The sequence below is a fragment of the Acomys russatus genome, chromosome 15 (assembly GCF_903995435.1).
Source record: "Acomys russatus chromosome 15, mAcoRus1.1, whole genome shotgun sequence".
NCBI lineage: Eukaryota > Metazoa > Chordata > Mammalia > Rodentia > Muridae > Acomys > Acomys russatus.
In genome coordinates this window covers 61,391,908-61,512,895 of record NC_067151.1, presented here as the reverse complement: position 1 = coordinate 61,512,895, position 120,988 = coordinate 61,391,908, and the positions used below count along the sequence as shown (strand labels likewise).

Sequence of the window (120,988 nt, the reverse complement as noted above, 5' to 3'; positions counted from 1 at the left end):
CCTGATCTACAGAGCAAGTTTCAGGGCAGCCAAAGCTACACAGAAAAACCCTGTCTCAAAACAGAACAAACAAAAACCCTCTCAGACGCCCCAAGAGCTTATTACTAGAGACCATGCAGCTAACTCTGGGACTGCCAGTGACAGGGATGAGGGAAGGGTCCCCCTTTTCTTTGCTCCCCCACTTTTACTTACTATCTGGATCCGAGCTGTGTGAGAAGAAATTGATGGCACTCATGGACACAGCCTTGGACAGCATGCCAGTGGCCGAGTGGACCAAAGTGGCAGCAGATGGACGGCAGAAACTCTGACCCTGGAATTGTGGAGAGTTCTCAGGCGAAGGCCGTACTTGCTCCGCCCTCCTCAAACGTGTCTCCTTTCCACCAGGCCTCCCAAGACTCCCCAGACCCCACATCTGGGCTATTTCGATGGGAAGAGTTGTGATATTAGTACGGCAATATAATCCACTAACCTGGACAGAAGGGCCGGGCGTGGTGGCGCACGCCTTTAACCCCAGCACTCGGGAGGCAGAGGCAGGCGGATCGCTGTGAGTTCGAGGCCAGCCTGGTCTACAAAGTGAATCCAGGACAGCCAAGGCTACACAGAGAAACCCTGTCTCAAAAAACCAACAAAACAAGCAAAAACAAAAAAAACAAAAACCTGGACAGAAAACATAACCTTATGTATTTTCCACTGTTATTTTGTGGTTCTGTTGTGCCTGTCACAGCGTAGGTATGAGGTCAGAGGACAACTTTCAGGAGTTGCTTTTCTCCTTCCATCATGGGAACCAGGGATCAACTCAGGTTGGGGTCCACATAGCAGGTGCTGTCACCTGCTGAGCCCCCAGGCTGGCCTTGAACTCAGAGATGCACTTGTCTGCCTGTGGAGCACTGGGATTAAAGGTGTGTGCCAATTCTCTTGTCTCCACTTTCTGAGTGCCTGGATTGCAGTCACCGACACTACATCCTATTTGTAGACTGGGATGGAGTTTTTTGGGTTTTGTGTTGTTGCTGTTGTTTTAATGTATCCATTTTTGGTCTTGTCTTTGTGAGACAGCGTCTCTCTGTGTTAGCCTTGGCTGTTCTGGACTCGCTTTGTAGATGAGGCTGGCCTCGAACTCACAGAAATCCATTTGCTTCTGCCTCCAGAGTGCTGGGGTTAAAGGCATGTGCTACCACACTCAGCTATAAATATTTTTTTTTTTTTAAGAAAAAGAAAGTTCTGTTTATTTAAAAACAAAAAGACAGAGCCCAATTGATATAAATCACCAAACACACAATCACCACAAAGGGACAGTGTCAGAATGTCGAAAGGCCACATTGAGTGCAGTGCGGGAGGAGAGGCAGGGCTCCCTCGGGAGTGCATAGGCTGAACTGCCAAGACACGGAGAAGTCTAGTACGGCCCCTGTGCAAAGGGTAACAGGTAAGTTTCTGAAGGTTCTAGATTCTCTCTCACCCTATACAAAGATTAATTCAAATGAATGAGAGACCTTAAAGTCAAGCCTGGAACTTGGAAACTGTTGGAAGAAGACACGGTGGGGGGTGGGGGGGACACATTCAAGATACAGGCACAGGCAAACCCTTTTTATTTGTGTTTGTGTTTTTGGAAAGAGGGTCTTCCCCAGTGTGGCCAAGAATCACCCTGAACTGCTGGTATTCCTGCCTCCCTCTTTCGAGTGCAGGTATAACTACCAGCTCCAGTTTTGTTATTTTTCTTATGATTTATGTCTATGTGTGTGTGCTTGAGTGTATGTATGCGTACTACATGTATGCAGGTTACCAAAGAGGCCAGAGCAGGGCATGCGATCCCCTGGGCTGGAGTTACAAAGGACACAAGCCAGCCAATACTAGTCCTCAGCAAGAGCAGCAAGTCCTCTTAACTGCTGGGCCATCTTTCTAGCCGCAGACGCTGTTTATGGCTCAGGACAGCAGCTGAACACATCCCCAGCCCTGGGCAGAAAGAAGATTTTTTTTTTTTTCTGTAAAGGACTCCAAAGGGCAGGAAATAAAACAAGAACTGACATGTAGAATTACATGAAATTTAAACAATCATCAGAGGGAACAGTCAGCCAGACAACCTACAAAATGAGAGAAAATCTAGATCTATAAGCAATGGGACTAAAATCTAGACTATAAAAGTTAAAAAACAAAACAAACAAAACCAAAAAAACTAGGCACCAGGTGCGGTGGCTCACGTCTTAATCCCAGCACTCTATGAGGCAGAGGCAGGCAGATCTCTGTAAGTTTGAGGCCAGCCAGGGCTATACAAAGAAACCCTGTCTCAAAAAATAAATAAATAAATAACAAGGGCCAGGCATGGTTGTGAACACCTTTTAATCCCAGCACTCAGGAGGCAGAGGCAGGCAGATCACTATGAGTCGAGGCCAGCCTGGTCTACAAAGTGAGTCCAGGACGGCCAAGGCTACACAGAGAAAGCCTATCTCAGAAAAAAGCAAAAACCAAAAGCCAAAGAAAAACAAAAACAAAAACAAAACAAGGCATGGAGAGACGGCTCAGAGGTTAAGAGTACTGTCTGTGGCCCATGCCTTTAATCCCAGCACTTGGGAGGCAGAGGCAGGCTGATCGCTGTTAGTTCGAGGCCAGCCTGATCTACAGAGAGAGTCCAGGACAGCCAAGGCTATCTCAAACAAAACAAAACAAAAAAAACCAAAACCAAAAAAAAAAAAAAAAAAAAAAAAAGTACTATCTGTTCTTCCAGAAGTCCTGAGTTCATTCCCAACAACCAAATGCTGGCTCATAACCATCTATAATAAGATCTGGTCCCTCTTCTGGCATTCAGGTGTACATGCAGACACACCATTGTATACATAATTAATAAATAAATAAATTAATTAATAAGTAATAAAATAAAATAACAGGCATGAAAAAGTATACAATCCAGCCAATACATAAGCAAGCAAACCATTAACAAATGGCCAGTGAATTTATGAAAACAATGTTCACCATCCTTAGCCAGTAGGACAGGGAAATCAAATTAAACATAAGGATTCTATCTTATTCCATTCAAAATGGTTATCATCAAGAAAACAAACAAAGGGACTGGAGAGATGCTCAGTGGTTAAACACACCAGCTGCCCAAAGACCCAAGCTTGAGCCCAGCACCAACACAATGGTTCACAGCTGTAATTTCAGTGCAGGGATCTAACGCCCTCTTCTGGCTCCACAGGAACCAGGCACACATGTGGGGCACAGACAGACAGACAAAACGAAACACTCATACACATTAAAAAAAAAAGTCTAAAAATGTTCTTAAAAGAACACAATTATAAGGCCGGGCGTGGTGGCGCACGCCTTTAATCTCAGCACTTGGGAGGCAGAGGCAGGTGGGTATCTGTGAATTCGATGCCATCCTGGTTTACAAAGAGAGTTCCAGAACAGTAAGAGCTACACAGAGAAACCCTGTCTCAAAAAAACAAAACAAAACAAAACAAACAAACAAACAACAACAACAAAAAACGGGCAAGGTGGCACACAACTTTAATCCCAACACCGAGGAGGCAGAGGCAGGTGGGTCACTGTGAGTTGGAGGCCAGCCTGGTCTACAAAGTGAGTCCAGGACAACCAAACCAACCAACCAACCACCCCCCCTAAAAAAAATTAATTAATTAATTAATTAATTATAATAAAGCAAAGTAAGGGCTAGTGGGAGTGATGAGTTACGTAAGCATTGCATCCGAGTCCCATCCCAGGACCCATGTAAAAGTGGAAGGAGAGAACTGACATCACAAAATCGTGCTCCACCCACCCACTGTGAGCCATGGTGTACTTCCTGTTATAGGGCTGAGGGCGTGACTCAGTCAGTAGAGCACTTGCCCAGCATATCCAAAGTCCTAGTTTCCACCCCTAGGACCACAGGAAACTGGCAAGGCGGTGCATGCCTATAATCCCAGCACTTGAGAGGTGGAGGCTGGAAGGTCAGGAGTTCAGGGCCATCCTTCACTACATAGAGACTTCCAAGCTAGCCTGAGCTACATAAGACCCTGTCTCCAGGCTGGAGAGATGCCTTCTTTCAAAGGTCCTGAATTCAATTCCCAGCAACCATGGTTTGCTGGGATTATGGTGGCTCATAATCACCTATAAAAGAGATCTGAGCTGGGCATGGTGGCACATGCCTTTAATCTGAGCACTCAGGAGGCAGAGGCAGGCGGATCACTGTGAGTTCGAGGCCAGCCTGGTCTACAAAGCGAGTTGGGGATGGCCAAGGCTACACAGAGAGACCCTGTCTCGAAAAACCAAAAGAGAAAGGGGGGGGGGAGATATCTGGGGCCTTCTTCTGGTGCGGAGGTGTACATACAGGCAGAATACTGAATAAATAATAAATCTTAAAAAAAAAAAAAAAAAGACTCAGGAGGCAGAGGCAGGCGGATCACTGTGAGTTCAAGGCCAGCCTGGTCTACAAAGTGAGTCCAAGACAGCCAAGGCTACACAGAGAAAAACACTTTCTCAAAAACCAAAAAGAAAAAAAAAAAGAAAAAAAAAATATATATATATAGGAAGTATAAATAAAGAAGCAGTGAGTGACTCTAACAACTTGCAACAACATAGAGATAAAAAGTAAATAACTGCTTGTTCACCAGGCACCAGGGGAAGAAGATGTGCTCGGTTCTGAGGAGACTTGATGAGCTGGGGTGTCAGTAGGGGGCTCCCCTTTTCTGAGGAACAGGGGAGGGGGAGGGGGAAGGAAAGCAGGACCAGGAAGAGAGGAAGGAGGAGGCTATGACCAGGATGTAAAATGAATGAATTAATTAATTTAAAAAGTAAATAGCTTTGTTACGTCTAAGTTACAGTAGTGAGCATGAGGGAATAGCCCTGTAAATGTTAGGTCCCAGGACGTTTAGGCAGGAAGATTACAAATTTGAAGCCAGCCAAGACTCTGTCTCAAACAGAACAAAAAAGAAAAAGCAAGAAGGGCTGGGCATGGTGGCGCACACCTTTAAGCCCAGTACTTGGGAGGAAGAGGCAGGAGGATTTTCATGAGTTCTAGGCCAGCCTGGTCTACAAAGTGAGTCCAGGACAGCCAAGGCTGTACAGAGAAACTCTGTCTTGGAAAAAGAAAAAAAGAAAAAAAGGGGAGGGGGCTGGAGAGATGGCTCAGTGGTTAAGAGCTCTGTCTGCTTTTCCAAAGAACCCAGGTTTAATTCCCAGGACCCACGTGCCAGCTTGAAACTGTCTAATTCCAGTTCCAGGCAACCTGACACCCTCACACCAATGCACAAAACATAAAAATAAAAATTTTTTCATAAAAGAAAGAAATAAAAGTGTTAGTCTGAGCTTGGTGGCACACGCCTTTAATCCCAGCACGTGGGAGGCAGAGGCAGGTGGGAGTTCTTGGGGGCCTGTATTTGATTTGCTTTGGTTTTTCGAGGCAGGGTCTCTCTGTGTAGCCCTACGTATCCTGGACTCACTTTGTAGACCAAGCTGGCCTAGAACTCACAGCAATCTAGCCTGCCTCTGCCTCCAGAGTGCTGGGATTACAGGCCTGTGCCACCACGCCCGGCTTTCTTGGAGTCCTTTGTAGACAAGCCTGGTATATAATGAGAGTTCTAGGCTACTCAGTGCCATACAGTAAGACCCCTGTCTCAAGAAACACAGTGGAAGGAAGGAAAGAAGGAAGGAAAAAAGAAAGAACAAGAAAGAAAGATAGAAAGAAAAGAAAAGAAAGAAAGAAAGAAAGAAAGAAAGGGAAGTACAGGGGCTGGAGAGATGGCTCAGAGGTTAAAGGCACTGGCTGCTCTTCCAGAGGACCCAGGTTCAAATCTTAGCACCTACACGGAAGCTCACAATTGTCTGTAACTCCAAGATCTGATGCTTTTACATGCAGTCATACATGCAGGCAAAACACCAATGCACATAAAATAAAGGTAAATAAAATTTTAAAAGTTTTTAAAAAGGAAGGGAAGTACATAGCAGCAGGGATGAAGGTATTGATGATGCTACAGGTCTTGGGACAGAAAGCATTTTTGTTTGTTTTGTTTTCGGTACTTAGAAGTTTCGTAAATATATTTTTAAGAAGCAAAGCCAGAGTTTAGGGGTGGTGGCTCATGCATGTAATCCCTTGCACTTAAGGGGCAGGAAAAGCGTCATAAGTTGGAGGTGAGCCTGGTCTACACTCGAAGTTCCAAACCAGCTAAGCTGCACAGTCTCAAGAAACAAAAACAAAACAGAAAAAGTCCAGTGTGCGCCCGTGATCCCAGAGTTAGTGAGGCAGGGCCAGGACGACTGGATGGGCCAGCCAAGGTTACATAAGTAGCTCTATCTCAAATAAAATAAGATAAAGAGATAAAATCGAAAGCAACGGGGAAATACAAGAGCGCAGTCGTGACTCTAGCCAGCTGGAGGCAGAGGGCAAGCTGCAGGTCAGACACCGAGGGCTGCAGAGCATGGACATGCTTGCTCTGCAAGTGAGTGACTGGACTGGAGTTCAGATTCCAGCACCCCATAACCAGCCAGGCATTGCATGCACAGGCACAAGCACCTGCACATGTACACACACACACACACACACACACAGTGAATTCCTTCACAGTGTGAAAAGATCAATTTTGGAATGAGATTTTGCTCATAGACGTCTGTCTGCAGCTCCTGCCTAGCCCTAGTGAATCAGACTTCTGGTCTGTAGGCTTTGGAGGAATGCCACAAGAAAGAAAAAACAAGAACCCCAAACACTGAGGCAGGGAGAATATTAGGGGGAGCTTAACGAGTAGATGAAGGGCAGGAGAGGGATGTAGTAACTAAGGAGACCACCAGGGAAAGGGGAGAGAAGAAAGCATAGAACTAAGAAGGGAGTAAGGGGAGAAGGGGAAAGGAGAGGCTGAGCAAAAACAGGAAGAGAAACAAGAAGAGAAAAAGACATTTCTCCAACCCACGTTAGTGCCAGCCCCTGGGTCGGGCAGCCTAATGCCTTTCTTCTAATAACTGCAACTGTGAGGCAGTTTGATTTCCGATTTGCAGGACGAGGAGATCAATCTATCAGCTGCTGAGTGAGGAAGGCGGAAAGGTGAGAGTGCTCTCTATATTCTCTCAATTAAAATGGGGGTGCCAGGGGAGGAGACACTCAGCAGTGTGGGTGGAGAAAATTAGGAGGCGGCATAGGACGGGGTCCTGTCACTTGCCAGAGAAGCTCTTTTTCTCAGCCTTTCACACACCTAAGATACTCTCGCAGTAAGGGTCAGATTAGAGCTCCTGCGCAGCTGGGGTGTGAGCTTGGGAGGGGCTCTTCACCCACCAGGCTTGGGGCTCTCTCTGGAATGCAGGATACTAGCTTGCAGAGTCAGGGGTTCTCCCAAGCATGGGTGTCCTCAGTGATCCTCAGATCCTGGGACCCACTCCGCAATTGTATTCCCTCATCCTGCACCCCCTCCCACAGCCTCTCTCTCTCTCTCTCTCTCTCTTTCTCTCTCTCTCACACACACACACACACGCACACACCTCTATTACTGGGAATTAAACCCACAGACTCCACGTGATCTACAGTGACTCCAGCACTTACTTTACTTACACTCTAGTTTCTGGGTTTTTTTTTTTTTTTTTTTTTACATAGGGTTTTTCTGTTGTACCCTTGGCTATCCTAGACTCGCTTTGTAGACCAGGCTGGGCCTCAAACTCACAGCGCCTGCTGGGATTAAAGGCGTGTGCCACCACGCCTGGCGTTTCTCTATTTCCTCTCAACTGCTGTTCCTATTGACGATACCTTGTTAGAGGTCTACTGTGTCTTTCAGGGTACCAGATGCCTAGTTTATTCCCACAAATAATCAGTTCAGTTCCAACTCTGAGGCATGTGGGGCCCACAGAAAGAAGTAGTTACAGCCTCCAGAAGGACACGGGGCTTCTAAGGGGAGAGGACACAGATATCCAATATCAATACAGAGAGACAGACATAGAAATGAAGAAACAACTGCCACAGAAAGGACAGAGGGCCACAGAAGATAGATTCAGATGGTGTCTAATGGAGCCCGAGCCAGGTCCAGGGACAGAGAGACTCAGAAGCTGATGGAACAGAAGAGGTACAGAGTGGTTGCTGGCAGAGGAAGATCAGGAGGGGGAGTGAGGCAATGGCCTGGCCCGGGGTCTATCTGTCATACCCGGTGGGAGGGTTGGCCGCCCTGCTGCTGTTGCCGCTCCTCCTGCTGTGCTCCCAGAAGGGTGTCCAATTCCTCGAGGCTCTGTAGAAAGGGGGCTTCCTGGGAGCCTGGACATCCCGAGGACAACAGTCTCCTCCTGAAACACACATCGCCACCACTGCTCTTGTAGCCAGTAGTCAGTGATGGGCACCAGGAACGAACAGTTCCTCAGCCCAGCCCTGTTTGCCCCCAGCCCAACCCTTCCTGTTAGCATTAGGCACAGCTCAGATGGCACAGTTGGTTGGCTTCGGACAAGAGCGGCCCCTGCTGGCACAATGGCAGTACTGCCCGTCAGAAGGGAAGGACAAGATGAGTTCTCCTTGTTTGATTTCTGGTGACAGCCTCTCTTTCTGGGCTGTGGGGAGCCAGAGCTCCTTCCCTATGCACCGGAAGCACAGATTTAGTGTCTGTTCGTGAAGCTGACACTGAGACACTCAGAGAAACTGTAGGCAGGCATTACGAAAGGCACTTAAGACAGGCTTGCCGGAAGGTATTGCTGCTTACCCTGTTCCCACAAAAACAGCGCTGGGACTAAGTCCCAGAGCATCTCCCTCACCCAGCAACACCAACACCCCCGCGTGTCCATGCCCAAGAGGTGAAGAAAGTTGAACTACTCACCAGAGCTAAGGGCTTGTCTAAGAAGACCATGCCCAAGTCAAGAGACTGCCCTTGGTGGTAGACGGTGCTGGACTCACATTGGACCTGCGTGGACAACCCCCTTCCCCAACCTTCTCCTTTTTAACTTCCTCCACTTTGGGGAAGTGGTCAGGGATTTCCCAGGAGCTAGGGAAGACATGGTCCTCTCTCTCCCAGCCTGCTAAGTATGTGCAGAGCTCTGAGCAAGGGCAGCTGCTGTCCCCAGCTAGCCAAGGTAGCCCATGTCTGTCATTTCTTTTTTTTTTTTTTTTTTTTTTTTTTGGTTTTTCGAGACAGGGTCTCTCTGTGTAGCCTTGGCTGTCCTGGACTCACTTTGTAGACCAGGCTGGCCTCGAACTCACAGCGATCCGCCTGCCTCTGCCTCCCGAGTGCTGGGATTAAAGGCGTGCGCCACCACGCCCGGCTTCCATGTCTGTCATTTCAGTACTTAAGGTGGATGTTAGAAGAATCAGGAATTTGAGGACCAACCTGGGCTACCTAAAACCTGGTCGCAAAAATAAACAAAAACCAACTGACAGACTAACAAAACATAAAACTCCAGCTGTTAGCCGGGCAGGCGCGGTAGCGGATCGCTGTGAGTTCGAGGGTAGCCTGGTCTACAAAGTGAGTCCAGAACAGCCAAGTCTACACAGAGAAACCCTGTCTCAAAAAAAAAAAAAACAAAACAAAACTCCCAGCCAAGGCTAATACAGAGAGGCCCTGTCTCAAAAAAACAAAAACAACAACAACAAAACCCCCAAAACTCCAACTGTTTCAGGCTGCTCTGTCCAGGGCATGGGTCTGCCATCAGGGTAACAGAAGGGGGCGGAGAAGACACAGTACCCACTTCTGTCAAGAAGTCTCTTAAACCAGGCAGTGGTGGCACACGCATTTAATCCCAGCGTTTGGGAGGCAGAGGCAGGTGGATCTATGTGAGTTCGAGGTCAGCCTGGACTACAGAACGAGTTCTAAGACAGCCAGAGCTGTTACACAGAGAAACCCTGTCTCAAAAAACCAAAAAAAAAAAAAAAAAAAAAAAAAAAAAAAAAAAAAAAAAAGAAAAGAAAAGAAGAAAGAAAGAAAGAAGTCTTTTAAAGTTCTCTCTCTCTCTTTTTTGTTTTTTTGTTTTTTTGTTTTTGTTGTTGTTGTTGTTGTTTTGTTTTTCGAGACAGAGTTTCTCTGTGCAGCCTTGGCTGTCCTGGACTCACTTTGTAGACCAGGCTGGCCTCAAACTCACAGCAATCCACCTGCCCCTGCCTCCCAAGTGCCAGGATTAAAGGCGTGTGCCACCACTGCCCGGCTCTTAAAGCTCTCTGTACCTACTTCCTTCCTGTCTGAAGAGGCTGGGTAATATGATATCCAAGTGTTTAACACCACTGTACGGGGTTACAAAACTCAGATGGGACCCACTCAATTCTCCTCCCCTCCCCTCCCTTCCCCTCCCCTCCCCTCCCTTTCCTTCCCCTCCCCCTACGACCAATGGGAAAGAGCACGTGGCACTGTGGAGAGCCCTGTTACAGAAGACAAGGTCCACTTTTCCCAGGCCTCATCACAGGCTGTGCCTCTCTGGGAGAGCTTTTGATTTCTGTCATTCCTTAAAGATTCTGTCTCTCCAGGGAGATCGGAGATTGGTGGCAAGGCGGAGGTGGGTTGGAGACACCAGGATGTGCCTTTCTAAATACTTTCCCCGAGGTCCAGAGATGGGGACGGGAGGGTCAGGAGGTGCCCCTGGGGACTCACCTGCTTACTGGGTCCTGGAACTCCTTTCCAGGCCCCCAGCTGTGTCTTTTGAAGGAGTCACTGCTGTGGCTACGGGCACGGAAAGCCCCAGACCTTCTAAGGGGTGATGCGTGGAAGCCATCACTGTCTTCCTGTTTTCCCTCCCTCTCCGTCTCTTCTTCATTCTCCTGGTCCTCCAGTGGCTCTCTGGATTCAACTGCAGATGCGCAGCATTGAGTGTGGCCACGGGGCGCTGGGTCTTCACCTGCGAAGGGCTCCTCTGGGACCGATCTGTTCATGGAAAGTCCACGGAGACAGCTCTGAGTCAAGAAAAGAGAGAGAAGAATAAGCAAGCAGGGTTCTAGAACCTTGGAGACAGGCACTGCACTACAGGCCTATTCACATTCTTTAAGAGGCTGAGGCAGGGGGATGGTTCTGAGTTGGGGCCAGGCTAGGCTGGCTTGCCTGGTGAGTTTTGTGCTAAGAATGAGGGCCTGAGGCGGGGTGTGGTGGCGCATGATTTTAATCCCAGCACTCCGGAGGCAGAGGCAGGTGGATCTCTGAGTTCGAGGCCAGCCTGGACTACAAAGCGAGTCCAGGACAGCCAAGGCTACACAGAGAAACCCTGTCTCGGAAAAACCAAAAAATAAATAAATAGAATGAGGGCCTGTGTTTGTTTGTTTGTTTATTGTAGTCACCTACACTTTTGTTTTAATACAGCCTGCTGTGACCACAGGTCCCCCCACCCCCGAACAGCAGTTTGGAGTTCTGCTCCCTTGGGGCCTGCTCACTAAGCCATTGGATGATACGTCTCTTGGCCCAGGAGGCTACATTCCTCTAAGTCCTGAGATATAAGTAGTGACAAAAATACTAGTCCTGGGGCAGAGGGTGGTCCTGTCTCCCAGTCTCAGCTGCGGGTGGGACTGGACAGTCACTGCAGCTTCCTGCCGCCTCGTTGCCGAGAGTCCTTCTGAGCTACGGGACTGATGTTCGAGATCTCTTTGTAGATGTGTTGTTTCCATTCGCCCACACTGAGTTTCTCATGTTCTAAGGCATCATCAAATGGCTGTGGGGAGGGCTGGCGAGATGGGTCAGAGGTGAAGAGCACAAGCTGCTCGCCAGAGGTCCTGAGTTCAACCACATGGTGGCTCACAACCATCTATAATGAGATCTGGTGCCCTCTTCAGGCGTTCAGGTGTACATGCAGGCAGAACATAGTATACAAAATAAATCTTTTTTTTTTTTTTTAATAGTTGTTGGGCCTCAGGGTCCTGGAAGGGTTTAGAGAAGAGGTGAGTGAGTGCCTGAGTCCAGTTCAGATGTTTGTCCTTTTTTTTTTTTTTTTTTAGGTTTTCGAGACAGGGTTTCTCTGAGCAACAGTCTTGGCTATCCTGGACTTGCTTTTGTAGACCAGGCTGGCCTTGAACTCACAACGATCTGCCTGCCTCTGCCTCCGGAGTGCTGGGATTAAAGGCATGCGCCACCATGCCCAGCCCAGCTCCAGCATCTTGTCTGCTGCAGGTCTGCATCTTGGGTGCTGGGAGGAGCTGGGTGAAATCCTTCTTAGGGCTCCGTGGCAGGGATTTGGCCGCTGTCTTTCAGCTTCTGCACAAACAGCACCTGGCACCCCGGTCACTTTCAGGATCTGGGTCAGCTGGTCCAGGTTAGTCTTTCCCCTTGAAGAATGTCTTTCTGGTCATCATTTCTGCCAAGATACAGCCCACAGACCAGATGTGCGCTGTCTGGTTGTGCGTCCACTTGAGAATTACCTCCGGGGGCCCCATACCAGTGGGTCACCACATAGTGGGTCATCTCGGCCTCCACATGCTGTGCTAGCCCAAAGTCTAGCTCAGTCTTCATTCACTGCCGGGTTGCCCGGCTTCAGGGCCCTGTGGATGACCATCAGCTGAGTGGATGTACTTCAGACCTTCGGGCATCTGGTACACCAAGGACTTATCCTTGCTGAATTCCATCCCCCATGATCTTCTGCAGGTCTGTCTGCATGAAGGACATCACCAGGTAGAAATCATGGAAGTTTCCAAGGAAGAGGTGAAGGAGAGACAAACCTGTTTTTTAGGATCCCAAGTGCGGGATTGGAACGGTCTTGTGAGAGAACAGGTGAGGTTAATCCACTAGAAGACCATCTCGTGCGGGAGCTTGATTGTTGCCAGCTGAAAAGATTCCGTGAACAGACTCTGGGAGGAGATATATAAATGAGCCCAGAACTGGAGGCGGGGGCTTTTTGGAGACTTGGGATAGTTTTGGCTGTTCATCACTCCACTTTGAGACACTCCTAGAGAGAACCGCTCAAGGGAAGGCTTTGGGACTCCGGCTCCTGCTGAGGTTCTGAGTTCTGGTTACCCTAGGTTCCAGCAGAAGAAATCCTGCAGATTGTGCCAGGAGAATCGTTCCTCGGAACTGATATCCTTACGGTTTTGTTATTGTGTCCATTAATCCTCATTTTCTATTGTTTTGGTTAGTCGGGTTATAAGTGACATATGCTCGATCACTAAGTTGTTAATAAAATATATTGGTTAAGAAAATTGAGCCTACAAAGAGGCGGGGGTGAAGACCTGCAGGAGCCCAGTGACGTTCTCATGGGTGCATGTGTTTTGGCAGTAGGAGCTCACAGTAAGTGCGCTTGGTAAAAATCTCCAACTGGAAAGGCTGGCTCCGTTTCTTAATGGCCACCTTCTCCCCTGTCTGCTTGTCAATGGCTGAGCACATCCCGCCATACGCCTGACATGCATGGGCACCAGGTAAGTCTTGGGTAGTTCCCAAGCCGTCTTGTTGATGTCCTGCTTGTAGAAACCCCTTTTCTGAGTGAGCCTCATGCTGCACCCCGTTGTGGTGGCCCTGTGGCCCCCCCCCCAGCTGCTGCAGTGGCTGCCTGCAGGCTCCGGGCCTGGGTGTCCTGCCACGGTCCTCTCCAGCCCTGTGCCCGCTCCTCCCCCACGGGGTGGCCAGATCTGTCTTTTATTAAAATAAAAACAAAAAGGAAGAGGAGGAGAAGGAAGAAGAAACTGGGTGTGGGTGGCACACCCTTTTAATTCTAGCACTTGGAAGGCAGAGACAGGCTGATCTCTGTGAGTTTGAAGCCAGCCTGGTCTCTGTAGGAGTGGTGGCCCATGCCTGTAATCTCAGTACTCAGGAGGCAGAACAGGAAAACTGGGAGTTCAAAACCACTGTGAATAATTAAGTGAGTTGGAAGCCAGACCAAACTACATAGTGAGACCTTGTTTCAAAATGAAAAACTTAAAGACACGTTCTTGTTTGCTCATTATTATTCTAGTTATGGAGATCCCATATGGTAGACAGCTAAGCAGATACTGTTTCTGTGCTTAAGTGTTCATATGTGCACGCACGTGTATGTGTGTGTGTGTGCGCGCGCGCGCGCGCGCGTGCTCACGCGTGTGAATAAGCATATGTTCAGCCTAAAGCACAAATCACAAATGGCTCCATAACTACCAAATGCTACAAGAGAAAATTTACCAAAAGTCTTTGGCCAGGATGGGCAAGGTGGTCCCCACCTTTTAAAATCCAGCACTCAGGAGGGAGAGGCAGATCTTCGCGCGTTCAAGACCAGCCGGGTCTACGTAGTGAGTTCCAGGACAGTCAGGGCTTGCATAGTGAGACCTTGTTTAAAAGGGGGGAAGGGCTTTTGTCTGGTCTTCTGATGACAGAACTGGGAGATTCTGAAATGGATGCTTGACATGAAGTGGGCAGGGCAGAGAGAAGCTGCTATAAGCACTGCTTTGGCTTAACTTCCTGCTTCCACCTCTCCTCGGATGACTTCACTGGCCAGGCTGCCCACCACTGACTCCCAGCTCTGGGTACCAGGATGAGAACGTAAAGTAGTACAGCAGGGAGTACTGTGGCTCAAAGCCGAGGCCATGTCTTCTCCATGTATAATTGGGGTTTAGGTAGATTGGCACGGTTTCTTTCTTTCTTTCTTTCTTTCTTTCTTTCTTTCTTTCTTTCTTTCTTTCTTTCTTTCTTTCTTTCTTTCTTTCTTTCTTTCCTTTCTGAGACAGGGTTTCTCTGTGTAGCCCTAGCTGTCCTGGACTCGCTTTGTAGACCAGGCTGGCCTCCAACTCACAGAGAGCTGCCTGCCTCTGCCTCCCGAGTAAGTACAGACTTCCTCTTTTTTTTTTTTAGTACAGACTTCTTTTTTTGTTTTGTTTTTTTTTTGTTTTTTTGTTTGTTTGTTTGTTTGTTTGTTTCGAGACAGGGTTTCTCTGTGTAGCCTTGGCCATCCTGGACTCACTTTGTAGACCAGGCTGGCCTCGAACTCACAGCGATCAGCCTGCCTCTGCCTCCCGAGTGCTGGGATTAAAGGCGTGCGCCACCATGCCCAGCTAGTACAGACTTCTTAAACTGCATAATCTGGGGCTTTCTCCTCTTTCTTCTTCTTCTTCTTCTTCTTCTTCTTCTTCTTCTTTCTTCTTCTTCTTCTTCTTCTTCTTCTTCTTCTTCTTCTTCTTCTTCTTCTTCTTCAGAAAATATGAGAATGGTATCCCTTACAGTGGTGGTTTCAAGAAAATGACCTCCATAGGCTAATGTATTTGAACTCTTGGTCCCCAGTCAGTGGAATTGCTTTGGGAAAGATTAGGAGGTATGGCCTTGTTAGAGAGGTGTGTCACTGAAAGTGGGCGTTAAGGTTTCAAAAAAAAAAAAAAAAAAAAAGAACACCACCTGAGTATGGTGGCACTTTTTTATATCTGAGCACTCAGGAGGCAGAGATAGGTGGATCTCTGTAAGTTCAAGGCCAGGTTGGTCTACAGAGAGAGTACACGACAATCAAGGCTATACAGAGAAACCCTGTCTCAAAAAACAAAACAAAACAAACAAACAAACAACAAAAACCCAACACTAGATAAAGTGTCTTTCTTTCTCTCTGCTTCCTGCCTGTGGATAAGATGTGAGCTCTGAGCTACTATACAGTGTCATGCCTGCTGCCTGCTGCCTGCTGCCTGCTGCTGTGCTCCCTGCCATGACAGTCATGGACTTTAACCTCTGAAACTGTGTGCCCCAAGTAAATGCTTTCTTCTATAAGCTGCCTTGATTATGCTGTCTCGTCACAGTTCTAGAACCATAATTAAGACACCTACCTTGCAGCACTCAGGACGCAGAGGCAAGAAGATCTCTGTGAATTCAAGGCCAGCTTGATCTACAGAGTGAGTCCAGGACAGTCAAGGCAAGGCAGAGGCCAGCCTGGTCTACATGGAGAGTTAGAGGACAGCCAGGGCTACATACAGAGACCCTGTCTCTGAGAGAGAGAGAGAATAGCAAATATCATCCAGCCAATATGACTAACATGCTCGGGTCACATGCTGTTGTTACTACTGCTACGTAGGACCTATTGGAATGAAGACCTAAAAGGCAACGTAAAAGGGGAGCAGAAATAGGGATCATGTGACTGTGACCACTGTTTTATCTGAGACAGAAATAGAGAGAAAACAAAAAGTCACAGCCTGACATGAACACCACAACACCACAGTGTTGTTGCGAAGTTATCAAGAAGAAGAGAAAAGAATAGCCTGTCTGGTGCTCGGAGCCCCTGGAAAGGTGGGGTGAAGGGAGGTGTCTTTTAGGATAAGCCATGGCAAGCTGTAGCTGACAAGGCCAAAGCTGTCCTGTAACATTTGCGGCACTGGGTGTCAGGCCCAGGACCTCACATGTGCTAGGAGAATGCTCTACTGCTCAGCGAGTTCCTAGATGTTGGGGTTTGAGAGAGGATCTCACTATGTAACCCAGGTATTTTGAGAGTTCATAGAAACTCACCTACCTCAGTCTCCAAATTACTGGAGCTATTGCTATGACAACCACACCCAGATTAAACTCACAGAGATCCACTTGCCTCTGCCTCTAGAACACTAGGATTAAAGACATATGCTACTACACCCAGCCATTTTTTTTTTCCCCTGAGACATAGTTTCTCTGTGTGGTCCTGGCTGTCCTGGAACTATCTCTGTAACCTAGGTTGGCCTTGAATTCACAGATATCTACCTGCCTCTCCCTCTCAAGTGCTGGATTAAAGGTGTGTGACATCATGGCCCAAACAGCCATCATCATCATTATTTTTATTATTATTTATTTATTAACCTTTATTTATATGTATATTATTAACCTTTATTTTATATGTATGGATATTCTGCCTGCCTGCATGTTGCCCTCAGAAACTAGAAGACATCAGATCCCCCTAAGTCTAGATGGTTGTGAGCCACCATGTAGGTGCTAGGAATCAAATCTGGGTGTCCTAGAAGAGCGACCAGTACTATCAGCTACTGAGCCATCCAGCCTCTTGGTTTTTTGTTTTGTTTTGTTAATTTTTGTTTTTTGAGACAGTGTCTCTCTGTGTAGCCTTGGCTGTCCTAGACTCACTTTATAGACCAGGCTGGCCACGAACTCACAGCAATCTGCCTGCCTCTGCCTCTCGAGTGCTGGGATTAAAGGCACGCACAACCACGCCCGGCTCAGCCCCTTTGTTTTGGGACAGTGTCTCTCTATGTAGCCCAGGCTGTGCTGGAACTTGCGGTAGAACAGGATGGCCTCAAACTCACACAGATCAATCTGCCTCTGCTTCCCAAGAGCTGAAATCAAATGGGTGTCCCACCATGCCTGGCCTTTTTTTTTTTTAATGTATTATATGTAAGTGGGCATTTTGTCCGCATGTACATCTGCATACCAGAAGGCATCAGATCCCATGAGATTATAGTGATGGCCCATTGTGAGGCACCATGTGGTAGCTGGGAAGGGAACTCAGGCCCTCTGAAAGAACATCTGTGCTCTTTATCACTGAGCCACCTCCAGCACCTTGTTGTTGTTGTTATTATTATTATTATTATTATTATTATTATTATTATTATTATTATTATTGAGGACCACATTGTTGAGTCAGTCTTCTCCTTATCAACCTTTCTGTGGAGTCTGGGGGTTGAAGTTGGCTTGCCAGGCTAGCTCAGCAGGTGCCTTTACACGTGGAGCCATTTTGCTGGTCTTCCATTTCTTTGTGTTAATGTGCGAGCACATGGGTACCATAAAGGAAAAGTAGAGGTCAGAGGTCAACTTGTAGGAATCATTTCTCTCCTATCTCATGGGTCCTGGGGACAGAGTTTAGGCTTTGCAGCAAGCGCCTTTACCCTTAGTAATCTATCTCAGTGGTCTTTACTTTTAAATCACATCTTGTTTACTCTGTGTGTGTGTGTCTGTGTGTGTGTGTGTGTACACGTGTGTCTGTGTGTGTGAGAGAGAGCATGTAAAGAGGTGCAAGTGTGACACAGCACAGATGTGGTGGTTTGCGAAGTGATTCTCGCCTCCCACCATGTGGGATCTAGAAATTGAACTCAGGTCATCAGGCTTGGTAGTAAGACCTGCTGAGTCATCTTACTGCTTTTTTTTTTTTTTTTTTTTTTTTTTTTTTGGTCAAGGATCAATTACCAGATGAAGGTCTATATGTTGAGGAGTTTAAAAAAACAGATGCTGAGGCTGGGGCATGGTGGTGCAGGCCTTTTAATCCCAGCCCTCGGGAGGCAGAGGCAGGTGGACCACTATGAGTTCGAGGCCAGCCTGGTCTACAAAGTGAGTCCGGGACAGCCAAGGCTACACAGAGAAATCCTGTCTCGGAAAACAAACAAACAAACAAACAAACAAAAAGTTGGGTTGACCTACACCTGCACATACAGTCTCAGCCGCCTACGTAGATGTGTTTTCGATTGTTAGTGGCTGCGCTGGCAGGGTAGTTGGTGTTGCCATCTCTATGGGCCATGCCTGCTTTCTATATGCAGACTGTCCTTCCTCACCTGCCCAAAAGAAGACTGATTCTCTGAGGTTATCATGTTAAAAAGCAGGCCGCCCGTGGTGAAGGTCGTGAAGCCCTCGGTGCCGCTAGGGCAACTCAAAAAGACAGATCTGTGTTGTCCTGTCAGCTTTTTATAGCTAGATGTGGGGTAGGACGACCAGCGGGAAAAAGACAGAAGCAGGAAACGGAAGCAGAGACAGGAATGGAGCAGGGAGGTAAAGAAAGAGAGCCAAGTGGCGGGGATGTCCATTGGGGATATCCAGTTAAGTTTAGAAGGCTATATGGGGGACTGCCCATTTATTTATTGTGTTTTTTTCGAGACAGGGTTTCTCTGGGCAGTCTTGGCTGTTCTGGACTCACTTTGTAGACCAGGCTGGCCTCGAACTCACAGGGATCTGCCTGTCTCTGCCTCCCGAGTGCTGGGATTAGAGGCGTGTGCCACCACTGCCAGGCTGTGTCTTCATTATTAACCCCTAAGCAGGACCCCTGAAAGCTTCCACAATATAAAAACAAATAAAATCGGGGCTAGAGAGATGGCTCAGAGGTTAAGAGTACTGACTGCTTTTCAAGAGGTCCTGAGTTCAATTCCCAATAATCACATGGTAGTTTACCACCATCTATAATGAGATCTGGTGCCCTATCCTGGCCTGCAGATGTACATCCAGACACAAGTTTATATACATAATAAATAAATAATTCTTTAAAAAAAAAAATATATATATATATATATACAGGAGGAGGAAGTCCCCCTCAGTCACAGTCATAGAGGAGGGGAGTAAGGGGAAAATGAGAGGGAGGGAGGAATGGAAGAATACAAGGGATGGGATAACCGTTGAGATGTAATATGAATAAATTAATAAAATATATAAAAACACAAATAAAATTTCAAAAAAAATTAAAAACAAGCAACAAAAATAAAAGGTGGATAGATCCTGAGGAATGACATTGAGGCTGACCTCTGTCCTCCATACACACAAATATAGACACACACACAGAAGCGTGCACACACACACACACACACACACACACACACAAGTTCAGGGTCATCCTCAGGTACACTGTGAGTTTGAGAACAATGTGGAATATATAGGACCATGTATTAAATATATATACAGAGATATATACATAATTTCCATGAAATTGAAATTTCAATATTCATAAGCTTTAAAAAAACTCGCTCGCTCATTTGCATATTGTCAGCAAAGTTGATCATTATGACAGAGACCATATGGCTCACTAGCCTAAAATATTTTTTCTGGAAAAAATAGAAAAGATAGAAAAAGCTTTAAGATCTGCTATATAGCCAACCAGGCATTCTGCAACAGTTTTAGGAGGACAGAAACACTGATGACTCCAATATGCCCACTTCCTAAAATATCGCCTGGAGCACACAGAGGGAGTCAGCTTGTGAGTGTGCAGCTAGTGGACATTAACCTGGAATTGCCAGTGCCCAGACCTGCAGTAGCTTGCTCAGAGCCACCTATGCAGCTGACTGTAGGCAGCCGTGAGGTTTTACAGCTCTTCCATCACACTGTGGAGCCTGCACTGTTGTCTAAACCCAGCACAGCAGCTCCTGAAGAGAGCAAGTGAGTTCTCCTCACACCTGTCTTTAAAACCAATCAGTCAGGGCCAGGCAGGTTGGCTTGATGGGTAAGTTTCTTGGATGCCAAAAACCCAACCGTGGGACCCACATGTTGAATTATCCATTTCTTTTTATTTTATGTGCGTTGGTGTTCTGCCTCTATGTATGTCTGTGTGAGGGTGTCAAATCTCCAGGAACTGGAGTTGCAGACAGTTGCTAGCTGCCATGTAGGTGCTAGGATTTGAACCCCAGTCCTCTAGAAGAACTACCAGTGTTTTTTGGGGGGTGGGGGTTGTTTTTGTTTTTTGTTTTTTGAGACAGGGTTTCTCTGTGTAGCCTGGGCTATCCTGGAATCGCTTTGTAGACCAGACTGGCCTGGAACTCACAGAGGTCCGCCTGCGTCTGCCTCTCTAGGGATTAAAAGGCATGCACCACCATGCCTGGCTACAGCCAGTGTTCTTAACTGCTGAGCCATCTCTCCAGCCCCATAAGGACCCCCACACATGTTTTAGGAAAACCAACTCCTGGAAGTGGTCCTCTGACATCCACATGCACCTTAGCATGTGCCCCCCAATAAATAAGCATAAATTTAAGATTGAAGCAATAACAAATGGCTGATGAGATCCCTCAGTGACTAAACATGCTTGTCACCTAGACTGTTGACATGAGTCAAGGACACACACTAATAAGTCATAACATTAAAAAAAAAAAAAAACTTGAAGAAGGGCTGCAGTGGTTAAGAGCACTGGCTGCTCTTGCAAAGGACCCAGGTTCAGTTCCCAGCACCCACATGGCAGCTCACAACCACTTAGGACTCTAATTCCAGGGGATCTGACAGTCTCTTCTGAATTCACTGGACACAAGGCATACAAGTGGCTCACATATGTATTTGCAGGCAAAACATTCATACACATACAAACACACACACACGATAGACAGACAGACAGACAGACAGACAGACAGACAGATAATGTTGAAGCAGGCCTAGTGGCGCACACCTTTAATCCCAGCACTCGGGAGGCAGAGGCAGGTGGATCGCTGTGAGTTCCAGGCCAGCCTGGTCTAGTTTTTGTCAACTAGACACAAGGCAGAGTCATAGAGAAAAGAAACTGAGACGTGGGCATTTTCTTGATTGGTAGTTAATTGGAGTGGGTCCAGCCCACTGGGTGGGGCACCACCTGGGCAGCCAAATGAGTGAGCAAGCCACGGGGAGCAAGTGGTGTCCTTTCATGGCCTCACTGCAAACTGTTAAGACGAAAAGGACCCTTCCTCCCCGGATTGCTTACCACTATGGCGGTTCTCACAGCAGCAGAAGCCCTAAGATACATGAGTCCGACAGTGAGAAGCCAAGTAGGAGCAGAGCTGCTTTTGGTCAGGAGGACTCCAGGACTACACTTCCTTTCTGACCCTACACACGGGACCACTCATCTAGGTCAAGAGTGCTGTCTTCACCATCAGCCTGCCTTGCCTTGGTTGTGTGCTTGCGTTCTGCAGCCCTCTCTTTCTCTGACTTTTCTGTATAATTCCCAAAATGCAAAAGGGAGAAAAAATAAAAATAAAATAAAATAAAAAAGAAAGAAAAGAAAAAGAAGCCGGGCGTGGTGGCGCACGCCTTTAATCCCAGCACTCGGGAGGCAGATGCAGGCGGATCGCTGTGAGTTCGAGGCCAGCCTGGTCTACAAAGCGAGTCCAGGACAGCCAAGACTACACAGAGAAACCCTGTCTCAAAAAACCAAAAAAAAAAAAAAAAAAAAAAGAAAAAAAAGAAAGAAAAAAAAAGAGAGAAAAGAAAAGAAAAGAAAAAAAAAAGGATAGAGAAGATCCACCATCCACCCGGCAACCGCACTGTAAACTGTAATATACGCGAAGAGACGAAGAAAAGAACCCGGAAGGACCAACATATCAATGCAAAGACCGGCAGACGCTTGTGTGGCCAAAACCCGTTCACCTAGGCTGGCTTCTGTGGGGGGCTCTGAACAGGCATTGCCGTGCAGCCGAGGCACACAGAGCAGGTACTGCTTTTACTGTTAGAAAATTCCAGAAGTTCCAAGCTGCGAAGGCAGTCAAGCATCCCCAGACCCTAATCTAACCACACACACCTCTAAGTCACTGAGCAGGCATCTCAACCCCACCCCACCCTTGGCTCTAGGATACTCAGGGCTCACACGTCAGTCCGGATGGAATCTTGCTGTTTCCAAAGGCGATCATCCGCTTTGCTCTGTCGTTTGCAAATTGAATTTAGGGATTCTGCTTTTATTCTCACTTCACCCTACCCCTGAGCTTGTAACTGTATGCTTCTCTACAGGAGCCCTGGGTACTAGTCCAGTCAGCAGGTGGAAGATAAAGAAACAAAGACCTATGCCACCCAGCCAGTCCTCGTCACCTCCTGCCAGTCTCTCAGCAGGCACTGTGGTATCTGTGCCAAAAGGGTGGGGCAAGAGAAAGTCTGAGGTTCAGAGAACCATCCAAGGAGACTTTGGCCACTGTGACACAGGAAATTAACCCAGCAGATCCCGGGAAAGGCTAAAAGTAGTTGGTAGTGTGGGTAACTCCTACTAGCACAGTGGACAGTCTAGACAGACTCTTAAGGGCCTGGCTTCAGGAATGAATGAGTGGTCCTGTGATGGTGGCCTTGGGCTTAAGAGCAAGGCCTTATGCCATGCTGTGCAGGAGCTTAACCACAATGCTATATCCCCATTTTTCCCTTTAACATTATTTTATTAAGTCATAAACGTTCAAGAGATTTGTGTTTGGTGGGTAAGTTCTTTTTATTTTATTTATTTACTCATTTATTTATTTATTTTGGTCTTTTGAGACAGGATTTCTCTGAGTAGCCTTGGCTGTCCTAGACTTGTTTTGTACACCAGGCTGGCCTCGAACTCACAGCAACCCACCTGCCTCTGCCTCCCGAGTGCTGTGACTAAAGGTTTGCGACACCACGCCCAGTTCCGGCAAAATTCTTAACTCTATACATTCATTTGAATGTACAATGTTTTAAGACTTATTTATCTATTTATTTTATGTGTTATGAGTGCTCTGTTTTTCATGCACACAAGAAGAGGGAATTAGATTTCATTACAGATGGTTGTGAGCCACCATGTGGTTGCTGGGAATTGAACTCAAGAACTTTGGAAGAGCAGCCAGGGTTCTTAACTGCTGAGCCATCTCCCCAGGCAAAATTTACAGTTTTTATTGTTGTTGGTTTTCCAAGACAGGTTTTCTCTGAGTAGCTTGGTTGTCCTGGATTCACTTTGTAGATCTGACTAGCCTGGAACTCATCAAGATCTGCCTAACTCTGCACAATTTTTTATTAGCTTACAAAACCTTAGATTTCATTATAGTTGGCTTTTGTTTGTTTCTTTGTTTTTTGGGGGTTTTAGTTTTTCGAGACAGGGTTTTTATATTACACAGAGCCCTGGCTGTCCTGGATTCTCTTTGTAGACCAGGCTGGCTTCAAACTCACAGAGATATGACTGCCTCTGTCTCTCAAGTGCTGGGACTAAAGGCGTGTGCCACCACGCCTGGCTCATTATGGTATTTTTCCAAACAAAATGTGTTCTAGTTGTTCCTCCTATCCCCATACTTAAAATTTTAGGAAAAATGTCATGTCATTACACCATAATCCTTGGTAATAATCCTTGGTAAACTAAAAAAAAAAAAAAAATCTTGGGTAGCTAAGGCTACACAGAGAAACCCTGTCTCAAAAAACCAGAATCAAAAAAAAAAAAAAAAAAAAAAAGAAATCTTATAAATGCTTTGAGTGACAAGTGACATTTTTTTGTTTGTTTGTTTGTTTTTTGCGACAGGGCTTCTCTGTGTTGCCTTGGCTGTCCTGGATTCACCTTGTGGACCAGGCTGGCTTCAAACTCACAGCGATCCGCCTGACTCTGCCTCCCGAGAGCTGGGATTAAAAGGCACAAGTGACATCTTATAACTAAATTCCTGGGAAAAAGAAATACTTTAAGACACAAGAGGTGCTGGGGCGTTTGAGCCTCCAGGTTCCCAGATTCTGTGGCCATCCTTGGTGTCCATACTGGATGAAACATCCAGAGGACTGGGTGTGGTTGTGCACACCTTTAATCCCAACACTCCAGAGAAAGAAGTAGATGAATTGCTATGTGTTTCAGGTCAGTCTGGTCTACATAGTAAGTTCTAGGACAGCCAGAGCTACATGAGAGAGGGGGGCGGGAGCCCAGGTGGGCTATAGCTCAGTGGTGAAGGCATCACTTACCTTACTGAGGTGCTGGATCCTAGTCCCAGCAAAATCAGGATAAAAAGGATAGTGGGGTTTTGTTTTTCTTTTGCTCTGGTTTTTTGTTATTGTTGTTGGCTGGTTGGTTTTTTGAGACAAGGTTTCTCTGTGTAGCCCTGGCTGTCCTGGACTCACTTTGTAGACCAGGCTGTCCTCTGCCTCTGCCTCCCGAGTGCTGGAATTAAAGGCGTGTGCCACCACAGCCCAGCTTGCTTTTGCTCTTAATGACATTGTCATTAGATGTCAAGTGAACTTGACCTTGAAACCTAGTACTACAACTTACATCTTAATTGACATAGGTTAGTTATTTAAATCCTTTAAACCTTGTATTTAACACAGGGGTTGGGTTTGCTAACCCTATAAGATTCTAAAAATTAAAAAGGAAAGCAAAAAGGATTTAAAAACATTTGCTAGTGGTGGCGCACGCCTTTAATCCCAGCACTCGGGAGGCAGAGGCAGGCGGATCGCTGTGAGTTCGAGGCCAGCCTGGTCTACAAAGCGAGTCCAGGATGGCCAAGGCTACATAGAGAAACCCTGTCTCGAAAAACCAAAAAAAAAAAAAAAAAAAAAAAAACATTTGCTATACAAGTTGTGTTAATCATTGGCCATTATGGTGAGTCCTTGCTTTCCTATTTGGATACTTGTATGCAGGCACACAAACATGTAGGAACAAACACACACACACACACACACACACACACAAACACATACACACACACAAACACACACACACACACACATACACACTGCCCCCCCCCCCCCAGCATAAGTGTGAATGTGAGATGTTGCTGAGAGACCTATGAGTTCTTTTGCCACTTCCGGGGTGCCGAGGGGTTCCTGGACATCTCTGCCTCCTGAGGAATGTACTTTTATCAAACAGGACGCAGAAAAAGGAAGAGGAAACTCACCAGACCCGGGAGACAGACGTCCAGAAGATGGGAAACCTGTTCTTGCCCTCAGCTGGTGACTTCAATATGGGTGTAAGTCCTTGTTTCAGGCAGCCCCTCTAGGGGTCTACCCCAGCACCTCAGTGGGGGTGCCTCTCTCTTGGTCCCTCTACAGGAACTGTTCATGGTCCACAAGTTTGCATAGGGGCCAGGGGGGCACTCATTCCAGCCCTGACCAGCTGCCTCTTCAATGGCTTAAGCCCTTCCCTTCCCCACCCCACTTCAAACACCCTAGACAGTTCTGCGGCCAGGCCTTTAACCCTTTGGGTGCCACGGCCCTGCCCTAAGTATAAAAAAGGGTGGCCACGGGACTCAGGCTCCAGTGGTGGAAACAGGCGTGGGAAACCAGGCTGGGGTCACCCTAGTGGGGGAGGATGTGGGACCCGGACCACTAGGGAACTTTTATCTTCCCTCTAACAGGGGACAGGGGAAGCCAGGGCGGGGGAAAAGGGAACATCATCCCAGGGCAGGAGTCACCAGCTAGAGACCTACTTAACAGCAAAGTCTTCCCTGGGGTCAGCAGGATCCTCTGTCCTCTCTCGTATTTGGCTTAAAACCTGCTCTTTGGTCCCTTTAAGAGGCAGGTTACAGTAGCGGAGGAGGAGGTAAGATTGTACTTATTTGTGATGAAAGTACAAGGAGTGAGAGATTACAAAGGTAGCTGCAGATGAGGAGGGCCCCAGCTCTGACAGCAGCACAGTGACCAGCAACTTGGCACACACATATACATGGCATGGCGTGTTTTGGTTGCCAAGCAGCAGGGTATTTGACCAGCTCCTCCACCCTTTCCTTGGTAACAACTGAGGGGGTGTGGTGAACTCAGCCCTCACTTCTTCCTCCAGGGCAGAGGGCAGCTTGGCACACATTGGATTTCCTGAGGTCACTGGAGGCACGCCTCTCTAAGGATCCTGTCTTGGAAAGGGCGCGTATGGGAGAACCTGGCTCTGACAGCTCGGTATTTACAGCATCTTGGACTAGTTACGTACTAAACGCTTCATTCCTGGTTTGTAAAGTAGGCAGGAAATGGGAAATGTGGGTTTGTCATAGTCACTTAGTAAATTTGTTTTGGGTCACTGTGGTGGCACAACAGCACTCTGGGGGATAGGCCAACCTGGGCTATCTAGTGAGTTCAGGCTAGCCTAAGTCTATACAGAGACTCTGTCTCAAAAATAATACGTAAAACTAGATATGCTGACTGCCATCTGCTGGTGATGTTTGGATAAACTACTTTACTTTGTCCTTTGTGACCTATAGGATAAAATAATCAAATTAGCTGTCTTTTGTTTTGTTTTGTTTTGTTTTGTTGAGACAGGGTTTCTCTGTGTATCCCTGGCTGTCCTGGACTTGCTTTGTAGATCAGGCTGGCCTTGAACTCACAGTGATCTGCCTGCCTCGGCCTCCCGAGTGCTGGGATTAAAGGCGTGTGCCACCACCGCCCGGCAAATTAGTTGTCTTATGGTCAGTCATCCTTTGGTCTGGAGTCCTTGCTGTGGGTGAGGGGAATGGCAGCTGCTCCCAGAAGGCGCTATGCTCAATTCCTTACATGGCCTGACCAAACATGAGAAGGAAGAAGCAAATCACTGTCCTAGGGAGAAGGAATCCGGTCCATGAGATTCCCCATTAAATCTAGGATGCTCCAGATGAGGATGCAAGCTCCAAGATGGCATCCACCAGAAGTCAACAGTGAGTGACCATGTATGGGTAGGCACCCAGTTATCTTGACTGTGTGCTCAGCGCTGCTCCCCACGACCCAGCTGTGGGCCCCGGGGAGACAACTCCCGGCTCTATTCTCCCTGCAAGGTAGGCTCCCATGTTCCTGTTCCGTCCACCTTCCTCAGGTCTGAAGGCCGAGCTAGCTGTGAAGGGAGCGGAAACGGAGGGAGCTGGCTCCCTCCGGTACCAAGCCGAGTGTGGCTGAGATGCTGCCTCTGAAGGCTGTGGGAGGACTAGAGGGCTAGTCTGCGGAAGGTAGAAGGGACATCGTCGGCCCTGCTTGCTTCGGGATTGTTGTCCATCCTTTTGGAGGAGGGGGGCTCAGTCAAGGCAATGAGGTTTTGCTCACCCTCCTCCTCCTCCCACAGATCTGCATACACCCTGAGTCAGGATTCAGAGCCTTGAGGTTGTGTGTGTGTGTGTTTCTGTGTCTGTGGGAGCATCAAAGAGAACTATAAGCACTCACCCTATCGGATTGCCCAAGGGTGACAACTGCAGCGCTGAAGCCAACTCTTTCAGCTAAGTCTCTTCCATAGACTTCAGGGGTGCTTACTAAAGGCAGGCTCAAACTCCACCCTGACTCCAAGGCAGCTGATCTCTTGAGAGATGAAGCATCTAGTTTGGCCTCTTTTCAAGGCACACACAGCACTTAGTGCCTTCACCGCGCTTGGCATCTGTGAGCTCCTGAACTCCCTGGTCCATCTCCTTCCCCACCAGTGCCAGTTCACAGTGCAAGGAAAAGGAGTGAGCTCCCCAGCTCTCCAGGGGAGACCACCCAGAGTGAACACTAGGAAACAGCTTCTGTCACCTGCCCAAGTCCATCCTGCTGTGGGCAGGAGAGCCCTCCTCCTGTGATTTAACTCTGCATGGGAAACAGCGCGTCCCTCCCTGGAAAGGAACCAGGAAGGTTTTCGGCACTAGACAAGATCGTCCCCATCAAATGGGCTCCCCACTTGATATATCCCTCCACCTGCTCGTCCCACCCCCCACTCCGTTCCAATCTGAGCATTCCCAGGTTCCCAGCGAACGGAACATAACGAACAAGAGGTGTCGTCAGCTTTCTTGCTTTCTGACCTGGCTGGCACTGGGGTGTCCGAGCTGCAGGGCTTGAAGGAAGGATGTGAGCTGCCTGAGGGCCACCCCATTTGGAGCTTCCCGTTGTCTCCATGTCCTTTTCATCTTCCAGGGACATGGAGGCTCCCACAGCTGGGGAAAGGAAAGGTTAAACCGGTTGGGCAGGGGAGCTGAGGAGCAGACTCTAAAGGGGAAACTTGGTAGCAGAAACAAAGCTGGTGTTTGTTGCGTTTCCTCCTGCCTGGGAGGCCTTTCTCAGACCACGGCATTCCTGGGTTGGACAGAGTCAGTTTACAGTGGCTTCTCCACAAGGCGGCTGCAGCCAAAGCTGCTATTTCCACTGGCTGGCGGCAAGAGGGCCTGATGCAGGAAACCCAGCACTTCTTCCTGGCTCACTGGCTCAAAAGGCAAACACTGCTAGGCATGGTAGTGTACACCTTTAATCCCAGCACTCAGAAGACAGAGGCAGATGGATCTCTGTGAGTCTGAGGCAGCCTGGTCCACAATGGAAGTTCTAAAACAGCCAGATATGCAATAAGGAGACCCCATCTCAAAAGAAAACAAATAAATTCAAACTCAAAAAGCTGTTTCCTTTACTAATGTGTGTTGTGTGCATGCACAAGCGCGCTCGCTCGGGAGCCTACAGAAGGCATGAAAGGGTGCTGGATTCACTAGGCTGGAGCTAAAGACCACCTGACATAGTTTTGAGTCCTTTGCAAGAGCAGTGTACTTTTAAGTGCGGAACAATCTCTTCAGCCCTAAGAGATGCCATCTGGTTTTTTAAAACGTAATTTTTTGTTTTTTTCGAGACCGAGTTTCTCTGTGTAGCCCTGGCTGTCCTAGGCTCACTTTGTAGACCAGGCTGCCTTGAACTCACAGATTTGCCTGCCTCTGCCTCCTGAGTGCTGGATTAAAGGCCTGCACCACCACCACCTGGCCATAAAACTATTTTTATTGCTACTTCATAACTGCAATTTTGCCAATTATGAATTGCATATATCTGATATGTGACCCCTATGAAAGGGCCAGTCAACCCCTGAAGGGGTCTCGAACCACAGGTTGAGAACTACTGATTTAGACTACAAACTGCCCTAAGAGCAGCTTTCTAGAAAGTTCAGTAAATAGATAGGCCCCTCAAGGCACGAGCAATGAAAACCATCTACAGGTGGGGAGAGCCAGCAAGGAAGGCTTAGGGAGACTGTGTGGTGATGAGTAGGAAAACAGAAAAGATGACCAGGAGGGTTCAAAAGGAAACAAGGCACATCTCTGGAATAAAGACGGCCAAAGGAGTCTACTGGCTTGCCCTGGAGCTGGAGCTTCCAGACCTGGGCTCCAGAAATCACTGTCTGTCCACAGCAAGACAAACACATGGGTGTGGCATTTGTTTTTATTAGAAAATCCATTTGGTAAGTGCCCCTGATCCAGGCAGAGCCTGTGTCGGCCCCATTGCTTTCATTTAATCTTCTACCCTCTTGAGAGGAGCAGGAGGTGGGGTTGTCAGACAGTGTCCAAAGGGCCCCTCCTGGACCCCCAAGAGTTCATATTACCAGTAATATTCCAACAGCACCTTGGTGGGACCCTCAAGCCCCAAAGCTGCGGCCCTAGGCAGTCCTGTATGGCTTCGGTGAAGACAGGGCTCTCACAGTCTCCAGGCCTGCCTGCCCTGGCATCTGTTTGGGTTCAGGGTAGGATTCAGGACAAAATGGCCGCGGGCCAAGGGCCAAGAGAACACATCTGATCCCCTGTGGAGACTGGGCAACACCTGGTTCCTGGGAGGGAGGGCCGAGGAAGCTGCGTTCAGTTCTTCTTGGGTTTGGGAGTATCGTACTTCCTCTTGCTGGAATACCACAGGAGCAGAGGTATGCCGATGGAGGGCAAGGTCATGACCCCGAAGGCTGCCCAGTCCAGCTGTGGAGGGAAACAGGGCTGGCTTAGGAGTCTGGGTGCAGGAAGAGACCGGGAAGGCGGGAATGGCAAAGGGAGTAGCAGGGCCCAGACTGTGCCCGCCTCTCTCCTCAGACAAAATGGCTCTTGGCAACCAGTCTACTTTTCAAGCTGTGTAGCCAAAGCCTCACCTCACCCAAACTCTAGAGAGTGCCTGAGAAAGGGATGTCCCTAACAGGAGGCCCTGTCACCTGGGACTATCTGTGTCATACTTGAGCGTGCTCTGCCTTCCAGCCTTGTGAAGCACTGGCCCTTCATGGATCACACCTTTAGTCCCATCTGAGCTGTTCTCAACACCTGCCGTGCCTTGCTTCTTTGACTCTCTGAACATGGGACAGGTGGTACTGCCTCCAGCCACCGCCCCCCCGCACCCCGCCTCCCCCGTGTGAAACCTCACCACAGCGCCTCCCTCCGCTGCCTTACTGAGGCTGTGTTTATGAGATCAGGGGAGTTTTGTTGTTGCTGGTGTCCCACGCGGCCCAGGCCTGCCTTACACTGGCTAAAGAGCTGATGATGACCTTCAACTCCTCATGTTCCTGCCTTCGTTTCCTAAAATGTGCTGGGATTACAGGTGTGCCACCAGGCCTGGCTTTACACAGGGCTGGGATAGAACCTGGAGCCTTGAGCATGCTGGGCAAACACTCTACCGGCGGTGGTGGCGCACGCCTTTAATCCCAGCACTTGGGAGGCAGGGGCAGGTGGATCTGAGTCCAGGACAGCTAAGGCTACACAAAGAAACCCTGTCTCAAAAAAACAAAAAATAAAAAACAAAACAAAACAAAAAAGACAGGGTTTCTCTGTGTAGTCTCTTGACTGTTTGTCCTGGACTAACTTTGTAGACCAGGCTAGCCTCAAACTCACAGAGATCCACCTGCCTCTGCCTCCCAAATGCTGGAATTAAAGGTGTGCGCCACCACTGCTCGGCCCAGGTAATCTTCTTTTTTTGTTTTTCGAGACAGGGTTTCTCTGTGTAGCCTTGGCCATCCTGAACTCACTTTGTAGACCAGGCTGGCCTCGAACTCACAGCGATCCGCCTGCCTCTGTATCCCAAGTGCTGGGATTAAAGGCGTGCACCACCATGCCCGGCTTGGTGCACGCCTTTAATTCCAGCACTCAGGAGGCAGAGGCAGGTGGATCACCATGAGTTCAAGGCTAGCATGGTCTACAAAATGAGTCCAGGACAGTCAAGGCTACACAGAGAAACCCTGTCTTGAAGAAAATAAATAAATAAATAAATAAAAATAAAATTCTGGGAATGATTATATCAGAAATATATCTAAAACTGTGTTTCTGTCTCTCTCTTTCTCTCAAATAAAAGCAAAAACAGACAGTGCAGAGCAAATCAATTGTCTAAGAGACCCTAAGTTTCTAGAACTAAAATAATGTTCTCATGGCAAGGAACGCAGAGACACAATACTAGAGGCACTTACAAAATGGGGGGAGAATCTCCGGTCAAACTCCCGCTGAGCGAGGATTCCTCCCTGGCCAGGGGCACTGGTGGAGCCAATCTGGAGAGGGAAAAAGAAGGCATCAAGGCACGCTTCAAAATCATCGCCTCCAGGCAGTTCCTAATGACATAGCACGACACAGCACAGCACTGGACTCGGTTACCAACATACACAGGCAAGAAAGAGCACTGAACGCACAGAGCTACAGCGCAAGAGGCAGGGTCCTAGGCAGCACACGAGACGCCTGGGCTAGGAAGGCAGGAAGGAAGGAAAGAAGGAAAGAAGGAAAGAAAGAAGGAAGACGCCTGGGCTCTGATATTCAGTACTTGGGGGAGAACAAACAGGAACTGGAGAGAAGGCTCAGTGGTTAACAGCATTGGCTGTTCTTGCAAAGGACCTGGGTTGGGTCCCCCAATGCGCCCACAAAGTAGCTCACAACCACCTCTCCAGTCCCAGGAAATCCGATCCCTTCTGACGTCTTCATGCAGAACACAAACAAATGAGTAGGCAAAGCTCTCATATACACAAGTAAATCTAAAAAAAGTATTTTTTAAGAAAAACTTTTAAATTAAAGAGATAAAGCATGGTGGCACACGCCTTTAATCCCAGCACTCGGGAGGCAGAGGCAGGCGGATCTCTGTGAGTTCGAGGCCAGCCTGGTCTACAAAGCACAACCAGGACTATTATACAGAGATACCTTGTCTCAAAAATAAATAAATAAATAAATAAATAAAGTTGTAATTCATGAATGAACGAATGGATCATATTAAAAAAAAAAAATCAGAGAGAAGATTCCTTTTAACATTTTGTAAAGAAACATCGATTAGGAGCCAGGAGAGCTGAAATTCCACATGGTGGGGCTCACCCCACAGTGAGCATTTGTTTTTGTTTTGTTTTGTTTTGTTTGTTTTTTGAGACAGGGTTTCTCTGTGTAGCCTTGGCTGTCCTGGACTGGCTTTGTAGACCAGGCTGGCCTTGAACTCACAGCGATCCGCCTGCCTCTGCTTCCCAAGCGCTGGGATTAAAGGCGTGCGCCACCATGCCCAGCTGAGCATTTGTTAATAGGTCAGGCAGCTATACAACTAAATCCAAAGCTCAATCCATTAGTCTTAGGCCCATTACCAGGTCTCGACACTCAGTTACTTACTGCTCAAGAGAGAACAGCCTGTTCTACTTCACAGGGTAGAATAAGGCTCAGATTAAGTACTAAGAAATGTCCTAAAAATGTCCGAGCCCTACCCGATGTACATTCCCGGAGAGCTGGGGCTACTCCACATTCCTTTGCTTTGAAGAGGGCCAAGAGTTTGGAGCTCACTGCAAACAACTCTGTTTCTCAGGTGGCAGCTAAGCTTTGATTCGGGTGGCTATTAACCCACCAAGTACCAGGCAGTGCTGGGCATAGAGGCTGGTAATCCCAGCACTTGGGTGAGGGAGGGAGGAAGATCAGGAGTTCAAGGCCAGCCTCCTTCATATATTGAGAATTTGAGGAAGATCAGTCTGGGCTACAGGAGAATCTGTCTCAAACTAAGTAAAAATAAATAAATAAAAAAAAAATCAACCACTTTAATTAATTAATTAAAAATAAGGCCAACTGCAGTGATAGTGAGATTACATAGGTGACCTTACATCTGTAACCCTTAGCACTAGTAATACAGAGGCAGGGAGTTTGTCATAAATACGGCCAGCCAGGTTGACAAAGTGAGCTCTAGGCCACCCACGATAATGTAGCAAGATTTTCTCTCAAAATAAAACAAAACAACCAAAACCAAAAAACCCAGCCTGGCTGGGTGATGGTGGGGTAGGCCTTTAATCCCAGCACTTGGGAGGCAGAGGGAGGTACCTCTCTTGTGAGTCTGAGGCCAGCCTCGTCTACAGAGCAAGTACCAGGACAGCCAGGGCACCATAGTGAGACGTGTCTCAATAGCCAAGGGGGGCGGGAATCTAACAGTGGAGTCTGGCAAAGTGACCAGCAACAGCAGGGACAGCTATAAAATGGAGAGCTATAAAAATAGAAGGACAATGCTGGGCATGGTGGCGCACGCCTTTAGTCCCAGCACTCGGGAGGCAGAGGCAGGCGAATCGCTGTGAGTTCGAGGCCAGCCTGGTCTACAGAGCGAGTCCAGGGGCAGCCAAGGATAACACAGAGAGACCCTATCTCGAAAAACCAAAAAAGAAAAAGAAAAACAGAGGGACAGAGAGGGGAGACGCTGTGGTCGCTCACCCAGGCACACTGTTCTGGAACTTTACAATTGGAAACAGATTCCTTAGGACTATAGCAGGTACGCAGTCAGCCTGTCTTAGGAGTTGCTGTGGAAATTGTCTACAGGAGTTTTTAACAAGAGCCAACAGCCAGGAGATCAGATGCCTCTGGCCTCGATGGGCACCCAACATACACACACAGACACACATGCATAAGTAAAAATCAATCCATACACTATGAAAAGAAACTGGAGAGCTTTGAAGGAAATTGGAGCCCTACCTGGCTCAAGGTTTGGACGACTTACCACAACAGGCCCATCCTCCTGGGCCAGGTAGGTAATGGTCGCTGACGTGAAGTTGAAGTAGCCAGCTTTGAGAGGGCGCAGGACCACTGTGTGGGAGACATTGCTAGCACTAGCCCCAGAGTTAAGGAAGAAAAAAGGACAGTGAAGGCCTTGAATCCCAGCACGTGGCAAGCAGAGGCAGGCGGCTCTCTTGTGAGGCCAGCTTTTCATTCTAGCTGAGGCTACCCTTGAATCCATGGAACCTACCTGCCTTGGCTTCCCAGCTCTGGGAGGACAGGCGTGGGCTACCACACTCAACTAATATGCTAAAATTTAAAAGGTCTATGAAACACTCCATCAAGATTTTTAAATGTAAACTTTAAAAAACAGCCTTTAATCCCAGCACTCAGGAGGCAGAGGCAAGCGGATCGCTGTGAGTTGTAGGCCAGCCTGGTCTAAAATGTGAGTTTAGGATAGTCAAGGCTACACAGAGAAACCCTGTCTTGAAAAACAAAAACAAAAACAAAAACAAAAAACAAACAAACAAACAAACAAAAACCACCAAAAAAACAGAATAGGGCTGGAGAGATGGCTCAGAGGTTAAGAGCACTGCCTGCTCTTCTGGAAGTCCTGAGTTCAATTCCCAGGAACCACATGGTGGCTCACAATCATATATAATGAGATCTGGTGCCCTTTTTTGGTGTACATGCAGGCAAAACACTGTGTATATATGAAAAATAAATAAATCTTTAAGGTCACAGAATATTGATTATTGTTGATTTTTAAAGACAGGGTCTCACTGTGTAGTCTGGCTAACCTGGAACTCAGTACAAAGACCAGGCTAGCTCTGTATCTGGAGTATTAGGATTAAAGATGTACATCATTGTGCCTGCCAAGACTTTATGTTTATATTTGTGTGTGTCCCCATGGGTATGTGTGTATGCACATATATGTCAATGCCTAGGAAGGTCAGAAAAGGACCCTGGAGTCCCTGAAGCTGGAGTTACAGAAGACTGTGAGCTGCCTGACATGAATGCTAGGACCCAAATTTGTGTCTTCTGTGAAAAGCACAAGTGTTCTTTTAAAGATTTATTTATTATGTATACAAATCTCGTTATAGATGGTTGTGAGCCAACATGTCGTTGCTGGGAATTGAACTCATGACCTCTGGAAGAGCAGTCAGTGTTCTTAACCACTGAGCCATCTCTCTAGCCCCAAACACAAGTGTTCTTACCCATAGAGGCATCATCCTAGCCCCCGACAGAAGTTCTTAAAAATATAGTATACAGGATAAAAGCAAAAAGAGCGAACAAAAACACGAAGATAGTATTGCCCTCCTTGGGAAGTCTAGCTGAAGAGATGGCTCAGGGGTTAAGAACACTTCATACCCTTTCTTTCTTTTTTTCTTTTTTGTTTTTTCGAGACAAGGTTTCTCTGTATAGCCTGGACTCACTTTGTAGACCAGCCTGGTCTCAAACTCACAAAGATCCACCTGCCTCTGCCTCCTGAGTGCTGGGATTAAAGGCATGCGCCACCACGCCCGGCACTTCCTACCCTTTCAAAAACTGGAGTTTGGTTCTGAGCATCCACATAGGAAATAACCTTCTGTAATCACAGCTCCCAGGCATCTGATGTCTTGTCGCCTCCACAGGCACCTGCACATGCATGCACACAGGAGTGTATACACACACATACCATCTAAATATATTTTAATGCACAAAGCAGGGAGCAGACAATTAAACATGCAACTCAATGGTTAAAAACTAACTGTCCCAGGGCCTGGTGGCGCATGCCTGTAATCCCAGCACTTGGGAGGAGAGGCAGGCAGATCTCTGTGAATTCGAGGCCAGCCTGGTCTACAAAGCAAGTCCAGGACAGCCAAGGCTACACAGAGAAACCTTGTATCGAAAAACAAAAATAATACTAATACTGCTAATAATAAATAACTGTCATATCAGAAAGCAGACACTCACTGAATAAGACAGGAGGCTAACACATTACCCAGATTCTCCCCGCTAACATCCCACTATATCTGTTTTGAACGTACCTCGGGTATAGAGCATTTACCCAGTGTGTGTGAATGCCTGGGTCTATCTCCAGCAATGCAAAGAAAAAAGAGCACCTCCAAGCACCCTATATGGCTGCAAATATCTTTATAAATGTTTGTATCTCCCTGATGGAAGGCGGGGTCTACAGCCTAGAGGAAGGTGCACTCACACAGCTAACGCCTGTCCGCCTTCATCTTCTCCAGATATATGACAAGAAACTGAAGACCACACACCCAGCCAATGTGAAGACCACACACCCAGCCAATGTGAAGCACTCCCGCCGCTTGGCAGGCGCTTGGCAGGCAGCGTCCCTCTCCGGCCCTCATCACCCAGACGAAGAGGATACGGGGCAATCCGGTCCCATTTGACGTTGAGCATACCAGAGACGATACCGAAGTCTTCGGGAGGGAAGGAATCATCAGATAATTCCACATCCAGTGCGGCACTGGAAAGCAGAGGAAACAAGGTGTGAGGGATATGAAACTAAGGCAGATAGCCAAAAAAAATCTACCCGCTGCTCAAAAGAAACTCCCAGGGTAACCTGGGTCTGCCTGGGTTTCCTCGCTCAGAAACACCAGAATCCTCAAATATCCTGAAGTGAATGTGCCCAAAGCTGTTCCTGCTTTAATTTCTGGAGAGTGAGGTAAGATGAAGATGGAAAAGAAAAATAAAAATGAAAGAGTAGCAATAAAAGTGCTCATGGGACCCAGGCGGTGGTGGCACAGGCCTTTAATCACAGCACTCGGGAGGCAGAAGCAAGCGGATCTTTGTGAGTTGGAGGCCAGCCTGGTCTACAGAGAAGAGTCCAGGACAGTCAGGACTCTGTGTAACAGAGAAATCATGTCTCGAAAAACCCAAACCCAAACAAAACAACAAGCAAACAAAAAAGTGCTCACAGGTGAAAGAATGAAGCTTGGAGTCTGCCCGAGGGAAGAGAACTGCCTGGCACAAGCTGTGTCTGCATTCCCTTCCCCACAAGCTGAATTTGTTCCTGCCTGTTTGAAACCCTTCCGGGCCCCCAAAGCGGAAGACTGGTTTATTTTTCTTTGTTTTTTGAGACAGGGTTTCTCTCTGAAACCCTGGCTGTTCTGATCTCACTTTGTAGACCAGGCTGGCCTCGAACTCACAGAGAACCGCCTGCCTCTGCCTCCCAAGTGCTGCGATTACAGGCGTGCGACACCGCGACGGGCTTTGAAGACCGTTTCTTGTAGTTCACCAAGGATGACTTCAGATTCAAAAGGCACCCCGCCAAAAGTGAGTCCCCCTGTACATACACACGCGTGCATTCGCTCACTCACTCCCGGCACCCAACGCTGGAGAATTCACTCCCCAACAAAAGGTTCTCCATGCCTACACGGAAGCTCAGAATCCAGAAAGAGCCATGCTAATCCCAGGCCGTTACCTGGAGCCAACATTGTAGATGTTATACTGCAGGGTCAGGTCCCGCCCTTCCACGGCGTATCTGTTCAGCAGTGATTTGGAGGCCAAAAGCCTGGCTCCTTCTTCTGCGTGACTGACAGCTAACAGAGCCAACACCACAAACGCCAGCGACCTCATCTTTGGGGGAGGGGGGGAGGAAAAAAAAGAGAGCGAGAGAGAGAAAAGTGAGCAAAGTACGGAAAACACCGGCAAGCAGGCAGACACGTTGCGCCGCCCCACACTCCAGCCCCAGCGCCACGTCGGCAGCCGTGGACCAGGGGAAGCCCAAGCCACAGCAGTGGGCACCTCGCTTCCGGTCAGACCCGGTCACCGCGGACCCCCAGCACTCGTGCGACTGCAGGACTCACCGTGAGCACCCTAAAGGCCTCCCTGGGCCCCAGACAACCGGAAAACAACGTCAGCGTCCCATAGACCGGAAACGGATCTGGCCGGAGGCCCTGATGTCCGGCCCAGTGCCTTGTGGATGTTGTAGTTCTGGAACAAGCCTCGCCTCCCCTTTGTGGTGGCTGCCACCCCAAACGAGGGAGTTACCTAGAGTCCTAGGTTCTTTGCTGTGTGTCCTCCATTCTACCCCATATCCTCTCCTCTCCTCTCCGCTCCTCTCCCCTCCCTCCCTTCCTCCCTCCCTCCCCCCCTCTTCCTCCCTCCCTTCCCCCCCCCACACCTCTGCATCCATGGGGGATGCAGAGGAAATCCTCTGTTTATATAAGTAAACTAAACTTAAATAAACTGCATAGATTTTTTTTCGGTTTTTCTTCTTTTTTTTTTTTTATATTTTATTTAGGTTTAATCTATGTGCGTTGGTGTGAAAGTGTCAGATCTTGGAGTTACAGACAGTTGTGAGCTGCCATGTGGGTGCTGGGAATTGAACCCGGGTCCTTTGGAAGAGCAGGCAGTGCTCTTAACCACTGAGCCATCTCTCCAGCCCCATTTTTTTCGGTTTTTCGAGACAGGGTTTCTCTGTGTAGCTGTGGCTGTCCTGGACCCGCTTTCTAGACCAGGCTGGCCTCGAACTCACAGCGATCCACCTGCCTCTGCCTCCTGGGTGCTGGGATTAAAGGCGTGTGCTACCACGCCCGGCGGTGCATAGGTAAAATTTAAAGTTCAAAGACACCCCGACTTTGCTTTAAGGCTGAGTACCTGATACAGTCTTTCCTTGCTTTCTTAGATTTCCAAGTCGGCTGCTCACTGCCTTATGTAATTAGCACTTCATAGAGACAGCTACTTTAGGGCCAGAGACACCACTCAGCAGGTAAAGGCACTTGCCGCTAAGCTGCCCACCTGAGTTCGAACCCATGCACCCAAGCAATAAGAGAGAACTGACACTCGTAAGTTGTCCTCGACCTCTATGTGTGCACTGCTACGTGTGTGTGTGCACGAGCAAGCCTTTATCTCAGTACTGGGGAGGCAGAGGCAGATTCTGTAACTTCTGAGCCAACCAGCACCACATAGTGAGGCCTGTTTCAGAAAGAGAAAGAAAAGCAAATAATAATAATATCGAGAGCTATAGAAAAGGGTACCCTGGGGCTGGAGAGATGGCTCAGCGGTTAAGAGCCCTGAATGTTCAATTCCTAGCAACCACATGGTGGCTCACAACCATCTATAATGTGATCTGATGCCCTCTCCTGGCCTGCAGGTGTGCATGCAGGCAGAGCACTGTATACATAATAATAAATAGCTACATCTTTTAAAGAACATACCCCCCAAAAGATACTCAATATTGACCTTTAGCCCCACATGCACACACATACATGAACTCACCATCTTCTGAATCCTTTTTGATTGCTGGGAATTGAACTCAGGACCTATGGAAAGGCAGCCAGCACTCTTAACCACATCTCTCCAGCCCCACTTTGCAGCCCTCTTGCACCCGGTATGTGTTTACTGTGCCCTGGCACTGCTCTAGGTGCTCGGGAACTGATGTCAGGACAAGTAAGAACCCTAGTTTCCTTCTTCCCGCTGCACCTCTTTTATACCCTTGTGTGGATGCCTAGGGTCGTTTGTTTGTTGGAGACTGGTCTACTCCTCACAGATATACCTTGCTTCTGCCTCCCAAGTGGAGGTGAGATTAAAGGTTTATGTCACTGAGCCCCACTGTTTGACTCCCCCCGACCCTCCGTTTTTGGAGACAGGGTTCCTCTATATACTGGAACTTGATTTGTCGGATCAGGCCGGCCTTGAACTCTGAGATCCACTTACCTCTGCCTCCCAAGTGCTGGGATTAAAGGCATGTACCACCTCTGCCCAGAATGATTGACTTCTTTTTATTTTGTTTTGTTTTTCTAGACAGGGTTTCTCTGTGTAGCCCTGGCTATTCTGGACTGTCTTCTAAGCCTGGCTTAGAACTCACAGCGATCCGGCCGGGCATGGTGGCACATGCCTCTAGTCCCAGCACTTGGGAGGCAGAGGCAGGTGGATCTCTGTGAGTTCGAGGCCAGCCTGGTCCACAAAGCGATTCTAGGACAGCCAAGGCTACACAGAGAAACCCTGTCTCGAAACCCCCCCCCCAAAAAAAAGAACTCACAGCGATCCACCTGCCTCTGCCTCTGCCTCCAGAGTGCTGGGATTAAAGGCGTGCACCACAACCACCGGACTCCTAACATACTACCTAAACTGTATGTGGGGAGTGGGCAATGCAATAAGGAAACTGCCAACAAGACGACTAAGGGGAAGGAATTATTATTATTAAACAGAGAAAATATCCAGAAGCATCCAGAGCAGGAAGAGAAAGAAATAGACTGGACAGGGCTGGAGCGTTGGCTCAGTGGTTAAGAGCACTGTCTGCTCTTCCAAAGGACCCGGGTTCAATTCCCAGTACCCACATGGCAGCTCACAACTGTCTGTAACTCCAAGATCTGACACCCTCACACCAGTGCACATAAATTAAAAGGAAAAAAAAAAAAAAAAGAAATAGACTGGCCACGGCCAAGGCTATCTGTGAGAGAAGGGAAAATGAAGAGACAGTTAGTGGTGAGCGGGGAGCCCTGAGCTGCAGGGGGTTTAGGCGACGGGAGGAGGGGAGGACATTGTAGCTATGAGCATGGACCTTGACATGAGTGATAGGAACTTGTGATACTGAGGGAGCCGAGAGGCCAGCATGAGCTAACACGCACCACAGGTAGCCATAAGTCCCTCAGCCAGAGGCAAGGAAATGATTCGTTTTGGCTGACTGTTGGGGGGTAGTCTTGTGTACCGTGTGTTCAGATGCTGGTTTCTGTACCCTGAGATCTGGTTGCAGTCCAGACGTTGGCCCTGTCTTTTTTTTTTTTTTTTTGGTTTTTTGAGACAGGGTTTCTCTGTGTAGCCTTGGCCATCCTGGACTCACTTTGTAGACCAGGCTGGCCTGGAACTCACAGCGATCCGCCTGCCTCTGCCTCCCGAGTGCTGGGATTAAAGGCGTGCGCCACCACGCCCGGCTCGGCCCTGTCATTTCTATGAAGCATCTTCTGTCTCAACGTGATGTGAAAACTGTTCTCCATCACTTATGATTGGTTAATAAAGAGCTCAACAGCCAATAGCTGGGCAGGAGAGGATAAGACAGGAGCTCTGATTCCAGTGGGGAGCATGGTCCCAGGTGGAGAGAAGATGGGGGTCCGGAGCGGAGGGAGAGGCGTTGTCATGAGGGATTCATGCGTGATGAGGATACAGATGAAGGAGGAACTACCAGAGTGAGACTAAGATGGCAAGAAACAGGCCATGTATGTGCCTGGGAAGCACAGCCGTCGGGTTAGAACAGCACACCGTCTGCCCAGCTGTGGTGCCTGAAGCAATTATTAAATACAGCAGGTCTCCATGCCAGTATTTGGGAGCAAGGGCGGCAGTAGAAAAAACAAAAACATAGTTTTACATTTGGCATCCAACATGGAAGGACTCTAATCCAAACTTAGAAATCCAAGCTTAGAAAGGTAGTTCCAGATGAGAGAACTCCATAGAGGCTGTAGGGATTAGAATGGCAAGCCAGGGGCTGGAGAGCTGGCTCAGAGGTTAAGAGCACCGGCTGCTCTTCCAGAGGTCCTGAGTTCAATTCCCAGCAACCACATGGTGGCTCACAACCATCCATAATGAGAACTGATGCCCTCTCTGGCTTGCTGGCACACATGCAGGCAAAGCACTGTATACATAATAAATAAATAAATCTTTAATAAATAAATAAATAAAAGAATGCAGATTCTGCCGGGCGTGGTGGTGCACGCCTTTAATCCCAGCACTTGGGAGGCAGAGGCAGATGGATCTCTGTGAGTTCGAGGCCAGCCTGGTCTTGAAAAAAACAAAAACAAAACAAACAAAAACAAAAACAAAAAATTAAGAAACGTTCAGATAGATAAATGGGAATTAAACTAAAGTCCTCTGGAGAACAGACAGTGCTCTTAACCACTGAGCCATCTCTCTAGCCCCTCAGATAAACGGGGCAGGAATAAATACATATCCAAAAAGAAGAAAACTGGCAATCATCACATTCTATATGTCACACACACACACACACACACACACACACACACACACACACACACGCTCGCACACATATATAACAAATGGAAGGATTACACTGTCATTTCTAGCTCACTGGACATATCTGAGAAGCCCTGGGTCACCAACCAGTGATGGAGCATTGGACTGAATGGACCAGACAAACTCCATTTTGAAAACAACTCAGCCGGGCGTGGTGGCACACGCCTTTAATCCCAGCACTCGGGAGGCAGACGCAGGCGGATCGATGTGAGTTCGAGGCCAGCCTGGTCTACAAAGTGAGTCCAGGATGGCCAAGGCTACACAGAGAAACCCTGTCTCGAAAAACCAAAAAAAAAAAAAAAAAAAGATTTATTTATTTTATTTATTGCATATGAGTGCTTTATCTGCAGAAGAGGATATCAGATTAAATTAGATAGTTGTGAGCCACCATGTGGTTGCTCGGAATTGAACTCAGGACCTTTGGAAGAGCAGGTGGCGCTCTTAACTACTGAGCCATCTCTCCAGCCCCAGGCCAATATTTTCTATAGGTCAACCTGCCCCTACACCTATTACCCAACCATGAAATGCCAAGACTTGTAACTCCCTGCTTGCAGCTTTTCTGCCCAAATGTCATCCAATCATATATTGTAAAACCCATTTATTTGTCTAAAACTTATAAAAACCCTTCTCAATTGAGACTTGGGGCCACTTCCTTGCATCTGCTGTGTCAGTGCATAGGAGGTGTGGCCTGAGCTCGAGCTTGCAATAAAGACTTCCTTGCTATTGCATTTGGACTCAGCTCTTGGGTAGTCTGTTCGGGGTTCTCTCATGATTTGGGCATAGCGCTTTCTAACTAAAATTTTGTTTGTTTGTTTGTTTATTTAGACAGGGTTTCTCTGTGTAACAGCCCTATCTGTCCTGGACTCGCTTTGTAGATCAGGCTAGCCTCAAATTCACAGAGATCCAACTAATTCTGCCTGCCTTCCTAGTTTGGTATTAAATGCATGCGCTACAACTTCTAGGCTCATGATACATCTTTTCTTTCTTTAAACAAATATGGATATTTTGCCTACATGTATGTGTGTGTACTACATGCCTGCAGAAGCCTTTGGAGGCAAAAAGAGGGCACTGGAACCTTTGGAAAGGGAGGTTCAGTTGGTTATGTAGTTATAGTTGTTAGTGCGGGGAAATAAATGAGGTCCCTGTAGGATAACGGCCAATGCTCTTAACTACTGAGCCATCTCTCCAGCCCCCAAGGGTTCAGTACTTTGACACAGCAACCTCAAGTTGTCCTCGAAAAATTTTCACTTAAAAAAAAAAAAAAAGCAAGCAAGCCAGGTGCAATGGCTCATGCCTTTAATGGCATTTGTAGACCAGGCTGGCCTCAAACTCACAGCGATCCGCCTGCCTCTGCCTCCCAAGTGCTGGGATTAAAGGCGTGCGCCACCACGCCCAGCTCTGGAGAATAGGTTTTAACCTTGTCTCTGCTTCTGGAGAGCTAGGACTACAGGCGCATCCCACTGTGCTCAGCCTGTTCTAACACTTCCCAGGTCAGGGATGTAGGCCACTTCTTACAGACACTTGCTTACCTTTACCACACACACACACTAATACCTGGCCTTCTGATCAAAGCTCAGGTTAAGGGTCGTGGGGCTTCCTGAGGTTGGAATGCGGCAGAACACGCCAGCTGACTCCCAGTTCACCCAGCGTGAGTGCTGCATGTATAAAGGCTCCCACTCCCTAAGCTCTAGCCTTATCCCCATTTTAGCTCCCAGCTCCAGCCCTCAGGCACACAGCTCAGGCTCTCGAGATGACTTCCCAATTGTGAGATCTTCCAAGTCAAAGGCAGCATTTAGGACTAGCAATATGGTGTAGTAGGTAAAGATGTTTTGCAACCAAGCCTGATGACCCAACAAGTTTCTTTCTTTCTTTCTTTTTCTTTTCTTTTCTTTTTTTTCCGAGACAGGGTTTCTCTGTGTAGCCTTGGCCATCCTGGACTCACTTTGTAGACCAGGCTGGCCTCGAACTCACAGAGATCCGCCTGCCTCTGCCCCCCCACCCCCAGCGCTGGGATTAAAGGCGTGCGCCACCACGCCCGGCTACAACTGCATTTTTTAAAAGGCGGCCTCTAAGAGCCTAGTTTCAAGCCAGTCGTCCCTGCTCCTTGATGCTTCCAATCCTTTTCTAAGATTTATTTATTTATTATTATGTATACAGTGTTCTGTCTGCATGTACACCTGCAGGCCAGAAGAGGGCATCTGATTACATTATAGATGGTTGTGAGCCACCATGTAGTTGCTGGGAATTGAACTCAGGACCTCTGGAAGAGCAGGTGGTGCTCTTAACCACTGAGCCATACCACTGAGCCATCTCTCTAGCCCCTTCCAAGCCTTTTCTTTTCCTTTGTCTGGCGTTAGAATCTGCACTGAGAGTCATGCGTGGTGGCACACACCTTTAAATCCCAGCACTCGGGAGGCAGAGGCAGGCAGATGGCTGTGAGTTCGAGGCCAGCCTGGTCTACAAAGTGAGTCCAGGACAGCCAAGGCTAATACACAGAGACCTTGTCTCAAACAAAAACAAAACAAAGAAACACAAAAAGAATCTGCACTGAGGGGCTGGAGAGATGGTTCAGAGGTTAAGAGTACTGACTATATTCTTTCAGAGGTCACGAGTTCAATTCCCAGCAACCACTTGGTGGCTCACAACCATCTATAATGAGATCTGGTGCCCGATTCTGGCCTGCAGGTGTACATGAAGTCAGAGCATTGTATACATAATAAATAAAATAAATCTTTAAAAGAATCTGCACTGAGAACTGGCCTAAAGCAGTGTCCCACTCTTCCAGACTCTCTGTACTCATAGTTTCACTGCCCTAAAGATAAGGCAAGTGTGGCAGCTCGGCCTGCAATCCCAACACTTGGACACTGATGCAAAGGGTTGCTGCAAGTGTCAGGCCAGCTTGGGCTACAGTGACTGTCTTACAGCACCAAACCCAAGCCAAACCTCAAGCCAGTGGCCTCGCCTTCAGCCGGATTCCTCCTCCAGAAAGCAAACACCACCACCACTGTAATCTCACAACAAAAATCACATTTTTTTTTTTATTTACAAAGGCCAGGGTGGGTGCTGGGAGTAAGAGAGGGAAAGGGCAGGCATGTCTGGGCCCCTTCCCCGCCTGGAGCAGGATTCCTTTCCTTACCTCCACCTCTCAGCCAGGGGTCCAAGCAGCTGGACCACAAGGCAGAGAATGTAGTGAGAGCCTTCTACTCTCCTCTGTACTTCAGCCGAGCAAAGCCCAACTCTGTATCAAAGGCAGCACTTTCCCCACCCCTCCCTCAGATACAACTTTCTGGCCTAGAGGGTACCAGCAAAGAACCAAAGGGCAGCAGCTCTGGAAGAGAAACCTCACTATTATTTTCACTGAAGTAGTAATGGTAGCAAAGGTACCAGTCAGAGCCAGCATCTTTAGAAATACCCAGTATGCTTTTTGGTTATCCAATACCCAGAGACCTAGGGGGCCCAGCTCTCTAATTGCTATATTCCTCCACTATCCTGGCCCTTGTACCCACTCATCTGTATTGTCAAAGTGATGAGCAGCAATGAACATACACCTCCCCAACTTGCACGTGTGCACATAAACACATTTTCTATACTGCTGAGAACGATCTGGAGCCAACAGATCTTCTGGGGAGTGGGGCTCAAAATACTGGAGCCTGAATATATAGGTAGGTTCTGGGTTCCTGGAAATGCGTATGTGTACGTGCACGTGTGTTAGAGCCAACCTGGCTCCTCTTGGTCAGACTGTTGAGCTCCTTTCTTCAATCCAAAGTTCATCAGTCTCTCTGTCTCTCTCCTGTCAGGCCTGGGCCTGGGTTCTCCAACCCAAAATCTAGACTCCAATTGTCAGTTCTAACTGCCAAGCCTTCGGCTCAGGCTGTGCCCCCTCCCCCAGTCCTTGCTTCCCGAAACCTCTCAGCTCTTACTTTTCAGCACCAGCCTCCTGGTCTTGTCTGTCCCTGGAACTCCTGCCAGAGTGCTGCTCACGGCCCCTCTGGACAAGAGGACAAGTTATCTTTCTGCTGCCTTAGAGTCGCAAAGGAGCCCATGAAAAAGTGCTGGATGAACCGGAATAGGGGCAGAGAAAGAAACCCACTGGCACTAGCTCCTCTCCAAAGAGTGACATCCAAACACTGGTGGGGCTGAGGGGAAGGGGGGAAGGAAGAGAGGAAGAGGAAACGTAAGGCAAGCTAAACTCTAGTGGTACCGATGGAAGACTTTCGGTAAACCAGACGGGTCCTTCGAGAAGGCTGCACATTGTCAAAGTACTTGTGGGCGAGCGGGGGGGGGGGGGGGGGGGCCGCTGGGGGGGAGGACGGGACAGGACGACAATGGACGCAACTGTGCAAACTAAATAGCTCTGCTCAGAGAAGACCAGGAGAGAGGATTTCATGAGACAGTGACAAAATCAAACTCCTTGGACAGAGCTACGGGTTGAGCCCGCGCCTCTGAAGTCACCCTGCTGTTCGTAGAGGTCAAAGACAGGCTATGGAGGGTAGGGCTTGACAGAGGAGCCAAAGGCTGGTGCTGAGAGGCGGGGAAGGCAGGAGGCACAGGCCCAGGGATCAGGAGAGCTGAGACCCCAGGAGTCTCTCAATAGCTGCGTTGATGTCCCCTCCTGTGGCAATCAGGGCCTGTAGGTTGGCTTCACGGTTGACAAAGCCCATGGAGTTGAGCTGGTCCAGTTGCTGCTGAAATCTCACTTCTGGCATCGGCACCTGGAGGAGGCAGGCCTTGGCAGGTGGGCATGGCCCCGTTCTAGGGCTAGCCCCTTTCTTCCTTCCTTTCTTTTTGAGAATATCTTCCTATAGCCCAGAACTTGCAATTCTCCTGCCTCAGTCTCCTGAGTGCTGGGATTGCAGCAGGCATATAACACCATACCTGCCTCCTAGAGGGACAGTTTGAAGTGTTCATATGATACCAATAGGTCCCAAATACCCCCATGGTCAAGGATGGCCCTAGTAACCTTTTATGTGTTGCCCTGTGCCCCCATCCCCCATCCCAACCCCACCCCCACCACAGAGTCCTGTGCTTGGAGTGAGGAAAGGTGAACTGCAGGATGAAGGGCAGGAAACCCCAGTTCCCAAGCTCGTAAATAACTGTAACAATAGGACAGACATTTTTGTTAGAGACTTTCTAAGTCCCTGGTATGCTAGGGTCAGCGTGTTCCTAACCCTTTCCAAGAGATACTAGGCACACACTTGCTGCCCAGAGACACATGCAGTTAAAACACTCATAAATATAAAATAAATAATTAGGATGTATGCTAAACAGACCCCCCCCCCCCCGACAGTCTTCACACTGACATATAAAGATAGGAAGGGTCCCAGGAAAGACGGAATCTGCTTAACCCGCCAGGAAACACAATTACTAACAGAAAACAAGCCTTTCCTTCCCACACAGTCATATAAATATCTCTTGGGAATGTTTTCCTGTGGTATGTTTGGGAAGCACTGGGCTTGATTACGACCAAGACTCTGCAAAAGGACTCCCGGTGCTCACTGCCCACAGTGTGACCTTGTGTGGGGCTACAACTGGCTTCTCTGTCACAGAATTCGTGCTGGAGGAGCCTTGCAGATCAGCCTGGCCCAGCCCTCCTAGTGTTTTACACAAACTTTTGTAGAATGGTGTTTCCAGAAGAGTCACCGAGGTCAAAGAGACCCCAAGTCATCTCTGTGCCTGCCTAAGACTCCGGCCTTCACTTTTCATCATCTACTGGCCATGCAAGTGAGCAGCTGGCTAACCTCTCTGCCCCATCTCCCTACCTGTAACACACTGATTTGGTGACAGCCTCCTGGGGGCAAATGAGCTCTCCTAGTCAGGGCATTGGACATGGCACCAAGCATGTGCTGAGTGTTGTCACTATTCTTACCCTACAAACTGCTGGGTGGCGGCGGCACACGTCATGTCAGGGAGGCAGAGGCAGGCTGATCCCTGTGAGTTGGAGGCCAGCCTGGTCTACAGAGCAAGTTCCAGGATGGCCAGGGCTACACAGAGAAACTGTCTCGAAACAAAACAAAAAGAAGCTGTAGAAACCAAACTGGGGACATATGGTAACTTGGCCAGGGATGAGTGGCAGGCTAGGCCTCCTGTTGCCTCTCCTCCAATACTGATGCCTCTCAAGATGCGTGGGCTGCTGCCGTGTGTACCTGTGAGTTTCCACTGACACTACTCAGGATGCGTGGGCTGCTGCCATGTGTACCTGTGTGTTTCCACTGACGCTACTCAGGATGCGTGGGCTGCTGCCGCGTGAACCTGTGAGCTTCCACTGATGCTACTCAGGATGCGTGGGCTGCTGCCGTGTGTACCTGTGTGTTTCCACTGACGCTACTCAGGATGCGTGGGCTGCTGCCGTGTGTACCTGTGAGTTTCCACTGACACTACTCAGGATGCGTGGGCTGCTGCCGTGTGTACCTGTGTGTTTCCACTGACGCTACTCAGGATGCGTGGGCTGCTGCCGTGTGTACCTGTGTGTTTCCACTGATGCTACTCAGGATGCGTGGGCTGCTGCCATGTGTACCTGTGAGTTTCCACTGACGCTACTCAGGATGCGTGGGCTGCTGCCGTGTGTACCTGTGTGTTTCCACTGACGCTACTCAGGATGCGTGGGCTGCTGCCATGTGTACCTGTGAGTTTCCACTGACACTACTCAGGATGCGTGGGCTGCTGCCATGTGTACCTGTGAGTTTCCACTGACACTACTCAGGATGCGTGGGCTGCTGCCGCGTGAACCTGTGAGCTTCCACTGACACTACTCAGGATGCGTGGGCTGCTGCCGTGTGTACCTGTGAGTTTCCACTGACACTACTCAGGATGCGTGGGCTGCTGCCATGTGTACCTGTGAGTTTCCACTCCCAGCCAAAAGCTGGATCATCTGCTGCATGAGCTGCTGCTGGGCGCTGGAACCCGCTGTGGGAGGAGACGTGGCTGGCATGCCCGGGGAAGAGGTGGGGGCCTCGGCCGCAGACCCAGAGTTGCTGCCTGCCGAGGGGACCGGAGTCCGGGATGTCCCAAGGGAGCCAAGGCTGGAGGCAGGAAGAGAACAAGACTTAGGAGACAGCAGCCTAGAAATAGGATGGGGAAACGGACATGGAGGGCAATGCTCCGAATCTCAGCACCCGGGAGGCACAGGCAGGCGGACCACTATGAGTTCGAGGCCAGCCTGGTCTACAAAGTGAGTCCAGGACAGCCAAGGCTGCACAGAGAAACCCTGTCTCAAAAAAAAAAAAAAGAAAAGAAAAGAAAAGAAAAGAATGGAAAGGTGAGATCCAGAGGAAAAGCAGTCGGAACAAAACAGGAAAGCAGACCAAGGGACAATGGTGCAATGGTGCGTGCGTGCGTGTGTAAGAGGGGGTGGGAGAGGGAGAGAGAGAGGGAGGGAGGGAAAGAACCTCATTAACCCTCCTTACCTGGGTACCAGCCCAGGGGCTTCAGTCTGGAGTGTCTGCAGTCCCTGCTGGATCTGCAGCAAGGCTTGCATGGCCCGGGGATTGGTGAGGATGGAGAGAGACTCTGGGTTCTGCATCTGTGGGGCAACAAGCAGAGAAGGGCAGCAGGAGACAGCAGGAAAGAGCAAGTGTGCTCCCCCTTACTCACTAGCCGTCGGCCTCCCACGTCCCCCTCTATGATCCTCACTCACCTGCTGCAGAAACACGGGGAGCTGCAGGCGGAGCTGCTCCTGAAGTTGTGGATTCCCCGCAAACAGTGGAACGTTCACCATCATCTGCCAGAGCCAAGGGAGTAGGGAAGGCCTGGGTCATCCTCCCTACCGAAGGTCCCCCGCAGCCCCAGACCCTCCTCACACCCTCCCACTACTGCAAGAGATTTGACTAGCATTTCAAGAACTCTCAGAGTACTCCAAAAGCCCATGTGGGACAGTGAAAAGAAATGGAGCTGTGGGGCTGGAGATATGGCTCAGCGGTTAAGAGCACTGACTGATCTTTCAGAGGACCCAAGTTCAATTCCCAGCACCCACACAGCAGCTCACAACTGTCTATAACTCCTATTTCAGGGGATCTGACACCCTCACACAGATGTACATGCTGTCAAAACATTAATGTACATAAAATAAAAATAAATACCTTTTTTAAAAAAAGAAAAGAAAAGGAGCTGTGCACCGAGCAGTAAAGTGCAGGATAGTTACTGGAGCTACCACCTCGAGTAGATGGTGCCTCCCGTGTACAGTGCGAGGCGTGAGCTCCTGCAGCCCTTCAGCCGGTGGGGAAGGAACTGTGACTACCACCACCATGTGCACGAGAGGAGATCAGGAGGTTAAATAACTGGCTTAGCTCACACAGCTGTGGAGGCGCAGGCAGAACTTGGAGCATGAACCTAGGCAGCCTGGCCCCAGAGACTTCCACTGCCACTGCAAAGTGCAGTCCCGTACTTCCTTCAGCCAATTTCATACCTGAGCAGCAAAGTCAGGGTTCTGGGCAAGCGTCTGCATCATGGTGCGCATGTAAGGGGCCGAGATCACGTTCTGCATGAGCTGGGGGTTTTCAGAGATCTGCTGGAGGAGCGCCTGCATTTCGGGGCTGTTGAACATCCCTACAACAAAAAGGGAGAAACAAAACAGGAAGAAAGGGGTCCAGATGGAAACCCGACACCTCACTTAATCTACCTTATTTCAGACACTGAGTGGTCAGGAAGCAGACAGGCCACAGTCAAATGGGCGCCCGTGCACCATGACGTGCCAGGCTCCAAGTGCTCAAGTGTAAGTGAGCTGTCCCATGAACCTGGCTAAGTGCTAACTGGCTAGAAACCAAGTCTCAGTAACATCCCTCTGGTCTGTGCCTGCAACGGGCTCAGACACAGTGTGAGCTGGAGAGAACCGAATGCCGTGGAGAGCCATGGCTTTTAAACCTCCTTAGCAACAGATGCCTGTTTCGCAAGCCAAACCCCACTCAGGTATGGTACAGTGGAGGCTGGGACAGGAGGCAAGGAGCTGCTGCTATCTTTCAGGCCTCCCTCGCCTGGAGATGGTCCATGTCCCCCAATACTTAGAAATAGTGTTAAACAACAGATCAAGAGCTAATTCTCCCTTAATAAGTAAGGGAACCGAAGCACACTGAAGGAAAAGGACTTTCCCAATTTAAGTAGCGTCCAGGATGCAGCGCCATCTGGGGACCTACCAAAGGCTATCTCCAGAGCCCGTGTCACCTGGACTCACACTGCACATCTTCCTCTTCTAATATTATATCTGGCTGCATCCTGATCCTTCTGCAACCCCTCCCCCTAATCCTCTTCTCCCACTCTGACCCATTTACACCGGATGATACAGAAATGTTCATAGAGCTGGGGGTGTGGCCTGTCTTACCCATGAGGAATATGGGGCGTGGCCAGAACAAACCTTCCTCCTATGAAGGGCAGGGCCAGTTACCCCAGGCTGCTGAGGCCTTCTGTAGGTGTCATTCAGTCTCACCTGGAGCAGTGTGGCCCCCACTCAGTCCTGGGGCAGAAGGGCTGCCCTGGCATGACCCCACTAAGGTCCTTTCTACCCTAGGACATACCTGACCCCAGGCTAGCCGCATTGATCCCAAAGGGGTTCGAGACTGTCGGGTGCACCTGGCTGGTCCCCGATCCTCCGGTGCCCTCCCCACCGGACCCGGGGGCCTGGGAGGTGGGGGGCGAGGGGCTCCAGGGGTTAGGGAGGGGCTCTCGATTCTCAGTCCGAAGAGGTTGGGAGGATGAGTTCTCGGAGTTCCCGGCCAGGGAAGAGAAGGGGTTGTTGCCAAACTGAGAGGAGGGAAAGGTTTCGGGTTAAGGACGGTAACAAATCAGGGGCAAGGGAGAGGCTCCCTCTCTGCTGGCACCTAAGAGCCTCCCCTCCCCAGGGAAAGGAGAGACAGGGCATCTATTCTCAGGGTTAGAGTTCCCGAAGGACTAGCTCCGCCCTCACCCAACGCTGTGGAGGGCAACTGGCTGATGCTAGTGCTGGGAGGCAAAGTCCTTGAGACCTTCCATCTCCTCTGCTTGTACTCAGAGTGGGCCTCTGCTTCCCGCTGTGACCCACAGGTGCTCACATGCCTCTATCCTGTGCTGTAATGAGGTAGTTTTGCTCTTAGGGTAGTTAAGGGACAGAGGCGATGTGGGACTCACCTTTTCACCCTCAGCCCTGACACCAGAAGGTGTTCAGTCAGGGTGCAGGCTCTCAGACCTGGTTCTCTCATCTGACTCCAATCTGTGCCTAGTCACTCTGTTGGCCACTTTGGCCTAATCCTAATCCCTAAACCTCTCTTCCCCACTTCCGAGGTCCCGAGAGGCACGTGAGCCAATCAGGCACATCATGACAGCTTCTGCTAAGGATTTGCGTTTTCTCTTCCTCTTGTCCGTTGGGTAGACACCCCTACTCCCACCCCCAAGTCTATCTCCCTTGCCCCGGACTGTACGTCATCACATGATACATTGCCCAAAGGTACCACCAAACCCCTTCTCTCCATGCCACTAACAACCAGGACAGAGCCCTGCCCAGAGACCTGTATGCCCAGGGAGCCATGTGGGCCAAGGCTCCTGGACCCTCCCCTTCACCTGCTCAATTTCAGAGGCCCACTTCAGATCCTGAAGGAGGAGACAGATGAACACCTTAGCACCTCCCACCTTTCCTGTTATTCAAATTGGGTCACAGGCTGACCAATCACGTCCCTGGAGCTGTGGATCCCAGACTTCTACAGATGCAGCTGGCCTCACAAAGCATGGCTTTAGTCTTTGCTGCCATTTCAGATCACATTCCTGCAACCAGCCTAGTGTCTCCATCCCTTCCAGCTCTTAACCTGCTCATCTTCCTGGTGCACCTACAGATTAAATCTTTCCTTGAACTACCAGAGTAACTGCGCCTGCCATTTATTCTAATATAATATCCCTTTAATAAATCAGTTCCCAAAAATGTGGCCCTATGACCCCTTGAAAGGACAGAAAGTGGCCAGCTGGGCGTGGCGGCGCATGCCTTTAATCCCAGCAGAGGCAGAGGCAGAGGCAGGCGGGATCTCTCTGACTTTGAGGCCAGCCTGGTCTACAAAGTGAGTCCAGGACAGCCAAGGCTGTTGTGCACCTTAGACAAGCAAGGTACCAACTGAGCTACTTTATTTATTTACTTATCTGAGGCAGAATTTCATGTAGCTCAGGCTGACTTTCAACTCCATCCCTCATACTCATAAACCTGTGTTTGCTTGTTTTCTTTTTGGTGGTACTAACTAGTTGACCCTAGGCCCTACCAATGAACAATATTCTCCACTCTTTTTTTTTTTTTTTTCCACTTGGTTTTTCTGAGACAGGTTTTCTCTATGTAGCCTTGGCTGCCCTGGACTCACTTTGTAGACCAGGCTGGCCTTACTCACAGCCATCCACCTGCCTCTGCCTCCTGAGTGCTGGGATTAAAGGCGTGCGCCACCACCCCTGGCTTCATATCCTCCATTCTTAAGTTATTTTTATAAGTGCACAATCCTGGAGATCCATGGAGTTGGAAAGAGCAATGGCTGCTCTTCCGGAGGACCTGGGTTTGTTTCTCTGCACTCAAATGTGGCTCACAACCATCTGTAACTCTAGCTCCAGGGGATCTGGCCCCTTCTTCAGGCCTTCATGGGCACTGAACGCACATGGTACAGATAAACTTGTGGGCAAAACTGTACATATAAAATACAAATAAGCCGGGCGGTGGTGGCGCACGCCTTTAATCCCAGCACTCAGGAGGCAGAGACAGGTGGATCTTTGTGAGTTTGAGGCCAGCCGGGTCTACACAGCGAGTCCAGACAGCCAAGGCTACATAGAGAAACCCTGTCTCCCCCCCCCCCCCCCCCCCCAAAATAAATGAAATAAATAAATAAATAAAATACAAATAAAAAGCCAGGTGTGAGACTGGGCGTGGTGGCACACGCCTTTAATCCCAGCACTGGGGAGGCAGAGGCAGCAGGATCTCTGAGTCAGAGGCCAATCTTTACCTGGAGAGTTTCAGGCCACCCAGGCCTACATAGTGAGATCTGTCTCAAAAACAAAGACAGAGAGACAAAACCAAAGTCTGCTGAGACTGACTGGATAAGCAGGCCTAGATGTGGAACCTCATTATTAATGGTCCCCCTGAGCGATTCAGATATAGATGAGCCATGGACAATGTCTGAGATACACTGTACTGGGGTTAGCCTTTGACCCTAGGTCAGCCCCCCAGCCTTTGAGCATCTGGTGCCAGAGTGTATCAGAGCATTGTCCCTTGGACACCATCTTCCCTTCCCTGGGGACCCCTGTTATAGTCTGACCTCACTGAGTTGGCTGTCTTTGGATCTGCTCTATTGGAAATGCCTTCAAGGCAAGGCCCACCCCACCAGAGATTGTGCAGGTGAACCGGGGTAGAGTCCCGGGGGTGCCTAGGTTGGGAGAAGGGAGTCCTGAGCCCAGCCGGCCCTCCTGTCGCTTGCCTCCTGGCCCCACCTGTTCCCGGGCAGCAGCAAACATGGGCTCCTGGATGTCAGTGTACATGCGGCGGAGGGCGTTGTACCCTCCCGGGACACTCTCCAGGTTGCTGAGGGCCCGGTCCTGGTTCCGCATCATTTCCTGCATCATGGCTGGATTCCGAGCAAGCTCCATTGTCTGAGGAAGGGAAAAATATGAGATGAGGCCTGGAACCGGAGGAACACCAAGCTAGGAGGGACCTGAGGAGGGGGTCTGCTTGAGGAATGCAACAGTGGCAGGGAGCACAGCAAATAGATCCCTTCACTCTAGTCTGGACTTCATCCCTGCCTCCCTGTGGCTTTTTTGGTTGGCTTAGGGATAGGGTTCCCAGATGAGGTTAGGGTAGTTTACCCCTCAGGCTCAGGGGATCCACAGAGGTGTCTGAGAGCATAAGAAAATGGGGGTGTGAAGGGATGCTGGGGTGTCCCCCCTGTACCTACCCACCCCCAACCCCCACCTAGAAGTGTACCTGTTCCATAGTGGTGACTAATACTGGACAATAAATTATAGGACAAGAGATCAGAGTCCTGTAAAGCTAGGTCTAGAGCAGTTTAGTAAGGTGCATCTAAAAGACTGGAATGGGAACCAGGCGTGGTGGTGCATGCCTTTAATCCCAGCATTTGGGAAGGCAGTGGCGGGCAGAGCTTTGAGTTCGAAGCCAGCCTGGTCTGCAAAGTGAGTCTAAGACAGCCAAGGCTACACAGAGAAACCCTGTCTCGAAAACAAAACAAAACAAAACAAAAATAATAAAAATAACAAATAGGGCTGGAGAGATGACTCAGTGGTTAAGAGCGCCACCTGCTCTTCCAGAGGTCCTGAGTTACCACATGGTGGCTCACAACCATCTATACTTCTGCAGATAAACCACTCATATGCAACAAATAATAAAAAATAAATAAAAATAACAAAGGCATGTGGTGGCACATGCCTTTAATCCCAGCACTCAGATCTCTGTGAGTTTAAGGCCAGCCTGGTCTACGAAACGAGTCCAGGACAGGCAAGACTACACAGAGAAACCCTGTCTTGAAAAACAAAACACCATCACCCAACTCCCCTCCCCCCCAAAACTCCACAGAAATATTGAAAAACGTGCTTTTGTTTTAGTCTTAGGTGTAGGCACGTGGGGCTGCTCTGGACTGCCTACAGCAGCCGACCATAATTTGCCTTGTGCTCTAGCAGAAGTGCGGTTTTGCCAACTGCAGATAATTTCTGTGACTGTGATAGTGGAATTCTGGGAACTTTTCAGAGGGTACCTAAATGCGAGGTCACCGAGAGGTGGGGTCCTGGCTGTTGGTCGTTTAGGGGGTTGTGGTTTGTTAGTAGCTGTGGTCAAAGAAGAAACAAAAGGAAAGAAATTAGATTCAGGGGGTTTCCTAATTCCACTCGTTGATCCTTATTTCTCTATCTAGTGTTAGGGGGTGAAAAAAGAAGAACCCACAAAGCTACATTGAGGGGTTCCCTGGTCTTGAACATTATTTTTCTTTCCTTGATAACCCACCGTCTTCCTTTTTTTTTCCTTTAAGGATTTATTAATTCATCTTATGTATATAAATGCTCTGTCTTCGTGTACACAAGAAGAGGGCATCAGAGCACAGACATTTGTGAGCTGTCATGTGGTTGCTGGGAATTGAACTCAGGACCTCTGGAAGAGCAGTCAAGTACTCTTAACCACTGAGCCATCTCTCCAGCCCATCTACTGTCTTCCTTTTGAGTCTTAGCTTACTGATAATCATAGAAGATCTTCTGTAAGCCCATCGTAGGGTCATAAGCCCTTCCCACTGAGCCATCTCTCCAGCCCATCTACTGTCTTCCTTTTGAGTCTTAGCTTACTGATAATCACAGAAGATCTTCTGTAAGCCCATCGTAGGGTCATAAGGCCTTCCTTATTATGACACTATAGGCTTTTGGCATTCTCCCTTGGGTCATCTGGCATTGCCTGCACATCAGTCCCACTTCCCTTAGTGTTGGGGGATGGTCTGATGTATTTTGATGCTAATTAATAAAAAGCTATCCCACCTGGGCAGGGCATAAGACAGAGGCTAAGATTCCTGGGCTGAGAGAGAGAGAGAGAGAGAGAGAGCGCAATCCTGGGAAGACCACCACGAGGAGGAAGGAGAAAGACCCAAGGAGAGGAGGAAGGCTGCCATGGGTTAGATGGAGGAGAAGCACATGGCCGGCGTGGATGGAGAATCTAGCCCAGATGAAGAACATTAGCAAGTATATGGGATTATGGATGGGAGGTAGCTTGATAGAAATTATTAGAAGCAGATGGCATGGGATTGGGGCAGGTACCGGATACCTGTCCCACTATGGGAAGTAGTTTAGGGACTGATATCTGCCCTGCCCCAGGTTAACTAAGGCTATTTTAAAATATAACAAGTGTCGGTGTCTTAACTGATTGCTAGCTGGGCATACTGATAACATAAGTAATCTAAAAACAACACCTCAGAGACAAGGAGCTGCTGGCCTATGTCTGCTCATCACTGTATCAAGTGTTCAAAAGAGCTGCTCAAGTGAAAGACAGAAGAGTGAACAAATAATAAGCTAGGGATGGCTGACACCAGATCCCTCCCTCTGCCAGCATTCTCTCATACTCACCTGCCTCATGAGCTCGGGGTTGTTGAGCATGTGGCTGATCTCGGGGTTCCTCTCCATCAGCTGTTGCATCTGGGGGTTAGCCATGATCATGTGACGCATCAGGTCGGGGTTGGACATCATATCCTGGACCAAGGGGTTCTCCATGATCTGGGACAGCATCTCAGGGTTGGACATGAGCTGCCTCTGCATCTGCTGCTGTAGCTCCATGAAGTTGGCAGAGCCCAGGCCTAAGCTGCCAAGGCCAAGGATGCCCCCGAAGCCAGCTGTGGGAAGGAGCGCAGTCAGAGCCCACCTCTCAAGCCCTTCTGAGAGCCAGCAGAGCCTGTGCATTTGGGTCTCCGGGATAGGCCCTGACTGCTTCTCACATGTCCCTCTTCCACTCACTCCCACAACACCAGCAAAGAGCCCTCTATAAAAGGCAGTGGCCCAAGCCTGCTGTGGTGGCTCACACCTTTAATCCCAGCACTCCGGAAGGCAGAGGCAGGCGGATTGCTATGAGTTCGAGGCCAGCCTGTTCTACAAAGGGAGTCCAGGACAGCCAAGGCAATACAGAGAAACCTTGTCTTGAAAACAACAACAACAAAAAAACAAACAAACAAAAATAAAGGGCAGCGGCCAAACTGTGTACCACTGAAGAGAGCAATGCACCAGCCACCCACCTTTCTCTACTCTTCCGCCAGGACTCCCCAGCCCCATCTGTCCTTTCACCCCTGAACTTGATTCCACCTCCCAGATCCTGGATACCATCATAAACTGGTCCCCTCCCCACACCTTTGCTTAAGCACCAGCTTAAGACGCCGTGCCTACTCTCGCCGGACTTCGATCAGGGACCATCGATTTTCTTTATCTCTGTGCACCCCACTCCCCTGCCCAGTACAAGATTATGCTCTCCTCCCTAAAGGCTCACAGAGAATTGATGCAGTAGCACTGGGGGGCCCCTCTGAAGCCACTGGGGTGGTCCCCCCTCCACTGCTGGCATCAGCCGTGCTGCCGGAGCTGCAGGGCTGGGCAGGGGCGGCAGGTGAGGCAGGTGTGGTGGAGGGTGCAGAGGCGGAGTCTGGAGTGGATGGGGGAGAAGCCGTAGCAGCCACTGGATCTTGTGCCCTGAGGACAGAGTGAAGAACCCTGGTTGGCTTCCGAGTATGCCTGTGCAGCTGTAGCCAGCTCCAGCCACCTCCAGAGCAGCCTTGCCCCACCCTACCCCGAGGCTAGCAGGATGCAGGGGGGGTGGGGTGTATCCAGGAGGGGAGGGGCTGGTGTAGCACTAGTCTTTAAGGCAATCTGCAGGTGTTCAGTCAGGTTCACCTAGAGGTAAATTCTTACCTACCCGCACCAGGCCTGGCCAACAGCATCTAGGCAGTTGAACAGGCGAGAGGAAAGCTGAAGCAGAGAGGTCAGCTCCTCCGTTCCTGACTTACTTCTGAGGGGTCTTGATGACCAGATGGACCGTGAGTCCATCCTTGATCCCGTGCTGGTTCAGTGTGTCTCCATCCTTGAGGATCTTGCCTGCGAAGATCAGGACCAGCTGATCCTGCTGAGCCTTAAACCTCCGGGAGATTTCCTCCTTGAACTGTGTGGTCAAGAGGCAGAGATCACTGTGGAGGCTGACTGTGCTCCATTGCGGGTGGGGGTGGGGGATGAGGGCTGGGGGGGGCGGGGCTCTACTCTCAACTCTACCCCTCTAGTTGCAATAAGCGACAGTGAGATGCATCTGCTTTTTCCATTAGTTCCACGCTACAGACTCCCAACCCTAGAAAGGCCCTGCTGCTACCTACCACAGCAGCTTCTGTATGTACATACGTATGTATGTATGTATGTATGTATGTATGTATGTATGTATGTATTGACAGGGTCTATGTAGCTCTTCTTGTCCTGGACCACTCTACATAGACAAGGCTGGAGATCCACCTGGTCTCTGCCTCCCAGTGTTGGGATTTTAAAGATGAGTATCAGAGAGTGGGGTAATGTATCCCGGGGAGATAGAAACTCAGGTCTGGACATCAATGTCTCTATCAGACACACTCTCAGTAAGAGCTGTTTTCCAATTCAGCTTTTCTGGGAGTACTTCAAATTCTTGCACGGGACAGCAGCAGTGGTACCAAAGGCTACACTAGGGCGAGTCAGACTCTCTAGATTCTATCAGCTCCTCCAAAACCAAAACACAACACGTATTCTAATTATAAACAGTGCACTTGCTAAGCAAAAGATCCCTCTCTTCCAACCAGATGGCCTATCCTAAGCCCCGCCTATGTGCAATTCTGGAGAAGCTTCGAGCAGTGGGGAACAGAGGCAATAGTCCCTCACTCATTCAACATTATTTTGCTGAGCACCTATTACGCTCAGTAAAATCCTAAAGAGCAGAAACCTGAACAACACAACCGTTTCGACTTGTGAGCAGGAAGGATCTATGCGGGGAAGAGAGAACACCCCGACCACGCGATGCTCCCGGGGGACCACAGCCGCAGCTCGCTTCGGGCGGCACTGTGCCTGGACGCCTGGAACCAGTCACCGTGGCGTACACTCCCTTCAAGCTTAGAATCCTTCCGGCGCCCGCAGGCAAGGTGTCCCTACCCTCAACTCCCCCACCACGCCCCCAGCCGCGACAGCGCGGCCAAAGCCACCACCGCCCCCCCCCCCAACCCGCGCCACGCTCCCTGGACAAGCCACGGCAGGGCGCCCCCTACCCGCCTCTCCTGCCCTCGCGCTGCCCGGATTCCCCCCCAGGGCTCCGCCCCGGCCAGGGGCCCCGTCCACGGCGCCAGGCCGTCCCTGAGGTCTCCATCTCTGCGCTGACCTCTCGGTGCGCTGCTCCCGCCCTCCTCCCTCCCGCGCCAGCCGTACTACCTCCTTCACCGAGGCTCGATCGCAGATCACGATCTCCTCCTTGTCCTTGGGGGTCTTGACGGTGACCCGAATCTGGGGCCTCGTCTCGGCCCCGCTCGTCTCCGCCATGCCGCCGCCCGGCCGCCCGCCAGCCCGCCCGGCTCCTCCTCCTCCTCCCGGCCCGCCCGGCCCAGCTCGGCTCCGGCTCCTCCAACTCCCCCTTCCCGCCCCTCCCAAAGGCTCTGTCGCCCCCTCCGGACAGCCGCAGCCACAGCGCCCCGGGCGGCCCGGGGGAGCACTGCAGCCGGGGCGGCCCGGGCCGAGCGGCGTCTGCAGCTGGCCCGGTCCCTGCGTGCCCGGGAGCCGGCCGAGGGCTCGGGAGGTTCGCACAAAGGACTTTCTGTGTCGCCGCCTCGTCTCCGTTCCCTGGGGTAACTTGGTTTTCTTGGGAGACGGAATCTCTGCCAGGCCTGGGGGTCAGGACATCCCTAAGACCTCTGCAAATTCGAATAGCTGTGGCCTCCCAGGAGCCGTCCCGAGGGAGCCATTGCGGGCCACTTTAGGAGACCTGGAGTTTGCCTACGTGGCTTCTCTTGAGCCTTGGGTGTCAAGACAGCAGGACCCCACAGAATTGTGACTAACGTGCAATACTGCTTTTTAAAAAAATGGCCAAGGATGAGCCTAACAGATACAGAGCTTTATTATTGCTATTGAATCGCGGATTGGCCAGTAGGCACGAAGGCGCCCTTTTCGTGGAAGAGGTTAAAAGTCCTTCCAACGTTCCCACTGTCCTTGCATTCTTGCTCCCAACCCCCGCCCCTCCAGCCGCGTGGTCTGAGTGGAAAGCTGGAAAAGTTCCCAGAATTCCTTGAGAGGTCACAAGAAACTACGTTTCCCAGCACCGCACCGCCCCCCCCCCCCGCGAGGGGCGGGAGTTGGGTCGGAGACTACAACTCCCAGGCACCTCGTTGCTGAGCGTCGGGGCCACCGGAAGTGGCTGGTGTAGAGCAGCTGGCGACGGCTTGGTGTGTCTCGGTGCTGGTCAGGCTTAAGAGACGCAGGCATGCTGCGCCCCAAGGCTTTGACACAGGTGCTAAGTCAAGCCAACACTGGAGGAGTCCAAAGCACCCTGTGAGTGCGCTACAGGGACCCGAGCGGCGAGCGCTGGAGTGGGGGCGGCGCTCGGCTGCCTGCAGTAGGGTATGGAAGAAGTCTTAAGCCAGGTGGCTAGGGAGGCCAGCTGCAATTTCGGGAACCCTGCGTGTGAGGACCCCGGGGGCCCCCCTTGGAAAAGGGAAGTTGACAAGTGCTTAGCTGGATAGATCCCCCTCAGAGCCTTGCTTCCTAAAAGCGTCTGTAGCGGGAATTGGGATAGGAGCCCAGGCCTTTCACTCTTTGTGAGTTTGTTGCTATCCTTCTCCATCCTTGCCAGGCTGCTGAATAATGAGGGGTCGCTGTTGGCCTACTCCGGTTATGGAGACACAGATGCCCGGGTCACCGCGGCCATCGCCAGTAACATCTGGGCCGCGTACGATCGCAACGGGAACCAAGCGTTTAATGAAGACAATCTCAAATTTATCCTCATGGACTGCATGGTATGAAGTAAAGTAGGCTGACCTCGAACTTGCAGCGATCATACTGCCTCTGTTTCCTGAATACTAAGATTGCAGGTGTGCATCACTGCACCTTGCCAAATAAGTAAAACATAGATATTTTTTAAAAAGAAGGGGGGGATAAAGGGAGTAGGGTGCAGGCATATGTGAGGGTTAATCTCACTGAAAAGGTGACATTTGCTAATAGATCTGGAGGAAGACTGGAAAGGAGAAGGTGATAAGCCATGCAGTGGCCTGTTGGGGAAATATGTCTAACAGTGCCAGACAAAGATTATGTATCTAGTCCCAGCACTGAAGAGACTGAGCAGATGGATTTCTGCGAGTATTTCTGACAACAGCAATTCGGAAGTAAAGATGGAGTGTATCACAGAACAGGGGGAGGGGTTGTAGGTGACAGGTCTAAAGAGAAACACCTGGTCCTGAGCATTCTGGACAGTGATGGTGTGCAGAACCAAGTCATTGGTCCCCAGGGTGACTGCAGCTCAGAACATTCTCCATTGTAGTTCAGGCAGCCGATTCCTTCTCCTCCTCTTCCTCTTCCTTCTCTTCCTCCTCCTCCTCTTCCTTCTCCTCCTCTTCCTTCTCTTCCTCCTCCTCTTCTTCCTCCTCCTTCTTTTAGCATTGGCGTGAGGGTGTCAGAACCTTTGGATTTAGAGTTACGTACAGCTGTGAGCTACTTTGTGGGTGCTGGAAGTTGAACCTGGGTCGTCTGGAAGAACAGCCAGGGCTCTTAATCCTCAAGCCATGTCTCCAGACCAGGCAGCCCATTCTTTATAACCCTGCCCACCATTGCTGACTTCTACTGGGTGTCAAGTCTAGGACCTGTGCAACAAGGCAGAAACGTCAAAGCCATTAACTACTGCCCAGCCATAAGAAAAATATTTTACTGCTGGGTGTGGTGGTACATGCCTTTAATCCCAGCACTCGGGAGGCAGAGGCAGGTGGATCTCTGTGAGTTCCAGGACAGCCAAAGCTGTTACACAGAGAAACCCTATCTTGAAAAACCAAAAAAAAAAAAAAAAAAAAAAAATTATGTGGAGCTCAGTGGTAGAGTCCTTCAGGGTCCTAAGATCCAGTCCCAGAAAGGCACAATTTTCCTTGGTTTTGTTTTGCTTCAAGACAAGGTTGTTCTGTGTAGTCCTGGCTGTTACGGAACTCACTCTATAGACCAGGCTGTCCTGGAACTCGCAGAGATCCATCTGCCTCTGCCTCCTGAGTGCCGGGATTAAAAGCATGCACCAGCGCTACTCGGTGCAATTTTTGAATCAGAACCTCGTACACACATTGATACAGTAAAACAAGCTTCATGAGACATCACTTCTCTTATTCATTCGATGTATGTCATCCCTATTTTTTTTCCATCGGAAAAGAGGAGATATGTAAGTTGGGTTGTTTGGGGGTTTTCTTCTTACACTTTTTTAATTGATTTATTTTATTCTGTATGTACAGGGACTCAATGCCTTCTTTGAGCTTCCATGGGAGCACCATGCATGTACATGGTGCACACATACAACACTGGGCAAAACACTTGTACATACAGAGTTAACTTTTGGTGAGCGCAGTGTTGGTGTTGGGAATCGAACCTAAGTCCTCAGCAAGAGCAACACACGAGTTGGCTTATTGGATCTGGTCGCTCACCTGTTCTTGGCATTAGAGAGAAAGCCCCTGAAGGCTCTGTTTCTTAACAACTAAACTTTATTATACAACCCAACTAGCCTACACAGGAGGGAAAAAAGGTTAAAGGGAAAAAAGAATGAACCTTCTGGTATCCGTTCCACAGGACGGGTCCTTAGGTGTCTTTGGCCTGCGTGCTGGTCCAGCCTGTTCACTGATCCAGGATAACTTGGTTAGGAAGTGGCTGTGCAGAGCAGCATCCAGTGCCAGACCCCTGTGTCTCAAGCGCTGAGCAGTGCTTCCCAGTTGAATTCCTGCTCTGCCAGGCTTTGGGAGACAGAATGCTGGGGAAGGCAGGAACTAAGGGTGTCAAGCAGAGTGCCCCAATGTATCATGTCATCCCTTCCAGGAGGGCCGTGTAGCCATCACCCGGGTAGCCAACCTTCTACTATGTATGTATGCCAAGGAGACGGTAGGCTTCGGCATGCTCAAGGCCAAGGTGAGTATATTCCTCTGGTCCAACCTTCCTGGGCTCAGCCATAGTGTCTGTTGACTATGTCCACTCCCTCCCTGCATGTGCCCTTTCTGGAGTTCTTATATCTCACCTCAATCCCTGTCTGGGAAGGGCTAGGGGCTGGGTGTTTGGTAAGTGCGGGGTGGAGAGCCAACCTGGTTTGAGGGTCCCTCTCACCATACGCCCTGTGTGGTCTGACTTGTGCTCTTACGTCCCTGCAGGCCCAGGCCCTGGTGCAGTACTTGGAGGAGCCCCTCACCCAAGTAGCAGCATCATAGCAGTGTGACGGAAGCTGGAGTCAAAATGGATGGCGGTTGGGAGGGGCAGGGCCCTGGAAACACCTTACTGCACTGGGTACAGGAAGGTGTGAGTTTTGCTTTTTTCCAAATAAATTTCAACTCTTGCCTTGTGTCTCACTCAGCTGCTTTCTTGGGTGGAGGGACTCAGGATGTAGGAAGGAGCAGGGTGGCTTACTCAAGAAGATTCCGTATTCTGCAAAGCTGGGCTCCCTCATCTCCCCGTCACTGAGTCTCCCAGTGGTTCTTGGCAGAGCGTCCCAGTGCCCTTAGCTTCTCCAGTGCTATGCCTCACCTAACTCCTGCCCCTGCTTTTCTTTTCTTTTTAAACATTTATTTATTTTTATTTTATGTGTATTGGTGATTGGTGTTTTGTCTAAGGGTGTTACAGAGAGGTGTGAGCTGCCATGTAGGTGCTTGGATTTGAACCTGGGTCCTCTGGAAGAGCAGTCTTAACCGCTAAGCCATCTCTCCAGCCCTGCTTTTCTTTTTCATGCAAATTCTTCACCATTACATTTACTAATTTATTGTATGCATGTACATGACAGGTACATGTACATATGTGGGTAGGTTTGTCCTACAGTATAAGCACGGCAGTCAGAAGACAACTTTTTAAAAAAGATTTATTCATTATTTATACAGTGTTCTGCCCACATGTGCGCCTGCCCACCACAAGAAGGTACCATATCTCATTATAGATGGTTGTGAGCCACCATGTGGTTGCTGGGAATTGAACTCAGGGCCTTTAGAAGAGCAGCCAGTGCTCTTATTCTCTGAGTCATCTCTCCAAGCCCTTTATTTTTTGTTTTGTTTTGTTTTGAGATAGGGTTTCTCTGTGTAGCCCTGGCTGCCCTGGACTTGCTTTGTAGACCAGGCTGGCCTCAAACTCAGAGATCCACTTGCTTCTGCCTCTGCCTCTGCCCTGCTAGAAGACAGCTTTCATAAGTTGGTTCTTTCTGCCATGTGGGGCTCAAGGAATGAACTCAAGGTAGTCAAACTTGGCGGTTTCTTTATGTACTGAGCCATCTCACTGGTCCTGAATCTTTTTTGTTTGTTTTTTGTTTTGTTTTTTGTTTTTCGAGACAGGGTTTCTCTGTGTAGTCTTGGCTGTCCTGGACTCACTTTGTAGACCAGGCTGGCCTCAAACTCACAGAGATCCGCTCACCTCTGCCCTTCCGGAGTGCTGGGATTAAAGGCATGTGCCATCATGCCCGGCTCCTAAATATTTTTTTTTAATTAAAATCATTCATCATGTGTGTACATGGAGGCATGCATGTGTGCCACAGTACATGTGTGGAGGTCAGAAGACAACTTGGAGTGGATTCTTCCCTCCCACCCTGCCAGTCCTGGGGCCAAACTCGGGTCACCAGGCTTTGGAGGAAGTGCCTTTACTCACTGAGCCATTTTGCTGGCCCCTAGTTAGGTTTCAAGAGATAGGGTTTTGTTATGTAGCTCAGGTTGGCCTGGAACGCAACATAATGCAGGCTCCTTTCCAACTTTCAGCAGTCCTCCACCCCGGCTCCCTGGGGATCACAAGGCCAACCAGCAAGCCTGGCACTCCCTTGCAAACAAGGCGCCTTACTGTAAGGCTTCAAGTCCTGACAAAGAGCTGAAGACCCCAGAAGGCCTCGGGGTCTTCATCTTCAGATTCTGCACCCATTTGTCAACATTTTTAGCTCTTTCAGCCCTGTCTCAGAAGGGAGCAAGTCTGTGTACCTTATGCAGAGAAGAGTCCCGGCTCCACCTGAGTGAGAAATGCTGCCTATCCCTGGCCCAGGGCGGTTAAGGAGGGGCTTGAAGCTGCATGCTGGTGCAGCTCCCACAGATCCACACTGTGGAGATGCTCCACGGGAGATGCTGCACCCAGCTTGCATTTCTTGCCCCACTAGCCTTTCCCCTGATGCCCCTAGTATGCGTTCTTACCAAAGACCAGAGATGGGAAAGCTGGAGGCCAATAGGTTTCTGACCCGCCAGGTGTCTGTTTCTCTCAGTCCAGTGCCAGCTCCCCTTTTTCAAGCCCCAGAAACCCAGCAAAGTGCACTCAGCCTTCAGCCAGCAGCCTCACCCACTGTTACCTCTAGGAGCAGGCTCTCCCATTTGAGGGAGTGTGGGCACCTAACCTGTCTAACCTGTCTGACGTCATCATAGCTCCACCCACCTGTGCCCCAGGTCCCCAGCCGAGCTGGCTAGCTCTTCCTGTTCCCAGCTTCCGTCCTCTCAGCTCTCACAGAGTAGCCTAACTTACCAGAACTGAGCCTCCGGAGCTCTTGCGGGCCTCTACTCCACCCTGTGTCCCTCACTTAAGTGAGTGGGCAGCTAGGAGCAGGTCTCTGAAGAGTTGAGAGTTGAGGCCATTTAACCAATAAACCGACTTGTGACTTTTGCACCTGCCAACACTTTCACTTCATGCTGAGCCAAGATGGGGAACCAAAGAGACGAAGATTATAATTATGTCTTCAAGGGTAAGTTGGGGTTCTTGAAAAGGGAGAAATTCGGAGAGAGTGGGACAGAGGCTATTTGCAGGGAAGACAGGGGTCTCTTAGCCTTTGACCTCTTCCTTGGAACCCCCACCCCCACCCCGAACCCACTCGGATTCAACATTCTTTCTAGGAGAGAAAGGCTACAAGGGGTCTGGCGGGTCTGGTTACAGGTGCAGGTGCACTCTATAAAGATGCTGATCATTCCTTCCTGTTGCCAAATGAGGCTTCCCTGCCTAATCCCTAATAGATGCTCAAATCCCTGGGAATGCCAGTCAGCGAAGCCCAAGAGATAGGAGTCAGACATCAGAAAAGGCCTTGCAGAATAGAGGGAGAAAGTCATCTTTCCGGGCAGGTGCACAGAACAGAAGGGAAGCAGAGATGGAGCCATTGTTGGTCTAGGGAGTTGATACATTTGGAAGAAAACTGTGACAGTGTGATGATTCTGGGGCAGTCTGTGGATTCCACAGGGCCCCTAGGCTGAAGTCCCGGCAAGGGCCTTTCACACCGTCTTTGGACACAGATACTAGGTGCTGTGTTCACTGGGCTGCCCCTGAAAATGAGCACGTGTCCTTCTTGCTCTCTTATTCTCCACTCCTAGTGTTTGGTCCCTCTGAGGGTCTCTAGGCCACCTCCATGAAGGCAAGGTGACCTGGTGGCACTCTCCTTTGTACCACACCCCACAGCCTCTCCCAACCTCAGCCCCACCCTGGGCCAAGCTGGGGAGCCTGTACTCCTGGCATTTTTCCAAGGAAGCTGGTGGGGCTGCGACTATGGTATAGAGATTCCCATTTGGGGAGCCCCTAGAAGGTTCCATTCTCACAAAGACATCTTTACATCCCTGGTGAAGTCTATCATTTTGAGTTGTCACGTGGCCTCTCAGCCACTAACCTGTTAACACAGTTGGGGTGCCAGGGCCACTCTGGAGATGTCTGGGATATTCTGTGCTGGCTATGGGTCACCATATAGGATGGTAAGCAGGAGGAAGCAGGGTTGAGCAGAAGGTAGCCAACTGCCATGAGAGCTCAGAGCTAGTTGGAGGACAGGGAGCTTTGGGGTGCCCTTGGAATACTGACCCTGGGGTACCACATAGAGCTGTTTAGGAGAGGCATGCCATTCCATGTCCTTGAGGGCTCACCTCATTTATGCAGGTGCACTGTGAGCTGTCACCGCCACTGCCTTCACACTTTGCAGTGTGGGGGCGGGGCAAGTCCTTCTTAAAAGGTGGAGGTGGGCAGTACATCTGTCCACGTGTAGTACAGAGAGATGGACCTACTAGGCAGGAGCCTTGCTTGTCTATAAAAATGGGAACAGACACCGGGCGGTCTTTAATCCCAGAACTCGGGAGGCAGAGGCAGGTGGATCTCTACAGAGCTAGTCCCAGGGGGAAAAAAAAAAAAAAGGAAAAGCGAAGTCTACTTAAAGTACTTAAAGGTTTTGGGGGGTGTCTGGTGGGAAGGTGGCACTCCTCTTAGCCACTGGCCTCTCCAATTTACATTGGAGGAAACTAAGGTGAAGAGAGTTAAGTAGCCTACCGAAAAGCAGTCATAAAAGGAGGCTGGAGAAGTGGTTCAGTGGGTAAGAGCACTATAGTTCTTGCAGAGGACCCAGGTTCAATTCCCAGTTCCCACATGGTGGTCACAACCACCCGTAATTCCAGTTCCAGGTGATCTGACACCCCACCAGGCACGCTTGTGGTAGACAGACAGACATACAAGCAAGATGCTTATTCACAGAAAATCAATAAATCTTTTTTTTTTTTAAGATTTATTTATTATGTATACAGTATGCATCAGATCACATTATAGATGGTTGTGAGCCACCATGTGGTTGCTGGGAATTGAACTCATGACCTCTGGAAGAGTAGTCAGTGCTCTTAACCGCTGAGCCATCTCTCCAGCCCAAATCAATAAATCTTAAAACAATTTCAAAAGGCCACAACGCCAGTAGGACAGATGACAGGGCTGGGGACAGATGGATGGAGATGCTTCTCCTAGCAAAGGAGAGAAGGAGTAACGCACGCACACGTACGCACACACACACATACACACACACACACAACCTTCCTCTCACCTACAGAAGTGCCCCTGCCACCCTTAGCCTCAGTCTTCCATGTGATCATACAATATACTCAAGCTCCTCTTCCTCATCCTTCCGGCTCACATACAGACACCAGCAACTTTCCCATGATCCCTAGTCCAGAAATGTGCACCCCAGACCTCCCATGCTTTTGTCCTAATTCATTCACATGCCCTGTCTTGTAACCTTTCCATATATCCTCTGAGCCCAGTGCACAGTTGTTCCTGTTACTCTGTCAGCCGCCCTTGCTGTCTCAGCAGACCCTGGCTCAAACGCTCCGGTGCCCCCTACCCCGCAGACAGATGTCCTGTGAAGTGTGGCCAACCTCAGTCTCCGCCTGGAAGAGACCCGTTCTCTTCCAGCTTTTCTGAGCCCCATCCTCCCTCCCTACTTCTTCAGTGGTGCTGATCGGCGAGTCAGGTGTGGGCAAGACCAATCTGCTGTCCCGGTTCACCCGTAACGAGTTCAGCCATGACAGCCGCACCACCATCGGGGTTGAGTTCTCCACCCGCACTGTAATGCTGGGCACCTCTACCATCAAGGCACAGATCTGGGACACGGCTGGCCTGGAGCGATACCGAGCCATCACCTCTGCGTGAGCCCAGGCCTGGGGTGGGGGTGGGGGTGGGGTGTTGTGAAGACCCTGGGAAACCAGGACTCTCCTATGGACGAGAGATGTGGGAGAGGACGGGAGACAGGAGACTGTTGTGTGTTCCCTGGGGTGGAAATCACGGAGACACAAGTGCTGTGATTGGCCAACAGAGAGGATGGAATGATCATTAACACAAATCATGGCCCCACTTACTAAGCCTCTCATGTGTGGGGGAGATACAAAGCACCTTATACCCAGCATGGCATTGATGCCTTTAATCCCAGCACTTGGGAGGCAGAGGCAGGCAGATCGCTTTGAGTTCGAGGCCAGCCTGGTCTACAAAGTGAGTCCAGGACAGCCAAGGCTACACAGAGAAACCCTGTTTGGAAGAAAGAAAAAAAAGTATTACAGGAAATGAGGTGCTATTAATATAATCCATCCCTGTTTAAATTGCTGTGTGGATTAAAAGCGCCCCCTCACTTCAGCACAATGCTCTACCCCCCCCCCTCTTTTTTCTTTGTTTATTTCAAGACAGAGTTTCTCTGTGTAGCCTTGGCTGTCCTGGACTCTCTTTGTTGACCAGGCTGGCTTCGAACTCATAGCAATCCGCCTGCCTCTGCCTCCCGAGTGCTGGGATTAAAGGCATGTGTTAACATTCCCAATCACCATTTTTAAAAATTCGATTGGTTGGTTGATTGATTGGTGGGTAGATGACTTATACTTGGAATTGAATTTATGGCTTCCTGTATACCAGGCACATCTCTAGTTTGGAGTATTCAGTTTATAAAGCCTCAGAAAATTAGGCCATCTGGCACCATATCCAAAGTCTCTTCCTGACTCTGTCAGGTCCAGCTGTCTGAAATGTAGTCTATCATGTTTGGTGGAAGAGAGAATCCACAAGAGACAGGAAGCAGGAAGCAAGGGTTATTATTATGGCCACATCCACCCTTGATTACTTCATCTCTTGGAAGACTTGTTGACTTATTAATAAACTAGGAATAGAGCTGGGCATGGTGGCACACGCATGTAATCCCAGTACTTAGGGAGGCAGAGGCAGGTGGATTGCTGTGAGTTTAAGGCCACTCTGGTCTACAAAGTGAGTCCAGGACAGCCGAGGCTACACAGAGAAACCCTGTCTTAAAAACCCAAAATAAGCTGGGCGTGGTGGCGCATGCCTTTAATCCCAGCACTCGGGAGGCAGAGGCAGGTGGATCGCTGTGAGTTCAAAGCCAGCCTGGTCTACAAAGTGAGTCCAGGATGGCCAAGGCTACACAGAGAAACCCTGTCTCGAAAAACCAAAAAAAAACCCAAAATAAATAAATAAATAAACAACTCAACTAAACTAGTAATAAACCAGATATGGTGGTTCATGCCTCTAATGCCAGCTGAAGCAGGAGGATTGCCTTGAGTTTGAGGTTAGCCTGGGCTACATATTGAATTCTTGTCTCAAAACAAAACAAGGAATAATCAGACGTCACTCAGTCTTAAGACAGCCTTTTGGCCAGGAGTGGTGGCACACGCCTTTAATCCTTGCACATGGAAGGCAGAAGCAGGTAGATCTCTGTGAGTTCAAGACTAGCCTGGTCTACAAGTTGAGTTCTAGGACAGCCAGGAATAAACACAGAGAATTCCTATCTTGTGTGTGTGTGGGCCGGACAGCCTTTTGAACTCAGAGGCTCCCAAAAGAGGCTGCATGTTTGTAGGAATTCAGGCCAGGTCCTGGTCCAAGGAAAGATGCCAGCAGATGAGGCCGCCAGATGAGGAGGTAGGAGGGAAACATCAAGGGTGGAGGATCCAGGGCTAACACACTTTTTAGACCAGGCTGGCCTCGAACTCACAGAGATCCACTTATCTCTGCCTCCCGAGTGCTGGGCCCTCAGGGGCATACTTTGAGTCAACACAGGCATTGGTGGGTGGGCAGAGCTGAAGTCAGGCAAAGGACTGTGGGAGCAAAGTGCCTTTGTGGAGTTGGAGCTGGTGGGGGTTTGGAGCAGGGAGGTGAAGCTTCAGAGACTCTGAGACCAGCATCCCTGTGGCGCACACATGGGAGACTTGAGTGCCTTGCAGGGGTCAGAGTCCTTCCTGATCGCTCGCATACCGATGTCAGGCATTTCAGTGCTCCGGGGCTGAGCCTGAGAGCCCTATCTAGTCTCTGTCCATCCCTCCCTTGCACCCCCAAACAGGTACTACCGTGGAGCCGTAGGGGCACTCCTGGTATTCGACCTAACCAAGCACCAGACCTACGCTGTCGTGGAACGCTGGCTGAAGGAGCTCTATGACCACGCAGAGGCTACTATTGTTGTCATGCTTGTGGGAAATAAAAGTGACCTCAGCCAGGCCCGGGAGGTGCCCACTGAGGAGGCCTGCATGTTCGCTGGTGAGAGCTCAGTCTGACTCCTTGTCAACTGTTCATATGGTCAGGGCCTTGAGTGGTCCTCCCTCGCGCCTCCTTGCTGTGGCAGTCACTCACAGTTGATTTTAAGACAATCTCACGGGCGTGGTGGCGCACGCCTTTAATCCCAGCACTCGGGAGGCAGAGGCAGGAGGATCGCTGTGAGTTCGAGGCCAGCCTTGTCTACAAAGTGAGTCCAGGATGGCCAAGGCTACACAGAGAAACCCTGTCGGGGGGGCAAAAAAAAAAAAAAAAAAAAAAAAAAAAAAAGACAATTTCACCCTGGAATACTCAGAAACACATCTTTGTGGGCTCCTGGTGGCCGTCTCCCCAGAAGCTCTCTGGGAGTAGCAGTAAGCAGTCTGTCGGCTATGGTGGTTTAGGGGGCAGCTTCCAGCCTCCTCTTGGTCAGAGACTGCAGGGGGCTCCTTCTTCCTTCCTCCTCTCTGGATTTCTAGCTCTTACTTTCCTAAACGTGCCTATGTTATATAGATTGTGTACAGGATTAAATAAGCTACTATCTACCAAGGGCTTTGAGTATAGGAAAGAGCATTAGATCAATGTTGTTACTGGCCTGGAGAGATGGCTCAGTGGTTAAGAGCACCGTCTGCTCTTCAAGAGGTCCTGAGTTCAATTCCCAGCACCACGTGGTGGCTCACAACCATCTATACTGGGAATCTGATGCCCTCTTCTGGCATGCAGGTGTACATTGCAGGCAGAGCACTCATACATAAAATAAATACATAATTAAAATCTTAAAGGGCATAAATGCTATTACTGCCACAGCTCCACGACTAATGTGTGCTGTATGTTTCCCTTCTGGCAGAAAACAATGGTCTGCTGTTCCTGGAGACCTCAGCCCTGGACTCCACCAATGTTGAGCTAGCCTTTCAGACTGTCCTCAAAGGTGAGCACCTACCCACAGTGGGTACTCCATCGTCCTCCAGCCTCCTCAGAGCCACTAGTCCCACCTCCCTTCCCCCCACTCTTGGTTTTTCAAGACAGGGTTTCTCTGTGTGGCCTTGGCTGTCCTAGACTTGCTTTGTAGACCAAGTTGGCCTCAAACTCACAATGATCCTCCTGCCTCTGCCTCCCGATTGCTGGGATTAAAGGCGTGTGCCACCACGCCCGGCTGAAAGTCTCCTTTTTTTAGGGAGCTGAGTCTGGCTTCTGTGTCTACCCAGGAAGATGGACAAGACCAGGTGTCAAAACTACTTTGTTCCAGAGGCAGGAGGATCTCAGTAAGTTCGAGACCAGCCTGGCCTACAAAGCGAGTCCAGGACAGCCAAAATTACACAGAGACACTCGAAAACCAAACCAAACCAAACAAAAAAATTTTTCTAGCAAAAACTCTTTCCAGAGTGGACACCTGTGCTCCAAAGTGGCACGGGAAGTGTGACATTAAACTTCTGCCCTTTGTCCTTAGAGATCTTTGAAAAGGTGTCCAAGCAGAGGCAGAACAACGCCCGGACCAGTGCTATCACCCTGGGCAATGTCCAAGTGGGACAGGATGCTGGCCCTGGGGAGAAGAGGGCCTGCTGCATCAACCTCTGACTTCAGCCAGGGTCAGCACCGTGCCCCTGCCTTCAGCCTTTGGGCACACTGCCCTCCCTGCCCGCCTCCCCCCATTACCGCAGGTCATACCCCTAATCCTCCAGCCCCTGTCCAAAAGTACCCAGCGTCATCGTGCCCTGCCACATGTCTCCATCATCTGTCCACACCCCTCACGGGCTACAGCCCTCAAATAAAGCTGTTTTGTATCATGCCTGGCCACCCTGCTGCCTTCCATCTGTTCCTTGTCGGATTGTCTGTGCTGCCCTCCCAACTTTGACTCTTCCTCCCTTTCTGTCATCCTCATCACATGCACTGGCCCTCAGGGCCTGCTTCTGGAGTTCTGTAGTCTGGGGAAAATGCCAAGGGGGCAGGAGTTGCCTACCCTTCCCCTCTGCCAACCCCTGGGCAGGTGGGGTGGTGGTGGAAGATTGTGTGGAAGGGAGGGGTATTTGGAAGGCAAAACAAAAGAAACCATCCTCCAGCACCATCTGGTACCCAAAGCTCTGGTGCCAAGAACTGAGGTCACTCCAATGCCCAGGGCAAGATCTTAGGAAGCAGGCCAGCCTGGAATGTGTACTGAGGAGGGGTTCCTAAGACTGGGAGGTAAGCGTCCCATCCAGTCTTTCTCCTGTCCCTAAACGGGAGGAATTGAACTTGGTAGAGTAGGGGCGAAGGCTTTTGTCTCTCAATTTCTTTTCCAGGGAGCCAAGAGATGGCTGTTCAAGCAAGGGATGATGGCAGGGAATCCTGGAGACAGCCACTCCCCACACCAGAGCACCCCACTGCCATTGCTACCCAAGATCCAACTGGCAAACAGTGAAAGACAGAGCCTTTAAGTAATAATACTTTTAATAAAATTAACTTCTCAATAGCACATTTAATACATTAACCCTCCCCCCTTCTTGGTGTCTCTGCGTTGTGTGCAACATCACTCTGACTTGATTACGCACTGGGTCTATTTTATTTCCCACCTTTGTTTTCCACTCGGAATCTTCCTTGGTGATTTGTACGAGTCACTAGATGCCTCAAATGAAGTCTGACCACGATCCTACTCTACTTTCTACAGTGGAGAGACCATCCTCCCTGCCCCAGGGCTTGTCTCCACCCAACCACTTGGCCCCCCCTCAAGCACTCACCCTCAGGTATGCAAGGGGAAATTCCCTCCCCCATTCCCAGATGCTACCATCTCATACTATGGGAGGGTCCTAGGGCAAAAGGGCAAGGGGACTTCTAGTCTCTAGATGGGGTGAGAAGTAATAAATTGGGGAGAGGGAGCTTGTGTTTGGGCTCTAGGGTCATGAAGTGGCATTGTCAATCATTGCTACACTGCTTGCTCAAACTAAAGCCAACAGGCCTCTCCCCATCCTGATCTGAACCCCAGCTGGGGCTGATGGAAGGCAAGTGCTTTTAAAAATGCTTATTTCTCACATGCAAAAGCCAGGCTTCCGGTTTCTAGTGGGGAAGGTGATGTGATGTGGCCCTGTGGGTGATCCCTATGTGAACACAGAGGGAAGCTGGGACACAAGGGTTTCTCTGGGGTCATCCAAGTTCCCTGCACACTTTTCTCTCTGTACTTTTTTTTGGGGGGTGGGGTGGGGTGGTTTCTCCCAGGCCCATGAGGACAGTACTTGTACCCTACTTCCTAAAGAGGAAGTCTTTCTTGGGATGTTAACTTTAAGCCACCAGGAGCGGTGGTGCATGCAGTCTTGGGCAATCCGAGGCAGCAAGATGGCTGTTAGTTTAAGGCCAGACTGAGCTAGAGACCCTGTGTCAAAAAATAAAAACAAACAAAATCCATTACACATGTGAAGGAAAACAGCACGTGAGATTGTATGGCCACTCCCATTGCTGCAGGGGTGCTGCCAAGTCTGAGGTGCCAAGCATCTGCATATGCTCATTTGTGGAATAGCAGCTACACTTGGCTCTTCTTGAACCAACGTGGACTGAGGTGACTTCAATGACTTCCTCAGGGTGGCCTGGGAGAAGCAACCTTGGGAGGGTTGGACATCAGGAGTAGGGACGTCCCAACAGAGGGCCAGGCTCTCTCTGCCTGGCCTCACCTAGTTTCAGATGACCAGTGTGTACCCTTGCAAAGACTCTGGGACAGAGTTGCCCCATGTACTTGTTCCACACTTAAAAACCTAAGGATTCTCAGAATCAACCCCAGCAGACTGGAGGCTCCCAATCTTTGCTAGCAGCCTGCTCCAGCCCTGTCCCCAGGGGTAGGGTAGCTCAGGCACTGGCCTCTATTTCTTCCATACTTTTATACATTCTACTGGGCTCAGGGGCCCACAACGCTACTAAACTTTAAGCTATCAGTGTCCTCTACTAAGTAACTAGTAATTCTTTTTCTTTCTCTAGGATTATATGAAATAAATTTGAATTATTTTGTAGTATTCTCTTCTTTTAAACCCCTCAGTTTTTTCTTTCTCTTCTCCTCTCTCTCTTTTTTTGTTTTTTTTTTTTTTTTTTTTTTGGTTAAAAAAAATCTATTACTTTTAAATCTCACACCTCTGAGGGTTTCCATGGGCCTGCTAGGCCTCAATTCTGGCTTTCCCCTCCTTACTGCCCCTGGCACAGGGTAGGAGAAGGAGGGGACACCCTAGGACCCTCAGTCCTTAGTCTCAAAGCTTCTTCCTGTCTGGTTAAGCCCTTCCTTTGTTTGGCTCTGCCGGCTCCCCTGAGGGGGAGGGGGAGGGGGAGCCCACAGAGTGAAATCCAATCTACTGGTGGGGCCCCCAGAAGGGACCAACTCCTCCAACCCTCTCCACCATCCATCCCAGGATGCTCCCCCAAGAAAAGCAAATGACATTTCTCCCCAAAAAAAAGTGGGGGGAAAAAAAAAGAACATAAACCCGAACATATATTAAAAACTTTTTTAAGCTTTAACTCTGAATACAAATGTATTTTTCTTCTCTCCCTACATATATTCTAAACCTTCTAGAGTTTTTTTTTTTTAAGGATCACTTTATCATAAAATAAAATATCCTTTTCATATAATAAATTACCTAATAAAAAGTCTTTTTTTTTTTCATATTAGCCCAGGTTCTTTGCTACATTTATACGGTAATAAATGCCTTTATTAAAATAGAATATTAAATTATAAAGAACTGCTTTTTTTTCTTTTTTTTTTTTTTTTGCTATTTTTGTTTCCTCTCCTCTGTTGGTCACCCATCTCACTCCCTCACTGCTTTCTGCTTTGTTGCTCGCTCACTTTTTGTTTTGCGCTGGTTTCTAGGAAAGGCTCACTCAGCAAGGGTGGGATTGGATCTGTGGAGCCCCTAGTGTAACAGTCCTTTGCCTTTGTGGGTAAGGAGTGGAGAGGGGGAGGGGGTCGACAGACAGACATCCCTTCTTCCCACCCCCCTCCCATTCCCTGCCCCTGGGCAACCCAGGGTACCCATTTGGTTTGGTTTCTATTGTACAGACATCTCAAGATGGCTCACATTGGTGGAAAGGAGGGAAGCTGTCACAGGCCAGCTTTCTGGGCTGTGACCTCCTTCCTCTCCCCTCCCAGGCTGGTGGTCTGGAGGGGAAGGCTGAGGAGAGGCAAGTTAATTCACAAGAGGCAGAGGAGGAAGGAGATCTCCCTGTGCCGTCATCTCACGTCCTTTCTCCTTCCAGGAAGAATGGGAGCACCGAGCTAGAGGAGCTCAGTGCAGACCCACCCAAATATTTACAAGCATCTCCCGGGCCTCCCCCCCCCCATCACCCATCCTCTCCTGGCCCGGCCAGCGGAACCAGGAGGGTAGGAGGCTGCTGACAGACACAAGTGAGCAATTGGAGCAGCAAAGGGGTGCCAGACCTATCACAATACCTGATTCCTGTAATAGGCCTCACTGCACCCCAATCCTGCTTTGCTCTGGCCTGACCCTTCACCAAAGACCTGGCTTCTCTCCTCAGCCAGTGGGTAAGACAGAGACTTCATGATTTGTGGCTAATAAGGATTCAGTAATGGTTCAGCTAGGTACAGAGAGGTCAGGGAGTAGGCCACTGCAGGTGAGGGGGAGGGGAGCCCTTCAAGCCACATCTCTCCTGCCCCAGGACTTTCCCTACTTCCTGCTTTCCCTTCCTTTGGGCAGAAACCCCAAGATAAGAACTGCTCCCTAAGTATAATGCCCACAGATGATAATGGCGGGGTTTCAGCCTTTTATGTACCCCACTGTTAGAGTCCCCTCTCAAACTGTCAGAGTTTAGGGCTACATTCCGTCAAGAGTTAGAACAGATTCTTTGGAGGAGTGGGGGAGAGGACTTTCTATTACGTGAAGAGGAACCTGGGGGGCTATCAAAATGGTCTCCAGAGTCTCCCCAGGAGGATGGTATCCCCAAAGCTGGGCTAAAGTGGGGGGGGGGGGAGAAAGGAAGGGAGACAGGGGGAAAAGGCAAAGAGGAGGAAGAGGGGACTGAAAATGACAGCTGGGTGTGGGGGGGGAGGTTCAAAGAAACAAAGGCGGGGGGGGGGGGGGGGGGGGGAGGAGGAAGCAAAGGGCAAATCCAGAGGAAGTTGGGAAAAAGCCAAGCAAGACGTTGGAGGGAAAAGAGAAGCCCTTCCTTCAGACCTCTCTAGCCCAGCTTTGGGAGACAGGTGAACTGTGAGCCCTTTAGTGACGGACACACCCTCCTCCACCCCAGAGCCACACAGAACTTTCTGATGAGCCCTATCTCCCTCCTAGTGTTGAGAACTCAGAATATGAGCAGGGAAGCCGGTAAAGGATCACGTTAGGAGGTGGGAGGACCAGAGGGCTGGGGATCACTAGGAGCACCTCTGGTTACAGACGGCAATTCTCCCTCTCCTGTGCTCTCTTATCCCTCCACAGAGGAAGGAGCAAAATAACACACAGACGGGGAGAAGGGAAAAGATGAGGATGTCCTAGTGGCCACTTCAGGCTAAACAAAAGCTTCTCTTAGCTGCTTCCAGATTTAAGGGTGTGTTGAGGTATCAGAGTTGTAACTCTAGTAAAACGTATGGTCTGGCCCCCTCCTAAAGGGTAACCAGAGGCTCTGAAAGTGGCCCCGCCCTCAGCCACTCACGCCTCCCCCTCCCCCACCCCAGGGAGCGAATATTTCCAAGCACCTTGCCCTGCAGTCACTGATTTTTCCAAAAGGTCCAGGGTGGCACCCTGCGGGGAGCGGGCCCAGGAGACCAGGGACAGGGAGCTTAGGAAAATATTCGGATGGCTTGCGTGGCGGTGATGTGGCAGACAGGACACTCCGGGTCCGTCCTCTCGCAGATGCGTACTGCACACTCCATGCAGAAAAGGTTGTGTCCACAGGGCACCAGGGCTGCTGTCACTTCGCTCTCAAAGCACACCATGCAGTCCCGCCCGCCGCCTGGGCTCCGCAGCCCGCCTGCCCCCAGTTTAGAGAAGCCCTGTAGTGGCTCTCCGGGCGGTCGCCGAGGAAGCCCGGCCAGCTGCTCTGGCCCGGCAGAAGTGGCAGGAGAGCGGTGCGCCCCAGGCGGGCCGGCGCGGGCCTTGGCTGAAGAGGAGGAGGAGGAGGCAGAGGAGAAGAGCACCGAGGTGGGCGTGGCGTTCTCCTGGCCCGCCCACAGAGGGGGGCTCGTCTCTGCCACGCCGTAGTACACGTCCTGTTTGCCCACGCCGTAGCCCGGAAACAGATACCCGCCGTAGCCAAAGTCCCCGCCCTGCTCGCCCAGGCGCGGGGCCTCGAAGGCCGAGTCCACGCCGCACTCGCCGATGCAGCCCAGGCTGTTCTGCCGGAAAGTGGAGAGCGGCTTGCAGCCAGGCGCATGCACCCGCCAGGCGTCTGAGTAGCGGCTGTCCAGGGCAGCGTCGGGGCTGCCAGCCAGGAAGTCGCCGTCGCTGTTGTACTCGAGGATCTTGCCCGTGCGCACCGCGATGTGCGTCTCGATCTCCTCCCGCGCACGTTCCACGTTGCCTGGGGCACCGGTGATCTCGAACACCGGGTCGCGGTCCCGGCTGGGAGTGATGATGTACGTGTTGGTCTGTTGCTGGATGCGTTTGATGGTCGCTCCCTTGGGACCCACCACCAGTCCCACCACGCGGTAGGGCACTCGTACACGGATGGTCACCTGGCCCGGCAGAGCAGGGGCCACGCCAAAGGCGGCGCCAGATTTGTTGCGCGAGGCCCTTATCATGGAGAAGTGCTCAGCTGCTGAGATGATTTCCCGCCGGGCTGTGGCCACATCTTCTCGCCTCCCGGTCACCATGAACACGGGCTCCTCACCTCGCACAGGTGTCTTGATGTAGGTGTTGGTCTTGGCCCTCAGAGCCTTAATCTTGCAGCCTGAACAGAGAGGGAAAGAAATTCACAGGACAACGGGGTTTGTACTGGGACCTTCCCTAGAATCCCAGCCTCCCAGAAATCCTTCAGTTGGTCCAGAGACAGCCTTGTGACCACACACACACACAGCCCATCCCAACCTGACCAATCGATTAACGCACTGGTTTCTCTTGTGTTCCAGTCAGGGGCCTTCCAATAACACTTCTCCAACACCACCCCCTTCAGAGCCTTTGAGAAAAGTGGCTTACCCAAAAACCTCACAAACTTTTCCCTAAGCATCAGCCCAGCCCTTCCCTTCATCTCACCAACCTCTCTCTCAATCACCGCTCCTGATCTTTTTGCTCAAAACTCCAGTGCACTCATTAACAACCCACAGTCTACTCATGTGATCTCCATCCATTAAAAGAGTCTGTCCTCTAGTTCACCTAGGGACGTTGGCCACCGTGAGCTGTGACCTCCCCATGCCTTTTGCCCCACAATCTCTGTGATTCTCCACACCATGAAGAGTTCGCAGCACCTGATGCTGCTGTGTGGGACTTGGGGGGAGGGGAGGACAGGCTGGGAGTTTGGGGAGGGGGGTCATGGAGTCAGAATTTCAAGGGAGGAAATGGTAGGAATATGCATCATCCAGAGGGCCTAACACCTGCGCTCCTGTGTTCCCTGCCCACGCACCCCCAAGGCAGGACTGAGGTGTACCCGAGGCTGAAAAGACAAGAATTGAACATTTCTGGACCTGGTGCTGCCGCTTTGAAGGAGTATCAGGTTAGAGCAGGGAGGCAGGGGAAAGGCAGGAAGAGAAAGGAAAGTGAGACAAAGAAAAGAGGAGGGGAAGTAGAAATGCCTGGTCTCAGGCTGCAGGTCTGTGGCTGGGGAGACCTGCCTGCCCTCACAGAACCTCACAGCTTCTTAGCCCCCACCCCCAGACAGGGAGTTTGAGTCTATGTGCATAAGGGTCCCAATGCAACGGGCAGAGTGCCCTCACCCTAGCTCTACTGTGAGTGGGCAGAACACCCTTCACATATACATGGGTCCTCTCCTATCTCAGGTTTCCCCAGCACACAGACTATACATTAATACACACCAACACTTTTGCCCCATTCTCATAAGACAAAAACCCCAGAGCTCCCCAAGCGCACCTCACTGGCCGTGTGTCCTTCCTGGTCTCCCAGACACTACACCCATCCAAAGCCAAGCACTCAGCTTACTGTTCAGACTTAGCTCCAGCCCTCAACTGCAGGCCTCTCGGGTGAGCTTGCTTTTCCTTCCTCCTCCCCAAAAGTGTCTTTTCTAACCCTCATGGACTGGTGGGACAGGGTGGGTTAGGGACATATCTTTAACACATATTAGGAAGGAAAGGTTGGCCCCCTCCCCTTCTCTTCAGACCTGTTGGCAGTTAAGAAGTCCCTACCTGTCAAGCCCACATCTTTGCTGCTTTAATTATCAGCGGACAAGGGTGGACGGACGAGGGTTCTATTTCTGAGGCTCGGAGGATCTAAGGAGCTCAGTCAGTACTTTCTGCCACCTCTACTTACATGCCATCCGATGGGCACCTGGGCCCTGGGCTCTTTGGTTTGGGATCCAAAAACTTCACTGGTAGCTAGGTGTCTTTGAAGTTTGAAAAGTTTGGGAGGACAAGCCCTGGTCTATAAGGCAGACCAAGGTGAGAAGCCTGGGGCTGGGCAGTGCAGAGCCCAGACGCCTCACCATCTTGGGCTCTGCAACCCTGAAGAAGTGTCTCCAGAAGGGAAGGCCAGAGTGAGAGAAACGCTAAAACAGCAGCAGCAGGAGGGGGTGGTGAGAGGACGTCCATACACTTAGAGAACTGGGAAGGGAGGACAAGTGTTATTCTACTTTTATAGTGGATAGATGCATTTGCCGAGGAGGCGGAAGAGTAAAGGGACCCCATTAAATCCTGGTGCCTTCCAAGACCTCATCCAAGTAAAGATATTATCCCCACCCAATCCCAGGCTCTGGATCCCCAGTGTTTGACAAGGAGGGGGAAATCCAACTTTCTAAGCCAGAAGCCCCAAGAGATGGAGGGAGTGGCAAGTCCCCTCCTCCACTCAGCTCTCCGTTCCAAATCCTTCAGCCCCCAATACTAGGGTGGATGGAGTGGAATATGGGGTAGGGGCCCCAGCCCGCCTCCCCTCCACTGCCAGGAACTGGCCTCCTCCTTCACTTCCGAGGAATGCAGCCCCTCCATTGTTCCCCACTGTGGGACAGCTCCTCCCCCACTCCACCTCTCAGCCCAGCCCCTTTGCAATATCCAAATCCCGCCCCCCCCCCCCTGCCCCCATCCCCCACCCCGAAACCGGGAGATGGAAGAGTCCCTAAGATCCAGGCTGCTCAATTTGGGTACTTACCAACACTCCCACCCACCCAGGGATGCTAGGCATTAGAGGGTGTGGTAACGTACTCCATTGGCTTAGTCCCGCACCCCTCCCAGCACACCCAGACACGCACCCATGGCCAAATTTCCAGGTGGAGGTTTTGCACCCCCATCGCCGACATGCCCTTTTCTGCCCTGTCTGTCCTGTCCCACGCGTTCACTCAGAGACTCCTCTCCAGACCCCTGGCTCCAGGCCGTGGCCAGCCCAGAACAAAAGCAAGACGGAGAAGAGGCCCACGCCAGGGCTTGTACCTCCTCAGAGATACCCCTCCCCAAACAGAAGGACTCTCCAACTTCAGCGTGTAAGCGACCACAGGACCCCTCTCTGCCAAGGGTTCCCTCACCACCTCTCCCCAGACTGGGACCCTCCCCTGGGCCACACCCCCTTTCATTCCTACACTCAGCCCAACAAAGAGACAGATCCTCAGTCGGGCTTCGCGTACCGGGTCTCCCTCGGAGTCTCCAACTCCAACGGCAGAAGGTCCCAGGAGTGCCCCCTCCCCAGTCTACAAGCAGATACCAGAGTAGGGGCTTCCAAGTGATTGCACATTCCGTCAGTCCTTGCAGCCAGGAGCCGACACCCCCTCCACACAGACCCCGGGATTGGGAGCAGCTCCCCCTCCCCTTTCTTCTCTTAGTTGCAGGATATTTCTTTGTCTACGGGCGGAGCCCCAGGGGAGGAAGGGTCCCGTGAGCCGTCCCGACTAGGGGTAGCAGGGAACTTTGTGGCACTTGGAATATGGGCAGGGGGCGGGGCCCCCTTTGTCGGAAAGGGACAGAGCCAGAGGCGGGCAAAGAGGGAAGCGATGAACTTTCCGCGCCGGAGACAGCAAGCCCCACTCCAACCCTCGCAGTGTCCGGACGCCCGCTTACCTTGCCTGCCCACGATCTCGGCCACGTGCTCGGAGGTGGGCACGGGAACGCACTCCGTGGTGTTGCTGCTGCCCTTCAGGCGCAGCTCGGCCTCTTTGTAGAGCGCGCAGAGCTTGGCGTCGTTCGCCCCTTTGGGGGCGGTGGGGGGCTGGGGCGTCTGCGCCGCGGGGGCCGCGCTCGGGGCGGCCGGGGCCGCTGCGGGCGGCGGCGGCGGGGCCGGCTGCGGGGGGGCGGCCGGCTGCGCGGGGGCGCCGCCCCCCCCACCTCCCCCGTCCTCGCCCGCCGTGGGGGCGGGGGGCTCCCCCAAACCCAGGAGGCAGAGTTGATCAAGAGCCAGCTGAAGGGCGCGCTCGTCTTCCAGCAGCCCTCGGTCCTTAGCGCTTCCCCCGAAACATCCTAGTTCTCCAAAGCCCCCATTTCTTTCCATTATTCCAGATACCACTAGACTAGGCATGGCGAAACAAAAGCTGGGGGAGAGAGAGAGGGAGAGAGAGAGAGGTGGTGGAAGGGAGAAGAGAGGAGAGGAGGGGAGGGGAGTGGAGAGGAGGGGGTGTGTGGGGAGGGGGAACAAAGAGCTGGGGAGGGGGGAAGAAAGCGAGATAGAAAGATAGACCCACCCCTAAGCCCCCCTCCCCAAGCACCCTGTAACCTGACTCCCCTCGCCCCAGCCCCCGGTGGGGGTGGGGGAAAAGAAGCAAAACCAAGAAAGCAGATCTCCTCTCGCTCCGGGGTGACGGGGTGGGGTGGGGGGCTGCGGGCCCTAGCCCCCACCCCTCTGCCTCGGACCCTGAGTCTCTACCCTCCGCCGAGCAGACGCCCCCTTAGGCTCCCGCACCGAGCCCCAATCCCGGAGCGTCGCTCAGTGGCCCCCAATAGAGCCCAGCCCCTTCCAGCGCTCAAACTCTTTTGTTTTAAATGAACTGGATGGAGCAGCATGGAACTGACGGGAGGGGGGCGCGCCGGGGGCGCCCGGGGCATGCCGGGAGTTGTAGTTTCCCGCCCTCGGGCGCAGGGACGAATTCCTCAACCCGGGCAAGAAGGGGATGTGTCCCTCTGGCTCTGCTCGCCGCCCGTGGACAAAGCCTCGAGTGGGCTGGAAGTCGTGGTCCGGGAATTTTCAGAGCGGGCGGTATGCGGGAAGGGAGCTGGGGGTGGAAAGCCGTCTCTCTCCGGCCCCGCGGGTCCCGGGCCTCTTTTTTATGGTAATGAGGGCCGGGGCGGAGCGGCCGCGTGGCTGCGGTGTCGTCCCTCCTCCCGCGCGCGATCGTGGAGCCACGGGCTCAGGCCTGGTGGAGATCGCTCGCAGGGCAGACAAAGCCCGCGGTTGCTACGGTGGGAGGAGCAGGTCTCTGTGCTGCCTGGGGGCCAGGAAGGGGCGTTGGGATGGGGGTGGGACTCTGGTAGAGGATGTGGTCTCCCTCATCCCTTAGGTAGCAAAGCCATCCTCCTCCTCCAGCCCCCCAGTTCCGGGATCTCAGAGGCCGTGGCTGGGAGGTGAGTTAGTTCGAGCCTCCGTGGTCGGTGCAGTGACCCGGTGAGGAAGAGGAGATGCGGAGGGAGAGGATGGGGGGGTGGGGGTCCGATTGGGGAGGCCGGAAGGGTCCTAAAGGCTTCGTGTGGTTTTAGTTTGGGGCCTTGAGCTTCGGGTAACAGATTTCCTTTAGTCCTGAGCCTCGAATATAGTGGAGGAAGTCATTTGTCCCTTAGGACTGGCATTCCGCTTTTCCCCTCCCCTCTTACTTTTATAAGCCAGTAATTCAGCCCATTTGACCTTAGAAATACGGTGAAAGGGATCGAGAGAGATCAGAAATAAGTTTTTAAGACTTGACGGACAGCTGGAGAGGGGAGTCAGAGTGTACGTGAGTGTAACTGCAGTCTTCTCGTTGCTCCTGCCCTCTATCTCTTCTGCACCTCTTTTGTCCAAAAGAAGGGCTGGGGCCGCGTCTAGAGAGCTTGAGGTCAAACTGTGAAGATCCACCTTCCAAAACTAGATGGCAGTAACTGGGGTATGCCCCGCGAGTAGGATCTCCCCTACAACCTTTGGAAACAGAAATCTGAGCTAGTGAGGTGAAGTTTTGCCTGAAGGTAGGACAGTGAGTTGAAAAACCTGGGGTGGGGGGCAGGGGTGGAGGGGAGTGTTGCTTTGTGAGGCCAGGAGGGGGGAGTTCCTAGTTCTTGGAAAGAGTGAGTTGACCTGTCATTGGCAGGACAGGAGTCTGAACTGCATGGGGTGGGGGGTGGGAGGGCTTGTTCCTGAGGGTTTTGCAAACACCCTTCTGTGCAGACAGTGAAGGAGAGCCATGGGTTGAGGAAACCTAGCTAGCTTATGTCTGGGAGGAAGTGCCCTGCAGTGGAGGATTGAACAGATTATCAACACATTTTATGGGGTTGGATGCTTGTGCCCTCAGCAGTTGTGGGAGAGGAAGAACTGCAGAGTGGGCCGAGTCTGATTCTTGTCACCTCTCTGTCCCAGGAGGGGTAGAGGACAGGACTGGACATGGGAGTTTCTTTGGGGAAAGTTCCTCTCGAAGACTGGTGACAGACACAGTGAAGCCACCAGATGTCTTGAGATTTCCTGTCCTCATTGAAACAAGATTCTCCCCCAGAGTTTGCCCAGTCTCCAGCTTACCTCCCCACTAAACCAATTAAGGCAGGAGGTTAATGACCAAAAAAGCCTTGGGGATTTGGTCAGGGAGGAAAACAAAGGGCAAACTCTTGAGTGGAGAGAGGATGGCTGCTAAAGGCGAAAGGGGCAGACTGAGGGTGGAGTGGGCAAGGTGGCACCCCACTGGAGTCCCCCATCAGTCCTCAGCATGTCTGAGCACCCCCACGCAAGGGCACACGGTGACTCCAGACATCCTCCAGGCCAGAAGAGAGCCCATGTGAGCCTGGTGGGTGGATGGCAAGCTATGTGGGAAGGACTCAGGTGTACTCACAGGGACCGGTGGCTGCCAAGCTGACAGAGCTGCTGTGGGGGCAGGGGGGAGCACTCTCAATCCTGAGGCTAAGGCCTCCTTTTGTGTAGGCGGAATGCCACACAGCCTGGGCTGCCTGTACACGGCTCAGCCTTGCTGTACTTCCCTTCCCTGGTATTCGTCCACGCCTCTGCCCTGTGACAGGAGGGCGTGTATTGGTCCCCATCTGGACCCTGAGGATGTCTGTCCCTGTCTTCTGTCTGTAGTCTCTACCTCTGTGTGTATCTCCCTGTTCCTGCCTCTGTCCTTCCCTTCCCTCTCCTACCCTCCTCCACTCTCCCAACTCCTGTTTTCATGCTGAGGAATCAGAGGACTTTGTTGCGTTGTTGAATTGGCTATGAGCATGGGACATGTGTTTGTGTGTAGATGCTTGCACAGGTGCCAGGCAGCAAAGGTGACTAGGAGGACCCTGTGGAGGCCTGAGGACAGGAAAGTGGTAGAGTCCACCGGTTTCCCTGTTTGCTCTGAGCAGTCTTGACTATCAGAATGTCTACAAAATAACAGCCAAAGTAGAAACACACAGCTAATACTGGAGCCCTGGGAAGGGAGGGAGACACAGGAGGTGGTCACCAAGCCTCACCAAGCAGGCTAGCCTTGGTTTTTCTCTCTCTGCCCCTGTTACCCTGCTCCTCACAGGCTGCCTCAATCTGTCCTGGTTAGTTTAGCCTCCCTCCCACGCTCTCTGGTGTTTCTAGTTTTCCTTTTTTTTTTTTTTTTGGTTTTTCGAGACAGGGTTTCTCTGTGTAGCCTCAGCTGTCCTGGACTCACTTTGTAGACCAGGCTGACCTCGAACTCACAGTGATCCCTCCTGCCTCTGCCGTCCAAGTGCTGGGATTAAAGGCGTGCGCCACCACCGCCCGGCTTTTTTTTTTTTTTTTTTTTTTTTTGAGATAGGGTTTCACTGTGTTGCCTTGGCTATCCTGGACTCGCTTTTGTAGACCAGGCTGGCCTCGAACTCATAGCGATCTGCTTGCCAAGTGCTGGGATTAAAGGCATGCGCCACCACTGCTGGCTCCTTTTTTATTTGTAATACATATACATGAAGGTCAGAGAACAGCTTGTGGGAGCAGGCTCTGTCTTCCTTTGCCATGTGAACCCTGGGGATTGAACTCACGTTGTCAGGGTTGGCAGCAAGTCCCTTCATCCACTGAACCCTCTTGATGGCTTTTTTTTCCCCTTCCTTTCTATTTCTTTTTCTTTTGAGACATGGTCTCATGAAACCCAGGCTAGCCTGAAACTCATTATGTAACTGAGTGGCTGACACTGGCCTTGAACTCCAGTCTCCACCTTGGTAAGTACGGGTATTACATGTGTGTGCCAGCAGCCCGGCCTAGTTCCCTTTCTTAATACCTCTTGTTAGAAATACACTCGAATGCCTAGCCTCTCCGCCTTGCTTGCTGAACTCACGGCCAGTTTTCTCTCTCTCAGGTTGGAATGCACTGTTACCTTCTTTAGAACAGGTTTTCAGGATTTGTGTTTTGTATGGTGTGTGTGTGTGTATGCGCGCGCGCGCGTGGGTCAGAGTGTGTATGTGTGCGCCACAACACACATGTGGGACAACTTGAAGAAATTCTAGGGGTTAAACTCAGGTCCTCAGACTTGGCAGCAAGCTCCTTTACCTGTGGGCCTTCTTGCCTGCCCTCAACTTATTTCAACTAATGAGAATATAATGAGTAATATTCTGAGTGCTGTGAGGACAGAATCGCAGAACTTGGTCCTTGCTCTCATGGAGACATAGGCACTGGCCCACGGGACCAATGGGACCAACTAGGATAAGTGAGGGCAGAATCATCTGTGGGGCTTGGAGAGCCACCTAAAGGCAGGAAGGGGAGGTCACTGGCCCCTTTTCACTCCGCCTGATCTGCAAGCCCTTTGCAGCCCCAGGCTTAGACCTAAACAGACCTGCATTTCTGCTCTTAACTGCCAGATCCCATGCACTCACTGTGCCTGACTCCCCAGGGAGAGCAGCTCCGAGGGCCTGGGCTGGAGCTTGGGCTCCCCAGGACAGCTGGCTAACAAGGCCCCTCTGCGACTCTGGTCTGGGCCCCCAGCATTCAGGAGGCCTTGATACTGGAGCTGTGACAGTTGGTCCTTAGGTCCCTCACCCGGTGGCGCCAGCTCTGGTTTCTGGCTGGGTGAGGAGGGGATTTGTAGCCCTCCTGGGAGGAGGAGGAGGTGGTAAACAGGGCCCCAGGCAAGTGTGCCTGTGAGGACTTTTCCTCCCCTCCCAGGGGTGGAGCTGAGCGCTAGGTTAGCTGTGAGGAGGGGTTTTGGCCTGGGTGAATGGCTGGATGCAATGCACAGAATAGAAAGTTCTGTGCAGGTCAGAGCTGGAGTGCAAGGCCAGTGAAGACTTAACTCTATCCTGTAGCCCTCATCTGCAGAGGGCGTGCAGCCCAGAGACTCGGGTTCCATGACTCACTTCTGCCTCCTTATCAGTCTGTTTCCTTTTCAGAAAAGGGAAGAGGAAGTCAGAGAGGGGCGTGAGGAAAGAACTACCATTTCCTGAAGGCTTTCTCCTCCTCCTCTTCCTCTTCCTCCTCCTTCTTCATCTTCTTTTTTTGAGACAGGGTTTCTCTGTGCAGCCTTGGCTGTCCTGGACTCACTTTGATCTCGTGTGGAGGTCAGAGGTTCTCTTTTTTAATTAATTAATTAATTAATTTAATTTATTTTAGTTTTTCGAGACAGCTTTGGCCATCCTGGACTTGCTTTGTAGACCAGGCTGGCCTCAAACTCACAGAGATCCACCTGCCTCTGTCTCCCGAGTGCTGGGATTAAAGGCCTGCACCACCTCACCTGGCTGATTTATTTATTTTTATTTTACACGCATTGGTGTTTTGCCTGCATGCATGTGTGTCTGTGTGAGGGTGTCGGATGCCCTGGAACTGGAGTTCCAGACAGTTGTGAGCAGCTGTGTGGGTGCTGGGAATTGAACCTGGGTCCTCTGGAAGAACAGCCAGTGCTCTTAACCCCTGCGCCGTCTCTGTCCGGCCCGGAGCTTCTCCCCTATCATGAAGGGCCTAGGCACTGAACTCAGGGCCTTCAGTGAGGCAACAAGTGCTTTCATCTGTTGAGCCATCACACCTGACCTCTGAAAAATTCAGTCTTCATAGTTCCATGGAACTGCCTTCCTTCCTTCCTTCCTTCCTTCCTTCCTTCCTTCCTTCCTTCCTTCTGTCCTTCTTGGTTTTTCTTTCTTTTTTTTTTTTTTTGGTTTTTCGAGACAGGGTTTCTCTGTGTAGCCTTGGCCATCCTGGACTCACTTTGTAGACCAGGCTGGATTTGAACTCACAGCGATCCTCCTGCCTCTGCCTCCCGAGTGCTGGGATTAAAGGCGTGCGCCACCACGCCCGGCTCCTTCTTGGTTTTTCGACACAAGGTTTCTCTGTGTAGCCTTGGCTGTCCTGGACTGGCTTTGTAGACCAGGCTGGCCTCAGACTCACAGAGATCCGCCTGCCTCTGCCTCCGAGTGCTGGGACTACTGGTGTGCGTCACCACGCCCAGCCTGGAACTGTAATTTCTGACTGTGATTAATTTAAGAAACGTGAGGCTCAGGGATGCTAAGTAACTTGCCCAGGTTTACACAGCTGGTAAGTGGAAACTCCACTGTTCAAAACTAAAGCTGTATGACTCCAACTTTGGGCCCCGTGGCATTCAGCATTTGGAGACCTTGGAGGGAGTGACAGTTAAAGCTGGAGCAGTTTAAGGAGGCTTCCTGCCTGAGGTGGGTCTGTTGGAATCGGCAAAGAAGGTCCACTGGAAAGAGGAGAATTTGGTAAGTGTTCTGGGGGCTTGTGTGTGGGGGAAGTAGCTAGGGAGCTGCTGCCTCTCACCCAGCCCAGTGGTCTCTGGGAATGTGTGGCCACCAGGTGGCGCTGCAGGACAGTCACTTCTGCCCCCACTCTGGCCTGGAGGGCCAGGGCCCAAGTCAGCCTCCCTGTGGAAACAGCTCTGTGCTCTGTCAGGCACAACTCAGGCTCCCACTCAGGCCTCCGTTTCTGGTATGGCACCCAACATGTGGAAGACAGGAGATCTTGATACCAGACTATTCCAGATTCAGAATGGAAACCCAAAATAGAGGCCCCTCAACAGCTGACTCTGCCTTCCTGTCCAGTGCCTTCCTGAGTCCCCTGGAGATTCTGTTCAGGGGAATTGTAAAGGATACAAGCATTTGGGTCCAACTGGCTAGGTCTGCAGGGAAATACTAACTACCTAATAAAAGTCTGAAAATTTCCATCCAGTGAGCATCGATTGAACATTTGTGCAGCACATTGTGCTCTGGGCTTCTGGGATGCAACCGGTCAGGGTCGGGGGTACAGAGCATAAATGTCCTTGTGGGTAGTGACAGTAGCTATGAAGACGATAAAGCAGGGGATGGAGGCAGAAGGAGTTGAAATGGGTTTTGTTTGGGGGCGGGCATCTATTGTTTGTTTTGAGGACATAGTCTCACCGTGTAGTCTTGGCTGGCCTCCAGCTCAGATTTGCCTGCCTTTGCTTCCCAAGGAGTGCTGGGATTTAAAGTTGTACACCATCAAAGCCAGGCGGTGGTGGCGCATGCTTTAATCCCAGCACTTGGGAGGCAGAGGCAGGCGGGTCTCTGAGTTCGAGGCCAACCTGGACTACAAAGCGAGTTCCAGGACAGCCAGAGCTGTTACACAGAGAAACCCTGTCTCAAAAAAAAAAAAAAAAAAAAAAAAAAAAGTTGTACACCATCACACCAGGCTTTTTGTTTGTTTTATTTTTTATTTTTTGTTTGTTTGTTTTATTTTTTATTTTTTGTTTGTTTGTTTTATTTTTTGTTTGTTTGTTTTATTTGAGGGGTTCTCCTGTAGCCCCTTCTGCCCTTGAACTTGCATTATAGCTAAAATGGACATCAAACTCTTCCTGTTCCCAAATGCTGAGGTGCTGCCATGTTCCCACTACACGCGCCTGAGAGAGGATGGTCACTGAGGCATCTCTGGGTGCCTGTAAAGCAACAGGGCGGCTAGTGTTCCCAGTAGCATGTTTCTCCTTTTGCACTCTCCTTCCCCACACTTGCCGTTCTCTGCCTGAAATCCTTCTCCCTTCTCCCAGCAGCACTATAAAGTAACAGGCACTGGCTTAGGATCTAAGAGCCCTGACTTTTTAATGCTGTCTCTGTCCCCAAAGGTCCCCGATCCCCAGCTCCCCGATCCCCAGCTCCCCTAACTTCAGTAAATGATCCCCCCACCCACCGGGTTGCCCAAGCCTGAAAATGGAGCCACCTGGGATTTCTGCCTTTCCTATTAACTTGCACCCAGTGCTTCAACAAGGTCTCCCAGTTAAACCTCAATGTATTTCCTGCCAGGCTGGAGAGATGGTTCTGTTCTTAAGAGCACTGGCTGCTCTTCCAGAGGACCTGGGTTCAATTTCAGAGGATACAGCACCCCACGCAGGCAAAACAAACATACATTTAAAATTGAAAAGTAATTTCTCCTGCCAGGATGGTAGTGTAATCTGTGATCACAACACTTGAGGGCGGAGGCAGGAGGATCAGGAGTTCAAGGGTAGTTACATCTATTTTATTTCTTTCGAGACAGGGTTTCTCTGTGTAGCCTTAGCTGTCCTGGACTCACTTTGTAGACCAGGCTGGCCTCAAACTCACAGCAATCCTCCTGCCTCTGCCTCCCTAAGTGCTGGGTAGTTGCATGTATATACTAAGCTTGAGGACCATTTGGGCTACATGAGACCCTGTCAAAAACAACACACACACACACACACACACACACACACCAAAATGCTGCTTGAATACTCTGATGACTGGCACACGCTTTTAATCCCAGCACTTGGGAGGCAGAGGCAGGTGGATCATTGAGTTCGAGGCCAGCCTGGTCTACAAAGCGAGTTCAGGACAGTCAAGGCTACACAGAGAAACCCTGTCTCGGAAAAAAAAAAAAAAAGAATACTCTGTTAACATTTATCCATCAGCTCTCTGGTGTGTTGTTAGATGTCCTTTGTAGCCTGGTCCCAGTCTACTTGTCCAGCTGGACCAGCTATTCCTGATCTCTTTCTCACTTTGCACCGTTTGCTTGGATAAAGTTCATCTTGCTGGACAAAAGTTGACTGGGATGACATCTCCCCAAAAGCCTCCCCTGTGACTTTTGGGTGTCCCTTACCATTTCCCACACTGCATGGTAACTGCTGTCGTTTGTCCTCCCAGTGTGTGGGAACTCCTTTAAGACCGGGATTAGGTCTAGTACATTCCTGCCTTCCCAGCACCTGGTACAGAAGAGACACTCGCTGTATAGAAACCGGACACGTCTGTCCTTGAGCAGCGCCTCTCACATGCCTACCAGCAGCTCTTCAGCGGCTCCTTTTCACCATACCTCCCACTCTTGCACCTCCCCATCGCTTCCCTCGGTCCTCAGACCAGGCACTGTCTGTGTGAGATGTGGCATGCAGTGTCACTAGGTCCCTCCACTCTCTAGCACCTAGTCCGGCGCTCCTAGACAGCACAAATTCCTTTCGTGGTGCTCCTTCACTTCAGCTGATGACTCAGAAGGGATCTCGGCACATGCCCTTTCCCTCAGCCCGACAGGTAGGAGATGCTAAGTACACATGGCTTTCTTTCCCCTTCAGACGTGTGTTTAGGACTCACATGCTCTGAGATGGCCTGACCATGGACCCCTCTGAGGTGGCCCTGGTACCTTGTACGTGCCCTTCATTTGTGCTCAGCCTATGTATTAAAAGCCAGCACTTGGGAGGCAGAGGCAGGTGATCGCTATGAGTTCGAGGCCAGCCTGGTCTACAAAGCGAGTCCGGGATGGCCAAGGCTAACACAGACCCTGTCTTGAAAAAAACCAAACAAACAAAAAAACCAAAAACCAGCTCGGGCCGGGCAGTGGTGGTACAAGCCTGTAATCCCAATGCTCAGGAGGCAAAGGCAGGCAGATCTCTTGAGTTTGAGGCCAGCCTGGTCTACAAAGCCAGTCCAGGACAGCCAAGGCTGTTACACAAAGAACCCCTGTCTCAGAAAAAACAAAACCAAAAAAAGCAGTCTTGGGATATCACTACCCAGGTGTCTCCAAAGTCTGGCACACAGCAGGTACTGCTGGCAGATATGTTGCTTCAATGAGTGAATAAAAGAAGAAATGACCATGTGATTCTGAACACGTTATTCCTCATGCTTTGGCCATGGATATGTGTGCTTGTGTTTGTGGGTGTGTATGCACAACATGAAAGCCAGAGGAAGACACCCAGTGTCCTGCCCTATGACTCTCTCTACCTTATTTCTTCCAGGCCCTGAGCTAGGCTGGGACCCAGCATGCAGCAGGGATGCTCTTGTCAGTGCTCACAGCCTGGGAGCTGGAAATCTGAACTCGGGTCCTCAAGCTTAAGCAGCTCTTTTGTTGGGGGGTGGAGGGTCGCGGCGGAGACGGAGCCTGCATAGCTGTGGCTGGCCTGGACCTTGCTTTTTCTTCTTCTGTGAGATGAAGGCATGAGGAGTATGGGCCATCCTCTGGCGTTCTGAGGACGCTATTCCGACAAGTGTTTAGCGACCAGGAAGGAAAGAAGCCCTGTAGCAATTGCAGGTTCCCAAGACACATTCTTTCCCTCGGACTGACCGCACTGTGAGCAATGGGCTGTCACTAGCACAGGTAGGCCATGCATTTCCTGCTCAGCACTGCAGGCGATGTGGCTCCAGCCAGACTCTGGGCAAGTTCTAGGTTCCGTATTCTTCTCTAGTCCCTCAGCTGCAGTTTCCCTGGGAGCCCGAGGGCTGGATGTCAGGTTGCACACATTCCAGAAGTTGGAGAGGCTGCTGATGTCTCTCTCTCTCTCTCTCTCTCTCTTCTCTTGTATGCTCTCCCGGGTACCTGTCTCGGACAGCGTTCACAGACTACTTGAAGTCTGTCGGTCTGCCCAAGTCCTGATGTTCAAAGCTAGGCATGCAGATAACAGCTTGGAATTCCATGTTCTGTGGCCTACCTGCCTACCCTGGAAAGTAAGGCTGTAGTCCAGGCTCAGTTTGACTCCTTTGACCTCTGACCCTGCTGATGTCAATCTATGTCCTCTCAGAATGCCTCATTCCTTTCCTAACTTTTCCTCCCTCACCCAGCCTCCCTTTGTCCACCTACCCCATCATTTCTTTTCTTCTCGCTTTCTGCATGGCTGTTCAAGCGCTTGCAGGTTAGACTGTACCTGTTCACAACCAGTGAACACCCCGCTCCCCCTCTCTGAGCCTGAGTCCATGTCTACAGAGTGAAAATAATAGTAGCAATTTCTTTTTATTTTATTTTTTTGGTTTTTCGAGAGAGGGTCTCTCTGTGTACTCTTGGCTGTCCTGGACTCACTTTGTAGACCAGGCTGGCCTCGAACTCACAGCGATCCACCTACCTCTGCCTCCTGAGTGCTGGGATTAAAGGCGTATGCCACCATGCCCGGCTAATAGTAGCAATTTCTTTGGGTGAATTCTGTAGCCACTGAGAAGCAACATGCAAAGTCCTGATGGCTCCACCTACCCAGAAGGTGCTCCATAAACCAGGTGTGGTGGCACACGCCTTTAATCCCATCACTCAGGAGGCAGAGGCAGGGGCATCTCTGTCAATGCCACGGTGGTGTGGTCTACATGGTGAGCGCCAGACCAGATAAGGCTTGACCTTGACTCAAAAACCAAAAAGAAAAGAAAACGAATGAAATGCTTTTAATAAGTGTTGGTGTGTGGTTTGTTTTGTTGTTGAGACAGGGGGTCTCACTTTGTAACCCAGGCTGGCCTCGAACTCAGTGATCTTCTGTTTCCACATCCCAAATGCTGGAATTACGGTTGTGAGCTGCCAGGCCTGGCTATGTTGTTGTTAAATTGCCAGTATAGCCTAATAATGTTTATTATCAGGCCTATAATTATTATTACGGCCATATAGTCATAATCTGCTAGCAATCAATCAAGACACAGACACCTGTTATATTTTAAAATAGCCTTAGTTAACCTGGGGCAGGGCAGATATCAATGGCTTAAACTACTTCCCATAGTGGGGCGGGCATGGGATGCCTGCCTCAATCCCATACCATCTGCTTCTATTAATTTCTATCAAGCTACCTCCCATCCATAATCCCATATACTTGCTAATGTTCTTCATATGGGCAAAATCTCCATCCACGCCGGCCATGTGCTTCTCTTCCATCTAACCTATGGCAGCCAGTTGGTAGAGCATGAGACTTTTTTTTTTTTTTTTTTTTCCGAGACAGGGTTTCTCTGTGTAGCCTTGGCTGTCCTGGACTCACTTTGTAGACCAGGCTGGCCTCGAACTCAGGGATCCGCCTGCCTCTGCCTCCCGAGTGCTAGGATTAAAGGCGTGCGCCACCGCGCCCGGCCTGAGCATGAGACTCTTAATCTCAGGGTCTTGTGCTTGCTGCTTACTCGTGAATCATCTAACACCCCCACCCTCCACCCCTAAGGAACCTCAGATCTCTCTCGGGTTCCCTTCTCCCATCAACAATACAATAGCCCGGCCAGAGTCCTGGGCCCATATGGCTCCTCAGCGGGGTATCAGACTGATTTCACCTTGGGCCCAGTCTAAGACAAGGTCACACTCCTTCCACGTGGCCACATCAGCTATTGAAAATATTCTTTTCTCCCCCGTTTATTTGTTTCCTGTGTGTGTGTGTGGGGGGGTGGGTGCCACATGTGGTAAAAAGGACAACTTGTGGGAGTCTGGGGTCTTCAGACTTGGAGGCCTTTAAACCCCCCCAACCCCAGCTATCTTGCTGGCCCTGTGTTCTTCATTATTTCAAACCTCAGTTTGGCCCCTCAATAGGCAAGGGGCTGGTTCTCTGCCTGCCTTTTCTCCAACCCCTTAGCAAGAGGGATACTCATCTTTCTGTGAATGAATGGGAAGAAAGAAGCAACTGGGTTGACCCCCCTGAGACCGGCTAAGAGGGGGCGCTTTTCCCAGCCCTGCCAGCAGGTGGCGCCAGCCTCTGTCAGTCTGTTTCCCTGGCCAACTCCCTTAGGCTTGTCTTTCTCACGCTCAGTGTTCTCTCAGCTTGCCCTGGAAAGACAGATCCTGAGAGCAGCCACGGGGTGCCCAGAGAGGATGAGTACTGCCGGAGTAAGATTTTATCCCGGGGAGTAAGGGGGACAGACAGACCTTGAGAGTCCCAAAGAAGCTAGCTGGCTCTATTGGGGACATGAAATGACAGGCACTTAAGTCAGTCTGTGAGTCAAAAGCTGAGATCTAGGAAACAGACACTCTGTGGGAGATGATGCGGTGAAATCAATCAGCGAAAGAGGAAAGGGGAGGCCCCGTTTCCATGGCAGCAGTATTGTTTGTGGCAAGCTGGGGACTCCTGGGTCTCTAGTGCCCATGTACAGTGACTCACCACAGGAAAGGAAGGCTATAAGGGGACCTGGTGCTAGGGACCAAATGCACTGTGGCTCCTGCATTCTTCCCCACCCCGGTCCCCACGCCTGGTACGAGGAAAGAAACTGAAGCAGAGGCCTGCCACTTCGCACGCTAGGCAGTTTTAGAATTACTGCCTTAAGCCAGGCATGGTGGCTCATACCTTTCTAACGCTTGGGAGGCAGACGCAAGTATATGGCCAACCTGGTCTACAGAGCAACTTCAAGGACGGCCAGGGCAACACAGAGACATCCTATCTTAAAAACCAAATTAACTAACTAATTAATTGAAAATAGAATCACTGTCCCACTGGTCAGGAGAGAAAACTTGTCATCCTGGCCCATACTGACAAGAGGACATAAATGGTAAAGCTGGGATTAGAACCCAAGACAGTGTGACTCAGACCGTGCTTAGGAAGATCCAGAGACCAGGCAGGGATGAGCAGGGGCGTGGCTGGTAAGAGGATCTGGAAGGACACAAGGAAAGGACTCCATGGCTCCCAGCCTCTGTCTTAAAAAAAAAAAAAAGAAAGAAAGAAAGCTGGAGAGATAGCTCAGCAGTTAACAGCACTGGCTGCTTTTCCAGAGGACCTGGGTTCAATCCCCAGCACTCACATGGCAGCTCACATCTGTCTGTAACTCCAGTTCCAGGGGATTTGACACTCCTGTAGACATGCAGCCAATGTACATGAAAATAAACCTTAAAAAAGAAAAGAAAAGCTGGGCGTGGTGGCACATGGCTTTAATCCCAGCACTTGGGAGGCAGAGGCAGGCAGGTCACTGTGAATTCCTGGCCAGCCTGGTCTGCAAAGTGAGCCCAGGACAGCCAAGGCTAACACAGAGAAACCCTGTCTTGAAAACAAAAAACAAAAACCCAACAATAACAACAAAAAAGAAAGAAAACCTAAAATAAGTAAATAAAACAAACAAACAAGGGGCTACCAAGATGGCAAGGCACACATGTGGGTGGTACATATACATACATGCAGCCAGAACACTCTCTCTCTCTCTTTTTTTTTTTTTTTTTTTTTTCCTTTCTGGTTTTTCGAGATAGGGTCTCTCTGTGTAGCCTTGACTGCCCTGGACTCGCTTTGTAGACCAGGCTGGCCTCAAACTCACAGCGATCCACCTGCCTCTGCCTCTCAAGTGCTGGAATTAAAGGCGTGCGCCACCATTCCCAGCTGTAAACACTCATAAATAGAAAATAAACGTTTTTTAAAAAAAGATTTATTTATTATTTGTACGGTATTCTGTCTACATCTGTATCTACACACCAGAAGAGGGCACCAGATCTCATTATAGATGGTTGTGATCCACCATGTGGGTGCTGGGAATTGAACTCAGGACCTCTGGAAGAACAGACAGTGCTCTTAACCTCTGAGCCATCTCTCCAATAAAGGTATTTTGGGGGGGCTGGAGAGATGGCTCAGAGGGTAAGAGCACTGACTGCTCTTTCAAAGGTTACGAGTTGAATTCCCAGCAACCACATGGTGGCTCACAACCATCTATAACAAAATCTGTATACATAATAAATAAATAAATATTTTTTATTTTTTAAGAGAGATGTATTGAACAAACTATTTCTTTTTTCTTTCTTTCTTTTCTTTTCTTTTTTTGGTTTTTCGAGACAGGGTTTCTCTGTGTAGCCTTGGTTCTTGCGGACTCATCTCATAGACCAGGCTGGCCTCAAACTCACAGAGATCCTACTGTCTCTGCCTCCCCAAGTACTGGGATTACAGGCGTGTGCCACCATGCCTGGCTTGAACAAACTAATCCTAACATAACATTAAAAATAATAATAAAGGAGCTGGAGGATGGCTTAGCGGTTAAGAGCACTAAAGCTTTTCCGAAGGATCCAGGTTCAATTCCCAGCCTCCCACAGGTCTTGGTGGCTCACAACCGTGTGTAGCTCACATATAGTACACAGGCAGACGCAGGCCCCAGGTTCAATTCCTAGCACCCACAGGGCTTGGTGGCTCACAACCATGTGTAGCTCACATAAAGTGCACAGGCAGACATAGGCAAGACACCAATAGGCCTTAAAACAGAACAAAACAAAACAGGGCGCTGGCAAGGTGACTTAGAGGGTAAAGGCACTTGGCAGGTATGAATGGAGACCTGGGTTCCAACCCTAGAAACCACATGAAGTTGGAAGGAGAAAGCCAACGCCATAGAGTTGTCCTCTGGCCTCTACACAGGAGCAGCACCTTGAGGGAGGCAAACCTCCTGGCCTGCTGTAGGCCGGAAACTGCAGTAAGCTGGCCTCTTTGCATCCCAAGACAGCAGACCCCAGCTCTGGTCCACCGGCAATCCATTCATGCTCCAGCGGTCAGGGAGATGGGTCATCCTACCTGCAAGTCTACCAACCTCCCAGCCCTTGAAAACTAGGGCCCGGAGGTTCCCAGGCTCTTCCTAGTTGTTGTCAAGATAGCCTCATTCTTTTCAGCAGGAGAGCCCCGTTGTCTCAGAGCAAATGGAGTGTCCCCATCTCTCCCCAGGTCTTGATGGCGAGAAGGCTAGCCCCTCAGTCTCTTTCCACCGTAGGAGAACTAAATGCAGGCAGGAAAAGCCTCAGGAATATTAAAGATGGAAGACAGTGTCACATTAGCAACTATCTTTGTTTTGCTTTCTTTTTTTTTTTGGTTTTTCGAGACAGGGTTTCTCTGTGTAGCCTTGGCCATCCTGGACTCACTTTGTAGACCAGGCCAGCCTCGAACTCACAGCGATCCGCCTGCCTCTGCCTCCCGAGTGCTGGGATTAAAGGCGTGCACCACCACACCCGGCTTGTTTTGCTTTCTTTAAAAAAAAAAATATATATATATATATATATATATATACACACACACACACACACACACACACACACACAATTTGTGGCAGTCACTTCTTTCTTACCACCATGTGGGTCCCAGGGATCCAACTAAAATCATGACGTTTGGCAGAAAGTGCCTTAACCTGCTGAGCCATCTCTCTGCCTCTCTAGAAGCTTCCAGGACTAGGTTAGCAGACAGAAGCAGGAAGCCTCTGAGACAACAACTGAAACAGGCAAGTAGCAGTTTGACATGGGTTCTGCTTGGAACTCAGGTCACCAGTCCTATCTGGCAAGAGCTTTTATCACTGAGCGACCTCACTGGCCCCTTGTTTAGGGGCTGACGGTGTAGCCCTGGCTGGCCTTTATGACTCATCACCTAGACATGGCCAGCCTCAAACCTAGAGCAATCCCTCTGCTTTGGTCTGTGAAATGTTTTCATGTTGGTTGTTTTGTTTGTTTGTTTAATGGCAACTGGGGCCCGTAGAAAAGAAACAAAGTGTCAAGGTCACAGAGAACCGGTGGGAAAATGAACTAGATTCTTGCCTGCAGAGGTCAAGTTCTCTGATCCCAGAAAGGGCTCAGGAACAGACGGAGAGGAAGCCGGTTAGGTGTGGGCTAGGTGTCGTATGCAATTAAAGAGGCCAGGCCACCTCTGAGCCTGGTGGAAATGACCCATTTCCAGGCTGTCAGGGAGGAGGAAAGATGGGAACAAGAACTTGCGAACCACAGGTCACTGGCTGTCATGGAGGGCAGGCCTCACCTGCTTGACCCCGAGACTCCTGTGGATTATAAAGGTGGAACCAAGTGTTCCAACCCCTGTCCCTCCTGGGCACCAAAGCTGTCTGAACTTCACCGGTTCTACACAGGCAATCCTTTGGGCTGAGGGCGGGGAGGCGGGGGGGGGGGGGGGCAGATAGAGGGGAGGTGGGTGGCAGACTCCTGCAGACCCCAGGGGTGCCCAGAGGCCATGGAAGCTAAGCACTAATTAGCACTGGCTTCCCTAATTGGACTTAATGGATTCCTTATGATGGGCAATTAGGAGGCTATATCAATTAGCACCAGGAGGTGACAACTCCCCCCCTCCCCCCCCCCCAAGCCCCCCTACTACCCCCCCACCCCCCACCACTGCTGGACAGGGCCCTTTAGGAAGACCCAGAGATAGAAGAAGAGTGGCCCCAGGGGAGGTGGTCCACTGCCCAGCCCCTTGCTTGCTGCCTTGGAGCTGGAGCCATAGGCCTTCCCCTGGACCGCCCTGTCTCTGACCCTCATGCTCACTAGAAGCCTCCGCTCGGGGTGTGGCTCCACCACCGGTCTCTGGAGTTCCATGGCTGTGGGGTAACAGAGCAGAACGGCACTGGAAGCCCATTCCATTGTGTGTTACTAAGCCTCTTGTGGTTTCATTTTCTTACCTGAACCACGGAAGCTGTTGACATTCCCCTCTGAGTAGGGGTCCAAGTAAACACACAGCATTTACAACAGTGCCTGGCAGATGGAACATTCTGGAACTGGGCTGCTGGCAATTCCCATTCCACCTCTTCATTTTAGAGTGACAGGTAGAAGTGTTGTGCACCAAAAAGTCCTCCAACCTCATGGGAATTACTTAACCAAAATATACAGAATCTTGGCCACTGGTGTGTGTGTGTGTGTGTGTGTGTGTGTGTGTGTGTGTGTGTGTGTGTGTGTTGCCAGGGATGGAGCCTTGAGCATGGCAAATGTGTATACTTTACGATGGCAGCTTGAAAACCTCTTCCTCCTCCTGGAGGTAGGATCTCCTGTTGACCTTTAGGGAGCTGCAGATGACCTTGAACTCCTAATGAGTGCTGGGGTCACAGACGTGTACCACCACAAAAAGCTTATTCGGTGCCAGGAGTTGATGCCAGGTCTTCATGCATGTTAGGCCATCACTCTATCAACTGAATTACACCCCCAGCTCCCTTCAGGCAATTTTGGTGACCAGTGAAAGTTGAAGACACTGGAAGCACTCATATGCAATAAATAAAATAAATCTTAAAAAAAAAAAAAAGACACTGGGTGGTCTAGAAGGATCCCCCACACCTGGCACAGCTCTTCTCTGCCCTGCACAGGAAGGACTCTCTTCTGTGTACAGTTCAGACGAGAGCTCATTACCACCTGTGTGGCCAGAAGCAGGCCTTTCTCCACTCACTCAGAGTCCTCTATAAAAAGGGAACACTCCCTGGGTCCTGTTCACGTCCCAAGGCTGCCCCGAGATTACGTTTTATTGGCAATAGGATTTGCTATTAAACTAGGCAATTCTATTGCGCATTCCCTTGATAAACATTTGCTGAAGGCCTGGCATTATACCCTGTCTCCTTTACCCTCGGTGACTATGGAGTCACCATGGTAGTGTGTGCCCACAGAACACAGTCCCGACTCATCAGACGAGTTAGGCTCTTGGGGCCAACCTCTGCTTGGATTGGGATCTTGGCTCCTCCCGAGGACCGGCAGCACCTAGAACAAGCTCTGACACAGAATCGCCTCTTGTAACTGTTGCTATTGTGAGCACACCTGGTCTGGGTGTGGAGAGAGGCTGAGTTGGGGTGTAAGGACAGAGCTCTAGGGGAGAACAGCACTGAAGGCAGATGAAATGGGGGTGAAGCTAAGAGGTCAAGAGTGGGGTGTGCAGCAAAAGGAGAGGGAGAAGTTGAGCACGTTGATGGCACTGGTTGGTGAGGTAAGGATATGGAGCTCAGATATGTGGGGTTTGTTCCATGCACCGTGCGTGATGCCAGATTCTGGGAACGTGAGTGGGGCGCACCCTCAGCCCTCAAGGGTGCGCCCTAATAAGGAAGGGGCTTTACTATCCTGTGACAAGCAGTGTTCGAAGCTTGATTTTGTTTTTTGTTTGTTTTTGCTTTTGTTTTTCGAGACAGGGTTTCTCTGTGTAGTCTTGGCTGTCCTGGACCCACTTTGTAGACCAGGCTGGCCTGGAACTCAAAGCGATCCACCTGCCTCTGCCTCCCAAGTGCTGGGATTAAAGTCATGCGCCACCACCACCCGGCTGTGATGTTCGAGGCTTAATGAAGATTCCTAACTTTTTAATTAATTAATTTATTTTTGGTGTTACTTTTAGCTGAGTTTGGATGATGGGCAAGAGTCAGTCTGCAGCAGAAGTTCTCAACTTTCCTAACGCTGCGACCCTTTGACACAGTTCCTCATCTTGTGGTGAACCCCCAACCATAAAATGACTTTCGTTGCTACTTCATAACTGTGATTTAGCTACTGTTATAAATCATAAGGTAACTATCTGATACGCACATGGCATGATATGACTCCTGTAAAAGAGTCATCCAACCCGCCAAAGAGGTCAAGACCCAGGTAGAGACGTTCTGGTCGAAGGGCAGAGTATGTGCTCAATCCTGAATGTTGGCTGAGGTTGAAACGAGAGAGGCTGGGCTGGCTGGTATTTAGAGGGTAAGTACTGTGTGTAGTGGGGCAGGCAGAGCTTGGATCACAGAGAGCTTTGCCAGCCAGGTCAAGGAATCTGGCCTTCATCCCAAATGCAGGGAGAATCTTCTGTTGCTTTGAAGTCTTGTAGAAACATGAGTTTTTTCTTTAGCAGATGTTCAAGAAAAATAAAATAATAAAATAAAATAAAAAAGGATGGGGCAGAAGCGAGGGTGGGGACAGAGGAGAGGGTACCTCACCTACGTAAGGCCAAGGGGATCAAAACCAGGAAGCAGGAGAGGCACTCAGAGAGAGAAACATTTTGCAGGAAGAGCCACATGCCTTGAGGCTCCTTGGCTCAGAGAGATTGTGTGAAGGAGGCTGAGAAGTGGAGTGCACGGGGACATGGAAACAACGCCAACTGGATCAGGCAGAGTAATGGCAGCTCTTAGGGGGGGCTAAAGCAGGAAAGCTGCCACAAGTCTGAGGCTACTCTGGCCTACACAGTGAGACCCTGCCCCTAAGGACATTCCATCTTTAGTCAGGAAGATGGGTATATGTCTGGGATCACAGCACTTGGAAGGTAGGGGTGGGAGGTGCAGGGGTCAAGAGAGTCTTCAACTACATAGCAAGTTCAAGGCCATCCTGAGTTATAGGAGTCCATGTCACCAAACAAAACAAATATGAGGTGTGATGAATACTTTTGATCTCAGCTTTCTGCTTTTTCTTTTTGTTGTTGTTGTTTTTTGTTTTGTTTTGTTTTGTTTTTGGTGTTTTGAGACAGGGCTTCTTTGTGTGGCCTTGGCTGTCTTGGACTTGCTTTGTAGACCAGGCTGGCCTTGAACTCACAGCAATCCAGCTGCCTCTGCCTCCCCAGTGCTGGAATTAAAGGTATGCGCCACCATGCCTGGCTTGTTTTTTCAGACAGGGTTTCTCTGTGTAGCCATGGCTGTCGTAGACTCACTTTGAAGACCAGGCTGGCCTCGAATTCACAAAGATCCGCCTGCCACTGCCTCCCAAGTGCTGGGATTAAAGGCTTGTGCCACCACGCCCGGCCTGATCCCAGCATTCTGCAGGCAGAGTCAGGTAGAGCTCTGTGAGTTGGAGACCAGTCTGGTCTATGTACTGAACTCCAAGACAGTCAGGGCTATATAAAGAGAACCTGTTTCAAAACAAGAAAAAAAAAAAAAAAAAAATCTGTGATGCCCTGGGCTCCATCTCTAGTACAAATAAAATAAAAATAAAGATTTATGTAGAGCACTGAAGTGGGGCAATTGCTGGGCCTGGGAACCCATGGGGCCTTCCTCTAAGAGTTCAAAAGAAAGGAAGGGCACTGCTCTCTGGGTGGTGCCGAGTCTCCTGTTTCCCTAGTCTCTATGGGATCCGGCTTGGGGCAAGCCTGTTTGGACCCTCCCCAGCCCACAAGGAGGCTCACTGACACCTGGTCCAGTCACTGTTTTGAAGCCCCGGAGGGAAGCAAGTCTGTAGCTACTCTCTGCCCCCAACTTGTTAGGAATGGGTTCTGAGGGGCAAGAGAGAGCCTCCTGGGCTGGAGACACAGGGCGGCAGGGTGCTGTGGACATACTGTTTACCCATAAGACACCAGGCTTCAGCTCAGCCCTACCCTATCTGGAGACTGGACAGTGCAGGCCTCGTGTTTGTCCTGCTGCTGGGCTTGTCAGGCCGTTTGCTTAGCTGCTTCTTTATGACTGTAGCCTTAAGTCTGTCCACCCTCCAGTAGCACAGTTCTACTCCCTGGCAGTCCCGTGGCCTCCCATAGCAGCCGGTTGCCACACCCTAGCCTGCCGGGCCTGGCCTAGGACACACCTCCACTCCCAGCCCCTCTTCAGGCGCCTCTCAGCCTCCTACAGTCAACCCTTTGCCCTCCCCCTTCAGACTTTGGTTCCTGTGAAAATGAACCATGAATTAACTCTTGGGAGAGAAATCACACAAACCAGGAAAGGGGGCCCCTGGGGAGGGGCTAGTGAGTCACATCTTTATGGGTATTTTTCAGATTTTCCAGTGAGAGTTTGGAGAACAACAGCCTTTTGGTTGCCAGCTTGGATTTACCTTTCAGCAGGGCCCCCATCCTCTCCTTCCTCACCACCCCACCCCCACCCCTCTCTCAATTAGGCCTCTCTCTAGCTTTGGTTTGCTTGTAGCTCAAGGCCTAAAGGACCCTGAACTATAGTGATCTGCCTGCCTCTGAGTGCTGGGTTTAGAGGCATGTACCACCATGCCCAGCCCGCGCTTTATTTCTATAGGTTTAATCCTAACCACTTGTCTGAACCCACTTCTGCTTTGTTGCCTAGGAGCCCGTTCTTTCTGTGCTGTGGTGAAGGTTCTGGAAAGTCCTTCCTGTGGTCTAGTTTTAGTCTCTCCTCTGCCATCCCTGCTTCTGGGTAGACACATGGGGATCAAAAGTAGGGTTGGGTAGTAGCCGGGCAGTGGTGGCGCATGCCTTTAATCCCAGCACTTGGGAGGCAGAAGCAGGTGGATCGCTGTGAGTTCGAGGCCAGCCTGGTCTACAAAGCGAGTCCAGGACAGTCAAGGCTACACAGAGAAACCCTGTCTTGAAAAAAAAAAAGTAGGGCTGGGGATTTTACCACAGGGGTCACTCTTGTCCAAGCGTCCAAACCTTAAAGACCACCGAGTCAGCCTCAGGCGTTTCTTTCCCCATCTTTCCTTCCAACTCTTCTTGCCATGTCTGCAGAGGGCCAAGTACCGAGGGGGAGAACAGGCTGGCCGCCTGGAGGAGCCTTGCAGAACAGGATACAGCAGGTCCTTCTGGGTCCCGAGCCCCATAGCCCTCACCCTGTGCCAGCACCCCCTCCCTCAGCCCCAGGGAGAGGAGTCAGGAGCTCCACTCTGCATGGCGCATGCGTGGGGGTGGGGTGGGGTGGGGTGGGGTTGGGCATGGACATCTGAGGAGAGTGAGAAGATGGTGGTTCTTTCAAGGCAGCTCATGCCACTAGACCAGCCCGATTTGCAGACCCTGAAGCCCCCTGACTCTTCTTAGGTGCTTCCTGAGAGGGGGGAACGCCAGACTAGCTGCCACTCTCTCCTCCCCATCTCCCAGTGTCTGACTAATCCTTCCCAGGTTGCATGGCACATCCTGGCCCTGCTGTACCCATGCCAGCCCCAAGCCACATCACATGGACTACATCTGGCTCCTGTTGAACACACCCTATCCTGCCTCCTCTTCTTTGTCCCCTCTTAGGACCCCACCACCACCACTGAACCCTCTAATGGAGTCCACTTCTCCCTCCCTCCTGCCCAGTCAATTCCCCAGACTTCTTGACTTCCCCTCAGCGTGCGTGCCCTCCTTCCCTCAATCCTAGCCTCCTAGCAGCTTCCTTCCCCCAAGTCCTGACTAAGCAGTTGATGGAAAAGGGGGGCACTCACTACAGTTTCTGCTCCCTAGAGCTGCCTGGGACTCAGAGAAGGCCTGTAGCACAAGAGTACAGGGTTAAACGTCCCCCTTGCCCTGCTCACCTGCCTGTAGCCAGCTGACATATGGTGCATTGGGGGCAGAGTTGAGCCTCCGGTGCTAAGGTGAGGGCCAGAGGGAAGTCTGTGGTTCACCTTCCAAGCTTTTTTTTTTTTTTTAATGAGGCATGAGGAGGAGCCTGGAAGAGCCTCCAGCTATTGGCCTCCATCCTCCTGCCTGCCTGCCTAGCAACTGTTGTCATCACATAAACATTTGCCCCACTAAGACCTGGGGTTGATGTACTGGCGTCAGCAAGGGTAGTTGCCCCTCTCCTCAAGTGCATGGCTTGTCTTCCCAGCTCCCCACTCCAGGGTCCCAGCCTGTACTCCAGATGTGGTCCAGCCCTCCCTCTGTCACAGCGGACTTCCCCACTCTGAGCATTCTTTCCCTCTTGCCGGGTGCTCAGCTCTTTCTGATTCCCCCCCCCCCTCTGTTTCATGACCCATCCATCTTCTAAGAGACTAAACAAGGGCTTACCCCAAGTCAGAGGGTTCTGTGGCCCTCACGTCCCTCTGAGTGTGACTCCTTTGACGCTGTTGGTGCTCACTGGTGCCTGGGCTTGTTTCTTCCAACAGGAAGTATGACCTGCCTCTAAATATCCCTCAATTACAGGCAGCACCTGGGAAAGCGGAGAGCCATCAAGCCCCATCTAGGCCAGGAGTTCCCCATTAGGAAGTCAGCACCATTTTTACCTCCTCTGAGGTGGGCTGAAGGGTTTCACAGGCAAGAGGCCACCTCATACCTCCCTTAGCGTGGGGGGTGGGGTGGGGTGGGGTCACAGCTAGAGAAGGAGCCTGTTTTTTCCTGTGGCCTGCCCTCAGGTAAGGGTCTGAACCTCTTCAGTGTTTTTTTTGTTTTGTTTTTTGTTTTTTTTCACTTCACCTGTCACTGTGATAAAGAGCACTTCAGGCCAAAATGCTCCAGGGTACCTTGTGAGTTCTGAGCTTCCTGGATAAAGACCGCCAGTGGGTATCCCTCTGGGGCAGGCCTGTTGGCTGTCTTAGGGACAGTGGACAGGGCCATCTGCGGAGCTGCACTAATGAAGGTGTAGAAAGGGTTTGCTGCAAGACACCTGGGCTCCTCCAGCCTTTGAAGCTCTTTCTGGCTTCTAGGAGTGACTGTGGCTCCAACAGTCAGTCCCTGCCCCCCCCCCCCAAGCTGCTGATCTCACAGGGACCTAGTCCCCTCTCCCACTTGGCAACCCTTCATGCCTACTCCTTCACGAAGTCCCCTTTGCATTATTTTATCCTCAAAAAAAAAAAAAAAAGCTCCCACTCTCTCACGTTCCCAGGTGCTAGGGAAAAGAGCTGTGGAGGCAGACCCTGAGGAGTTTGAGGGCTGGAGACAGTGGCAGAGGATACACTGGAACTTAGAGCACAAAACTTCAGCCTCCTGGTTGTCCAGGCCCTTCTAAAGCCTTCTGACTACCCATGCAGTCTTGTGTCAGCAAGAAGCTCAGGACTGTTGTCTTTCCTTTCTTTTTTTTTTTCTTTTCTTTTCTTCCTCCCCCCCCCCCCCCCCACCCCCGCGAGACAGTTTCTCTGTGTAGCCTTGGCTGTCCTGGACTGGATTTGTAGACCAAGCTGGCCTCGAACTCGCAGAGATAGATCTGCCTACCTCTGCCTCCCTGAGTGCTGGGATTACAGGTGTGAGCCACCACACCCAGCTGTCTTTCCTTTTTTTTTTTTTCTTTCTTTTCTTTTGTTTTTTTAGATTATTTATTTGTTGTTATGTACACAGTGCTCTCCCTGCATGTACACCTGCACACCAGAAGAGGGCAACAGATCACATTATAGATAGTTGTGAGCCACCATGTGGTTGCTGGGAATTGAACACAGGACCTCCGGAAGAGTAGTCAGTGCTCTTAACCTCTGAGCCATCTCTCCAGCCCTGTCTTTCTTTTTGTTTTTGTTTGTTTGTTTGTTTTTGTTTTTTTGAGACAGGGTCTCTCTGTGTAGCCTTGGCTGTCCTGGACTCACTATGTAGACCAGGCTGGCCTCGAACTCACAGAGATCTGCCTGCCTCTGCCTCCCAAGTGCTGGGATTAAAGGCGTGTGCCGGCCCTTTGTCTTTGATTTACTTATTATTATGTATACAGTGCTCTGCTTGCATGTACTCCTGCAAGCCAGGAGAGGGTGCCATATCATATTACAGATGGTTATGAACCACCATGTGGTTGCTGGGAATTGAACTCAGGACCTTTGGAAGAGCAGGCGGCACTCTTAACCACTGAGCCATCTCTCCAGCCCCTTCTTATCCTTCTTAAATGTCTTTTTTGAAAAAGATTTATTTTATGTATAGCTGGTTTGCCCAAGTGTGTGTATCTGATGCATGTGCATTGGACCCCCTAAAACTAGAATTATGGATGGTTCTGAGCTGCCATGTGGGTGCTGGGAATAAAACCCAGGATCTCTGCAAGAGCAGCCAGTGCTTTTAACTGCTGAGCCATCTCTGCAGTCACCCCTAAACACATGCACGCGCCTCTGCCTAGGGAGTACTGGGCTTAGAGGATATGCCCAACCATGCCCAGCCAGGTGGTATTTCTTTTATTTTTCGGTTTTCTCTCTGTAGCCCTAGTCATCCTGGAACTTGCTCTGTAGACCAGGCTGGCCTTGAGCTCAGAGAGGCACCTGCCTCTAACTCTGTAGTTCTAGGCTTAAAGGCGTGTGCCCACACCCCTCACGTTGTATTTCTTTTTCTTCTTCTTCTTCTTCTCCTCCTCCTCTCCTCCTTCTTCTTCTTCTTCTCTTTTCCCCCTCCCCCTCCTCCTTTTTTTTTTTTTTTTTTTGGTTTTCCATACAGAGTTTCTCTGTGTAGCCTTGGCCGTCCTGGACTTGCTTTGTAGACTAGGATGGCCTACAACTCAGAGATCTGCTGCCCCTGCCTCCCAAGTGCTGTGTGCCACAACCGCGGGCTCAGGTTGTCGTTCGTTCTTTCTTTTTTAATTTTAATTTTAATTTTTAAAATTTTTTGGTTTTTTGAGACTCGGTTTCTCTGTGTAGGCTTGACTATCCTGGACTCCCTTTGTAGACCAAGCTGGCCTCGAACTTTGTAGACCTGCTTCTGCCTCCCGAGTGCTGGGACTAACTGCGTGTGCAGCCACACGCCTGGCGGCTTAAGAAGGTAAAAAAGACCTCTCCCACAAAACTGTGCTTCAGGTAAATTGACCGGGCATCCCAAGATCAGTACTAAACGTTCGTTTTCCTAGGAACCCCCTCAGTTCCGAGCAGAACAGAACAATCGTCTGCCCTCTTTCCAGGCCTCAGAAACATTTTGGTCACCTAGACAAGGATTCCCCTCTGGCCCCCCACTTCCTGGAAATGTCGGGGGTTGCGGGTGAACCGACCCTTTTCTCCTGCTGGCGTCGTGCAGTTGTGGCGCTTCTGTTTGTTTCCTTGGCAACAGGGAAAGGAAACCCCCATTTAGGAAGCCGGGGAGGCCCCAGCAACCACACACACACACAGATACACACAGGCTCACATGTGGCCGCCCACACGCAGTAGCGTGCGTCACGCGCCTTTTGCATTGCAGCCGCAGGCAGTGGAGGGAGCCGCCCGCCAGGGAACAGCCGGGATGCCCGCCCCGACCCAGTCGCTGGGGGACGGGCAATCACGTGCCCCGCCCCCGTCCTGCCCTTTCCGCTCAGATTTTTCCCCCCCCACCCCCCTTCCAGCTGGTGCTGCGGAGGCTGGGGATGGAGAGGAAAGCAGGCGCTGAGGAAGGCCTTTAGTCCTCCAGCCTGATCTTTATTTTGGTTTAATCTGGTGTGTGGTGTAGATTGGTGAGTGCTAGGAGAGCTGGAGGCACCCAGCGGAGGGAGGGGGAGGTGATGGAGCGCCTCCTAGGTAGGACTGAGTTCCCGGGCACACTACAATTTACTCTTGGGTTGGGTTCCTGCCTAGTGTTTAGGGTTTTCTTATGTCACCTGTTAGCTATGTGTCCTTGAGCAAATCTGTTAAGATGGCCAAGCCTCTCATTCTTTTATCTGTAATATGTGGATGTGGGTGCTTGCTTCTGCTTGTTCCTCTGCTCGATTGTGAAAGGGTCGCCAATCCGGAAACCTGTCTAGGTGTGAGGTGTGAGTGGTTGGCCTCTCTTCTCCAGCTAGCTGCACCTACCCTCCAGGCTGGAGCAGCGAGATCGGCTGCCTCCAATCTCACAGGAAGGGCTGTGGCAGCCTGGTGCACCGGCTCCAGCCACCTGCCCTCTCTGCTATGGTCCCGTGGTATAGGATCAGAACCTCTCCAGGGGAGTCAGGTCTACTCTGGTCAAGTCTTTTGATCCTCAGCCCTCAGATGCCAACTTTGTTGTTGTTTGGTTTTGTGTGGGTTTTTTTTGTTTTGTTTTGTTCTGGTTTTTTTTTCGAGACAGGGTTTCTCTGTGTACCCTTGACTGCCCTGGACTCACTTGTAGACCAGTCTGGCCTTGAACCCACAGGGATCTGTCTGCCTCTGCCTCCTGAGTGCCGGGATTAAAGGCCACCACCACCGGCTTTGTGTGTATTTTTGAGACAGGGTTTCTCAGTGTAGCCCTGGCTGTCCTGGAACTTGCTTTGTAGACCAGGCCTCCTCTGCCTCTGAAGTGCTGGGGTTAAAGGCAGGTACCACTCACTATGCTTGACTTTCTGGCTTTCTTTTCTTTTTTTAAAGACAGAGTCTCCTGCCAGGGTGGTGGCACTCGCCTTTAATCCCAGTGCTCAGGAGGCAGAGGCAGGCAGATCTCTGTGAGTTGGGGCCTGGTCTACAGGACAGCCAAGGCTACAAACAGAAACCCTGTCTCAAAAACAACAACAACAAAACTCATTTAATTTGTGCTGGCCTCAAACTTGCTATGTAGCTAAGGATGACTTTGACCATCTGATCCTTCTTTTTTTTTTTTTAGTTTTTCAAGACAGGGTTTCTCTGTGTAGCCTTGGCCATCCTGGACTCACTTTGTAGACCAGTCTGGCCTCGAACTCACAGCGATCCGCCTGCCTCTGCCTCCCGAGTGCTGGGATTAAAGGCGTGCGCCATCACGCCCGGCTTCCATCTGATCCTTCTGTTGTCACCTCCCAAACACGAGGATCACAACACCCATGCCACCATGCCAGGCTGCAGCAGCCCACTTATGAAAAGCCAGCTTTACTCCTCAGGGTTTTGGGATCTCTCAAGGGAGGTGCAAGGGATTACCAGAAAGGGATTCCAAATGGCCAACCAACTAGTGAGGTTTCTGCCTCTGTTGCTTAATATATTAGAGTTTTGATGAGAGACTTCATATAAATGAGAGGTCTGCAAGCTTTACAAACAGTTGTCAATCACTTCTCTTAAGGGCCATCCTTGCCCCAGCCCACCTCTGCTCCAGCTGGGAGTTTCCATCTCTTCTGAGTCCCAGTGGGAACTCCCCATCTCCCATCCACCACCCCACCACCCCCACTGCCACTTTTTCCTGCTAATTTTTCTTTTTTTTCTTTTTTTCTTTTTTTTGAGACAGGGTTTCTCTGTGTAGCCTTGGCCATCCTGGACTCACTTTGTAGACCAGGCTGGCCTCGAACTCACAGCGATCTGCCTGCCTCTGCTTCCCGAGTGCTGGGATTAAAGGCGTGCGCCACCATGCCCGGCTGTTTCCTGCTAATTTTTCAACCTCACAGAGTTTTGGGTTCCTGGTACACCAAGTGCAGCTAATAACGCCTGCCTCATAAGGTCAAGGTGGAGGTTAAAGAGATGGCACCTCCAGGTGGCCCGGTGGCTGCCACATGCAGCCACTTAAGGAATGGGCGGAGTCTCCCACTGCAGAGGCCCTAACTATCTGTGTGTGTGCACACATGGTTCATCAGTTCGCCAGGGTTTGGTCATAGACCCTGTAATCAAAGGCAGAGTGAAGTCAAGGCCAGCCCTCAAGAACGCACTCGGAAGGGATTCCCAAGCCACGTGTCTTGGACTTCTACATCACCCATCACCCTCAACCTCCCTTCTCCAGAGAGCCGCCAGCCCTTCCCACCCTGAGGGGGATGGAAGCTGCCTCTCCAGTGGCCTGAGGTTCTGCCTGACTCCTCTCCCTCCCCCTCCTCCTACCCAGGATCACAGTCTAACGTTAAGATCTCCGCCTTTGGAGCCAGACTAACCTGTATTCAAAGTCCAGTTTGGACTAATATGACATTAGACAAGTGACTCTTAGGTGGAGGTGATGTGGTCCTCCCCTGGGGATATTTGGCAGTGTCTGAAGATGTTTTCTGATCGCCCTAACTGGGGACGGAAGTGTCGCTGGCATTCCGTAGGTAAGATCATGAGATGCCGCAAATATGGCACTGTGCATAGTCTCTCCCACGAGAGAATTTTCTGGCTGGAAGCAGCTACAGGGTCGGCAAGCCCTATGTCACGTGGATACCTTAGATCTTGGGGCTTCACTTTTATATCTGCAAAGCAGAACTAATAATGTATCTTCTTTGCTGAGCTATCCTAGACGTGCAAATGCCTGGTACCCGGTAGCAGGAGGCAGCCATGAGCTCTCCCTATATTAGTCGCCTTTGAAACCCTTCTGCCTGCAGCTCTCTGCTGAGCCCATTCCACCCTGTTGGGCATGTCTCTTGCTAAGGCCAGTATCTCTGTTTTGTTGTTATTGTTGTTTACTTGTTTGTTTATTTTGAGAGGGGGTCTGCAAACTCCAGATGTCCAGCTGCCTCTTCCTCCTGCGTAGCTACAACTGCAGGGCTGCGTTACACGCCTACCTTTGCACTTTTCCTTTCGTTTTGTTTTGGGTTTGTTTGGTTTTTGGTTTTTCGAGACAGAGTCTCTCTGTGTAGCCTTGGCCGTCCTGGACTCGCTTTGTAGACCAGGCTGGCCTCGAACTCACAGTGATCGGCCTGCCTCTGCCTCTGGAGTGCTGAGATTAAAGGCGTGCGCCACCTCCCTGGCCTGCTCTTTTCCTTTCTATTCCCAGTGCTTCCCTTCTCTTCACCTCTTCAAGCCCTAGCTAGCAGGTAGAATCCTCTGCCTAGGGCGTAGGACTGTATCTCAGCCTCGGATCCCCCACCTCTGCCATCCCATCCCTTCATTCACACCTTCTGGTCTCTCCCCCCCAGCAGGGCCAGGCCACGCCCTCTGCTCTTCCTCATTTCAGAGCTTGGCTCGCAGAATCCCTCCTCCCTCCTGCACCCGTGCACTCCCTGCACCTCCCACACATGTGCTGGCACACAGAAGGTAGAAAAGCATGGCCGGGGTTTGGACAAGGCTGTGGGTCTGAGCTGACTTCCTGCTACCTGCTCGTTGTCTGAATAGGAGAACGGCAGCCTACGTGAAGCAGAGGATGGGACTTTCCAATCCATGCAGTCATTTTTGTCACCCATGTTTGGAATGTGCATGAAAACACATACGGGGATTGTAGAGGGGCTGGCAAGGTGACAAAGGGGCTTGCCACCCAGCTTGGTGACCTGAGCTCAATTCCCAGAACACACACCAAGGCAAAAGAGAACCGACTCCACAAAGTTACTTTTTGGCTTCTATACTCATGCTGTGGCGTGTGTGTAGGCACACACACACACACACACACACTATAGGAACTGGGGATGGTGGGCATGCATGCCTTTAATCCCAGCACTCAGTAGGCAGGCAGATCTCAACAATTATAGGAGGGGTACTTGGGTGTAGCTCCATTGGCTTTGTACTTGCCTCCCATGCACAAAGCCCTTGGTCGAATCTCCAGCATTGTGTAAGCCAGGCATGGTAAGGTACTCCTGTAATCCCAGCACTTGGAAAGTAGAGGCAGGAGGATCAGAAATTCAAAATCATCTTTTGCAGCTTGGACATGGTAGCACAGGCCTTTAATCCCAGTACTCCTGGGGTAGAGACAGAAAGATCTCTTGTGAGTTTGAGACCAGCCTGGTCTAAGAGAGTCCAGGACAGCCAGGGTTATACAAGGAAACCTTGACTCAAACAGCAACAACAAAACAGCCAACCAAAATAAAATCATCCTCTGCTACATATAACATACTGAGTAAAAGAAGATCATACTTGAACGTTACTCGCTGAGCACTGTTCTGCTTTGCACTTTTATGCTCATGACACTCACCACCTTGTAGAAAACTAGAATTCTGTCTTGGTTTTGTTTTTGTTTGTTTAAAATATATTTTATTAATTTATTCATATTACATCTAAATTATTATCCCATCCCTTGTATCCTCCCATTCATTCCTCCCTCCCATTTTGCCCTTACTCCGCTTCCTTATGACTGTGACTAAGGGGGACCTCTTCCCCCTGTATATGCTCATAGGGTATCAAGTCTCTTCTTGGTATTGTTTTGTTTGTTTGTTTGTTTGTTTGTTTGTTTGTTTGAGACAGGGTTTCTCTGTGTAGCCTTGGCTGTCCTGGACTCACAATGTAGACCAGGCTGGCCTCGAACTCACAGTGATCCACCTGCCTCTGCCTCCCAAGTGCTGGGATTAAAGGCGTGCGCCACCACTGCCCGGTGAAATCTGTCTTTTGCTGTTTACCATCTTTTTGTTGTTGTTTTCTGAGACAGGGTCTCTCTGTGTAGCCCTGGCTGTCCTGGACTCACTTTGTAGACCAGGTTAGCCTCGAACTCACAGAGATCTGTCTGCCTCTGTCTCTCCGAGTGCTGAGATTACAGGTGTGCACCACCATGCATGGCTGAGCGCAGGAGTTTTTAACTGTGTGTTTTTGCTTTTTGATGTGGTTGTTGGTATTGGTTTTGTGTGTGTGTGTGTGTGTGTGTGTGTCTGTCTGTGCAAATGTATATTTGTGCACAGGTATGTGTGTGCTGCTAGTGATGGCATCACCTTGCATATGTTACACAGTGCTCTACTGCTGAGCTCTACTTCCAGCTCATCCTGTTTTACTTTATTTATTTTGAGGTGAGGTCTCACTGTGTAGCCCAGACTGGCTGGAAACGTACTGTGTAGACCAGGCTGGCCTCCAACTCACAGAGATCCTCCTGTCTCTGCCTCCTAAATTCTGGGATTAAAGGCGTGCACCACCACACTTGGCTCCCCAGCCCCATTCTTCTGTGTTTTACTCACCGTTGCATCCCTTAGTGCCTAGAAAAAAACTTGGCACATAATAAGGTTCTCAATAAATATTTGCTTGAACAAGCACATTCTCCATCTGCACCTGAGGCATGTCTGCAGCAGCCCAAATCTACCTTTAGTGAGGCCTTTCCCTGTGGTGTGTGTTACCTGCTCTGTCCGAACTTCCTCATTTTACAGGCGGAGGAAACTGAGACTCTTAAGACATGAGGTAATTTACCCAACCACTCACTTGAGAACAGCAGGGCATTTGCTCCTTAAGGGACACAGAGTGCCTCTTGTTACCAGTACACAGATGACCAAGGCTCGGTCCCTCCTGTCCCTCACAGCACTCCCAGGAGGGGGAGTTACGGAAGGAGGCCGGCACACAGAGCAGCACCCTCCTCACGGCTGGTGGTCCTGATGGCTAGTGCCAAACAGTCCCTCAGACTCCATCCTTAGATTCCAGCTGTCTCCATGTGGAATTCATTATCCAGTTTGGAGTTCCAGGCTGCTCTTTAACCATACTTTCTTCTTGGTTTTGGGCCTCCTCCCCACATTTCTTTGCCAAACAGGAGGCTGCTGCTGCCCTGTGGCGTGGTTTGCTGAACTCCACACCCTGGGAGCCCTTCATTCCCGGTCCTTGCTGATGTGATAATTGAGGACCAGGGAGGGAGGAAAGGCAGGCACAGAGGTCATGTCACCCGGTCCCTGGTCTCCCCAACAGCTTCTGATTCTGATGATCTGTGGTTTCACAGAGGAAGAGCAGATGCAGGTCTTCAGGACATGGAGTTAGGTGGAGCAATCAGGTCAGAGACCACCACTGAGGTTCAGATTTAGAACTGAGGCCGTCTCTTTCTCTCTGTCTCTGTCTCTCTCTGTGTCTGTCTCTGTCTCTGTCTGTCTGTCTGTCTGTCTGTCTGTCTGTCTCTCTCTCTCTCTGGCTTTCCAAGACTTGGTCTCTCTGTGTAGTCTTAGCTGTCCTGGACTCACTTCTTAGACCAGGCTGGCCTCGAACTCACAGAGCTCCACCTGCCTCTGCCTCCCTGAGTGCTGGGATGACAGGCATGCGCCCCTGTTCCCGGCTTGAGGGGTGACACACAGCCTTTGATAAGAGCTTGGAGTGTAGTCTGGGGTGAAAGCCCCTCCTCTATATACCTTCTCCTCAAGATGGGGCTGGGCAGGATAAGAAGGGTTAAGTGTGGTTTTGTTACTGAAGCCAGGAAGGGAAGCCAGGCCAGGGAGGGAGGGGATAGGAAGACAGTGGGAACAGCATGAGCCCTTAGCCCTTGCCTTTCTCTTGTTCACCCACTCGCCTCTGCTCCCAGTTTAGGAAGTAGGAGTTGGCGACGCAGAAGAAGCTTTTTTGCTGCTGTTTTGTCTGGAAGGTTGAGTGACAGTGCCACAGCCTAAGGAAGATGTCTGTAGGGAAAGGAGGCCATGTCCTAGGTCCCCTCACCTAGATGCATCCTGGGTCCCCTCCACTCCACGCCACCCAGTCACCCTTACAGAAATAAGAGCTCTCCCAGAGCCCTGCTGCTGGGGGTGGTGCATGCCTCTAATCCCTGAACTCAGGAGGCAGAGGAAAACAGATCTCTGAGTTCTGAGCTTGAGGCCAGCCTGGTCTACAGAGTGAGTTCCAGCAGAGAAACCCTGTCTTGGCCAGGTGTGGTGGTGCAAGCCTTTGATCCCAGCACTCGGGAGGCAGAGGCAGGCAGATCACTGTGAGTTCGAGGCCAGCCTGGTCTACAAAGCGAGCCCAGGACAGCCAAGGCTACACAGAGAAACTTGTGTTCAAAAACCAAAACCAAAACAAAACAAAAAAACCAAAAACAAAAAACAAAACCCCTCTCCTAGAGTTCCAACTCAAGCTTATGACCCAGAATCTGTCCAGCCCTGCAGGAACAGGTAAGCTAACCAATGTCCTGAGTGCCTCATGAGTAAACAGTCCTCTGCCATGGAAGTAGAGGATGACAGGGCTAATGTGACCCAAGCTAGGGTTACAGGAGAGGAGTAGACAGCTGACCAGAGGAGTCTTTGATGGAGGCTGAGGAACCTGGGCTGAGGAACCTGGGGACTAGGGTAACTATTTTGAGAGATGGTCTAGTCAGGCACTGCCCATAACTGGCTAGCGATGCATGTGTGCAGTGTTTGAGGAGGGGGTAACTTTGCTGCTCTTGCTCCCACTGCTCTCTTCTGGAATGAACCAGGATGGAGACCCTGCATTAACTGTCCGCCCCCCACCCCCCCACCCACCCAAACTCTGTTCCTCTTTTCAGGCCCGTCTCGCAGCCACAAAAATCTGGAACCTGGTGTCCTGCCCATGTGGTGAATGCACGCACGGCTATGGTATCTGTTTTAAATTATCCATTAAAATAAGTACAGTCCTAGGGGAAAAAAAAAGTACAGTCTTGGAATTGGTTGGGGGAGTAAGCTGAAGAAAGGGGCTGAAGAGGAGGGATTTCAACAGCCCCTTTTTCCAACTGTCAGGGTTCAAACAAAAAAGGGTGGGAGATGGGCGGGGCTAGTGGCCCCTGGCTTCTATTCTCCACCTTCTCTTGAGGACTAAGGCTGATTGCTTAGATATAAAGCCCAGTGCTTATTTTGGTGCGTTTTTTCCCCCTTGCGTTTCCGAGACAGGGTTTCTCTGTGTTGCCTTGGCTGTCCTGGAACTCTCTTTGTAGACCAGTCTAGCCTCCAGCTCCCAGAGATCCACCTGCCTCTGCCTCCCAAGTGCTGGGATTAAAGGCGTGTGTGCCACCGTGCCCAGCTCCAGTGCTTGGTTTTAAAGCCAGAAATATAAGGGAAGCGCCTAGGTTCAAAAGGGCCCTTGATCTTTGCCCCAAACTTGAGGGCATAAGTAATTCCTCAAGCCATCTAAAAACCCAGACGTTCCTTCGACATCCCACTGTCCTGGCATACTGAGATGCCGTCCTGAGTGGGGGAGAGGTGACTCACTATTACTGATGAGGAAGGGGGAGCCAGTGGTGGAAGAGGGAAGAGGGGTGAGTCACTGATGGGCATCTTCCTCAGCCCTCCCCCCACTTCCCTGGCTCCCTGGCAATGCCTGGCCCTCTCCCTCACTGCGCACCTAACTTCCCCTGGTCCCTCACCACTACCCTTTGCCCACCCACTCTCATTCCTTGGCTCTACCCTTTACCCCAGAAGGCCAAAGGCAAGCTTGGAGCTGAAAGAGTTGAGTAAGCTGGAACCAATACTGTAAAGCCCCAGGCCAGAAAGGAGCGTTCTGAAGAGGGTGAGGCTTGGCAGTCCTGGCCCCTCCTCACCATACCTGCCCCCGCCCCCTTTGGGTTTGGAATGGCTCCTTTAAGAGCCGTGGATCCGCCCCCTTAAAGGAGGGCCTATTAGAGCCTGTGCCCGGCTGTCAGTGACTCAGTGTTCGCGGGAACGCAGTCTCAGCTTCAACACCAGCCAACCCAGATCCCGAGGTGCGCCAGCGCCCAGCCCAGATCTCCACGCCTGCCAGGAGCGAGCTTAGAGCCAGTCGCCGGCTCACCGTGCCCCTGAGCAGCCTCTGTCCTTCTGTCTGAGTCCCGCGCCCTTCTCGGGACCCCCTGCCCAGCGGGCAGCACTGCCACCCTGCCGGCCATGGAGACCCCGTCCCAGCGGCGCGCCACCCGCAGTGGGGCGCAGGCCAGCTCTACTCCGCTGTCGCCCACTCGGATCACCCGGCTGCAGGAGAAGGAAGACCTGCAGGAACTCAATGACCGCCTGGCCGTGTACATCGACCGTGTGCGCTCCCTGGAGACAGAGAACGCAGGGCTGCGCCTTCGCATCACCGAGTCCGAAGAGGTGGTCAGCCGAGAGGTGTCCGGCATCAAGGCGGCCTACGAGGCCGAGCTGGGAGATGCCCGTAAGACCCTCGACTCTGTGGCCAAGGAGCGCGCCCGCCTGCAGCTGGAGCTCAGCAAAGTGCGTGAGGAGTTCAAGGAGCTGAAGGCGCGGTAAGTGAGGCCCGGCTGGCCAGCCGGCACCAGGGAGGCAGCAGTCGCCGGTAACTGGCCATCTAGTCCCCTCCCTCCCCGGAACTGCCTCCCGCGGGTGACTGGCAGTGCCAAGGGGAATAGTCAAGACAGGACACAGAAAGGAGGGGGGGTCTCTGTGACAAGGTGGGGGATTATGAGAAGTGGCGGGGGCATTGGGACCTACTAGGGTTGGCAACAGGCCCCCACTCTGTCAAGGTGGGATTTTACAGCCATTTGGAGCCTGGGGGATGGGCTCGAGGAAGGTAGAACTGGCTCTACCAGGCCTTGGAACTCCTGGCACCCGGGACACATCGGAATGGGTAAAAGGGTTTTATTAGAACTTTCTTGTCAGGTTTGGCACTTTGCCAATTTTGGCCAACGTGGCTCTGAACACATGATGTCCACTAAAACATAGCTCCCACGCTGACATTTGTCCAGTGGTACTGTAGAGGGGTCCCTGAGGCAGCATGACCCCTTCCTCAAAGGCTCGGTTAGCATGGCCTTCTCCTGGCTCTTTCTAGGAGTTGGCCATGCCTGAGACTTTCCCTAGACTCGGGCCCACCAGAAGCACACCAGGAGATCTCCCCCGCAGATCCCACAGCCCTTGACCTGCCTGGCCTAGGAATGCAAGGGAGGGCGGGCGGGAGACTGGGCACAGAAGCTAATGGCTCCGGAAATTCTGTTATGCCAGGGTCTGGGGCACCTCAATCCCGGCCCTCTCTGCTTGGTGCCTTCAAGGTCTGGAAGCTCCGTCCTTTCCTCCCTCAGCCAGTGAGCCAACTTTCATTTTCCTAGCCAAGCCAGACTTAACTTTGGCCCAACCTCTCAGCTGCAGAGGTCTTGATCTGGCCTTATTAAAAACTGCTGGAATACAATGACATTTTTTTTGAAAACTAGCCGTTAGGGAGCTTCAGGCCACTCCCACCTCACCCATCCCAGCCCCACCCTACCCCACCCTACTTGACTCCACCTTCTTTCTAAAAAGGCCTTCCAAAGCCTGGAAGTTGGGGCCTTTCCTTCTGGACTCCCGATTGGTTCTGGGCACCTCAGTCCTTTCTTCTGTTGTAGGCTCAAGCCAAAAAGCATTGGAAGCACTCGCAGATACCTAAGGGGCTGGTAGCTTTGACTTCTCTTCCTCTTTTTTTTTGCTTGTATTATCTTCTCCCTAAACCCACTGCCCGTCCATGGTTGGTCATTTCACTCCTGGTGGTGAGTATGGCAAACCCATCGCCACCACAAGTGAGAGCGGAAGTTGTATGAGCAGATGGGTCTAGCCTTTCTTCCTGCTGAAGGGAATTACCTATCTTTTTTTTCCATCAGGGATATGAACAGCTTTATCAAGAAATATAGGAGGCAAGTTAGAGGAGCCCCCAGTGAGCTAGCTAGTTAGTGATCCAAGCCAGTTAAATCAGCCACCAAAGCTCTTGGAGCCCTGTGGAAAACACATGTAGCAGATCTCAGGACAGCCCTGAGCGGAAACAGGGGCCAACTGACTCTATAGCTTCTTGTCTATCTAGTCACGTCACTCTGTATTTTCTGTCTCCCAGAGCAGCTGTCCAGGCCTGGGACACCAGGTGGTGTGTGTCCACATGGGGTAGGGGCCGGGTGATGTGTGGACTTTTTATATTTAGCCACCTGCCTCTATTCTCTACTGATCCTCACTGAGGAGGCTGGGCTTCCGGGAACGGGGGTGGGTATACACACCTGGGGCCAGGCTGGTGGGGTGGGGTGGAGGCGAGGGAACTGAGATGGAGTGTCTGCGCGGGGGGGGGGGGGGGGGTCCACCGTAGGAAGAGACATGACTGCTGCCCCTTTGGTGGCTGTTGAGCTCAGGCTTGAGGTGGAGAAATGGCCTCATTGAAATTTGGGGAGGAAGAAAGGGATTGTCCGAGCCTTTCCACCAGCCTGGGGCTGCGGGACAGGTGATGGGTTTAATGTTTAATTAGAGTTCAGAGTTCAGGGTTGGTTTGGAGTTAGCCACACAACTGTCTGTGAAACCCTGTGACAAGCTGTGGCACAGCATGAGTCTCTCAGTGGCATCCATGGGCCCCTTTTCCAGCTGGATTGTAAATTCTGAGAGAGAGAGAGAGAGAGAGGTGCTGGGAGAAGGGGACAGTGGAAGGCATGGGAAGGCTCACCCCAGGCTTTGCGCTGGGTAAGCCTTACTCCAAGCAAGGCAGCTGCACAGATGACTCACATGCCGCCCTGCCCTGCTACCCTAGTGGCTTTAGAAGAGATGGAGGGAGACAGGGTGTGTGGACCACAAATGCCTCACAGGGAAGACTATGTCTGCGTCTCTGTCCTATCTGCACAGCGTCCTGGGCTCCCTTTCCAGCCTCCCTCTTTAGGTTTATTTAAGTGTGTGTGAGAGTGTGTACACACACGTGTGCCACAGTGTACATGGCAGAATACAAGTTGGGGAATTTGGTTCTCTCCTACCTAATGTGGGGCTTGAGGATTGAACCTTATGGCATCAGGCTTGGCAGCAAGCACTCTTACCCATGAAACCTTCTTGATAGTCCTTTGCCTCTTTCCTTGGAATCTCTGGTAGTAATTCTTTATTATTATGATTATTATTTTATGCTTTGTTTTTCTCTTCTTCTTCTCCTCCTTCTCCCTCTTCTTCCTCCTCCTCCTCTTTTCTTCTTTTTTTCTATTTTTCGAGACAGGGTCTCTCTGGGTAGCCCTGGCTGTCCTGGACTCGCTTTGTAGACCAGGCTGGCC

The 120,988-nt window shown here is 50.6% G+C and overlaps 6 protein-coding genes and 1 pseudogene across 8 annotated transcripts in view; 3 read left to right on the top strand and 4 right to left on the bottom strand.

Annotated features, from left to right (window-relative positions):
• Positions 1-11,424: 11,424 nt before the first annotated feature.
• On the bottom strand, positions 11,425-13,327 carry LOC127199423 (mitogen-activated protein kinase 13-like; annotated as a pseudogene).
• A 16,250-nt stretch (positions 13,328-29,577) lies between these two features.
• Positions 29,578-37,683, bottom strand: Ssr2 (signal sequence receptor subunit 2). Its single transcript, XM_051157480.1, has 6 exons — positions 37,573-37,683; positions 37,188-37,342; positions 36,132-36,230; positions 33,759-33,867; positions 31,237-31,314; positions 29,578-29,770 (listed from the first exon to the last, which is right to left on the bottom strand). The coding sequence occupies exons 2-6, from the start codon at positions 37,340-37,342 to the stop codon at positions 29,660-29,662; spliced, it is 552 nt and encodes a 183-aa protein (XP_051013437.1). The 5' UTR covers positions 37,573-37,683; the 3' UTR covers positions 29,578-29,659.
• An 8,374-nt stretch (positions 37,684-46,057) lies between these two features.
• Positions 46,058-59,749, bottom strand: Ubqln4 (ubiquilin 4). Of its 2 annotated transcripts, XM_051157479.1 has the most exons (12): positions 59,609-59,749; positions 58,183-58,334; positions 57,672-57,868; positions 56,765-57,027; positions 54,146-54,304; positions 51,238-51,463; positions 50,136-50,275; positions 49,368-49,451; positions 49,138-49,253; positions 48,567-48,753; positions 48,249-48,301; positions 46,309-46,446 (listed from the first exon to the last, which is right to left on the bottom strand). In XM_051157479.1, the coding sequence occupies exons 1-11, from the start codon at positions 59,714-59,716 to the stop codon at positions 48,272-48,274; spliced, it is 1,662 nt and encodes a 553-aa protein (XP_051013436.1). In that variant the 5' UTR covers positions 59,717-59,749; the 3' UTR covers positions 46,309-46,446; positions 48,249-48,271. The 2 variants fall into 2 exon arrangements, with proteins under 2 accessions (XP_051013435.1, XP_051013436.1); XM_051157478.1 differs by lacking the exon at positions 48,249-48,301 and having other exon boundaries at positions 46,058-46,446.
• Positions 59,750-60,551: 802 nt separating this feature from the next.
• Lamtor2 (late endosomal/lysosomal adaptor, MAPK and MTOR activator 2) lies at positions 60,552-63,732 on the top strand. Its single transcript, XM_051157476.1, has 4 exons — positions 60,552-60,718; positions 61,020-61,182; positions 63,224-63,313; positions 63,550-63,732. Exons 1-4 carry the CDS (start codon positions 60,651-60,653, stop codon positions 63,604-63,606), a joined length of 378 nt encoding a protein of 125 aa, XP_051013433.1. The 5' UTR covers positions 60,552-60,650; the 3' UTR covers positions 63,607-63,732.
• A 1,885-nt stretch (positions 63,733-65,617) lies between these two features.
• Positions 65,618-73,880, top strand: Rab25 (RAB25, member RAS oncogene family). The gene is made up of 6 exons (XM_051157475.1): positions 65,618-66,086; positions 68,580-68,775; positions 70,956-71,149; positions 71,991-72,071; positions 72,591-72,729; positions 73,420-73,880. Exons 1-5 carry the CDS (start codon positions 66,044-66,046, stop codon positions 72,716-72,718), a joined length of 642 nt encoding a protein of 213 aa, XP_051013432.1. The 5' UTR covers positions 65,618-66,043; the 3' UTR covers positions 72,719-72,729; positions 73,420-73,880.
• A 3,883-nt stretch (positions 73,881-77,763) lies between these two features.
• Positions 77,764-83,271, bottom strand: Mex3a (mex-3 RNA binding family member A). Its single transcript, XM_051157474.1, has 2 exons — positions 82,245-83,271; positions 77,764-78,985 (listed from the first exon to the last, which is right to left on the bottom strand). The coding sequence occupies exons 1-2, from the start codon at positions 82,696-82,698 to the stop codon at positions 77,877-77,879; spliced, it is 1,563 nt and encodes a 520-aa protein (XP_051013431.1). The 5' UTR covers positions 82,699-83,271; the 3' UTR covers positions 77,764-77,876.
• Positions 83,272-117,624: 34,353 nt separating this feature from the next.
• The window catches only part of Lmna (lamin A/C), a 21,905-nt gene continuing 18,541 nt past the window's right edge, over positions 117,625-120,988 (top strand). The window contains exon 1 of one of the 2 annotated variants that reach the window (XM_051157473.1): positions 117,625-118,243. In XM_051157473.1, the coding sequence (XP_051013430.1) occupies positions 117,888-118,243 (356 nt within the window). In that variant the 5' untranslated portion in view covers positions 117,625-117,887. The remainder of the gene's footprint in view (positions 118,244-120,988) is intronic. The other variant, XM_051157472.1, reaches the window with a different exon arrangement.

Coding starts and splice junctions, on each gene's coding strand:
- Ssr2 (XM_051157480.1), bottom strand. CDS start 37,342: ATGAGGTCGCTGGCGTTTGTGGTGTTGGCTCTGTTAGCTGTCAGTCAC. Junction 33,868..36,131: donor AAATGGGACCGGATTGCCCC/GTATCCTCTTCG, acceptor CTCTGGGGCTAG/TGCTAGCAATGTCTCCCACA. Junction 31,315..33,758: donor AGGAGGATGGGCCTGTTGTG/GTAAGTCGTCCA, acceptor TTCCCTCTCCAG/ATTGGCTCCACCAGTGCCCC.
- Ubqln4 (XM_051157478.1), bottom strand. CDS start 59,716: ATGGCGGAGACGAGCGGGGCCGAGACGAGGCCCCAGATTCGGGTCACC. Junction 54,305..56,764: donor ACCCCGAGCTCATGAGGCAG/GTGAGTATGAGA, acceptor TCCCTTCCTCAG/ACAATGGAGCTTGCTCGGAA. Junction 49,452..50,135: donor ACCCTGACTTTGCTGCTCAG/GTATGAAATTGG, acceptor TGGCTCTGGCAG/ATGATGGTGAACGTTCCACT.
- Lamtor2 (XM_051157476.1), top strand. CDS start 60,651: ATGCTGCGCCCCAAGGCTTTGACACAGGTGCTAAGTCAAGCCAACACT. Junction 61,183..63,223: donor TTATCCTCATGGACTGCATG/GTATGAAGTAAA, acceptor CATCCCTTCCAG/GAGGGCCGTGTAGCCATCAC. Junction 63,314..63,549: donor TCGGCATGCTCAAGGCCAAG/GTGAGTATATTC, acceptor ACGTCCCTGCAG/GCCCAGGCCCTGGTGCAGTA.
- Rab25 (XM_051157475.1), top strand. CDS start 66,044: ATGGGGAACCAAAGAGACGAAGATTATAATTATGTCTTCAAGG. Junction 71,150..71,990: donor GGAGGCCTGCATGTTCGCTG/GTGAGAGCTCAG, acceptor CCCTTCTGGCAG/AAAACAATGGTCTGCTGTTC. Junction 72,072..72,590: donor CTTTCAGACTGTCCTCAAAG/GTGAGCACCTAC, acceptor CTTTGTCCTTAG/AGATCTTTGAAAAGGTGTCC.
- Mex3a (XM_051157474.1), bottom strand. CDS start 82,698: ATGCCTAGTCTAGTGGTATCTGGAATAATGGAAAGAAATGGGGGCTTT. Junction 78,986..82,244: donor CGAGATCGTGGGCAGGCAAG/GTAAGCGGGCGT, acceptor CTCTCTGTTCAG/GCTGCAAGATTAAGGCTCTG.